The following is a 144,179-nucleotide window of genomic DNA, read 5'->3' on the forward strand; positions in this document are numbered from 1 at the left end:
GATAGGGAAGCCTGGCCTGCTGCAATCCATGGGACTGCAAAGAGATGGACACAACTGAGTGACTGAACTGACTGAACACCCTCCAGGTCAATCCAGTTGTTGAAAATGGAAAATTTTCATTCTTTTACACGGTTGAGTAATAGTCTACTGTATATATGTCTACCACATCTTCATTATCCATCTATCAATGAATAACAACTTAGATTGTCTCCATAGCTTAGTTTATTGTGAACAATGTTACAATGAACTTGAGTGCATATTCCATCTCGAATTACTGTTCAGTCTCTGGGTTGGGACATGTCTCCTGCATTGGCAGGCAAGTTCTTTGCCACTGCACCCTCTGGGAAGGGCTGGCAATAGTAACATTAAATTTTCTCATCTCATCCAATGCCTAAAGTAAAGGACAAGTATGCCTTTAAGATGTAATCTTTGATTATCAATGTTAAGCAAACAAAGTGTACAGATCAAAGGTGACACTTGTTATTCATTACTGTACATTTCTTAAACTGCAAACTCTAACAAATCAAATCCATTGAAAGTTGCATATCTGAGCTCTTTCTACATTATTTCTTTCTCCTTGTTAGTGTTTTAGAATTCCTTTTGTGTGTGGTCAGTTTTCTAAAATAGATCAAATGTTCCCCACACCCACTGGAAGTATACAAAGGGCCCATATGTAATTTTTTTAACATGTACACTACATCATATTGACAATAATAAGACATTTAGCACAGGGGTATATTAGTATTCTCCAGAGAAACAGAACAAATAAAGTATTAATATATCTAGAAAAAGAGATTTATTGTAAGGCATTGGCTCACAATTGTGACGGCTTGCAAGTCTGAAATCTTAGGGCTGGTGAGTAGGCTGTAAGAGCACAAGAGAGTTGATATTGCAGTCTTGAGTTTGAAATCCACAGGGAAGGCCAAGCAAGTTGGAAACACAGGCAAAGTTTCTATGATGCATTCTTGAGGCATAATTCTTTTTTCTTTAGGAAATCTCAGCCTTTGCTTTTAAGGCCTTCAGCTAATTGGATGAGTCCCAGCCATATCATGAAGAATAACCTGCTTTACTTAAAGTCTTGTGATTGTAAATGTGTATCACATCTAAAATATACCTTCATAGCAACATCTAGACTACTCCTTGACCAAATAACTGGGCACATAGCCTGGCCAAGTTGATATATAACATTAACCATCACAAAGGGCGTTTAGGTTTGTTTGGTTTAGTTGAGTTTGGGTTCAGATTTATGATGGCAGGAGTAGTATAATGGTAATATCAAGGAACTATAATGTTTCTCCATTAGAATTTTTCTGCATTTTCACATTTAGGCTATGGTAAGATAGCTGCAATTCAGAAACCAGGCTGCTGAGATATTAAGCTATTTTGCAAAATGTTATGCAATCAAATTCTATATAATTCTATTATGGTATGCTATTAACATAGTCAAAATTATATGGTTAATATTTGTAGTTGACTATTGGATTTACAGTGGTTCTGATAACTTTGTGATATAACTAGAATTAATCTATGTCAGACCACCTGACCTGCTTCTTGAGAAACCTATATGCAGGTCAGGAAGCAACAGTTAGAACAGGACATGGAACAACAGACTGGTTTTAAATAGGAAAAGGAGTATGTCAAGGCTGTATATTGTCACTCTGCTTATTTAACTTATATGCAGAGTACATCATGAGAAACGCTGGGCTCGAAGAAGCACAAGTTGGAATCAAGATTGCCAGGAGAAATATCAATCACCTCAGATATGCAGATGACACCACCCTTATGGCAGAAAGTGAAGAGGAACTAAAAAGCCTCTTGATGAAAGTGGAGAGTGAAAAAGTTGGCTTAAAGCTCAACATTCAGAAAACAAAGATCACGGCATCTGGTCCCATCACTTCATGGCAAATAGATGGGGAAATAGTGGAAACAGTGTCAGAGTTTATTTTTGGGGGCTCCAAAATCACTGCAGATGGTGACTGCAGCCATGAAATTAAAAGACGCTTACTCCTTGGAAGAAAAGCTATGACCAACCTAGATAGCATATTCAAAAGCAGAGACATTACTTTGCCAACAAATGTCCGTCTAGTCAAGGCTATGGTTTTTCCAGTGGTCATGTATGGATGTGAGAGTTGGACTGTGAAGAAGGCTGAGCGCCGAAGAATTGATGCTTTTGAACTGTGGTGTTGAAGACTCTTGAAAGTCCCTTGGACTGCAAGGAGATCGAACCAGTCCATTCTGAAGGAGATCAGCCCTGGGATTTTTTTGTAAGGAATGATGCTAAAGCTGAAACTCCAGTACTTTGGCCACCTCATGCAAAGAGTTGACTCATTGGAAAAGACTGATGCTGGGAGGGATTGGGGGCAGGAGGAGAAGGGGAAGACAGAGGATGAGATGGCTGGATGGCATCACCGACTCGATGGACGTGAGTTTGAGTGAACTCCGGGAGATGGTGATGGACAGGGAGGCCTGGCATGCTGCAATTCATGGGGTCACAAAGAGTGGGACACGACTGAGCGACTGAACTGAATCTATGTCAATAGATGAGTCAAAATATGGAGTGATTATTTAAATACTAGTAATTTAAATTTATATATGTAAAATTTTTAAATGACTCCTTCCTCATCAATCTAGGTCATAAAAATAGGCTAAATAAGGATTTCAACTATCAAAGTCAATCTTAGAAAACAAAGTAGGTAGGTGGAGAATCCTATAACTGGAGAGCATTACTCTCTTCCTCCTGCACCTCACTGCTTAGTCTAAAATATATCACCATGGACAGTAGGCCTCCAAAACTGGAATGAACTGTGGCTTTGTAAACAGAATATGGACTCTCGAGTCAGAAACTCTACTGTTTGCTGGTTGGGCAGTTTCAGATGTCTCAGTCTTAAAGGATTTCATTGTGAAGGTTATTGGGGATCACATGTGTTGGTCCTTGGAAAGTATCTACTACAGAGCTATATTGAGGAAGGAAATGGCTACCCACTACAATATTCTTTCCTGTGAAATCTCATGGAGAAATGAGCCTGGCAGGCTACAGTCCATGGGGTCGCAAGTCAGGTATGACTTAGCAACTAAACCACCACAGAGCCTTATGGTTCCTAAACACTTAATAAAAGGGGGTTTTACTGCTCTCTTTGTCCTCCACAATGGCTTGTGAAATCCCATTCACTGGCTCATTCTTCCTTGCACCACAACCTCTTAGCTTTCCCTTACTACATTTAACTCCATTGACTCAGCTTCATGATTCACCTTTCATTTGTTTCAAGGAACCTAGAAATGTTTTTCGCTTTTAATCATCAAACATTTTTTAAGTCCCTAACTGCCTCAAGAGTTACAAAGATGGATGAAACACAATCTCTGGTCTCAAAATCCCTGGAAAATTAGAAATTATCCCAGAGCCCAGACAGAGTAAGTTCCCTTCCAGTATCCTAAGTTTAAGATCCTCCAAAGTATTCTGATATCTTTACAGCCTCTTGGTTACCCTCTTCCTTTCCTCCTGCCTCTAAGTTCTAGTTCTTTGTTATGACACATATTCCAGAACTTTCACAGGCCATACTCCTGTAGTCTGCTTAGGTCTGATCAACCTGAGCCACACAATTCCTCTGTGACTCTCTGCATCCTTGTTTACAAGGGCCTCCCCCACATCCAAGTTCATACTGCTCAGAAACAGTGAGCTTGGGGTGTTTATTTTATCTTGATCTCCCTCTGACAAAGAAATCCAGATGACACAGAACCCACTGAAGACAATACCTGGAACATGGCAGTCTTGGGTATGGACTGACCCCTTCTTTGAGGCCTCCTTGACCCTACTGGCTCAGGAGTCTTCTCTTTGGGAACTTTAATACAACTGCTTTCCCTTCCTTGCCTGCTTTCTTTTTTTTTAATTTTATTTTATTTTTAAACTTTACATAATTGTATTCAATATCCTTCCTTTCACTTTCATTGATTCCTCTGGAAGCCTGAGGAAAACAAACCCACATTCAACCTGTACAGTGAGTGCTGATTTCTCCTTCAGTTTCTAGAGTTGGAATTGGTCAAAGAAAATAGCTATTTTCTGGAGAAACAGGAAAATTCCTCAGTCTTTTATCTCACTGCCTGTAATATTGCTCACTTTATAATCTTCCTCAATTCTTCCTCTTATTTCCTTCAGGAAGAGAGAGGAGCATTTTCTTAGCGGTCTAACATAAGAACATTCCAGGCACGATTCAAGAGGCTTGATCCAATAGCCTACATGTTTATTCCTTCCTTTCCTAAGGATTATTTCATATCAGATATGAAATTGTTACTTTCATGATACAGGCCAAACTATTTGCTCTTCATTTTAGTGGTATATTAAGAGCAAATCTCTGAAGGTTATTTGGTAAGAGTATTTTCTCTTCTGACCTAATACCTAGAAGACTCAGCAAACATTTTCCTAATTTGCCCTAATTGGAGGTATATTGTTACATCTTGAGGGAAATTCACATATTGCTTTTTTGCAGTATCCTTAATCTTGGTGTAATTTTCTTAGCCCTTCGAAGTCTAGTTTTCTTCAGCATTTTTCACAGTCATAGGCAGATTTATGGTTGGTTCTTTAATTCATTCCTTCCTCACATTCTTTCTCCCATCCTTCCTCATTCTTACCTTTGTTTTCTCTCTCTCTTTCCATCTTTCCTCCCTTTTTTTCCTTCTCCCAAAGCCTCCACAGTCTATGCTCTTCATAACCACAACAATATAATCTTGTTAAGATTCTCTCTTTAGTGACACATAAACACACACTAAGGTTAGAAAGTCTCACTGTGCTCTCTCCTACTGACCACAGTAGCAACCCTCATAAATATCTATCTTATAATGAAGGACTTGGTAAGTGATGTTTGAGGGGTCTTTTTCAATAAGAAGTTTCTGTCCTCTGCTGTGACTTGCATTAGTATGAACTGAATGGCCTACAGTCAAATTTTTTGATCACCTATGAAAAAATTTTGAGCATTCATTTCTTATATATGTATAATGCAAATTTTATGAACATACTACTCAACTAATACATAAAGAAAACAGAAAGTCTATAACATTTTTTACAGACTTTAAAACAGAAAGTCTATAAAATTTTAAGTTATAAGTTACATAAGATTAAAACTAATATTTCTTTCTAACATCCCAATGGATTTCTTTACATGCCACTGGCTGCGCTAACCATCTCTTGCCCACAGAGTAAGGAGTTCAATGAGGAGGAAATCTGTCAGATTTCCCACTCTAAACCAAGAGTACAAGCATCTGAGGGTCTTAGTATCTGACCAAAAGGACCAACAGAAAAGCCAAGAAATGGGAGGGAAAATATGTGGGGACAATAAGATGATGAAAAAGGAAGAACAGAGTTGAGGTAGCACAAAAGGGGGTGAAGGGGATATGTCTATCTGTACATAAGAGGTGCCCAGAAATTGTCTCTGATAATGACCATGTCTAAATAAACAGACTACAGGTGAGTTTTCATTTCAGAAATAGTTTTGGCTGTTATCCTGACTCTACTGGGATTTGCCATTCTCGCTATTTTGTTAACAAGATGGACACGGCGCAAGCAAAATGGTGAGTAACAATGAATGAAAATGGAGATTCTCTATGAAAGCCACAGAGGTAGGAATGTCAAGATTCAGTCTGAGTTTTTTCCCATTTACCAGGTAGCTAGAGACTTTGCCAGTATTCTGGAAATCCATTTCAATACATGTAATCTCTGACCTATTAGTGATTCCCCCTGCATCTCACATTACAGAAAGAAAGAAAAAAAAAAAAGATCACATTGAGTTTAACAAGAGAAATAATATGAATAGTCTCAAAGAAAGTTATCTGAGCTCCAAGGGAAATTGCCTTAGTATACTAACGCATATATATGGAATTTAGAAAGATGGTAACAATAACCTTGTGTACAAGACAGCAAAAGAGACACTGATGTATAGAACAGTCTTATGGACTCTGTGGGAGAGGGAGAGGGTGGGAAGATTTGGGAGAATGGCATTGAAACATGTAAAATATCATGTATGAAACGAGATGCCAGTCCAGGTTTGATGCACGATACTGGATGCTTGGGGCTAGAGCACTGGGATGATCCAGAGGGATGGTATGGGGAGGGAGGAGGGAGGAGGGTTCAGGATGGGGAACACATGTATACCTGTGGCGGATTCATTTTGATATTTGGCAAAACTAATACAAAAATTATGTAAAGTTTAAAAATAAAATAAAATAAAAAAAGAAAACAGAAGAGAGAAGGCACTACACTAGTAGATATCACTGGTTAATATTATATGGAAAGAATTCAATATTTTTAGTGATTAGGGAGCTGATAAGAAGAAACAAATATAGAGTAATAGTTGCCAGTGAAACAGAGATATGGCTTAGATCTACATTGACCTATTCCTGTGCCATGAGACATCTTCAGGAATTTTCTTAGCATCTTTCCCACTTCCTTCTAGTCAGCTGCTGCCGCTGCTGCTGCTGAGTTGCTTCAGTCATGTCCGACTCTGTGCGACCCCATAGACAGCAGCCCACCAGGCTCCCCCATCCCTGAGATTCTCCAGGCAAGAACACAGGAGTGGGTTGCCATTTCCTTCTCCAATGCATGAAAATGAAAAGTGAAAATGAAGTCGCTCAGTCGTGTCCGACTCCACGACCCCATGGACTGCAGCCTACCAGGCTGCTCCGTCCATTGGATTTCACATCCCCTCCTTATTTCTCATATTCAGTGCCTATAGGCTCTCAGAGAATAGTAAGTCATATGGAAGAATAAACAAAACAAGGCTGACTAGAGGCAAGGGGAAAAAGGTAGAAACCAGTAATGCATAATGTCCAGACCATTTGGGGAGCAAAGAAACATGGTTTAGAGTGAGGAGAGTTGAAACAGGATAAAGAACACCTCTCACAAGTGGCTAATAGAAATATTTTTGCTTAATTCATCCACAGAAATTGATATCTCAAGATACAGTTCTGAGCAAAGTAAGTACTTATACCCATGAGAAAAAGAAAGTAAGCATTTATGAAATTTCCATAAATCAGGGACCAAATCTGTCTTGTTTACCATTGCATAGTGCATAGTGCACCTTTCATAGTGCATCATTCCATGAACTGAACTAAGTTACTGGGAGAATTTCACCAAAAGGAAAAAGCAACTTTGAGACCCCTTTTGATTATTATTCAGCCCAGATAATATTAGGAAAATGGTGACTGGCATGGTCACTTAGCATACTCCTGCTACTTATGCACAGTCCTTAGTTCCTGCAAAGTAAATTAACTCCCCATAATTACCTGTTATCAGGAGTTCATGTCTACATTAGGTCTCAGAGTCTTAAAGCCCCACTAATTTTCAAGAAGCAAAATCATGGAGCACTCTCTCCTTTTTCTTCCAGGTGCTGGTCTGCTGGACTATGAGGATGACAGAGGTAAATAAACTAAGAAATACTAGAGAAAAACTAGGAAAGTGTTCCTGAGGGGATAAAATGGACTCATCTCCCTTTGAGCATGATTTATTACATAGCACGTCTTTTGTTGTTATAATTTCCAACTGCCAAATCATCTCCTTCTGCATATACAAATACGTGAAAGATTGTGTATTTTTTTCTGAGAAAAGACAAATATGTTCCCTTCTTAAGACCACTAAAAGAATTCTTTCCAATTCCTGTTAATCCCAAGATCTTGGAAAGGTTAATTAACTTTTGAAATGAAACAATTACCTGGATGTGTAAAATGAGAATAAAATACATAATTCATGAGCTGTCATGAAGCAGCATACATGAGGATACTTTATAAGGTATAAAGTATAAGAGATGAGCACAACTTATATTTTTATCTTCATATTAGAAGATAAAATTGATACACAAAGGGTTAAGATACTTATCCAAATTCACCTAGCAAAGGAAGGAGTTGAATAGTGAAGCCAATTTGTGGCCCTGAACTCAATATTCACACTCTTACATCATACTATCCAAAATTGATTTAAGACCAAAAAAGGGCTTATTTTATACTGAGTATTTATTATTATAAAGAGAGTTACATTCTGTCCCTCAAATCAGAAGATGTGATCTGACATGAGTGATAAAATGAAATGATAAAGCTTATTTGAAATAAAACACTCAGAAATTCAATGATTCTAAGGAGGTTCTAAGACACACTCTACTTCTTTGTAAGGACACACAACACATACACACTACAAGCACATAGATTCACATCCCCAAGAGGAAAGAAAAGAGAAGGTAACTTGGTCACTTCGCTTGTCCCACATTTGGACTCTTGGCCCATTTCCCCTCTTCTTATCTCTATGATTCATCTGTCTCGACCAACAAGATTGAGGAGCAAAGGGCCCTGACAATTTCCTCTTTCTTTTCTGAAACAGAATCCAAAGAAAATGAGAATATCTGGGAAACTAGAAAAATCTCTTAGGAGCTAGACTGAAACTAATGATGAAACATTTCTTGATGGGTCGTTAGTTAACTTAATCTGTTTTTCCCCCCAAAAGATTTTTCTTCTCCAAGATCTAAAAGAGGAAGAGGTAAATAGATTTTCACCTAATAAGAAAATATTGTAGACATAGTTGTCAAGGTAGAATCTCATTATATTTTCCTCTTCTTTTTTAGGATTCCGGAATTTATACTCAACAGAAAGTGGTAAATAAATTAGATCCCAGCTTGCTAAGAAATTAATACAGAAATTGTTTATGAGAAATTAAGAATCTTCATTTTTTTCCCTCAATCCTTTAGACATTTCATATGATAATCGAGGTAAGTCTATTTAGAGATTATGGTAAAATTAAAGGAAAATCTATACTTTTTTCCTCTTATACATGAAGGGCTATAAAACCTACCCATGTAAAAGATAAGAAACCAAAGTAACATGTAGAAGATTGTGACATTCAGAAATGTTCACCTTCACACTGTGAGACACTTTTTCCCAAGTGCTATTCAATTCCTCGCCTATTTACTTCCTAATTGGTTTAACAAAAGTAATCTGAGTAACTCAGGAGAAATTCAGTATCTTAGAGCTCAGATATGCTAAATATTCAGTGAGCCTTTCTTAATATAAATGCTAAGAAACAAAGGAATAAACCCCTGAAAATTTATCACATTAGGGTATGATCTGTGCATGGAATGCACTGAATTTATTTTTAATATTATTAACTTCCATAGCAAATGTAGCATTTTCTGTCTTTAAAATATCCATAGAACCATAAGAAACAAGTAGCATTAATGGAAAGCAGGGATTTTGTGTGTTTTAGTCTTAATTCACATTACAAAGACAACCAAGTATCTCCTCCAACAAATGAGCTCATATAAATGCTCATACAAATGAGCAAAGCACTCATTTTCAGAAAAAGAGCTGGGAAAAAAATACATGCTGTCTTCACAGTTCTGGGTGGATCTTTAACTACTTTAGTAAAATAACAAATGATATCATTAAACAACATAATTTAAGTCACTTACAGAGTGCCAGTATTATTTATTTTTACATTTTCAAGAAAATAACAGTGATAATATGACAAGTTTTTGTGTAATAGTGATAACACGTCAAGCTTTGTATGTCTCTGGAGCTTTGGTAGAAAGTCTATTTCTATGAAATCACTAAAAAACAAGTTTTAGATTAAAGGATATACATCCAATCACAATAAGCATATGCATATGGATTCATTATAATTTGCTATATCATCAATGAACTTGAATTTTCAATCAGCTGAGTAAATCTTTTCCACTTTTTCTCTTATTTGGCCTCAACTTATTTTATAGCTAATATGTACTGTTTTAGTGTTTCCATGTATATAGTTCATTATTTCTTCTCACTACACTTATTTACCTTAATTAACCTTTCCTGCCCTTTTTTTTTTCCCCTTTGGGCTTGTTATTTGGCTCATAAACTAAGGCATAAAGAGATTTTGCCTTAGTTTCTTGCTTACTTGGCTACTAAGGGTGTTGATTAAGTAATCCTCCATAATAATATCAAAACTATAGAAACAATTCAAAATGACTTTTCGTTGTTTTGTGTTTTTAGAGGGATACAACAGAAATTACAGTGAGTATCCTCTTATTTCTCAACAAAAGTGTGTTTCCCATTAAGTAACATTTCCCTAGGTTGTCAAAGGTTTGGGGAAAGAGAAATCCTATCGGTTTATATGACTACTAAGCATTAGACAAGGCCACCCAGTGCTGGTTTAGGATGATCTGTCAGTAACACATTTCCAAACTGACTGAAAGGAAAGAAAAAAAAAAAATTAGAGAAAGTGTTGAATGTGAGAAAAAGGAAGTGATAGAGATAAACAGGGAGAAGAGAAAAAGAGACAGAAAGGAGAATAGAAAAAAATGCAAGCCACAAGTTTCATAGGAATAGCATCCATCTACTAAAACACAAAACCCTTTACAGAGATTGAAGGGATGAGAGATCTGCTGGACATGACTTCCAGTGCCCACCACCAAGTCAGTGGATCTCCCTCAGCCAGGGCTTCATCTCCTGAAAGGCTGCAATGACTGAAGCTAATAGGCAAAGGTTAGGGATCCAAATTCTGATGATTTGCCTCCTGTGTCCCTGTGTTGTTTGTGTTTTAGCGCCATCAACCAGCTCCCTCGGTAAGTTCTTTGTGGCTTTCTTTCAATTCTACTGTCATCTGGTTTGCAAGTCCTGATGTTCCTGTATTTGATTTTTTCTTTCTCTTAAAGAAGTTTTAAAATTAAAAGACAAAAATAATCAACACTTGTAAACCCACACCCTAAATTTGATAACTGGTATTATTTTTGTCATAATTCTTAACTGTCAGGTAGAAATATTATGTCCCCATTTGTAGATCTATTCTACTCTCTCCTCTTCCCAAAGACTTATAAGTGTATTATAAATCTTTTGTTTATTTTCACATATTTATATAATGTCTCTGTAACACTTAACAACATATAGTATTGTTTTGTATACGTTTTTTAAAATTTTACTAAAATGGCATCATTCTAAAACCATCATTACAACCTGCTTTTTTCCCAAAAAACATGGTAATTTTTAGATATATAGAAATCCAAATTATGCATTTTAATCATTGAATGATATTCTAACTTACAAATACACATTATTTTTATTTTTTCCCCTACTGATACATTCTTAATGTTTCCAATTTCTTCTGCCACAAATAATATTATAAAATGTCCTTCAGTAAGTGGAAAATAGTTTATTCAAGGTACCTACCCTGAAGTGAGATGAATGAATCACACTGTGTATGAACATTCATGTAAGTTAGGGACATTTTAAGTTTACTATTGTGTGAGTTCCATGGTAGTTACACATAGCAATATGTGCTATGTGTGAAACATAGCAAAATGTATAAAAGTTTCCCATTTCCCTGCATCAATTCAAACCTAGATTTTGTCATACTTTTACACTACTGCCACTTTGATAAGTTAAATTACTTTTTTACAGTCATAGATGTATATAAATGTTTGGGCATTTTGGGGGTTTAGCATTGTTTGCTTCATCCTGTGCCTTTCTTCTTTTACTTTGGCCCAAAGATAATCCTTTAGTGGTTCTTTAAGTCCCTGCGTATGTAAAAATTTTTCTAAGCCTTTGTATGACTGAAAATAGTTTTACTTCACCCTCAGCCTTAAACAAGAGTTAAGCTGAGTAAACAATTAGCAATTATTTTTTCTCACACTTTGAAGATTTATTCCATTGTCTTCTGGAATTTACTATTGCTGATAAGAATATGCCACTATTTTGATGACTGTATCTAAGTAAATATGGTTTTAAGATTTTATCCTTACAGTTTGCATTTTAATTTATACATATATTAATTAAATATATATTTATTTATGTTTATATTGGCTTCCCCAGTGGCTCAGCAGCAAACCATTCACCTGCAATGTAGGAGCTGCATCTATCTAACAAAGTATAGTCTCTTCTTCTAAAATAACTGTCAAATATGTGTAAAGATTCTCCTCACAGCATCAGGTCTGGTAACATCTCTTTCATATTTCTCATTTGCATTAGTTAACTCCAGCTCCTATAATAGGTAAATCTTAGAATTTCAGTGATTCTATTCATAAAATCCCATTATTCTGTAGTATCAAATATGCCTGGTTCATGCTTAGCTCTTCTGTCAGCAATGACTTAAGCATTCAAGTTCATCTTATATCTCCACCATCTTTACCTTATGGCTTCTAAGTTTATCTTGCCTACCTTAAGTGAGAAGAGGGGGGAAAGCTTTTAGATCATGAGTGGGAGACTTTTATGGATAAGCCTGGATGTTGTCTCACATATCACTTCCAAATAATTGGCTAGAATTCAATCATATGGCTACACCTAATGGCAAGGGAATCTGGGGGCAATAGTCTAACCATGTTGTATTAATTTTCTATTGCTATTATAACAAAATGCCACAAATTTAATGGCTTAAAACAACACAAATTTATTATTTTATAGTTCTATAGATTAGAAATATGACATGTCTTACTTAACTAAAAATCAAGGTGTTAGCAAGGCTGTATTCTTTCTGGACAGAGAAGGCAATGGCAACCCACTCCAGTACTCTTGCCTGGAAAATCCCATGGATGGAGGAGCCTGGTAGGCTGCAGTCCATGGGGTCGCGAAGAGTTGGACATGACTGAGCGACTTCACTTTCACTTTTCACTCTCATGCACTGGAGAAGGAAATGGCCACCCACTCCAGTGTTCTTGCCTGGAGAATCCCAGGGACGGGGGAGCCTGGTGGGCTGCCGTCTATGGGGTCGCACAGAGTCGGACACTTAGCAGCAGCAGCAGCAGCAGCATTCTTTCTGGAAATTCTAGGAGTCAATCTGTTTCCTTGTTTTTTCAACCTCTAGAGGCTGCCCACATTCCTTGGCTTATGGTCCCCTTTCTCCACCTTCAAAGCTAGTTAAAATAAGCTAAACTTTCACATCATATCACTCTGAACTTTGTTCATTATTACATCTCTTTCTTTGACTCCCTTCAACTTCCTGCTTCTGCTTTTAACACTTCTTAATATTACACTGGGCCCACACAGATCATACAGAATAATCTCTCTTTTTTAAGATTAACTGATTAGCAACATTAACTCCATTTGCAACCCTGATTCCATGTAATCTAACATATTCACAGATTCCGGGGATTAGGATGTGACCATGGAGGACAGGGGAGTGGAGGGGTTCTATATCATTTCCTTATTTCTCGATGCTTGACCCTGGATGTTTTCCTCAGATTATATCATTCACTAATTCTTTCTCTATGTTGTTTAGTCACCAAGTTGTGTCCAACTCTTTTACTACCCCATGGACTGTAGCCCGCCAGGCTCCTCTATTCATGTAGATTTCCCAGGCAAGAATATTGAAGTAGGTTGCCATTTCCTTCTCCAGGGGATCCTCCTGACCCAGGGATTGTACCTACACCTCCTGCATTGCAGGTGGATTCTTTACCACTGAGCCACTGAGGAAGCCCAATTCTTTTATTTTTTTTATTTTAATTGGAGGCTAATTACTTTACAATATTGTGGTGGTTTTGCCATACATTCACATGAATTGGCCATGGGTGTACATGTGTTCCCCATCCTGACCCTCGCTCCCAACTCCCTCCCCATCCCATCTCTCAGGGTCATCCCAGTGCACCAGCCCTGAGCACCCTGCTTCATGCATCAAACCTGGACTGATAATCTATTTCATATATGTTATATACATGTTTCAGGAGAAGGCAATGGCACCCCACTCCAGTACTCCTGCCTGGAAAATCCCATGGATGGAGGAGCCTGAAAGGCTGCGGTCCATGGGGTCGCTGAGGGTCAGACACGACTGAGTGACTTTACTTTCACTTTTCACTTTCATGCATTGGAGAAGGAAATGGCAACCCACTCCAGTGTTCTTGCCTGAAGAATCCCAAGGAATGGGGAGCCTGGTGGGCTGCTGTCTATAGGGTCACACAGAGTCGGACACAACTGAAGTGACATAGCAGTAGCAGCAGCATATACATGTTTCAATGCTATTCTCTCAAATCATCCCACCCTCGCCTTCTCCCACAGAGTCCAACAGTCTGTTCTTTACATCTGTGTCTCTTTTGCTGTCTCGCATATAGGATCATCGTTACCTTCTTTCTAAATCCCATATATATGCATTAATATACTGTATTGGTGTTTTTCTTTCTGACTTACTTCACTCTGTATAATAGGCTCCAGTTTCATCCACCTCATTAAAATGGATTCAAAGGAATCCTTTTTAATAGCTGAGTAATATTCCATTGTGTATATCTACCACGGCTTTCTTATCCATTCATCTGTCGATGGACATAGAGATTGCTTCCACGTCCTGGCTATTATAAACAGTGCTGCGATAAACATTGGGGTGTAAGTGTCTCTTTCAATTCTCGTTTCCTCAGTGTGTATGCCCAGCAGTGGGATTGCTGGGTCGTATAGCAGTTCTGTTTCCAGTTTTTTAAGTAATCTCCACACTGTTCTCCATAGTGGCTGTACTAGTTTGCATTCCCATCAACAGTGTAAGAGGGTTCCTTTTTCTCTGCACCCTCTCCAGCATTTATTGTTCATAGACTTTTGGATAGCAGCCATTCTGACTGGCATGAGATGGTACCTCATTGTGGTTTTGATTTGCATTTCTCTGATAATGAGTGATGTTGAGCATCTTGTCATGTATTTGTTAGCCATTTGTATGTCTTCTTTGGAGAAATGTCTGTTTAGTTCTTTGGCCCATTTTTTAATTGGGTCGCTTATTTTTTTGGACTTGAGCTGCAGGAGCTGCTTGTGTATTTTTGAGATCAATTCTTTGTCAGTTGCTGCGTTTGCTATTATTTTCTCCCATTCTGAAAGCTGTCTTTTCATCTTGCTTATAGTTTCCTTCTTTGTGCAAAAGCTTTTAAGTTTAATTAGGTCCCATTTGTTTGTTTTTGCTTTTATTTCCATTACTCTGGGAGGTGGGTCATAGAGGATCCTGCTGTGATTTATGTCAGAGAGGGTTTTGCCTATGTTCTCCTCTAGGAGTTGTATAGTTTCTGGTCTTATGTTTAGATCTTTAATCCATTTTGAGTTTATTTTTGGGTATGGTGTTAGAAAGTGTTCTAGTTTCATTCTTTTACAAGTGGTTGACAAGTTTTGCCAGCACCACTCGTTAAAGAGATTGTCTTTTCTCCACTGTATATTCTTGCCTCCATTGTCAAAGATAAAGTGTCCACAGGTGCATGGATTTATCTCTGGACTTTCTATTTTGCTCCATTGATCTATTTTTCTGTCTTTGTGCCAGTACCATACTATCTTGATGACTGTTGCTATGTAGTATAGCTTGAAGTCAGGTAGGTTGATTCCTCCAGTTCCATTCTTCTTTCTCAAGATTGTAAAGCCCAATTCTTTCTCTGAGTCTCTTCTCTTTGTTTACTCACCTAATGATTTTTGTAATTTAATGACTACATTTTCTACATTTTTTCATTCAATTTTATTCTCTATCAAATATACTTCTTCTGAATTAATGTTATTCTTGCTTTATGGATTCTATCCTTTATTAACTTCCCTTGTGGCTTAGCTGGTAAAGAATCCACCTGCAATGTGGGAGACCTAGGTTAAATCCCTGGGTTGGGAAGATCCTGTGGAGAAGGGAAAGGCTACCCACTCCAGTATTCTGGCTTGGAGAATTCCATGGACACAGTCCATGGGGTCACAAAGAGCTGGACATGACTGAGCGACTTACACTTCACTTCACTTCACTATTTGAAAATCTCTTTTGAATTGCTCTTCCTTCATGTGTTACCCCATTTGTTGTGGCTACTGTCTATCACAACAGTAGGTTTCCTCAGATATATTCTGACTTCTGTCTGTGAGCTCATCTGTTTGAGTTTCTCATAAATCTTTGTTGTATAATAATCCTATTACTGCACAGACTTAATAGGCCAGTTTTTATAAGTTTCTACACACATAGTTTCTTCCCTACATGAGGAATTCAAATGCGGGCTCTATACCTGAACTCAGCTTACACTGAAGTTCTACCATTGCTGATGACTCTGTTTCCAACCATGGCCTGGTGCAAACAGGTCGCTTCCTGGCATACACCACCTAACCAACAGGTGAGAATTAATGGTGCCCTTTTCACAGATTGAGATTTTGTGAGTCTTAGATATACAAGAAGACTAGTCCCAGGCTCTTAAAATGCATAAGACACATGGCCTTCATTTTTGTTTCTGATCGGCTGTTGACATCCCGGCTTCCTGTTAAGATATACGAGTGATGAAACTTCCCACTCACTATCCAAAGTATGGATTACCTCTTGATATATTATTCCAGGAGACTTTTTTTCCTAGTTTTCAAGCTCAGCTCTACCTTTTAAATTTTTAAGAAATATTGTGCCCAACTTTTCCAAGTGATTAGAGAAGTGGGTAAAATATCCATCTTGACAGTGAGCCTTGACATTTTATCTTCTAACGTTCAGGTACATCCTGTTTTTTCTTGTTATTCAGCATTCCTATAGGACACAATTGATTTTGAAATGGAAACCCTTTGTTGAAGCAATTATATAGTAATAATTTGGTGCAACAAAGGATCTTTCAAAGGACAAAATAAGACAAAGAAAATTAAGGAGAGGGAAAAGGAAGAAGAGGAGAGACAAGAGGGAAGAGGGGAAAGGACAAAAGCAGCAGGATCAGAAGTGAAAGAAGACAGGGAGGCAGGAAAGTTTCCACGGTCTGAGAAACTATTAATCCCTGCAACACTGTTATTCTTTTAATAAAAGAAATTAAATGATGGATTGCATAGATCTTGCACTCCTGTCCTATCTTAAGACTATTACTGATAGAATAAATAAAATCTGAAGTTCATACCCAAAAAACAATCCGTAGATGGATATCCATCTTCCCACCAGATGGCACTGCAACTGATAATAGAAAAGGGAATGTGACCTCTTTCCATAACCTCTTCCTAATATAGTAGCTATAGAATCTAAGTTCTCCCTGAGACACACTGATCTTCTTTTCCTGTTTTCTTTTAGCACTGTCTCAATCCAATATTGGTAAGTTCCTTTCAGTTTAGTCACTCAGTCATGTCCAACTCTTTGTGACCCCATGGATTGCAGCACACCAGGCTTCCCTGTCCATCACCAAATCCTGGCGCTTACTCAAACTCATGTCCATTGAGTCAGTGATGCCATCCAACCATCTCATCCTCTGTTGTCCCCTTTTCCTCCTGTCTTAAATCTTTCCCAGCATCAGGGTCTTTCCCAATGAGTCAGTTCTTCACATCAGGTGGCCAAAGTATTGGAGTTTCACCTTCAGCATCAGCCCTTCTAATGAATATTCAGGACTGATTTCCTTTAGGATTGACTGGTTGGATCTTCTTGCAGTCCAAGGGACTCTCAAGAGTCTTCTCCAACACCACAGTTCAAAAGCATCAATTCTTCAGTGCTGAACTTTCTTTACAGTCCAACTCTCACATCCATACATGACTACTGGAAAAACCAGAGCTTTGACTAGACTGACCTTTGTTGACAAGTAATGTCTCTGCTTTTTAATATGTTGTCTAGGTTAGTCATAGCTTTTCTTCCAAGGAGCAAACGTCTTTTAATTTCATGGTTGCAGTCACAAACTGCAGTGATTTTGGGGCCCCCCAAAAAATAAAGTCTGTCTCTGTTTCCACTGTTTCCCCGTCTATTTGCCATTAAGTGATGGGACCAGATGCCATGATCTTAGTTTTCTGCATGTTGAGTTTTAAGCCAACTTTTTCACTCTCCTCTTTCACATTCATCAAGAGGCTCTTCAGTCCTTCTTCACTTTCTGCCATAAGGGTGGTGTCATCTGTATATCTGAGGTTATTGAGATTTCTCCCGGCAATCTTGATTCCAGCTTGTGCTTCATCCAGCCTGGCATTTCACATGATATACTCTGCATATAAGTTAAATAAGCAGTTTACATCTTCTTTACATCTACCATTTACATTTACCAAGTACTTTACATCTTCTTAATAACCCTATGAAGCAGACATTATTACAAATGCTCTATTTTAAGTGAACAAACTTAGGTGCAAAAAAAGAGTTAAGAAGTTTGTGCAGGGTCACACAGCTAACAAGTAAAAGAATGAGGATGTAAATTCAAGCATTCTAGCACCTGATCGCCCACAGTACCTAAACAGAACTAATTAGGGTCCCATTTTAAAGAGTTTCATGAGAATTATGTACTTTTTAAATCAATTAATTCAGACTTTTGTAGGTTTTTATTATTCCTCAGTGTCTATTCCAGGAATCTTATTTAAGTCTTCTTTCTATTTCTCAATTCAGGAAAGAGAAATGAGAGCAACTGAGTAAAAACAAAGGAGAACATAGGGCAACTAAAGAAAGTTTAGCTAAGACTAAGGTCTTCCAAGCTCCCTGAAGAGTTTCAACCTTTACAAAGACTGAAAAGAAAGAGTAAATGGCCTCCATGCTCATCACTTGTCCTAAACATTTTTCTGGGCTTCAGGCACAGCACCAAAGCACAGGATCTTTAAAAATCTATGACCAAATCTCATCACAGGTGGAACAGAGAATTGGGTGCTCCCTCAGGAGGGGAGGGTGAGAGTCTTTTTCTCATGCTTCTCTTCAAAAAGGAATTAACTCTGACGTTTTTAAGGAGTTGACCTCAAGGATTTATCTGTGTGTCCATTTAATGGAGCTCAGGAATTGACCATGTTCCCAGTTGTTTCTCCACCATGAAGAATGTCAGCCCTTTTGCTTCTCCATTATCGTAGATTTTATCGGTTAACGATGAAAGGCCCGGGAATATAGGACTTCAGTCTGTGAATTCAGACTAAGTAAATCATTAAAAGTTGAGCCAAAAAGTGTTGTTAAACCCTATTATTTTAAAGATTCATTAAATAAGGTCCTGAAAGATAATGAAAATTATCAAATTTCATATAGCAATTTAAAATTTAACAAAGCAAGTAAGACAAATGCTTATCTTTTCTGCACTGAATATAGTGAGGATTCATTCTACCAAAGTTTGTATGTTACTATTACTGTCATAATTATTATCATGAATAATTATCACAAGCTTTCTCTATAACTTATTTTATAAGAACACTCCAAAGATCAATGGAAAAGAATAGAAAAAAAAAATGAGTTTAGAAGTAGGAAAGAAATTACTTTTTAAAAGAATGTTCCAGGAAGAATAGAAAGAGGAGAAAATTGAGTGGGTACAGAGGAAAGTGCACGAACTTAGAGTCAGAGACACTGGAGGCTAAAACTGCCTATAATTTTTTGGATATTCAGGCACAGACCTTTGCCTCTCTCAGTCTTAGTTTTCTTTTTTACAAAAGTAACATAGCCTTTCTTTGGTTCTTGAAGCTATCACATTTTGGAGAGGATACTCTCCAAACTGAAAAGAGAAACGGGTAAGGAATAGAAAATAGGGGAAATAAAAGGTGCTGAATAGAATCATTATATTGGGAATATAGTAAGTTTGAATTCTCTCCAAAAAATTTCCACTCCTGCATAATATCCAAGAGGAAAGAAGATTCGAGACTTAAAGATTCAAGAGGTGTGGTAACTTGTACCTACTGGAGAATTGAGGGTCTAATGTACAGTTTCTGGAAAGACTTGGGAAATAGGTGGATTATTTAAATAATTAATTCTAGACTGATTTGAATTTTTCTATTGTTCTTTAGTTTTACCTCAAGAATCTGTGAGTAAGTTTTCTTTTTGTTTCAAAATCTGGTCTGTAAGAACTGTATATAAAATGAGATGAGATAAAATCATGTGAACTGAATTGCAGCCTAGAAAATTTAGTGAATCTGTGATTTTAAAATGTTCTGGGGACTTCCCTGGTCCAGTGGTTAAGACTCTGCACTTTCACTGCAGGGGACACAGGTTTGATCCCTGGTCAGGGAATTAAGATCTTACATGCCATGTAGCACAGTAAAAAAAAATTTTTAATAGAAAAAAAAAATTTTTTTAATCTGGTTTGTAGGGCTCCTATACTAGGCAGAGGTAATCTCCCTGTCTTATCTGTTCCCTGCTTTGTGACCAGGCTTGAGGCTCACAATTCTCCACCTTCTCTTTAATTATCTTATCTATGTCATATAAAATGCCGCCTGTAGATGTATTTTGTTTGAACAGCATAGCATTATTTTAAGTTTTGTATTTTGTGTTTTTAGATAGGGTGTGCATTTTTCAAGTGGCCAACATCCCCACTAGCCCCATAACTAACATTCATAATTCATGAGAACTGCTGGCTCCTAACAGCAACTAAGTTTGTGATACCCACAAAGATAACCAGTATTGTGATTTCTGTCTAATATGGAAAATTTAGCACTTTCTAAGAGAACTAATCCTGACATTTTCATTAAGAAGAGTAACTATTCTCAAACCACATTCTTAATTAAAAAAAAAAAAAAGCACATAGTAGTACTTGGGCAAGATACTCACGTCATCCTTTTTTAGCTACTTCTCCACTCCGAAAGTCAGTAAGTGGTTATCTTTCACTGTCCTACTTATTGTCTTCACCTAGACAAGGCCACAAAACTCTCAGCTTAAAATTTTCCTGTCCTCCTTATTCTATAGTACTTTAGGTCAGGAATAGAAAATATATGATATGCATACCACCTCTGTTCACACTTTTGCCGGTGGCAGACTTCAATAATGGATCATGGTTCTCTTTCCTGCTCATTCCTGCTCAGCCCACATGCAACCTAAAATTCTCCTAATCTCCAGGGAGTTGCTACTTAGAATTAGCATACAACTCATATTCTTAACAATATATGTATTTTCAAACTACCTTAATTTGGTAGTGGGTGTGACATGTTACTTCAATTTATACCATTTAGAAAAACTGACATCTCTTCCCAAATGCTGAAGTAGATCTCATCATTTATGGAAAAAGCTATTATTTCCCACCTAACATAAAAAATAAATAAACAAAAACAGAGTCATAAGTATGCAAATGAAAACAAAGATTTACTACATAGCACTGAGGATTATAGCCATTATCTTGTAATAACTTTTAACGGAGCATAATATGTAAAATACTCAGTCACTATGCCATACACCTGAAACTAATGTATTTTAAATCAACTATACTTCAATAAGTATAGTTGGGCTTCCTTGGTGGCTCAGACAGTAAAGCATCTGCCTGCAATGTGGGGGACCTGGGTTCGATCCCTGGGTCAGGAAGATGCCCTGGAGAAGGAAATGGCAATCCACTCCAGTACTCTTGCCTGGAAAATTCCATGGATGGAGGAGCCTGGCATGATACAGTCAATGGGATCACAAAGACTCGTACATGACTGAGCAACTTCACTTTATACTTCAATTAAAAAAAAAAATTGTAAACTTTGCAACTCACAATATTTCCTACTAAATATAATTGTTTAAATAAGACTTCAGCACTCAAACAGTGATAAACAATGAGAAATAAAAATACATAAAAAACAAAGAGCTGAATAGGTTAAAAAAAAAAAAAGACAAGGTGAGGAAAGTAATAGGGAGCAAGAGTATCACTGAAAATCTCTAAAACAGGAAAGTTAAAGACCAAATTAGGTTCTAAGTCCAAGTCATAATTTTATATATATGCAAAACCTTGGGAATTCCACGAGCAAATTAACTCATTTCATTAAAAAGAGTTGGTTCAGTAAAGAGATTTTTGGCATCTGAAAATAAGATGGGTTTTTCAAGCCAGAAACAACAGTTAAGAGACTGCAAGGTAACTAAGGAAAACAAAAGGATAGTTTTTTTAAGAGTCAAATCACACAGATTAATAAATCAGAAAAACATACTGAAATGCTCATAATTATGTCCTGTCACCAACATTCAGAACTTTCTAAATGACAGTAAGAAATAAAAGAGAGAAACAAGAAAGTAGAAGAAAAGTAAAATAAAGCAGAATACCTTAAATGCAGTGAAAACTTACTAATTTGCAGAAGAATTTCATTCCTTACAGTCACTGAATATTTCTTTCCATAACATTTCTATTAGAACTTTTCAGCTTTCCTATCCATTATTATGCTTGCTTTTTCACTGCAACATTGCAATGTAAGTAAGACAGGAGATATGATTTCCATTTTAAAGACTAGAAAATTAATGCTTCAAAGGTTTAGTGACTTACCCAGTCAAAGAGCTAGAAAGTAGCAAAGCTAGGACTCTCTAATATTGGATCTTTAACCTCAAGGGTATTTGTACCTCATGCCCTCTGAAAGTCTAAATCTAAGTGGGATTATATTTGTCAATTTTCTTTCTCTTTTGGTTAAACAGCAAACATTTATTTCTCTAAGTTCTTGTCAATTTTCATCATAGGTGATACAAATAACTTAAAAGCAACTCCAGAACTTTTACGTAAGTTTCCCCTCAACTCAGTTGTTTCCATCTTTTACAAAGTGCCTACCACTGTGGGACTGGGCTGGGGGGCGAGGGGAGTGCCTACTATTAGGGGACTTCAGGGGAGGGAGTTGAGGAGGCACGTAAAGATGGAAGAAAGAGAACAATTACTCATTATTTTATTGCTCTCCTTTACTGGTATGAGGAACTTGATGTTGATTTCAGGATCCCCCTAAGTAACTAATGATTTTCTTATTTTGCAAAGTGGAAATTCCACTAATAAAAAATAAAATAATTAACCAAAAAGTAAAATAAAATCCCCAGTTCGATGGGGTCATTTAGCAGAAACAAACTTTTAGAAGGATCTGACAGCAAGACAACTATAACAATTGAGAATACAAAAAATAATTGGGGAGAATATGATCTTATTGGATTCCTAAGGAAAAGGGTGGGGGGTGGATACAGATTCACCTTCTCACTGCCCTCCATGTAAATCTGATATGTAGTAAATGCTTATTCTGAAACTCCATGAAATGTACATTCTTCAGTCAAACTTTTTTATGTTTACATTTTAGCTGGCACTGTAGGACCCATAAGTAAGTTCTTTTTCTATATTTTAATCCTCCTGTGTTTTGCATCACTATACTGTTAGAATATGTAAGACACTGCTATCCCTGGACATTTTTAACCTCTCCGGCACAACTTTTTAATTCTTTTCTCTTTATTCTCTAATATTATCTTAACAAGTTAGGTTCCTCTGTGAGGAAGTACTGTCAGTTTTAATTATATAAAAATTTTGAGATTCGGTGGCAGAGGGAATTGTTAGAAAAGTAGGAAGTTTCCTTTCTAAAAATCCCAGTAGCACTCAGAGGATGAGGATAGTGAGTTTCAACTGGCTGACCCAGGATACCCAGGATATTGTTGACAGTTGTGTGGAATTTATATGCCCTGCTATTATCAAAGAGTAAATCTGGAAGAAGGGTCCACATAGCATTTTAAATGATATAACCAAACATTTCTGGTAGAAGCACTGGGGGAGAATAAAGACTGAGAGATAAGAGAGAGGCAGTTGATTTAGAAATGAAAAAAAAAAAAAAAGGTAAAAGGAGAGAGCAATGTACAAATGCTCTGAAACTTTATGAGTCCTTTACGGCCTTGTTGTATAAAGTGAGTCCAAGGACCTGTGTTGGCATCACCTTGGAGTTTATGAGAAATGCAGAATCTCAGCCTAACACCCATTCTCAGAACTATTAAATCAGAATCTGCTTTTTAACAAGATCCCCAAGTGATTTGTGTGCACAGTAAAATTTAGAACTATTGCTTTACGGAGAAGGCAATGGCACCCCACTCCAGCACTCTTGCCTGGAAAATCCCATGGACAGAGGAGCCTGGTGGGCCGCAGTCCATGGGGTGGCTAAGAGTCGGACACGACTGAGCGACTTCACTTTCACTTTTCACTTTCATGCATCGGAGGAGGAAATGGCAACCCACTCCAGTGTTCTTGCCTGGAGAATCCCAGGGATGGGGGAGCCTCCTGGGCTGCCGTCTATGGGGTCGCACAGAGTCGGACACGACTGAAGCAACTTAGCAGCATTGCTTTACAGAGTTTCAATGCTTTTGCATTTGGAAAGGAAATAAAAAGTTGAGTGTACTTGACCTAAGTTTAACTAGTTCCTCTATCTCTAAAGATTCTCCACACAAAGAGTAGCCTTAAAGCATGAAACTCAAAGAGGTTTGATTAATTTCCTAACACATCTCTATTCATCACTCCTGAAGATGTTCAGAACTTGAGCACTTGGGCAGTGCCAACCCTGAAGGGAGGAGGAAGAAGAACAATTTGAGGAGTTAGGGCTCATGGCAAATCACATCCTGTGTCTACTCCTCCTGGAGCTTTTATGCACATGAAACATGATTAAGATAATCAACATGCAAACTTCAAGCATAAATACTGGAGAGGTGCCACAAAAGTGCACCTAGGAGGTATAGAGGGGTACGTGTGTATGTGTGTAAAGAAAGAGAAGGCTGTTATTGCTAAGCATGGGTATCTCATGCCTCAATCTCTTTAGCCCCCAACTATACCTATGAATGTCTTGAGTCTATCTAGAAGTTTCTATACCTTCTTAGACACTAAGATATTGAAGACTAAGTTAATCTGTTGAATAAGGGAACCAAAGTCACTTAAAAGAGACAGAAATTTCCACTTCCTCCTTCAGAAGATGAGGCTATGGTTTCTAGCTAAACAAGTTCAAATTAGCCCAGCTGGAGGAAGGACAATGGCTTGTAATCTACAGAGCTACAAATAGGGCACCCACTGGGGAAGGAACACTGACCACTGCACCCTTGCAGCTCCAGCTGCCAGAGCCAGTAGTCCTGGGATTCTCCAAGATGGAGAATTAAGAATAAACTTCATTTACTTTTCCAGTGAAGTGGAAATTTTAGTCCTGGTGCCTATACTTTTGATGTTTTCCCAGAAATAATTTCAATGAAAATTGCATTTTCCTAGAACCATTCTAATTAGTTCTGTCTTGTTTTTCTCATATTTTAGCTGGAACTATTGGCCCAATAAGTGAGTTTCTTTTCTGTTTCCTAATTCTGACACTCTTTGGTCTTCTGTGGGATAGGGGACCCTCTCTTCACCCTGTTTCCATTTCTACATCTCTAGGCTTTCCCAGTCACGCTACTTGATTGCATTTGAATCTCCTGATGCCTAGGCTATCAGAAATAGATACCCTGAATTGTAACTGAGTTTAAGACAAGGGAAAGCCAAATAATTTATATTTAAAATAATGACCAGGAAAAAATTCTCTGAGTTATCATCAAAATAATCAAAACTGTTATTTATGGGCTTTTCCTAAATTGAGGGAAGAACTACAAGAAAAACAGGTAGTTCTAGAAGAAGGCAAAAGAATAAGCATGGTAAAGACAAAAGAAGAGATGGTGATGAAACAAAGATAAAGGAACTGACATCTACCAATTCCCAAACAGTTAGAATCCTTTGAGACAGCTGAAAGGTAGAGAAAAGAGGAAAACAGATGAGGGAGAGGGATGAGGGTGAAGGAGAAGAGAGAACGACCTTCAGACTAGGTTCTATATGTTCTTCTCTGCCATAGATTTATCACTTAAGATGAATGCTGAACGATTTGATCCAGTGGGTGGATTATGGGTCTTCCTGGGTTCTTAAAAATAATATTAGTGGCATAAGAATTCAGTTAACATCAAACCACACCAATTTCCTTCCTCTTTGCATTTCAGTGCAATTCACAGCACCTATTCGTAAGTACTGAACTTGTTTATCTACTCTGGTTCCTTTGACATCTGACCTACAGGTCTTTAGAACTGATCTGCCCTTTTTCTTGATATCATGCTTCTTGACTCCCCTAGTATTCCTATCACAGTTTCCAAAAAAGCTCTGAATGATGTAGAGCTTCTATGGGCTAATGTAAGAAAGTAGAAAAGAAAAGGACCCTCTTAGAAGCAGTCCTAATGCTGTCAGCAAGGGAAGGTTCATTTTTCAAATAACAGTAAGTCCCTAAAGAAATGAGGAAAAAAAGAAAAAGTTCTAAGAAAAAAAAGAGGCATTACAAATTAGCGGGAATGAGTCTTTCCAAATCCTCTAAAGAGTTTCCATCATCACTGAAAAGGGAAGGCCTCCATTCCTGTAGGTCTCCTAGGCTGTGCAACAGGAAGCCTATTCAAGGACTGCCATACATGCAACCTTTGATCTCCCTGGGGTTTTCATTATGACACTCTCTCTAGAGTAAGTATTGGAGAATGGGTATCTCTTTCATAGTTATGCAACATACTGATCTCTCCCCCTCTCTCTCTGTTTCTCAGCTGGAGCTACAGGACCTATCAGTAAGTTTTCTGTCTAATTCTTCACTGTAGAGCATTTTAATTGCCTTTGGTATATTAAGAATCCTCCCTTGGATTCCACGTTAGGACTTCAGGGGTTTGAGCGTCCACATTTTCTTGACCTTTCGATTTTCTTCTACCAAGCATTTCTGCAAGTCATTAATGATTCTGTGAATGTACATTCCACTGCTAAATACAAGCTATAAAGTAAAAGACAAACACTTGTAGAAGGTTTCCAAAGACTTGTCAACATCATACAAAGGACTTTTAAAACCAGAATGAGATGAAGTGAAATGAAACAAGGAAAAAAGGAAGATAACCAAGTTTAAATGGAGAAGAATTTTTCCCATCCTCTACAGAGATTTTAATGGACCACCAGGGTAATCTCTGTTTACTACTTACCCTCTCAGTGGATCCATTAGATGAGGAACTCTTATACGTAATAAATTTTCTTACCACTCCAGTAAGAAAGGCAACAGCCCCACTACCCAGCTGCAGCTTTCCCCAAGTTTGGTGGTACAGAGTCTTACTAGGGAACACAAACCAGAACCTGAAAGCACCTCCTCAGTTTTTTTCACTTCTTTTCTTCTTTTTTATTCTTTTATAGAGCTCTCTCAAAAGACCATCGGTAAGTCACCTAAGTCTCAAATTATAACACCTTTTAATCCTTTATAATGCTTAAAACATCAGTCTATTTTTATTTCAATGATTCATGCCCACAGACTCCAGGACCAAGTGTTTCCACTGCCTCATTATCCCACCCAGAATTCCTAAAGGTTGGATTCACCCAGATTCTGCAATAAAAGATATTAATTACAAAGCTGAAAAACAAAGTTTAAAAAAAAAAAAAAGTCCCCTAAGGATGGTCTTCTGTGAGCTGTTCCCACTTTAGTACATAATCTAGCTCTTTAAAACCAATATGTAATAAAAATTTAGAACATAGCTCCTAAACTTCTTGCTTTCTATGCATGTAATCTTTCATTATATAATCTTCATTTTGTTAAAAAAAGAAAAGAAATTTTAAGATTCTTTTCATTTCTAACTACTCTGAAAAGTTCTCTCCAGGATAGGTAGGTTCTATTTCACCAACTTTTAGCAACTTGCCCTGTTGCATTTTTCCAGAGAAACATTATAAATAATGGTTAGGCTTCTAGATACAATTATCTATAATTATATGCTTATAAACAAGAGCAGTCATAGCTTCACACACTGGATTATAGTATTCCTAGCGAAAACTGAAAATATTTTTAAATTATAAAATTAAAGAAATATGATTTTAGGTTCCTCTGTGCTCATTTGACAAAATGAATGAGTCTTGTATTTGTATCTAGTCACATTCTTTGAATGATTCTTATAATGCTTTATGACTTTTCTAAATCTCAAATGCATTATGTTGTTGGATTCAATGGTGGTGGGTAAAGCAGATATTATACCCATTCCTCTTCTGCTAGAGTAATCTTGACAATGATCTGCACAGATGTCTAAAGAGATCCCATAAGAACGTGCCTAAACACATGGGCACTATACTCAAGGAAGCCCAAAGCCATGGCTTTCTAATAGGTATTTAGAGTTCTCCCAGTTCAGATGCAGTTCACTGTTCAAGGATCATCCTTGTGTAAAACCAATATTGCCAGGTAACATGGCAGATTTACAATCTTTATCAGGTCATGAAAGGATCAGAGCTAGAAAATCAACTGAAAGCTAAATTCTCATTAAAAACTGAAGACTTTGTTGACCCTTTGTCTACAGACACTAAAACTAATCAAGACAGTCTTTGACCCTTTATCAGTCCCCAGTAAGCGGGAAGCTGTGAGAAGACAGGACCCTTATCTTCCTACCCTAATACCTACTCCTAGAACATATTAGCTGGTCAGAAATACTTTAGTACAGGGTGGTCCCTTGAAAAAGCAGTTCTGTTACTGATAGGAAAGAAAAGAAAAAAGTTTCGCATTTCTTTACTGTCTCCTTGTTTGACAAGGATCCTAGGAAACCCTTACCTCAGGCTGAAATATTGCAGTACATTTGAATATCCCTTTTGTTCTATAGTTAACCAAGCTCCCTGATGTTCTCATTACTGATACAACTTCCTCTCCCATACTCTACCTCTCCAAGTCTCATCCCTAAATAAAATTCATTAAAAGATGTATTCTTCATCTGAACACCCATACTCATTTGTCAATTTGAATTTCTTTTTAGTGCAAACTCCAGGACCTATTGGTAAGTTGCCCGTATGTATGTATGTATTAATAAGATACATATGTATGATGTAAGAAATGACGAAGAAGACAATAGAAAGATGGCTCAGAGAGGGATAAAAATGATGTGAAGAAAAAATATGAGGCAAATGGAGAGAAGAGAATATAATTAAGATTTTACCTTAAACTCTTGGAAAGGCAACAATGTAATGGTTATCTTGCCAACTAAAACAGGGCTACAGATCTCCTGGAGGAAGATGCGATTCTTATGGAAAGGCTATAGTCCAGCAGCAATGCAGTAAAAAATATTTAATCTTGAAAATCGGGATTTAGCTATTCCAGGGAAACCATTTTCATTGCTCTCCTTTGGAAAACATCAATGGTATACATGTGTTTTTCATGTTTAAAAAGTACAATAATTTATGTTTATTTCTGTTTTAGTACAATATACTGGACCCAGTGGTAAGTCCCTTACCTATTTCTTTCCTCTGGTGTTCTACAATGTCTAAAGGGCTTGTTTCCTGTTTTAAATGTATCTATTGCCAGAAGAATGGTGGTTTTAGACATGTTTTCATGCTTTCCAGTTTCTACCTGCCTAGAATTTTCCAGGGCTATTTTTTATGGAAAAGGAATAAGAAAATTCCCTCAATAATGATCAGTAATGGCTTCTAAAACAATATAAAATTTTCTAATGTGACAGAGGAAGAATAATAAGGATGACTTTCCAGTTCTGAAGTGCTTTGTAGTTTACTAAGGGCCTACTCAAAGATAATGGAGACAATGTAAAGACAATGAGAAAAGGCAGGCAATATTTGAAAATAAACGTAAAAGAGGGAAAAGACAATCAAATGTAAAAAGATAGAGGTCTTACCAGGTTCCTTCTAGTTCCCAGGAATACTGCTCAGAATCTAGTCTACCCTAGGATCCCTCATCTTTTCCCCCAAGACCTTTTTCTTTCTCAAGTCCCATCCTGCCCAATCACCCCAAACAACCCTCAACACACACACATACACACACACACACACACACACACCACACACACACCACACACACCACACACACACACACACACACATGAGCTCAGGGAGTAGGATATGACAGTAGTTGGGCTGCAATTACAGGAACTGACAGATTCATCAGATACCTACAAACCACAAGTAGAAGAAAGTGGAAGGTTAAGTTTGTACTGCAACTAGAAAGAGCAAAGCTGGTGTCAAAATCTGGAGTGTCAAAACCAATCCCATGTGACAAAAAAATTTTAGTATGGAAATTAAGTAATAGCATCCCAAAGTTTAAGCCAAATAGGAAAAAAATATCAGAAAGCAAGTCGGGTATACTCAGACATTACTTCAACTAGCTGAGCTTCTACCATGTATCAGAATCTAATGAGCCCTGGGGATAAAGTCATGAGTAAGAGAGAGAAAGATGTGGCTGACCTCTGGTACTGTGGAATTTACAGTCCTCCAGGATGTCTTGGAAAAAGGAACTCAAAATGTGGTGACTACAGGTGGTCTCCCACACAATCATACTATGACTGCTGAAATGGATGTTACCTGCCCTAAATGCTTCTTGTTGTGGATGAATACCAGCCATCATTTACTGACTATTCCCCTAAATCAAGGTTGCCTTTCTCAGTACTTTTTATTATCATCAAGACTTACAATCTTGAAAGTTCTCATAATTCTTATAAGGGGAAAAAAATCATAAATCAGTTCACCTCAGAGGATCCCACTGTGGCTAAAGGAAGGGCTCCATTGGTCCAAGTCCCCTAATGGTCACGTGTGCCAGAGAATCTATATAGGTACATCAATTCCCTTTCCCTTCTTTTGCTCCCTCCTTAATTCCCTCTCCCAATGTGTAAACACTTTTAAATATATAGCAATGTTTAAATGAATTATATTGCTAAATTCATTCCTTCCTAAGCTTTCCCCTAGATTACACGTGATTTGGAGAATGCACAAAACACATTGATTTTTTAATTAACAAAAGCAAGTGCTTCAAATGGGACTAGGAAAGAGAAGCATTTGGAAGAAAACTTTTCAAATCAATTAAAACGTCAGGAAGGAAAAAGACTAGTGAAAATAAGAATGGCAAAACTATACAGAAGTGTAGAAGCACAAGTTTAAAAGTTTATGAACATCTAGAAGTGTTCCTTCTATTTACAAGACCCAAAAGGAATGGAAAGGATGACCACTTTTCTGCCGCAGGCAGGAGATACAGACGTGAGGATACAAAGCACAGGGGTGGGTGCTTAAGCCCAGACCCTCAGCTAACAGGCAGGTTTCAGAGCTCCCTGCATCCTCTCTGCAGTTACTCTTTTTAAGCCTATAATGTGAGAACTGAGTTCTCTTGGTTCTACAAACTAATTTCTCCTTTTTTTTTTCCTTCCATTTTTCCACCAGCTGAAACTTCAGGAACAACCTGTAAGTTCCATGCCTGTTCTTATAGTTGCTTTCAGCTTCCTACAGGGTCTGGGTATAGAAATTTATGTTTCCTTATCCCTTGCTCATTCCACTATCTAGCTGCACTAGATTCCACTATTATTCACCCCAAGAATAAATGAATTGAGGGGACTACAATCCCACTTAATAACCTAAAATATATAATGTGATATATACATATGGTTGGATGGCATCACCAACTCGATGGACATGAGTTTGAGTGAACTCCAGGAGTTGGTGATGGACAGGGAGGCCTTGTGTGCTGCAGTTCATGGGGTCACAAAGAGTCAGACACGATTGAGCAACTGAACTGAACATACATTACGGGCTTCTCTGGTGGCTCAGACGGTAAAGAATACACCTGCAATGCAGAAGACCCAGGTTCGATCCCGGGGTAGGGAAGATCCCCTAGAGCAGGGGATCATAACCCACTCCAGTATTCTTACCTGGAGAATTCCATGGACAAAGAAGCCTGGCAGGCTACAGTCCATGGGATCACAAAGAGTCAGACACAACAGCAACTAACACATCAGTTCAGTTCAGCTCAGTCACTCAGTCAATGTCTGACTCCTTGTGACCCCATGAATCACAGCACGCCAGGCTTCCCTGTCCATCACCAACTCCCAGAGTTTACCCAAACTCACATCCATCAAGTCGGTGATGCCATCCGGTCATCTCATTCTCTGTCGTCCCCTTCTCCTCCTGCCCTCAACCCCTCCCAGCATAAGGGTCTTTTCCAATGAGTCAACTCTTTGCATGAGGTGGCCAAAGTATTGGAGTTTCAGCTTCAACATCAGTCCCTGCAATGAACACCCAGGACTGATCTCCTTTAGTATGGACAGGTTGGATCTCCTTGCAGTCCAAGTGACTCTCAAGAGTCTTCTCCAACACCACAGTTCAAAAGCACCAATTCTTCTGCGCTCAGCTTTCTTTATAGTCCAACTCTCACATCCATACGTGACTACCATAGCCTTGACTAAACAGACCTTTGTTGGCAAAGTAATGTCTCTGCTTTTTAATATGCTATCTAGGTTGGTCATAACTTTCCTTCTAAGGGGTAAGCGTCTTTTAATTTCATGCCTGAAATCACCATCTGCAGTGATTTTGGAGCTCAAAAAAATAAAGTCTGACACTGTTTCCCCATCTATTTCCCATGAAGTGATTGGACTGGATGCCATGATCTTCGTTTTCTGAATGTTGAGCTTTAAGCCAACTTTTTCACTCTCCACTTTCACTTTCATCAAGAGGCTTTTTAGTTCCTCTTCACCTTCTGCCATAAGGGTGGTGTCATCTGCATATCTGAGGTTATTGATATTTCTCCTGGCAATCTTGATTCCAGCTTGTTCTTCTTCCAGCCCAGCGCTTCTCATGATGTACTCTGCATAGAAGTTAAATAAGCCAGAGTGACAATATACAGCCTTAACGTACTTCTTTTCCTATTTGAAACCAGTCTGTTGTTCCATGTCCAGTTCTAACTGTTGCTTCCTGACCTGCATACAGGTTTTTCAAGAGGCAGGTCAGGTGGTCTAGTATTCCCATCTCTTTTAGAATTTTCCACAGTTTATTGTGAGCCAAACAGTCAAAGGCTTTGGCATAGTCAAAAAAGCAGAAGTAGATGTTTTTCTGGAACTCTCTTGCTTTTTCCATGATCCAGCAGATGTTGGCAATTTGATCTCTGGTTCCTCTGCCTTTTCTAAAGCCAGTTTGAACATCTGGAAGTTCACAGTTCACATATTGCTGAAGCCTGGCTTGGAGACTTTTGAGCATTACTTTACTAGCATGTGAGATGAGTGCAATTGTGCAGTAGTTTGAGCATTCTTTGGCATTGCCTTTCTTTGGGATTGGAATGAACACTGACCTTTTCCAGTCCTGTGGCCAGTGCTGAGTTTTCCATATTTGCTGGCATACTGAGTGCAGAACTTTCAAAGCATCGTCTTTCACAATTTGAAGTAGCTCAACTGGAATTCCATCGCCTCCACTAGCTTTATTCATAGTGATGCTTTCTAAGACCCACTTGACTTCACATTCCAGGATGTCTGGCTCTAGGTCAGTGATCACACCATCGTAATCATCTAGGTCGTGAATATCTTTTTTGTACAGTTCTTCTGTGTATTCTTGCCACCTCTTCTTAATATCTTCTGCTTCTGTTAGGTCCATACCATTTCTGTCCTTTATCAAGCCCATCATTGCATGAAATGTTCCCTGGTTTCTCTAATTTTCTTGAAGAGATCTCTAGTCTTTCCCATTCTGTTGTTTTCCTCTATTTCTTTGCATTGATCGCTGAGGAAGGCTTTCTTATCTCTCCTTGCTATTCTTTGGAACTCTGCATTCAAATGGGAATATCTTTCCTTTTCTCCTTTGCTTTTTGCTTCTTTTCACAGCTATTTGTAAGGCCTCCTCAAACAGCCATTTTGCTTTTTTGCATTTCTAACACATACCCACATACATACACACATACATTATATACAAATATATACATACATAAGGTGTATATATATATATATTATATTATATTTTAAAATAGAGGAAACTATCTGAAGTTTACTGTGACTTGTCAGCAAGGGAGGCAGTATATTTATGAGTGAAGGAGACCTTGAGGAGGCTGCAGAAAAAGGGAGAAAAATAGTAAAGGCAATACAGTTTAAATTACCAACCCCACTGTAACATTTTAAGCAGTTGACCAGCCACTGCAAAAAGGGAAGAGATAAGTCATCTCCCTTTCCCACAGTCTCCCAGACTAAGCAGAAGGCAGAATCCTACAATTCAACCTACAAGATATGATGGCAATTGTATTCCCCACCACAGAGTGCTACAACCACCTACAAGGATTTGATTCTATCTCCACAGATATTTTTGATAGTCTCTCTCAGAATAGTAAGAGGAAAACTAGTTCTTATTTTATCAGCCTTTCCACACTGATTTCTCTCTTTGCTTTTTGGCTTCGAGATCATCCTGTAAGTTTGAATATCTCACTTTCCAAAGGAACTCAGTTGTCTCTAGCAGTATCTAACAGATCTACCTGAACCAAAATTTATCCATCCTTATTGGGATTGCAATAACTTAAAGCTCCCACTTCCTTGATCTTTTATTTTTCCATTATTCAGAATTCCACTAAGTTATTAATAAATTTCCAGAATGTTCACTGAGTCATATAAAAATAAAGAGCAGGAAAAAAAATTTTCTCCATGGTTCTAAAGATTGTTAGTTAGGCACTTTCCATGCAGAAGAGAAAAATGAGTGAGAGAAAAAGATACAGATAATATTTCTATTTTCCAGGAAATAAAATATTTCTTATTTTATAGGTCATTTATATCAGCAATTAGTAAGTTGTTTATTTCTCTGCTGTGCACTTATCAAGGTCCAGTAATGTCTATTGGAACTTGAGTTCTGGTATAGGAATTTGAAACTCCTATTTTATTTTCCCTTTTGCTTCTCCATTAACCAGTATTCCATCAGCTGATTATAATTTTTCTGGAAAGTTCAAATGTCTGATCAGAAAAACTTATTCTGTCTCTGACAGAAAAATTGAACAGAAGAGTAGACAAGAAAGGAGTAATAAAAAAAATCTCTCTGCTTGTTTTCAGCGGAAGCAACTCCTCATGCAGTCAGTAAGTCTGTTTGATTGTTTGCCCCAGTGTTTAACTGATTTCTAATGGGGTCCAAAATTCTTTACCTGGCCATACTGGAATACAAAGGGCTTGAGGTACATCTTGTTCTCTTGCAACCTGGCTATCAAAATGCCCCTGGGTTATTTTGACCAGGAAAGGTCTGACACTACTAATTTACGTAAAAATGAAGAGGGGAGAAAAAAGTTTTGCTTAGTTATAAAGACCAAGAAGAGACTACCTACAGACAATGAAAAAATGATGGGAGAGAAAGGAGGGGATAAGAAGCTTCTAAGACAGTTTTCATTTGGACTTCCTGCCCTACTTAGTCTGTTTTTCCATATTTGAATTCCAAGATACTTGAGGAAATTTCCCTGACCATATAGGTATTTCAAAGATTAGAAGTAACTGTTTCCTTCATGTCTCACATTCATATTTTCAATAAGTCTCTCAGCTTTTTAATAACTTTGTGGGGGGAAAAAAAAAATCTCCACTGATTCACGTAAAAAATAAAGAGCAGAGAGAAAAGTTTCCAAGCAGTTAAAAATGATATGTTACAAGGGACTTCACAAAATGAAAATATATTGAATGGGGAAAAAGTGGGGGAAAGATAAAAATTTTCTCGGTTGTGTTTTCTAGATGGACCAGCTCCACAAGCCCTCAGTAAGTCACTCCATGTTTCTTCCACTGCAGGGTCCTATTTCTCCTTTCCCCAGTTGTGCTGGAATTGCTGGGCATAGGGTACATGCTGCTTTAACTAACCACTTACCCTCTCATGGTCAAAATTCCACTGTTATAAATGACTTTTTGAAAAGTCCAAATCCTGCTGACTTATGTTAAAAGCAAATAAAGACCAAAGGTAACATTTTTTCCTATTGTTATAATGACCTATCAAGAAGGAACTCTCTTTAAAAACGCAGACAGAAATACAGTGGGAGAGAAAAAGAGTTGTGATGATATTTTTCTGTCTTTCAGCTTGTCCACCTTCAATGCTCAGGGGTAAGTTTCATCCATTTTTTCACTATTTCCTATTATTGTTCTCTACAAGGCCTAGGGACCAGACCCTGTCCTCCTCATTTCTAACTCTGTGTAGCAACCTAAGACTCATAGCTCTAATTCCCTCTGCCTTCTGCTCATCCAACTTCTTTCTCTGGGAAGTCAACTTATATTTCCTTAGTTGCAAACATGTATTTACTTTGCATCTCCTATGTGATCAGAACTATATAAGTGCTTTAATTATTAATACTTTACACTATTTAATTCTTAGAGTAACTTCACTGACCTCTCCGTAAAGCCTAAGAAACTGAGGCCACATCCTGGCCCAAGAATACATAGTCATAGACCCATAATTTACACAAAGAGCTATGGGACAAATAAGCTTCTCCCCTACACAAATATAATTCCTTAAAAAGAAAGTTGGTTTTTTCAAACAAATATCCACTGATATCTAACTTGTTTTTTAGGTCTGCCCCTGGCACCCATAAGTAAGTATAACATCTTTTTCTCTACTTTGGTTCTGTTTGGTCTTCAAAGTCTCAGGGACTTTTTTCTGTTATAGTGATTTGATTTTTTCATTGCTCACTTATTTTATTACTCAGCTTCCCCTACATTATTTTATGGGCATTATTATTAAAGGCTTCCCTGCTGGCTCAGTCAGTAAAGAGTCCGCCTGCAATGTAAGAGAACCATGTTTGAGGCAACCCACTCCAGTATTCTAGCCTGGAGAATCCCATGGACAGAGGAGCCTCGAGGGCTACAGTCCATGGGGTCACAAAGAGTCGAACATGACTGACTGAGTGACTAACACTTTCCCCTACATTATACATAATTTAAGAAAATACTGATTAGGGACGTCCCTGGTAATCTAGGGGTTAAGACTCTGTGCTCCCAGTGCAGGAAGCAGGGGTTCAAATCCCTGGTCGGGGAACTATCCTGCATGCCATGTGGTACAGCCAGAACAAAAAGAAAGAGTAAGGTAGCATTTGTCAACAACAACAATAAAAAACTGAATATTATGAAATAACAGAGGTAGGCAGATTTTTTTGAGAGAGAGAAGGAAGTTCAAAATGATGTTTAAATGGAGACAGACTTTTGAGTGTTCCCTCAAAGAATACATTGCTATCCAAAGGAAACAGAAATATCCAGTTATCTTTACCTGGTACTATACCCAAAGTTGTTCAGATACAGTATATGAAGAAGACTTTTGATAAAACCCTGCTTTGACTTCATTAAATCATCACTGCTTAATCTTATATCTAAGTTTGCATTGCAACTGCTTTCTACGGCTATTTGCGATGCTTTCTTCTTATTCCCACCCAAGTCCTCCCCTCACAGACACAGATAGAATATATTAAATAATATTATGTTTTTTGTATTTAAGAAAAATTTCATGGATTTATTTTTATTTTTTAGTGATTTCACAGAGAATCTCAAGTAAGTTTTTTACTTATCAATCTGTCTTATGTGAGACTTTTTCTCAGCATAGATGTTTCTATTTTAATTAGCCAAAAGGTTGAGACTCATGTTTCTCATGTTCATTTGCTTCCATATTACCCAAAGGCCTCAAGATTAGGAATGCAAAATGACCTTTTTGATACATAACTATAGAAGTTCCTATTATTTCAGCTCTTAACTTCTCAGATTACATCCTGGAAAATCCCATGGATGGAGGAGCCTGGTAGGCTACAGTCCATGAGGTCGCTAAGAGTCGGACACGACTGAACGACTTCACTTTCACTCTTCACTTTCATGCATTGGAGAAGGAAATGGCAACCCACTCCAGTGTTCTTGCCTTGAGAATCCCAGGGACGGGGAAGCCTGGTTGGGCTGCTGTCTATGGGGTCGCACAGAGTTGGACACGACTGAAGCGACTTAGCAGAAGCAGCAGAAACTTCTCAGATTACAAATACCAACAGTGACTTAATATTTAAACCAGATAAACCACTGACCATGGTGATATTTTGGAGAAGGCAGTGGCAATCCACTCCAGTGTTCTTGCCTGGAAAATCTCTTGGACAAAGGAGCCTGGCAGGCTACAGTTCATGGGGTTTCAAGAGTCAGACACAACTTAGCAACTAAACCAAATCATGGTGATATTTAATATAGAATTCATGAAGCCATATTTTTCACTGTTCTAGTGTTCCATAATTTGAATTTGGTTCTCATATCTATAAGTGACTTTTACGCAAGCCCAATATCCCCTAGGGTTTCTCAGATTGAAATAAAATCACATTAATATTCAAACCCAAAGTGCCTGTCAAGGTTAAAATTTTAGATATCAGCAGAGCCCAAAAAAGTAATATAACTGAATGAGGTAAAGTACATCCCCTAGGAATTATGGAGAATTAGAATGCCATATACAGTCTAAAGAACACAGCTGCTACATAACTCTACCCAATTTTCCCACAAATGGTAAAATTGTGATCATCTGATGCAAAGAATTGCCATGCTGCAGTCCATGGTGTCGCAAAGAGTTGGACATGACTTAGTGACTGAACAAAAACATCAACTTGTAGAATATATGTTTTAGTTCTTGGAAGGAATCTACAAGAGCTTGCCCATTTCTAAGGGCTCCACTGCACTATGCTTGATGGGGAAGTACTGACTCCAGTCTGGAATATTTCAAAACCCCTTAGTTTTGTCCCCCTGATAGTATATCTCATAGCCTGTCATTGATGAGATACCCTCATCAAGTAGGCAACCAACTTGAGTGAAGTACCAGTACCAAAGCTCAAGCCTGGATATCTTCCACAATGCCCACCTGACCTTCAAGAAGCTCACATCCTTGTCGCTAGAAAAAGGAAGAAGATGCCTGCTGCTCCAAGGCATCCTCCTCACTGTACACTGCTCCCTCTCTTCAATTTTCTTTTCCTTATGCTCAAAATGCACAAAACAAATCAGCAAATCCACCAAGCAGACATTCAATTAGGAAATGGTTTGCCACAAACGTTTTCTCACAGACAATCCCCGCCCCAGTCTTTATAAGCAAATCTCTTGAAGTCCTTCTCATTTGCTTTCAGGAAGGAAATCACTATACCTTCCTATCCCACATCGTTTCTTAGTCAACTACCCACAACACTGAAGATTACTTTAAATCTCCTTCCTCTTAAACTTGTGTGCTTATGGAGGCTTGGAAGAAGGATGATATGTGGGACAGAAGAACTAATTTGGTCATCATTTGTTAAAGCCTTAGAGCAGCATCTCTGCATCGCACAGCTCTAGGGGTCCCTTCCCACTATCCTGAGTCGTGCAATCCTTCCTATGGGTTTGTCTCACCTAAGTTGTATGAGGAGGGAAATATGAGAGGTTACAGCCTCTTTTTCCTTAGATTTTTATCTCAGTAGTCAATGTGGGGGTAATCGAGACAGTCCCATTTCACATCCTCTTCCCTTTGCTTTAGGGAGAGAGCAGGTGGAGAATGAACTTGATAAATTTAGTGTAGAGATAGCATTTTAAAACCACTGAACTAAATTTGATCACCAGTGGTGCCTGTAAAGATAAGAACACTAAGAATTGTGCTCAGGAATGTCAGTTTTAGAGATTAGGAAGAAGAAAAAAATCCAGCAAAATATAGAAAGAAGGAGTGTTCAGGGAAGAAGAAGAAAAACCAGGAGAGTGGGTTATAGAACTCAAGAGAGTATTTCCAGATGAAAAGGGTATATAAACAACTGCACCTAAAACTTTTAAGAAATAAAAAATTGGTCATTGAATTTTGTAAAATGAGGGTTATTAGTAATCTTAATAGGGTAAAGGGGAAACAAAAGTCCAATTGAAGAGGTTAAGGAGAGAGAGAAAAGTTAGAATGGTAAAGTAGTTGATATGGCGTATAGCATGGCACCCCACTCCAGTACTCTTGCCTGGAAAATCCCATGGGCAGAGGAGCCTGATGGGCTGCAGTCCATGGGGTCGCTAAGAGTCGGACACGATTGAACGACTTCACTTTCACTTTTCACTTTCATGCTTTGGAGAAGGAAATGGCAACCCACTCCAGTGTTCTTGCCTGGAGAATCCCAGGGAGGGGGGAGCCTGGTGGGCTGCCGTCTATGGGGTCGCACAGAGTTGGACACTACTGAAGCGACTTAGCAGCAGCAGCAGCAGAGCTAAGATACAGAGAAGGCGATCGCACCCCACTCCAGTACTCTTACCTGGAAAATCCCATGGACGGAGGAGCCTGGTGGGCTGCAGTCCGTGGGGTCGCGAAAAGTCGGACACGACTGAGCGACTTCACTTTCCACTTTCATGCATTGGAGAAGGAAATGGCAACCCACTCCAGTGTTCTCGCCTGGAGAATCCCAGGGACGGCGGAGCCTGGTGGGCTGCCGTCTATGGGGTCGCACAGAGTCGGACACGACTGAAGCGACTTAGCAGCAGCAGCAACAGCAGCCGAGCTAAGAAAACATCATAAGAGCAGCAAAGACGGGAGCTCTGATAGGTTGTGACTTCCCTCGTGAGGAATAAAAGATAGACTGCTATCCATGTTTAAAAAAAGGTAAAAGAAGTTACATATATTTTTTAATGCAGTTTGGAAAAAGAATAAGCAGATATAAAAAAGAACAAAGTTGAAATCTTTGAAATGAAAAAAGTTACTGAAATTGAAACAACAGATAATTAAATAAAATCAGAGACCTAGATGGGAAAAGAAAGAGTGAGCTCCATCACTAGCTATGGACCATTTCTTCCATAACATTTCCAAGGGAAATGGTCCTTGTAGAATCTCTTTTTTTCTTTCCACTACTGTTCAGTCTATGATGCTCATCATAACATCAGTGAAAATGTGTTTCTGTTTCATTAGACAATCACGCTAATTCGTTCCTTTGTTTTTTTTATTAAAGCAAGACCTGAAAAACCTAAAGGTAGGTCCCATGTTTCTCTCAATTCTGTTGTTATCACTGGTGTTTCATGGTACCTAGAGGCCCTTTTGTGCCTTGTTTTTAGTGTGAATGTTCACCAAGGCTTAAGATTTATATTTCTGACTCTATGGTTTATTTTTTTCTAGCATTTCTCTCCTTCTAGCTTCTTGTTTCCCTATTCATATTTTCAGTAGCTTGCTTCATTCTGAACTATCAACATTCATTTGGAGGCTATAATTGAAACTAATTGGTACACTGTGGGGTACTATAATAACAAATACTAGTTGTTACATTACTTACAAGGTACCAGGCACTGTACTTAGCTTTATATATGCATATACATTATATAAGATAAATAATGTTATTCCTATAAGAAGAAGGAAGTAGTAAGACTAGGTAACTTGCTATGACCCCACAATTATGAGCAGAAGAGGTTGGGATTCAAATTCAGGTTTATTTACCTGAATCTAAAAGCAAGTACTGCTTTCATCCCATTCAAATGGGGAGTCACCAGCCCTAAGAAATCCATGTGACTGGGAAAAAGAGAACTTTTCTAAAATTAATCTAAAAAACAGTAATTAGCAAATAAGAATCACAGTAATGATCATGATAAATCAATACGATCATTCCAAAGAAGGGATGAGAAAAAAAGGAATAATAATAAGGAGGCAATAAAGTGTGACATAAAAATCTTACCAGAAACTTTGAATTGGCAGAGAAAAATCAAAAGGAAGAAATAGCATCTTCCAATGATTCCTCTCTGATCCTTTCTTTCCAAAAAATCACTCAAATTAAAAAGTACTTAAGCAGAATAATCGGAAGACATTTATTCTCCCACTAATTTAACTGATTCTAAATAGAGAGTTTGGTGGTCTCTCAAAGTCCTATGTTTTAAAACTTCCTACATAAAGAGTTTGAGAAGTAACTCATTCTTCACGTCTCATTCATTTAATTATTTTATTTCTCTTTCACAGTAAGGCAAGAACCACCAAGTAAGTTTCATTTCTATCCATCAATTCTGGGGTTGGTTCCTGTGTTGATTATATCCTTTTCTGAACAAGTAAGACTTTGACATTCAAGTTTTTCAATTTCTTTATTAATATTGATTAACTTCCTCTAGTCACTGATGAATATTTTGAAAGTAAAAAACTCAAAAATGGCAAATAACAAACAGGTTAAAGGTGACCTGGAGTTGGAAATAATGTTTTTGAACATTTTTTGTGTATGTAAATTGTTACCTGTGGAAAAAAGTATTAATTGTTAGTATTTTTATTAGAATTTATAAGTTCTCTTTGGTAGGAAATTTAAAAATCATAAGACAGAAATAAACCTGAACTGGCAAAGTTAAATTCATTGAGATCTTACTCATTCAAAAAAAATATAATTATTGAGGTCTTATCATGTGCCAGGCACTGGGAATATAGCAGGGACCAAAAATAGAAAAAGTCACTCCTGTCCTAGAGTTCATATGTAAATTTGAACATTCTAGACATGTTTCTCATCCAGAGAAGTTGGGGAAAACAGGAATAAAATGTAGCTTATTTCTCTCACTTCTAGAAATGGAACTATTGTATCTGACATATATGTTTCAGTAGTATTATAGAGTATATTTCCATCTTTATTTACTGAACAATATCAATTAGATCAATGAGACCCATATTCTCTGTATCTACATTAATGACAACTGCAATTCTAAGAAATTCCCTTTCTGTTTGATATTTGTTATTTATTCACTGTGGGCTTTTTCCTAAAAATGATTGTTTCCATTTCAAGGAAAAAATTGACATTTCTGTTTTTCACACCCTCTCCTCAGAATCCTACTAGAATACTTTTCATTCTACACAAAGCACAGATTACAATGATAAGTGGGGAAAATTAATATGATCTATTTTTTTCAAGTTAAAATGTCCTACTAAAAACAAACTAGACTTCATATATTTTAAGAGACTTATGATAAGGACACGATAGAGATTATATATTATTGCCCAAGGAGAAACACAGGGAAAGTGAAGTCAATCTTCATTTCTGACAGCTGGAATTGCTCATGTTCATTAATTTTTGCAAACACACAAACCAACTTCTTCCCACTTGTATTATTAAATAATATCTAGAAGATGAAGCTGATAAGCAGAAATAATTAAGAATGCCAAGAAAATCTTCGGATTCACTCTACTGACTTTTCAAGAAAATAATATGTTTTCAACTAAATGTAAAACAAGAATGACAGAGAAAAGTGGGAAAACTCACAGGAAAGAGTAAATAAAGGATATGAGGCTTTTCCAGCTCTGTGGTATTTTAATTTCCATGAGAAATTAGATAAAAGGAAAATAACTTCCCCCTTTCTTATCCTTTTAAAATGATTGTGTTACTGTACAAGAAAGATTAAAGTAACTCATGTAAAAGATTTGGAACTTACTCTTCCTTTTTCATCCCAGAAATTCTTGTCTGGAAACAGTATTAGTAAGAATTCTATTATCAGTGTCAATTCTGTTATCAATGTCAACCCGTACTAATCATTTGTGTTTGGATTTTAGCACATGTAGCAGTACCTATCAGTAAGTCCTTTTTAATTTCATAAATTTGGTACAAATTGGGATCGTAAACTGAGATATTTTTCCCAAATATTACCAATTGCATTTTTTCTATTTATAAATAGTCTCTCTCTCTTTTACTTGGCAACCTGCTGTTATTAATTTTTCAATAAAAAGAATAAATATTTGATTGAGACTAAGTATTAAAAATATTTTGTTTTCTAAAACTATTCAAAGAGCTTTTAATAACAAAAACCTTCCATATTACAAAAAGGAAAGATATATAGGGGGGATATAACAAATATGGAGATATCAAAAAATAGAGGGAAACTCAGTATGATATGTTAGGTGTGGGAAGAAGAAAGAGAATAATTGCAATTAGCATTCAAATTTTTTGAAAGCTCTCCACATGATTTAAATCCTGTATACTAGAGCAGAAAGAAAAAGAATGACATAAGCATTTATGTTATTAGCCCAGTCTGCCTTTCTACTACATTGAAATACACTGAAGACAGTCACATCAGACTAGGACTACTATTTCACCACAAAGAAATGCTAAGTCCTCTTATTCCATTTTGGATTTCTTTCTGGGGGAGGTTTAGTGTCTTCCAAACATCTCTCTGTTGCCTTGGAAAAACAAGGAAGGTAACTATATTCTTGATCCTAAAATTCTGCTATTATATATTTGTTTCATGTTGTTCTACCAGTTACTCCAGTACCTATTGGTAAGTTATTATTCATCTATTTCTTAATTCCAATGTCTTTTTGAAAATTAGCCCTCAAGTAAAGGACTTCATATTTACATTTTCCAACCCACTTTGCCTCCCCATTATCCAGTACCCTTAAGTTACTGATAAATTTCAAAACCATAGTATGCCCAATGACTGGTAAAAATAAATATATAAATAAAAGATAGAAAATTAAGACCTTGAGGTAGTATTTTTCACCCAAAGAAGAAACAAATTTAAATATAATAAACAATGTCAGCATTGCTTTGGTAAGTATTATACACTGATACATCACTGATCCCATTTAAATTAATATAACCCTTTTAGAAAGCAAACGTGCAGAGGCAGTATATTGCAAGATATAAAGAATATAAAAGCCATATGATTATCTCAATAGATGCAGAGAAAGCCTTTGACAAAATTCAACATCCATTTATGATAAAAACTCTCCAGAAAGCAGGAATAAAAGGAACATACCTCAACATAATAAAAGCTATATATGACAAACCCACAGCAAACATTATCCTCAATGGTGAAAAATTGAAAGCATTTCCCCTAAAGTCAGGAATAAGACAAGGGTGCCCAAATTCACCATTACTATTCAACACAGTTTTGGAAGTTTTGGCCACAGCAATCAGAGAAGAAAAAGAAATTAAAGGAATCCAAATTGGAAAAGAGAAGTAAAACTCTCACTGTTTGCAGATGACATGATCTTCTACATAGAAAACCCTAAAGACTCCACCAGAAAATTACTATAGCTAATCAATGAATATAGTAAAGTTGCAGGATATAAAATCAACACACAGAAATCCCTTGCATTCCCATACACTAATAATGAGAAAATAGAGAAATTAAGAGAGATTAAGAGAAATTAAACAATTCCATTCACCATTACAACAAAAGAATAAAATACTTAGGAATATATCTACCTAAAGAAACTGAAGACCTATATATAGAAAACTATAAAACACTGATGAAAGACATCAAAGAGGACACTAATAGATGGAGAAATATACCGTGTTCATTGATCGGAAGAATCAATATAGTGAAAATGAGTATACTACTCAAAGCAATTTATAGATTCAATGCAATCCCTATCAAGCTACCAACAGTATTTTTCACAGAGCTAGAACAAATAATTTCACAATTTGTATGGAAATACAAAAAACCTCGAATAGCCAAAGCAATCTTGAGAAAGAAGAATGGATCTGGAGGAATCAACCTGCCTGACTTCAGGCTCTACTACAAAGCCACAGTCATTAAGACAGTATGGTACTGACACAAAGACAGAAATATAGATCAATGGAACAAAATAGAAAGTCCAGAGGTAAATCCACGCACCTATGGACACCTTATCTTTGACAAAGGAGGCAAGAATATACAATGGAGAAAAGACAATCTCTTTAACAAGTGGTGCTGGCAAAACTGGTCAACCACTTGTAAAAGAATGAAACTAGAACACTTTCTAACACCATACACAAAAATAAACTCAAAATGTATTAAAGATCTAAACATAAGACCAGAAACTATAAAACTCCTAGAGGAGAACATAGGCAAAACACTCTCCGACATACATCACAGCAGGATCCTCTATGACCCACCTCCCAGAATATTGGAAATAAAAGCAAAAATAAACAATTGGGACCTAATTAAACTTAAAAGCTTCTGCATAACAAAGGAAACTATAAGCAAGGTGAAAAGACAGCCTTCAGAATGGGAGAAAATAATAGCAAATGCAGCAACTGACAAACAACTAATCTCAAAAATATACAAGCAACTCCTGCAGCTCAATTCCAGAAAAATAAGTGACCCAATCAAAAAATGGGCCAAAGAACTAAACAGACATTTCTCCACAGAAGACATACAAATGGCTAACAAACACATGAAAAGATGCTCAACATCACTCATTATCAGATAATTACAAATCAAAACCACAATGAGGTACCATTTCACGCCAATCAGAAATGGCTGCGATCCAAAAATCTACAAGCAATAAATGCTGGAGAGGGTGTGGAAAAAAGGGAACTGTTGGTGGGAATGCAAACTAGTACAGCCACTATGAAGAACAGTGTGGAGATTCCTTCAAAAAACTGGAAATAGAAGTGCCTTATGATCCAGCAATCCCACTGCTGGGCATACACACTGAGGAAACCAGAATTGAAAGACATACATATACCCCAATGTTTATCGCAGCACTGTTTATAATAGCCAGGACATGGAAGCAACCTAGATGTCCATCAGCAGATGAATGGATAAAGAAAGCAGTGGTACATATACACAATGGAGTACTACTCAGCCATTAAAAAGAATACATTTGAATCAGTTCTAATGAGGTGGATGAAACTGGAGCCTATTATACAGAAAGAAAAACACTAATACAGTATACTAACGCATATATATGGAATTAGAAAGATGGTAACGATAACCCTGTATGTGAGACAGCAAAAGAGACACAGATGTATAGAACAGTCTTTTGGACTCTGTGGGGGTGGGGGGGATGATTTGGGAGAATGGCATTGAAACATGTATAATATCATATATGAAACGAATCGCCAGTCCAATTTCGACGCACGATACTGGATGCTTGAGGCTGGTGCACTGGGACGACCCAGAGGGATGGTATGGGGAGGGTGGAAGGAGGGGGGTTCGGAATGGGGAACACGTGTATACCTGTGGCAGATTCATGTTGATGTATGGCAAAACCAATACAATATTGTAAAGTAATTAACCTCCAATTAAAATAAATAAATTTATATTTTTTATAAAAAAAAATATAAAGAATAGAGTATCCTTTAAACTCGTAGTTCCATTTCCATATACATCTAAGGAATCATTCTAAATATGGAACAAAACAATTTGCATGATGCTAACTGGTTTAAAAAAAAAAAAGGAAACGTAATATTTCAGTGTCTAAGAAAGGAATCAGACAGACCAATCAAATCTCAGTTAAAACACTTACCAGGCATGTGGCTGTTGGTAAACTATTTAATCTCTTAAAATTTAATTTATATTATCTTTATTTGGTATTGTCTTTAGTCATTTCTTTGAAAATTTGATGTTCTCATTCTCATTATTCCACATTACTGGAACAACTAATTTATTTATAATTAGTGGAAAACATAAACCCCTACTGACAGAAAAAAAATAAAATAGGGAAAAACAAATGCTGGTGACAGTTTAAACATTTCATCAATGCAAGTCAAGCTGTGAGGAAAATCTGACGATGAAGAGACGAGAGAGGAAGTCAAATCTCTTCACCAAAAGAGAGAGGCAGGAAAATTATGAGCTACATTCGAATGTGGTAACATCTGATACCTTTCTCCTACTATCCTCGAGGTCCACTTTAACATACTTTGCAGTGGAGAACTTTTAAAAGAAATAATTTTTCAAAAATTACCAATGAATGTGAAATTCTTTTTTCTCTATTTCCTAAGAAACGTGTATAGATACATACTTTACCCTCTTACCTATGCCTCCTAAAATAGACTTTAAAATTTCATGTTCCAGTTACTAGAGGATGATAGCCTCTCTAACTCTTTTAGTCAGAGAGATTACATTATTCTTTCAAAGTAACACCCCAGAGAGAGATCTATTTTTATGTTTTTGACACAGGATTTTGAAGTACCTCTAGGAGTTTAGCTGTTTATTTGGCAGTCACACAGAGCTTCCTCTTGGTTGACGTTAGTTAAGTGCCCTCTAAGTGTAGTGAGGAAACTGGCTATTCTTATCAAATGATAAAATGTTTGGCCATTTTTACTACTTTCAAGAGTAATAGCATTAATACAAACTCTGTTCAATACACTAGGTGGAAGCATGACCTTGACTTGGATGAGATTTTAGGTATAAATTCACCAGCTGCCTATTTTTCAGCAGCTTTTCATACCCCCTCCACATACAAGGCCAGTCATTCTATCTAATGACTATATTTCAACTCTATTCTAAATGACCTATGAGCAAAGAATAAATCTTTAACTTAGTGTAATAAGTCTTTACAGTCACTATTAGCTTATAATTCATAAATAATGCTTATCCATAATTATGAAATTTTAATACTTTATAATAATGTGAACCATTAATAATATCTAGATATTAATAACTTCTACCATAACAATTTCTGCATGTCATCCCCCAGCTTTCCTATTTATATGAAGTTGTGGGTATATTAATGCCTCCACATTTGTCCTTCAGCCTCAATTATTGGACAAAAATAGGAGAGGGGTTGATTTATGATGTTTCATTGCAGCTTCCTTCTTAAAAGAGAAAGTGGTCTCAGGAATTTCTTTCCTCTTCCACTACAGAGAAATTGATTAGTAATTGAATTTTTGGAAGCTTGAGTTTTGTGTTAGGTTAGTAGAGTTCTTTTCCAAACCCATCAACAATTGTTTGGTTAGCAATCCTAGTGTCCTTTGGCCCCTACAGGGTTCCAGTCCCATGCTTTGACTGGCTGTAATCACTTTTATTAATGCAAAATCTAAGTAGTATATTTCCCCATCTCCTTTGCTTTTAAATTTTTCTGTATTTCCCAAAATGGTTGATATTGAGAAATATATTCATGCAAAGAATAAAGAGAACAGACATAATGTGGCCTTATTTTTAATAGAAGAAATGTCCTAAAATGGCACCCCATTCCAGTACTCTTGTCTGGAAAATCCCATGGACGGAGGGGCCTGGTGGGCTACAGTCCATGGGGTTGCTAGGAGTCAGACACGACTGAACGACTTCACTTTCACTTTTCACTTTCATGCATCAGAGAAGGAAATGGCAACCCACTCCAGTGTTCTTGCCTGGAGAATCCCAGGGATGGGGGAGCCTGGTGGGCAGTCGTCTCTGAGGTCGCACAGAGTCGGACACGACTGAAGCGACTTAGCAACAGCAGCAGCAGCAATGGTTTTTGCTCAAATATTTTCAAGATAAGACAAGGAATAAATAAATTAAGTGACAGACTTAGAAGAATTAAATAATGGAAAATGAAGAACAGAACAGACACATTATGAGATTAGACTCTGAAGTAGAAAAAAAATAGGAGCAAAATTTAAATAAATGTTTCAATTTTCATAAAAATCGAGAAGAAAAGACAGTAGCTTAACTCAACTCCATTTGCCCACTCTAAACATATGAAAGACTTAGGCCTATAGAAGATCAGGAATTGAAGCTCCTGAGACTTTTCATTTGTCATTATAATTTTTCCTGTTCTATACCGCACAATTCCACTCATCTCACATGCTAGTAAAGTAATGCTCAAAATTCTCCAAGCCAGGCTTCAGCAATACGTGAACCATGCACTTCCAGATGTTCAAGCTGGTTTTAGAAAAGGCAGAGGAACCAGAGATCAAATTGCCAACATCCGATGGATCATGGAAAAAGCAAGAGAGTTACAGAAAAACATCTATTTCTGCTTTATTGACTATGCCAAAGCCTTTGACTGTGTGGATCACAATAAACTGTGGAAAATTCTGAAAGAGATGGGAATACCAGACCACCTGACCTGCCTCTTGAAAAACCTGTATGCAGGTCAGGAAGCAACAGTTAGAACCAGGCATGGAACAACAGACTGCTTCCTAATAGGAAAAAGAGTATGTCAAGGCTGTATATTGTCACCCTGCTTATTTAACTTCTATGCAGAGTACATCGTGAGAAACACTGGTCTAGAAGAAGCACAAGCTGGAATCAAGATTGCTGAGAGAAATCTCAATAACCTCAGATATGCAGATGACACCACCCTTATGGCAGAAAGTGAAGAGGAACTAAAAAGCCTCTTGATGAAAGTGAAAGAGGAGAGTGAAAAAGTTGGCTTAAAGCTCAACATTCAGAAAATGAAGATCATGGCATCTGGTCCCCTCACTTCATGGGAAATAGATGGGGAAACAGTGTCAGACTTTATTTTGGGGGGCTCCAAAATCACTGCAGATGGTGATTGCAGCCAGGAAATTAAAAGATGCTTATTCCTTAGAAGCAAAGTTATGACCAACCTAGAGGCCCGCCTAGTCAAAGCTATGGTTTTTCCAGTGGTCATGTATGGATGTGAGAGTTGGACTGTGAAGAAAGCTGAGTGCTGAAGAATTGATGCTTTTGAACTGTGGTGTTGGAGAAGACTCTTGAGAGTCCTTGGACTGCAAGGAGATCCAACCAGTCCATTCTAAAGGAGATCAGTCCTGGGTGTTCTTTGGAAGGACTGATGCTAAAGCTGAAACTCCAATACTTTGGCCACCTCATGCGAAGAGTTGACTCATTGGAAAAGACTCTGATGCTGGAAGGGGTTGGGGGCAGGAGGAGAAGGGGATGACAGAGGATGAGATGGCAGGATGGCATCACCGACTCGATGGACATGAGTTTGGGTGAACTCCAGGAGTTGGTGATGGACAGGGAGGCCTGGCGTGCGATTCATGGGGTCACAAAGAGTCAGACACAACTGAGCGACTGAAATGACTTAACTGAACTGAACTGATACCCTTGGAAAATGTGCAAGTAAAAACTCTAATTTTAAATGGTTACATGTTTTACACATGCTACTTATTAAACCATATTTAAATTTTCTGGTTAAAGCCCAGAGGTTATCAGAAAGAAAAAAATTGAAAAATTATGACAAAAATTTTTAAATTGACAATTATAAATAAATGTTCTCTACTGCAAAAGGAATATGAGAGCTGACATGGTGGTTAAAGGTTTGAAATGGAGAGAGAATATTGAAAGACAGAAAAAAAGAAGAGAAACTTAAAATAGTAATCTTGAACTGATGATCATTCTCCTAAAATGTTGTGACTCTTGCCCTAGTTAAGAATCTTAGAAACAAAAATTTTTCATCAGGAAAGTGAATTTCACTCATATAACCCATTAAATAGGCCTTCCTAAAGGAAATCAACCTGGAATATTTACTGGAAGGACTGATACTAAAGTTAAAACTCCAATACTTTGGCCACAGATGTGAAAAGCCTACTTGTTGGAAAAGACCCTGATGCTGGGCAAGACTGAGTTCAGGAGGAGAATGGGACAACAGAGGATGAGATGGTTGGATGGCATCACCAACTCAATGGACATGAGTTTGACATGGGGTCGCAGAGTCAGACATGACTTGGCAACTGGACAATAACAACAACCAAAAAAATGATCTTGATATTTAGGTTATTCAAGTGTAGTTAAGATTGAATTAATACAGAATAGAATATTGATATAAGACATACTGTTTCCCCAAAGTCCCTTTTCTGATGTTCCTAGTGGGGTTTTCAATGGGAACCAAGTACATAATTCTTTAAATAATAATTTTTTTATTTTTCTGTTTTAGTAATTGGTCCAGTGGCAGCTGGTAAGTTCTAATCGTCTTTCTCAGTTTCTTCTGGTCATCTATAATACCTGTGTTCCTTTATTTGCCCTGATACTTTTAACATCTGACCAGTCTGAACCCTGAGGGACTATTTTCCACCACTTTTCTTCCACACTTTTTAGTATTATTTTAGGTTATAAATAGTTTGGGGGGTTGTTGGGTTTGGGAGTTTTTAGGGAGGAAGGCTGTAAATTAAAGGCCTACAGAAATAGGAAACCATATGTCAAGGATAAAGAAAAAAAAATGTTCCTTTGGTTAGAGAATTAAGTTACAGAATAGAAACAAAGGGAAACAATGCTGGCAAAACACTCTGAAATCAGATCACCAGAAAGACCATGGATATAACATAATAACAAATTTATATTTTAATCTGAAATATAGGGTCACAAAACAAAATTCCAAGAGATGAAAGGTGGAAAAATAAAATTAGAAAATATGAGTAAGCTGAGAGTATAAGGAAGGACAGATGCACAGATGTAAACAAAGAAAAACAAATGAAAAATAAGTTGAATATAGAAAGAAAAGTTGATCTTTGTCCCCTCCTTCATCTCTAAACCTGAACCACCACTGCTGCTCAGAGACTAAACATTAGGAGCACTGTTCTACAAGCCTTTTCTGATGCTCCCTCCTTGAAAGAACAGAATAGGAACTTATGTAATACTCAGGCAAACTTTTAAAAAATGAATACGTCTCCATTTTCCAAAAAGAGTTGGTCTGAATGGATCAACTGAAAAACAAAAATGACAAAACTCTGATGAATGAAATCAAATAACTAGGTAAACGGAAAGATAGTCCATGTTCATAACCAGAACAATTCAATATAACCAAGATGTCGGTTCTTCTCAAAGTAATCTATAGATTCAATGCAGTTTCAATCAAAATACTAGGAAGATATTTTGTAAATGCTGAAAAACTGATTCAAAAGTGTATATGAAGTAGCAAAAGACAGAATAGCCAATACAATATATTGAAAGAGAAGAACAAAATTGGAGGATCGACATTATCCAACTTAAAGACTTATATATAAAGCTATAGTAATCCAGACAGTGTGGTATTGGTGACAAAAAAAAAAAAACAACAAATAGATCAGTAGAACAGAATAGACAGCCCAGAAATAGCCCTACTTGCATATATAGAGTCAACTAATCTTTGACAAGGGACCAAAGGCAGTATGCTGGAGCAAAGATAAACTTCAACAAATGGTGTTGCAATACCTGCACATACACTTGCAAAAACTGAACCTTGACCCAGATCTTACTTAACTCAAAATGGATCACATCCCTAAATATAAAACCCAAAATTTTAACACTCCTTGGAGATAGCATAGGAGTAAATCTAGATGATGTTGGGAATGGTAATAACTTTCTAGATACAAAACTAAGAGCAGAATTTATAAGAGAAATAATTGATAAGCTGACTTCTTTAAAGTTTTCTCCTCTGCAAAGGCACTATCAAGAGAATTAGAAAATATGCCATGGACTGACAAAACATGTTTGCAAAGACACTGTAATCTAAAACATACAAAGAACTCTTAAAATTCAATAATAAGAAAACCAGTTAAAAAATGAGCTAAAGACCTTAACAGATACCTCACCAAAGAAGATATATGGATGGAAAATAAACATTTAAAAAGATGTTCAACATCATATGTCATCAAGGAATACGAATTAAAAATTAGATACCACTGCATACCTATTTAGAATGGTCAAAAATCAGAATACTGACAATACCAAATGCTGACAGGGATATGAAGCGACTTTGCTGAAGGAAATGCAAAATGGTATAGCCATTTTGGAAGATAATTTGGCTGTTTCTTATAAGTCTAAACATATTCTTAACATACAATTTGTCAGTCATGCTCCTTGGTATATACTCAAGGAATTCAAAATGTATGTCTACACTAAAACCTGAACACAGATTTTCACAGCAGCTTCAACTGTAATCATCAAAACTTGGAAGCAAACAAGATGTTCTTCAAACTGTGGTACATCCAGGCAATGGTATATCATTCAACACTTAAAAGAAATGAGTTAAAAATCATGAAAAGACAGAGAGGAAACTTAAATGCATATTACTAAATAAAAGAAGCCAATCTGAAAAAGCTATATACTGTATAGTGAAGTGAAGTCACTCAGTCGTGTCCAACTCATTGCAACTCCATGGACTGTATAACCTGCCAGGCTCCTCTGTCCATGGGATTTTCCAGGCAAGAATACTGGAGTGGGTTGCCATTTCCTTCTCCAGGGGATCTTCCCAACCCCAGGGATCGAACCCGGGTCTCCCACATTGTAGGCAGATGCTTTTACCATCTGAGCCACAAGGGAAGTATACTGTTTGATCATATACTGTATGATCCCAACTATATGACATTCTTGAAAGACAAAATTATGGAGACAGTCATTGCCAGGGGTGAGGTGTGGAGTAGGGAAAGATGTAAGGAAACATGAATAGGTGGAGCACGATAATTTTGAGTGCAATGAAATACTATGTACGATAATATAATGCTATATATGTCACTGAACATTTCCCCAAACCCATAGAATATATCACACCAAAAGTGAATCATACGCATGAAACAGGACACTCAAAGCTGGTGCATTGGGACGACCCTGAGGGATGGTATGGGGAGGGAGGTGGGAGGGGGGCTCAGGATGGGGGACATATGTACACCCATGGCTGATTCATGTCAATGTATGGCAAAAACCACTACAATATTGTAATATAATTAGCCTCCAATTAAAATAAATTATTTTATAAGATATATATACATATATATATATAATGGAATATTCAGTACAGTTCAGTTCAGTTGCTCAATCGTGTCCAGCTCTTTGCAACCCGATGGACTGCAGCATACCAGGCCTCCCTGTCCATCACCAACTCCCAGAGTTTACTCAAATTCATGTCCATTGAGTGGGTGATGCCATCCAACCATCTCATCCTCTGTCGTCCCCTTCCCCTCCTGCCCTCAATCTTTCCCAGCATCAGGGTCTTTTCAAATGAGTCAGTTCTTCACATGAGGTGACCAAAGTACTGGAGGTTCAGCTTCAACATCAGTCCTTCCAATGAACACCCAGGACTGATCTCCTTTAGGATGGACTGGCTGGATCTCTTTGCAGTCCAAGGGACTCTCAAGAGTCTTCTCCAATACCACAGTTCAAAAGCAGCAATTCTTCAGTGCTCAGCTTTCTTTATAGTCCAACTCTCACATCCACATGACTACTGGAAAAACCATAGCCTTGACTAGGCGGACCTTTGTGGGCAATGTAATGTCTCTGCTTTTTAATATGCTATCTAGGTTGGTCATAACTTTCCTTCCAAGGAATAAGCATCTTTTAATTTCATGGCTGAAATCCTACTCAGCCATAAAAATGAAATATTGCCATTTGTGACATGGATGGATCTAGAGGCTATTATGCTAAGTGAAATAAATCAGACAAAGATTTTTTAAAAAAGTGAATCATAATGTAAACTACAGACTTTGGATGAGTATGATATGTCAATCTATGTTTGTCAGTTTAACAAATGTACCACTCTGGTGGGGGATATTGATAATGCAGAAGGCTGTGCATCTGTAGCAGTAGAAGGAATATGGGAAATCATATTTTCTTCTTAAAATTGCTGTGAACTTAAAACTGCTCTTAAAAATGCTTACTAAAAATTAGCGTAGTACATTTTTAATGATCCAACTATGAAATTATAAGAAAAGTAAAAGAATACAAAATCTATACTATGAAAGTATCAATTTTTAAAGCAGGAGTGGGTAAATTAATATCACAAAAAGTAGACCTCAAAGCAAAACTTACCAGAAACAATGAAGGGCATGACATTAAGATAAGAAAAAAATCAAAACACCAAGAAGACATAGAAATCCCAAATATGTATGTACCAAACAGAGCTTTAAAAAATACAGAAAAGAAAACTAATAGGAATGAGAAGAGAAACAATAAAACTCACAATTACAGCTGGGAAATTCAAAACCTCATTCTCAGCAACTGATAGAACTACGAAATAGAGCATGAAAGAGGTGAGAGAATTAGCCAGGCAGATATCTAAAGGGCAGTATCTCAGGCAGAGAGGACGATGAGCAAACCACTCTGTGATAGAAACATTTCTGAACTCTTTGAAGAAAAACAAGAAATCACATGCAGCTGGAGCATAAAGAGATAAAGAGAAGCTATCAGAGAGCTATGAGGGGATAGATGTTCTAAGGCCTTCCTTGGAAAGGCACTGTAATGAGTTTGGCTTAAACAAGATGAGGAATCATTAGTAGATCTTAACTAGAGTGATCCGATCTGACTGAAACTTTAAAAGGATACCTGTAGCTACTATATTGGAAAGTTGACTGGCAGACAGGGGTGAAAGCAGTAAGATCAGTTAGAGGGATGACAGTAACTTGAGACACAGTGAGTCATTAAGGTAGCAGGAAGTATCAGATTCTTACAACACATTGAGGAATCTGCTGTCCTACTATAGCACTCTATCCTACTAGAGATCTTGATGGTACCATGCTGCTGCTACTGCTGCTAAGTCGATTCAGTCGTATCTGACTCTGTGCAACCTCACAGACAGCAGCCCACCAGGCCCCCCATCCCTGGGATTCTCCAGGCAAGAACACTGGAGTGGGTCGTTATTTCCTTCTCCAATGCATGAAAGTGAAAAGTGAAAGTGAAGTCGCTCAGTCGTGTCCAACTCTTATCGACCCCATGGACTGCAGCCTACCAGGCTCCTCCATCCATGGGATTTTCCAGGCAAGAGTACTGGAGTGGGGTGCCATTGCCTTCTCCGTGATGGTACCATAGAAGAAAGAATTAAGGAACAATTGTGTTTCTGATCCCAAAATTAACATACCTTCTTGTTCTGATTTTCAGGAATAGCTCAAGTACTTACTAGTAAAATTGCTAATCTATTTCTAGTATTTTAGTTTCCTCTAGGGCACAGGTCAGTAAACTTCTCTGTAGAGGACAGATAATAAATATTTTAAGTTTTGTAAGCCATAAGGTCTCTGTCACAACTACTCAACTCTGCTGTTGTAGCACAAAAGAAATAATATGTAAAAGAAACAGCATGGATGTGTCCCAATAAAACATTATTTTTAGACATTGAAATTTGAATGTCATATAATTTTCACACCTTACAAAATATTATTATTTTTTCAACCATTTTTTAAATGTAAGCTCCTCTTTATCTCGCAGGATGTATGCATATATGTGGCAGGCTGGATAGATTTATTCCATTGGCTGTACTTTGCTAACCCCTTCTCTAGAATATAACTACTCACTTTCCTCAGTGTAAACATATTTTTTTCCAGATATTGTGTCAATTCCATGCTCTCTTTTCACTTTGTAAAGTTAGGTATACCAAAAAACATCATGAAAAATGCAATAGAGAGCACAGGTAACAAGGCAGACCAAATGGAAGATGGAGCAGATGACTTAGAGGACATGGATACAGAAATAATTCAGTTACAAGAAGATAGAGAACTTAGATTTTTTTAAGTGAAGAGACCCTATAAGAGTTATCAGATTCAATCTGAAAAAGCAAACAGAAGAATAATTGGTGTAACATAAGGAGAAGAGAGGGGAAAGTAAGCAGGGAGTTTATTTTTAAAAAATAGCTGAGAACTTTCCAAACCTGGTGAAGGACTTAGACATAGGCATCCATGAAGCTAGTAGAATGCCTTATTATCTCAAAGCTAAAAGGCCTCTCCAAGACACATTATAATGATGCTGCCAAAAATCACTGACAAAGAATCTTAAAAGCAGACAAGAAAAAAAAGTAACCTACAAATTACCCACAGTGAACTATCAGGGGATTTCTTAGCAGAAACTTTACAGGCCACAAGAGAGTGAAATAACATATTCAGAGTGCTGAAAGATAAAAGTTATCAACCAATAATACTTTATCCAGCAAACTTATCTTTCAGAAATGAATAATAAAGGCTTTCTCAAAAAACCAAAAGCTGAAGGAGTTCGCCATGACAAGACCTGCCTTGCAAGAAAATCTAATCTAATTCTTCAGGCTAAAATGAAAAAATACTTATCAGCTACATAAAAATATGTGACAGTACACAATTCTCCTGTAAAGGTGAAAATTTAACAGAATTAGAAAAGTATAACTCTGTATTTGAATGATGTGTTAACTACTTAGCTATAGTATAAAAGTTAAAGGAAAAGAGCATTAAAAATAACTATAGCTATACTGATACTGATACTGCTAAGTCACCAGTCGTGTCCGATTCTGTGTGACCCCATAGACATTCGTTGACAAATTCATAGCATAAAAAATATAAGCTGTGACATGAAAAATATTAAAAGGGATTCAAAGTTAATATTTGATATGCAAGGTCAGATCTTCTTCATATAATTCAGTTGAAACAGCCTATTAAACAATTGAATGCAGAAGCAGATATGAGAATTCAGCCATATTCTCTTTAGCCAGACATTAAAAAGATTTGCAAAAAAAAAGTATATATACATGGAAGAGTCAAAGGACAGAACCTTTTAAACAAATGAAAATAAGTTGCTGTTGGCATAAAAATGGACTCCTGTATCTATGAGATGTTTTATGTAATCCTCATTTAACCTACAAAGCAAAAATTTAGAGTAGATTCACAAAAAAAATTTAAAGAGGAAACTGAGTACATCACCATGGAAAACCACCAACTTACAAAGATAAGGCAGAAACAGTAGGGAAAAAAAAACAATGAAAATATCCCTCAAATAAGAAGACAAACAATAAAGCAGTAGGACAAACTTACAGATCATATAATAATCAACTAAATTCACCAATCAAAAGGTACATAAATGCCACTGCTGCTGCTACTACTAAATCACTTCAATCGCGTCCAACCCTGTGCGACCCCACAGACGGCAGCCCACCAGGCTCCCCCGTCCCTGGGATTCTCCAGGCAAGAATACTGGAGTAGGTTGCCATTTCCTTCTCCAATCCATGAAATTGAAAAGTGAAAGTGAAGTTGCTCAGTCGTGCCCGACTCAGGGACCCCATGGACTGCAGCCCACCAGGCTCCTCCATCCATGGGATTTTCTAGGCAAAATTACTGGAGTGGGTTGCCATTGCCTTCTCCGACGTAAACATTAAACAGATTCAAAAACAAGATCCAACCATATTCTGCCCATAGGAGAATTATTTCAGCTCTAAATACACAGAGGCATGTGTGAAGTGAAAGGACAGAATAATATACTTCATGTAAGTGGAAATAAAAACAAAGCAGAGGTAGATATACTTCAGTTCAGTCAGTTCAGTCCAGTTCAGTAGCTCAGTCAAGTCCAACTCTTTGTGACCCCATGGACTGCAGCCCACCAGGCTTCCCTGTTCATAACCAACTCCCAGAGTTTACTCAAACTCATGTCCATTGAGTCAGTGATGCCATCCAACTATCTCATCCTCTGTCATCCCCTTCTTCTCCCACCTTCAATCTCTCCAGTATTGGAGGTTCAGCTTCAACATCAGGCCTTCCAATGAATACTCAGAACTGATTTCCTTTAGGATGGACTGGTTGGATCTCCTTGCAGTCCAAAGGACTCTCAACTGTGGTCTTCTCCAACACCACAGTTCAAAAGCATTAATTCTTCAGTACTCAGCTTTCTTTGGAGACGGAAATGGCAACCCACTCCAGTATTCTTGCCTGGAAAATCCCGTGGACGGAGGAGCCTGGTAGGCTGCAGTCCTTGGGGTCAATAAGAGTTGGACACGACTGAGCGACTTCACTTTCACTTTTCACTTCATGCATTGGAGAAGGAAATGACAGCCCACTCCAGTGTTCTTGCCTGGAGAATCTCAGGGATGGGGCAGCCTGGTGGGCTGCCATCTATGGGGTCACACAGAGTCTGAAGTGACTTAGCCACAGCAGCAGCTTTCTTTATAGTCCAATTCTCACATCTATACATGACTACTGGAAAAACCATAGCCTTGACTAGACAGACTTTGTTGGCAAAGTAATATCTCTGCTTTTTATATGCTATCTAGGTTGGTCATAACTTTCCTTCCAAGGAGTAAGCGTCTTTTAATTTCATGGCTGCAGTCACCATCTGCAGTGATTTTGGAGCCCAAAGAAATAAAGTCTGCCACTGTTCCCACTGTTTCCCCACATATTTCCCATGAAGTGATGGGACCAGATGCCATCATCTTAGTTTTCTGAATGTTGAGTTTTATGCCAACTTTTTCACTCTCCTCTCTCACTTTCATCAAGAGGCTCTTTAGTTCTTCTTCGCTTTCTGTCATAAGGGTGGTGGCATCTGCATATCTGAGGTTTTTGATATTTCTCCCAGGAATCTTTATTCCAGGTTGTGCTTCATCCAGTTCAGCATTTCTCATGATGTACTCTGCATATAAGCTAAATAAGCAGGATGACAATATACAGTCTTGACATACTCCTTTCCCTATTTGGAACCAGTCTGTATTCCACGTCCAGTTCTAACTGTTGCTTCTTGACCTGCATACAGATTTCTCAGGAGGCAGGTCAGGTGGTCTGGTATTCCCATTTCTTTAAGAATTTTACACAGTTTACTGTGATCCACACAGTCAAAGGCTTTGGCGTACTCAATAAAGAGAAAGTAGATGTTTTTCTGGAACTCTCGTGCTTTTTCGATGATCCAACAGATGTTGGCAATTTGATCTCTGGTTCCTCTGCCTTTTCTAAATCCAGCTTGAACATCTAGAAGTTCACAGTTCACGTACTGTTGAAGCCTGGCTTGGACATACTTACCTGAGACAAAATAAACTTTAAGCCAAAAACAGTAATAAGAGACAAATAAAGTCATTACATAATAAGGAAAGGGTCACTACATCAAGAAAATATAACCATTGTAAATATATATCCACCCAACATTGGCGCACCTAAATATATTGTCAGTTATAATATTGAAGGGAGAAAGAGATAACAATACAATAACAGCAGGAGACTTCAAGATCCCACTATCAGCAATAGATAGATCATCTAGAGAGAAAATCAATGGAGAAGTGCTGGAATTGAACTATAAGCTAGACCAAATGAACTTAGCAGACATATATAGAACATTCCATCCAACAGCAACAAAATACACATTCTTCTCAAGTGCAGTTGGAACTCTCTCAGGGACAGATCATCAGTACAGTTCAGTTCAGTCGCTCAGTCGTGTCTGACTCTTTGCAACTCCATGAATCCCAGCACGCCAGGCCTTCCTGTCCATCACCAACTCATGGAGTTCACCCAAACTCATGTGCATCGAGTCGGTGATGCCATCCAGCCATCTCATCCTCTGTCGTCCCCTTCTCCTTCTGTCCTCAATCCCTCTTAGCATCAGGGTCTTTTCCAATGAATCAACTCTTCACATGAGGTGGCCAAAGTATTGGAGTTTCAGCCTCAGCATCAATCTTTCCAATGAACACCCAGGACTGGTCTCCTTTAGAATGGACTGGTTGGATCTCCTTTCAGTCCAAGGGACTCTCAAGAGTCTTCTCCAGCACCACAGTTCAAAAGCATCAATTCTTCGGCACTCAGCTTTCTTCACAGTCCAACTCTTACATCCATATATGACCACTGGAAAAACCATAGCCTTGACTAGATGGACCTTTGTTGGCAAAGTAATATCTCTGCTTTTTAATATGCTATCTAGGTTGGTCATAACTTTCCTTCCAAGGAGTAAGCATCTTAATTTCATGGCTGAAATCACCATCTGCAGTGATTTTGGAGCCTCCCAAAATAAAGTCTGACACTGTTTCCACTGTTTCCCCATCTATTTCCCATGAAGTGATGGGACCAGATGCCATGATCTTAGTTTTCTGAATGTTGAGCTTTAAGCCAACTTTTTCACTCTCCTCTTTCACTTTTATCAAGAGGCTTTTTAGTACAGATCATAGGATAGGACAAAAAGAAATAGAAGAAATCCAAATCAGGAAAGAAGTAAAACTGTCACTATTTATAGCTGGTATGATTTTATATATAGAAAATATCAAAGATGCAACCAAAAAACTTTTGGAACTAGTCAACAGTTTCAGTAAGGCTTCCGACACAAAGGCTCCCCTGGTGGTTCAGACAGTAAAGCATCTGCCTACAATGTGGGAGACCCAGGTTCAATCCCTGGCTCGGGAAGATCCTCTGGAGAAGGAAATGGCAACCCATTCCATTATTCTTGCCTGGAAAATCCCATGGACAGAGCAGCCTAGTAGGCTACAGTCCACGGGGTCGCAAAGAGTCAAACATGACTGAGCGACTTCACTTTCACTTTCACTTTTCTGATACAAAATCAATATTTGGGAATCATTTGCACTTCTACACACTAATAATGAAACAACTAAAAAAGTAATAAAGACAACTTTCCCATTCACAGTAACATGAAAACCAATAAAATATCTAGGAACAAATTTAACCAAGGAAGGGAAATCACTGTACAACAGAAACTATTAACACTTTGCTAAAAGAAATCAAAGAAGAAACAATGGAAAGCCATCCCCAATGTTCGTGGATCAGATGAATTAATACTGTTAAAAATATTCACAATACCCAAAGCCATCTATAGGTTTCAAAACAATCCCCATTAAAATGGTATTCTTCATATTCAATACAGAAATAGAAGGAAAAAAAAGTCTTAAAATTTGTATGGAACCACAAAGAACTCAAATCCTGATGGGAAAAAAACAAAACTAGATATTTCACATTTCCTGATCTCAAACTATATTACAAAACTATAGTAATTAAAACAGTATGGTACTGGCATAAAAATAAATTTATGTAACCAAATAGCTCAGAATTAAACCTTCACATACACAATCAATTAATATTCAACAAGGAAGCCAAGCACATCAAATGGGAAAAAGATAGTCTCTTCAGCAAATGGCATATCACCTCACACCAGGTAGAATGGCTATACCCAAGAGTGTGAGATAACAAGTGTAATAAGGATGCAGAGAGAAGGGAAACCTTGTGTACTGTTGATGGGAATGTAAATTAGTTCAATCGCTATGGAAAACAATAAAGAGATTCCTCAAAAAATTAAAAATGGATCTACCAAATTATCCAGCAATGCCTCTTCTGCTATATACCCAAAGCAAATGAGACAGGATATCAATGAGATATATGTATTCCAATGTTTATTGCATCATAATCACAATAGCCAAGATATGGAAATAACCCAAGTGCCCATCAATGGATGAATGAATAAAGAAGATGTCCCATGCAATCATTCCTCTGTATTCATGGGTGCAGCATCTATGTATTCAACCAACCATGTATAGAAAACATTTGGGAATAAAAATGCCAGAAACTTCCAAAAAGCAAAACTTGAATTAGCCACATGCAAACAACTACTTACACAGCATTTACACTGTGTTAGGTACTATAATAAATCTAGAGATGATTTAAGTATACAGGAGGATGTTCATAGGTTATATGCAAATATGACACCATTTTATAATAAGAAACTTGAGCTCCATGGATTTGGGCAGGGGGTGCAAAGAATAAAATATCTCCCACAGATACTGAGGGATGACTGTATGTACACAATGAAATATTCACAGTCATGAGAAATCACATATCACTATTTGCAACAATATGGATGGACCATGAGTATATTATGCTAAGTGGATAAGTGAGAGACAGAGGAAGTAAAGTACTACATGTACTTTATATGTGGAATCTAAAAAAGTCAAACTAGTAAAAAACAGAAGTAAAATGGTGGTTACCAGGGAATTGGGAGTGTGAGTATAGAGAGATGCTTAAGGATACAAACTTGCGACAAGTAGTAAATAAGATCTAGAGATCTGATACACAGTATAGTAAATATAGACAACAAAACTATAACTGTCAAACTTTCTAAGAGACTACAACATAAGAATTCCAACCACTAAAAAGAAAGGATCATTATGTCATGTGATAGAGTTGCTAATGATCCTGCAAAGACTGTCATATTACAATATATAAAACATATCAAATTAACATGTATATTTCAAATTTGTATAATGTTGTATGTCGATTATATATATATTCATTAAAACATCTTTAAATAAAGCAGCTAATCACAACAGACTAAGAGAAGGGGGAAGGGAAAAGAAGGTTCTCCATATTCAAATAAACTTAATTTGAATTAAGTTTAAATTAAATTCAAAGAACTTAATTGTTCATGACACAGACTGCAAACAGTGCAGAGGATTGAGGGTTGAAGAAGGGAAACCCAATACCTACTGCTGTGTTTATCTTTGTCTCTTTCAGTGGACAGTTCTGGAAAAGTCAGTAAGTTTGGATCATTTCCTTTCCTTACCCATTTCTGTGTCTAGATACTTTAGGTTTTTGTTACCAGATATTTTTGTATTCCACGTTCTTCTACCTTAGAGTAATCAGTATTTCTTAAATAAGTGATTTTCTCTTACTTTTATTTCCTTTTCTCTGTTTTTTCTTTGTCACCAAATACAATGGTCTTATAGTTGGTTCTGACTATTTACTACCAAACATTATTGGCAATGTATATTCCCAGCTAGTCTGTCACAAAAGAGTCTGTTTTCTTCATGCTGAAATCTGGCAATAGATAATTTTTACTAAAAAAAAAAAAAAAAACCTAGGATTGACATAATGAGAGATGTCAGAAAAAGATGGTGATTTTGATAACTGACTAATGATACATATTTTTCAAACTGAAGTAAAGTGGGTAAAAATCTGACTTGTAAGAGAATAATGAAAGGTGGGAAATTGTTTGAATTTTGGTAGAATATTACTTACCCACAGATTCAAATCCACTAAATGGCTCTCTAATGTTACTTCTTTACGGAGTAGCATATGGAGTTTTGGCCACCAGGATTCCTGAGTATGAAACAGAGGGCTTTATACTCCCTGGAAGTCCTATTTCTGGATTCACCAACAAAGATAGTGAAGGACAGGGAAGCCCGGCATGCTAACATTCATGGGGTCACAAAAAGTCGGACATGACTTAGGACTGAACAACAACCAACAAAGGGTATCATTGAGAATTGGGTTCTTCTTGAGATATAAAATTCCCACTGACTTCCTTTGTGTTTCATTTTTAGCACTATCTCCTATGGGTAAGTTCATTATCTATTCACAACTTTGATGTTTTACATTATTTATAGTTATTGTCTGACCTGATTGTTTTTACTCCCCAAATAGTCTTGTGCTTCCAAGGTCATTTTAAATGTCCCTATTCTCCAAAATTTTCCAACACTTTCAGCAACTATTTTTGGAGAGGTTGCTGTAGAGATCAAGTTTACACAAAAGGGTGTGATAGATTACTAAGTTGTAGGTATTGCTATTCATCAATACCACTGGAAAACACACTGGAGACAAATTTTGCTTTATGTCATATATCAGTACAGTTCAGCTGCTCAGTCATGTCTGACTATTTGCAACCCCATGGACTGCAGCATGCCAGGCTTCCCAGTCCATCACCAATGCCTGGAGCTTGCTCAAACTCATGTCCATTGAGTCAGTGATACCATCCAACTATCTCATCCTCTGTCATCCCTTTCTCCTGATGCCCTCAATCTTTCCCAGCATTAGGGTCTTTTCTAATGAGTCAGCTCTTCTCATCAGGTGGCCAAAGTATTGAAGCTTCAGCTTAAGCATCAGTCCTTCCAATGAATATTCAGGATTGATTTCCTTTAGGACTGACTGGTTTGATCTCCTTGCAGTCCAAGGAACTCTCAAGAGTCTTCTCCAACATATGTCATAGATATATGACACCAATTTTTGAAACAATACTTTAGCATTTTTTATACTATGTTCCTAAAGCCAAGACAGACTATTTTATCTGCCCTCTAGCTCTTATTTCAAATAAAAAAATAATGGACTAAGAAAATAGAAAAAAAATTTAAGATTTTTAAAAGGATACTATAGTATCTGGCCATCTTCTAGGCTCTGAAAAGAAATCTCCTTACTGACTCCCAGGAAAATACAATGAAAGACTGATTTATGAATTCTGTTAGCTCTTTGCTGGTAATTTAGAACTCTATTTTAGTTATAAGTGAAGTTCAACTGAATCACATTGATAAAAAGAAAACTACTTAAAAACAAAATTTTATGTACTTCCTGTTGCCTTCTAAATAACTTTAACTTTGAGAGATATAGTAGGTATTGATCACCTCTTATATATTGTGCACTGTGCTAGGCACTAGAGAAGGAAATGGAAACCCACTCCAGTATTCTTGCCTGGAGAATCCATGGACAGGGGAGCCTGACTGGCTGCAGTCCATATAGTCCATACAGGGTCGCACAGAGTCGGACAGGACTGAACCGACTTAGCATGCATGCATGCGTGTGCTAGGCATTTTCAAAAACAGTATGTCTTATTTCTACTATAGCCCTGCCTGGCAGCTATTATTATCCCCCACTTTACAGATCAGGAAAATGGTTCAGACATGCCCAAGTTAAAAGAATTTGTAAACAGCAATGTCAGGACCTAAAACCAGGATTTATTGTCTCCGAAGTACACACCTTTTCCACATCAACACACTGCCTCCTATACTGAACCACCAATGTCTTTTTTGTAATTAGACCTGAAACCTTATCTACAAATCAGATATTTTTAAACACAAACATATACCTACTAGAAAAGCTATATAATTAAGTGTGTAAAGAATCCTTTTAAAAATAGAAGACAACTCATTTAAATCGATTAAGCTTTTAACTTTTTTAAATTCAGATTTGTCTATATCAGCATTATTTAACTAAGAGTTCAATTCTTCAATGAAATCTTATAAAACAAAACAGAAGAATAACTTAAAACTATGGAAAATGTCACCATAAGAAACAATATTTAAATGTCATGAGATACATTTCAAGTCTCTCAAACCTTTCTAACCACTGGTAAACATAAAATATGTCTTTATATTTAATCATATTTAAGGCTTACTGTTCTTTCTCAGTTCACACTTAGAAGGAGGGTGGGTTTGTGGGTGGGGGAAGGAGGCAAAATTGAAAGGGACAATTAATTTCCTTTGATTCACAGAACAAGAAACATACATTCAGACTAGTCCTGAGGTGTCTGTGGCTCTCAAATGCCCTCCCCACATGGGGAAGGTGATGATACTGTGTATGTTTTCCTAACAAAAAGAAAAGTGGGCTATGGGAAGGGATTGCAGGGGGATTCATTTTTAATGAATATTTCTTAATTGCCAGCTTAATCTTTTAAATTATTTCCTGGTGAAAGATATGTTCTTATTGACAATATTTCAAACATATTCTTCCCAGTTGATATTTTCAGTGCAAAGAAGTTAAGATTTAATTCATAGTTCAAAAAAAGATTTAAGACAGATCAGCCCATAAAACTTCATCATCCTCTCAAGCTGAGTTTATTTTCTCACCTCCATTTTCAACTAATAAGTATATGATCTTTCAAAACTTAACCCAAAGCCTGAGAACTATGATTCATGTCTCCAATACTTAAAGATCTTTTAGAGTCTACATCTGATTGTGCTCTAATGATCACTAAATTAAAAACCTAGTAAGATTAACATCCAACAAAGCCCATGATCTATTTTCTACCTTATTTAACTATCACAGAATTAGAATTATTAATGTGACAGTTGTTTCATGATATCACTTAGCTTTCGCAAAAATTAACCCAATTTAAAGTTTTTAATCAGCTTGAATACAATGATCACTAAAATTTTAATTAAGTCTTTTGATTATACTATAATTTTGTCATATAGGCTATTGCCTGCAATAAATGGACTTTCAACCAGGGCTTACAAATTTTTACAATACGGAGATTATGTGGTTCAGGGGAAAAGAAAAGATTTATGTATCATCTAGAAATCTAGGAGAAGGGAGAGACGAACTTAGAATTTGATCAAAGAATTATCTGTGGCTTACTTCTGCAATTCAAAGTTGAAATAGGGGTAAATTTCACTTTGTGGGATAACTAGTTTTCTAAAAAATAAATCCTAGAAAATCTATTTCTGTTAATTAACTTTAAAGTAGAAAATATATAGCAAAGATATTAAAATAACCAAGGGTATGAAGATACTGTTAGAAGTAACTAAGAGGTATTTTAGATTAGAAGGTTCAGTAGAAAATCATGCTCTTTACCACACCACACCCCCAAACAAAGTGTCCTCTGGTAGTGCTGTCAAAATCAAAATATTCTGGATTTTCTCAATACAGAAATGCTTAAGATATATTACCACTGATTTTCATTAGAAAGTTGGAAATGGGTTTTTCTAGAATAAAATATCTATATTAATATCTTGCTGAGCAGTACTAGGGAAGAAAATATACAAAAGGGCTCAAAAAGCATTACTGCAGGGTTCTTGATGTTATATTTATCTTGGTGTCAAAGTCTTAAAATACCAAACAGAAAACACTGAATTACAATATCCAGTTTGATTCAGAGTTACCTTCTTACCTAATTCAAGTATCTCACTTATTTATAACTAGTAGAATTCAGTTTTGTATATATTAATTTTTCAAACATCAAACCCTAAATGTACCAAAGAGCTTCCTATATTAAAAACTGAGGTTAAATTTTAAGCAGTAAATCTTTCTGTAATGCAATTAACCATTTCTCTAAATTATTTGGTTGGAACTAAGAATGTCTTGATAGATCACAGAGAGTTTTGATAGATCAGAGACAGAGACAGACAACGTGTCTGTCTCATGTGGCAGTAATAATAGTTAACATTTATTCACTGCATACTGTGTTTGATGCACTGAACTGACTGCTTAACTTAGATAGTATTGATATTTAATACTCCTTATACTTCTGTGAAGTAGCTACTTATACTTCTGTGAAGTACCTGTTCTCATTTTACAGATTAGAAAGTTTCCCCAAGATCACCCAGCTAGTCAAGTATGGAGTCAGATTTAAACCAGTCTGTCTCTAAAGGCCATGCTCCTTAAACACTGTTTAGAATCCTTAAACAGCTGAACAAAGTGGGCAGAAAAGACTAAATATGAAAAAAAGTAAGTCTTTGGGGATTAACTGATTTACCCAAATAAACCCAGGTAACAGGGATGTTTTTAAGTCTTAAATTCAGTATTCTTTCTATGCCATTAAATATTAAATATTGGATTTGCTCAAAGCAAGGCATGCCTCTGCTTCATGGCAAGAACCTACACAATTTTCCTTGGTACTACAGATACTGTTTTTTCTTAATCCAGGGAATAAAACCATCAAAAAAAAAAAAAAAGGCAAAAACTAACAAATTCAAGTTTATAGAACACACAGAAATTGAGACACAACAGAGTTGATTTACCTGTACATGAAAAAAAGGACTTGAAATTTTTGCATAATGCGTTAGCAGGTGTCTAGGGTATCGGTTAAAACTGACCTTTGAAGTCTGACTGCTGCTGCTAAGTCACTTCAGTCCTGTCCAACTCTGTGCAGCCCCATAGACGGCAGCCCACCAGGCTGCCCCGTCCCTGGGATTCTCCAGGCAAGAACACTGGAGTGGGTTGCCATTTCCTTCTCCAACGCATGAAAGTAAAAAGTGAAAGGGAAGTCACTCAGTAGTGTCTGACTCTTCGCAACCCCATGGATTGCAGCCTACCAGGCTCCTCCGTCCATGGGATTTTCCAGGCAAGAGTACTGGAGTGGGGTGCCATCACCTTCTCCTACTCAGGTTCAAATCCCAGCTCCACCACCTACTAACTTCATGACCATATTCACATTCATTTAAAAATTCTGTACCTTAGTTTATTAATCTGTAAAATAGGGATAGTAATAGTATCTACCCTATATGGTTTTTGTGAGGATTAAATGAGTTAATACATACAAAGTGCTCAGAACACTACTGCCTGGTATATGGTAAGCACTAAATAATTATCAGCCAGCACTAGCATTACTTTTGCATATTAATGAGATATGCTTTATTCAATAGGAAAAGCATATTTTGAATTTCTTCTTTCTATTTTAAGAAACAATCATTGCTTTCTATAATTTTTCTAAAATTAACTTCTATTTCTTTTTGGAATACATCCTCCATTAGCTATCAAATATTATTTATTAGACACAATATATTGAACAAATGCCAGTTCATTTTGAAAACATTTTACCTTTTCTTCCATTAATCTTTTGATTTATTGAAAGAAGTCTGGAAAGTTATCAATATTTATATAATTTTATGTGTAGAGTTTCACCATTTTATATCTTGAGGAAAATCTCAAGTTATCTCCACAAGTTATCTCCATTTGTCAGTTTTATGTAGGAATAAAACAAAAATACTTGATATCTGAATCATGCACTTTTGTTGTGTGCTCAGTTATATTTCCAGGTTACATGGATGGAGAACTTATAAAAAAATCAGATTCCAAAGCCCAGATTCTAAAAAGTGGAAGCACTACAAAGTTTCAGAGTAGCCGAGAAGAAAACAAGGAAGAACTACAGAAAAAAATCTCATTTACAGATTCTGATGAAGTCGTGATAGCAGAGCACAAAAGAGAATTAAGCAATTTCCAAGATGCTGAGTTGCAGAAAGGTAAGATAGAAATGGAAGTCAAGGTAAAAGACAGTAATGCTGAGATAATGAAAAGACAGGAATCCCAAGAAAAAGTGAGAGACATGAAAATGCCAAGAGAAGCAGCAGCCCAGGTAGAGAAGAGTGAGGCTGAAATACAGCAAGGACAGGAAGCCAAAGTAGAGAAGAATGAGGCCGCAACAGCACAAGGACAGGAAGCCCAAGTAAAGAAAAGTGAAGCCAAAATACCAAAAGGACAGGAAGCCCAAGTAGAAAAGAGTGAGGCCCAAGTTCCACAAGGACAGGAAGCCCAAGTAGAGGGACATAAAGTTCAAATACCACAAGGACAGGACACCCAAGCAGAGAAAAGTGAAGCCAAAATACCAAAAGGACAGGATGTTCAAGTAGAAAAGAGTGAGGCCCAAGTACCACAAGGACAGGAAGCCCAAGTAGAGGAACGTAAAGTTGAAATACCACAAGGACAGGACGCCCAAGCAGAGAAAAGTGAAGCCAAAATACAAAAAGGACAGGATGTCGAAGTGGAAAAGAGTGAGACCAAAGCATCACAAGGACAGGAAGTCCAAGTAGAGAAAAGTGAATCCAAAATACCAAAAGGACAGGACGCCCAAGTAGAAAAGAGTGAGGCCGAAGTACCACAAGGACAGGACGCCCAAACAAAAGAAAGTGAAGCCAAGATACCAAAAGGACAGGGGCCCAAAGTAAAGAAGAGTGAGACCAGAATACCAAAAGGACAGGGGTCCCAAGTAAAGAAGAATGAGACCAGAATACCAATAGGACAAGGGTCCCAAGTAAAGAAGAATGAGACCAGAATACCAATAGGGCAGGGGTCCCAAGTAAAGAAGAATGAGACCAGAATACTAAAAGGACAGGGGTCCCAAGTAAAGAAGAATGAGACCAGAATACCAATAGGACAGGGGTCCCAAGTAAAGAAGAATGAGACCAGAATACCAATAGGGCAGGGGTCCCAAGTAAAGAAGAGTGAAATCAGAATACCAATAGGGCAGGGGTCCCAAGTAGAGAAGAGTGAGACCAGAATATCAAATGGACAAACGGCCCAAGAAAAGGAGAGTTCAGAAGACAAAGAAAAGCAAGACAATGAAAAGAGAGACACAGGGAAAGATAAAGAAGAAAATGATGCCAAAAACAAGAATGTTCATGGAGAAAAGGACAAAGTTCAAGGAAAGAATAACTTGACAATCAAGGATAAAAAAGTGGAAACTTCACAAAGGCGCAAAACCAAGTAAAGCTTTCCTTGCTTGTGAAGTACAACAAAAAGGAAGAGCAGTGTTAAATAAAAGGCCCATAAGACAACTGATTATTATGACTTCTGTCCTCCAAATACAAGTCATATCCTAGCCATTACTTAACTGTATCATAGTAGATTGCCTTTAAACTATACATCTGCAGAGTTTCTGCTATTCGGAAGTTTCAACAGTTTTAGACCTCTTCAGTCACAAACCTCAACTTCCACCTCTGTTATAAGTTGATACTTAGATTTACTCAGTCAATAAAGACTGGATACTTTCTGAAATAAAACATTTCTATTTTAAAAATTAAAATAATTTCCTTTGACAAATATTTTATCTTTGTGATAGCCTGACCAATCAATCAACCAGCAATTCCTCCTGGTGGATCTGTTTGCAAGGCACTGTTCTAGCAATAAGGGGTGTACAGAAAAATGTGAGTCCCTACAAATCAAGTAGCTTGTAGCATATACAATGACATAGTATGTATATGTGTGACAGTTTTTTTAAGTAAACTCTAAGCATCAAAATGAAGTTTATGTGGACAATATAATACAAGTTAGCAACCTCTTTGGATGAAAGATGAAGGGGATACCCTCATGAGGAAGAAAGAAGTAGTATATGATGTATCTCAAAAGAGAGATGAGATGCTGAGTAAAGTAGAACAAGTAGAAGAAAACCAAAGGGATTAAAGACTGCCATGTTATGTTACAGGGGAAGTAGGAAATTTTATTGTTGCAGCAGGCTCATAAGCATTTGGTGGTATAATTTTGAAAAGGAGGGTTAGAAGAAGATTCTGAAGGGATTTTAAAAATAAACCCGGAATTTATACTTTATCCATTAGGTAACTAGAAGCCTTTTGAGTGTTTGAGAAGGACTACTACTACTACTAAGTCGCTTCAGTCGTGTCCGACTCTTTGCGACCCCATGGACTGCAGTCTACCAGGCTTCTCCGTCCATGGGATTCTCCAGGCAACAGTACTGGAGTGGGTTGCCATTTCCTTCTCCAATGCATGAAAGTGGAAAGTGAAAGTGAAGTCGCTCAGTCGTGTCCGACTCTTAGCGACCCCATGGACTGCAGCCTATCAGGCTCCTCCATCCATGGGATTTTCCAGGCAAGAGTACTGGAGTGGGGTGACATTGCCTTCTCCCTTGAGAAGGACAGTGAAGCAAATAAAGTGTTAGTCATGTTAGAAAGTGTTAGTCGCTCAGTTGTGTCTGACTCTTTGCGACCCCATGGACTGTAGGCCACAAAGCTCTTCTGTCCATGTTATTCTCCAGGCAAGAATACTGGAGTGGGTTGCCATTCCTTTCTCCAGGGGATCTTCCTGACCCAGGGATCGAACCCAGATCTTCCCTGGTGGCTCAGAAGTAAATAAGGTTGCATTTAAAGAACAATGCTTAAATAGACTGAAGAGGAGAAACATCATAGGTAGTAAAACTAGTTAAGGGGTATTTGGAGTAGTAAATGATAGAGAATAAATAGAAGAGATAAATATGACATATTTTCTCAAAAAGAATCACTACTTCATAATGACTGACTATGAGTAAGGAAAAGCAAAATAATTGATGACTCCATGACTACTGAAACACAGTGGCAGACAATAACAAACAAGGAGCTAATTTGTGGAGCAGAAAGGGAATAACAGATATATTGAGTTTAAGGGGACAAACAATAACACTTGTCACTTGAGGGGTCTGCAGCCAGTCCAATAGAGGTCAGAGTTGAAGCCTTAAGAGTAAATGACCTCCCCAAAGGATAAAGTATAGAGCTAGCAAAAGCACAGGTCTAAGAACTAACCTTGTTACTTGTACTATGTTGAAGAAGAAAATTAAGGTATGGGAAGACAGAAGGAGGATCTATATAATGAACATTATGATAATTAAGGAAGATGAGAATTTCAAAAAGAAAGTACAATTAAAGGATAGCTGAGACTCCAAGGAGAATAAGAACAGAAATATACCACTGACGTTGCTGTTTTGAAGATGACTGATAAACTTGTAAAAAGTACTTTACAAAATGAGATAGCCAGGAGAAGGAATGTAAGTAGGCAGAATATAGAGACAAATTAAGTAGCTACAGAATATACCTTATTATAAAGTCAGTTTTAGTCTGATGTGCTAGTTAACCCATACTCTGAATTACATTCAGTTCTGTCATGGGGTGTGGATCAAGTAGAGTGCCTTCAGAAGAGAAAGACTATGATGGTATGTGTGTGTGCTAAGTTGCTTCGGTCATGTCTGACTCTTTGTGATCCTATGGACTGTAGCCTGCCAGGCTCCTCTGTCCATAGGATTCTCCAGGCAAGAATTCTGGAGTGGGTTGCCGTGTCCTCTTCCAGGGGATCTTCCTGACCCATGGATTGAACCCACGTCTCTTTATATCTCCTGCATTGGCAGGCAGGTTCTTTACCACTAGTGTCACCTGGGAAGCCCATGATGATAAGGGAATTCAAATAATTTCAAGTAAGCAGAAAGTTCTACAGTCTCACCTGGGATGGTAGGAGAGGGACACACAGGGAGAAAATGGGAATTATTTTCAAATACATGAAGGTTCATCATGGATTAGAATATTTTGTATAACCCCAAGGAAATAAGACCAATGAATGGAAGATTCAAAGTAAAGGATTTTTATGTAAGCAATAAAGAAAATTAGGATACCTAAAAGAGTCTGAGCAAGAGTTTAATGTATACTTATGGTTGATTCACATTGTCGTATGGAAGAAGCCAACACAATATTGTAAAACAATTATCCTCCTATTAAAAATAAGTTTTTAAAACAAAGAAGAAAAGAGTGCATAATCAATCGGTGGGAATGCTGCAGAGGAGATTCTAAAGAATCAGCTAAGTGGTTGGAATAGATTATGGTTTCTTCTAAATATGAGTTGATATTTCAAAGTACAAAATTCTTTTGGACTAACTGGATATCTTCCAAGAAAGTTTTTCAAACTAATCTAATATGCTAGGATTTTTTAAAGAGGTTTAACCAAAAACAAAGAAAAAGAAACCATACTTCAGTACCTCCCCAAAGTATAAAACATTACATAAATGGCTCATGCTATTCAACCACAAGCTGACAGGAGAAGCTCCACAAGTCAGACCACTGTGTGGACCTCTCCCGTGTGCTCAGAGCCCCGCACCTGGTGTAGAATCCTAAGTTAATTTCAGGAGTCTCAAAACTCCTTAAGTCCTTTGATAAACTACATGGATTTATTAGCAAGACTGCATTGGGAAAAAAATGGAGTGGAGGAGGAGAATAAATATTGAACATGAAATTTGTATAATGTAACTTAGCACACACAAATATATGTCTCTGGAATATACACATTTAAAGATTTTTTTATGAATCTTGGTTGATATCTCTTGCATATATTATGCTAATCAGGAAAAATGTAACCAGAAGCCTTTTAATATAGTTTAAAATATTTAGGTTTTCATGATCCTTACGTCATTTTTCTATAGCTCTCTGGTTCAACTGGTAGTTTTGTTGTTGTTCAGTTGCTCAGTCATGTCCAGCTCTGCAACTGTACTGACTGCAGCATGCCAGGCTTCTCTGTCCTTTACAATTTCCCGGAGCTTGCTCAAACTCATGTCCATTGAGCTAGTGATGACATCCAATCATCTCATCCTCAGTCAACCCCTTCTCCTCCTGCCTTCAATCTTTCCCAGCATCAGGGTCTTTTCAAATGAGTCAGCTCTTCACATCAGGTGGCCAAAGTACTGGAGTTTCAGCTTCAGCATCAGTTCTTCCAATGAATACTCAGGGTTGATTTCCTTTAGGATTGACTGGTTTGATCTCCCTGCAGTCCAACAGACTCTCAAGAGTTTTCTCCAACACCACAGTTCAAAAGCTTCAATTTTTCAGTGCTCAGCTTTCTTTATAGTCCAAGTCATACATGACTACTGGAAAAAACATAGCCTTAAGTATACAGACCTTTGTTGGTAGTTAGCTAGAGGATTTCGGAGAAGGCAATGGCACCCCACTCCAGTACTCTTGCCTGGAAAATCCCATGGACGGAGGAGCCTGGTAGGCTGCAGTCCATGGGGTCGTTAAGAGTCAGACGCGACTGAGCGACTTCACTTTCACTTTTCACTTTCATGCATTGGAGAAGGAAATGGCAACCCACTCCAGTGTTCTTGCCTGGAGAATCCCAGGGACGGGGAGCCTGGTGGGCTGCCATCTATGGGGTCGCACAGAGTCAGACATGACTGAAGTGACTTAGCATAGCATAGCTAGAGGATTTAGAAGGCTCTGACAAGTGCAGTTTCTCTAGGATTTCGGCTAAGAAGCAGGGACCCTGCCAAGGCAACTACTAAAAAAAAAAAACAGACAGACTTTAGCAATCAGCTCAGCTGACTCCATACTGAAGAGTATATCCCTCTGAACCAAGGATTCAGAAGAGATGAATTCATAGAAACCTCCCTGTATCTTCTCCAAAATTTCTAGCTTGCAGTCAAACATTTTTATCCCCAGGAGAGGTTTCTTTGAAAGCAAGTAAGTCATACAATAGGAAACTCCAACTATGAAAATGGAACATTCTCTAAAGACCACCAAAAAACAGACTAGTTAAAAACAATTGTTAATTCTCCCTTTAAGATACAGATATGAAAATCTTCCCTGGTGGCTCAGATGGTAACGAGTCTGCCTGCTATGTGGGAGACCCAGGTTCAATTCCTGGGTTGGGAAGATCCTCTGGAGAAGGAAATGACAACCTACTCCAGTATTCTTGCCTGGAAAATCCCATGGACAGAGGAGCCTGGCAGGCTACAGTGGGGTCACAAAGAGTCAGACATGACCGAGCAACTAACACACATGAAAATCTTAAAGGACCTCCAAAAAAGGAAGGGAAAAAGGGTGAGCTATCAAAATAGCACCATGTTTAGCAAAATGATGCAAATATTAGTAATATGAATATGTGTAATTTCAAGGTAGTTTAGATACAAAGGTAGGAATACAGGACTTAACAGAAAATCAATGGTGGTAAATTTTATCTTACAAGTAAGGTAACAAACATCAAGTGCCTGGTTCACAAGATGAAGCAGGAACATACATCAAAACTTCAAGTTGGTTGCTAAGAGAGTAGATTTTAAAAGTTCTCACCAAAAGGAAAAAAGAAAATTTGTAACTGTGTGAGGTGATGGATGTTAACTAAACTTATTATAGAAATCTATAATACATACATATATATCACATTTTATACACCTTAAACTTACACAGTGTTATATGTCAATTATATCTCAATAAACTAAGGATTAAATAAAGTATTACACTTTCAGTTCAGTTCAGTTCAGTCACTCAGTTGTGTCCGACTCTTTTCGACCCCATGAATCACAGCCTGCCAGGCCTCCCTGTCCATCACCAACTCCCGGAGTTCACCCAGACTCATGTGCATTGAGTCAGTGATGCCATCCAGCCATCTCATCCTCTGTCATCCCCTTCTCCTCCTGCCCCCAATCCCTCCTAGCATCAGGGTCTTTTCCAATGAGTCAACTCTTCACATGAGGTGGCCAAAGTATTGGAGTTTCAGCCTCAACATCAGTCCTTCCAATGAACACCCAGGACTGATCTCCTTTAGGATGAACTGGTTGGATCTCCTTGCAGTCCAAGGGACTCTCAAGGGTCTTCTCCAGCACCACAGTTCAAAAGCATCAATTCTTCGGCGCTCAACTTTCTTCACAGTCCAACTCTCACACCCATACATGACCACTGGAAAAACCATAGTCTTGACTAGATGGACATTTGTTGGCAAAGCAATATCTCTGCTTTTAAATATGCTGTCTAGGTTGGTCATAACTTTCCTTCCAAGGAGTAAGCATCTTTTAATTTCATGGCTGCAGTCACCATCTGCAGTGATTTGGGAGCCCCAAAAATAAAGTCTGACACTGTTTCCCCATCTATTTCCCGTGAAGTGATGGGACCATATGACATCATCTTAGTTTTCTTAATGTTGAGCTTTAAGCCAACTTTTTCACTCTCCTCTTTCACTTTCATCAAGAGGCTTTTAGCTCCTCTTCATTTTCCGCCATAAGGGTAGTGTCATCTGCATATCTGAGGTTATTGATATTTCTCCCAGCTATCTTCATTCCACCTTGTGCTTCTTCCAGCCCAGCACTTCTCATGATGTACTCTGCATGTAAGTTAAATAAGCAGGGTGACAATATACAGCCTTGATGTACTCTTCTTTCTATTAGGAACCAGTCTGTTGTTCCATGTCCAGTTCTAACTGTCCCTTCCTGACCTGTATATAGGTTTCTCAAGAGGCAGGTAAGGTGGTCTGGTATTCCCATCTCTTTCAGAATTTTCCAGTTTATTGTGATCCACACAGTCAAAGGCTTTGGCATAGTCAATAAAGCAGAAATAGATGTTTTTCTGGAACTCTCTTGCTTTTTCCATGATCCAGCGGATGTTGGCAATTTGATCTCTGGTTCCTCTGCCTTTTCTAAAACCAGCTTGAACATCTGGAAGTTCACGGTTCACATATTGCTGAAGCCTGGCTTGGAGAATTTTGAGCATTACTTTACTAGTGTGTGAGATGAGTGCAATTGTGAGGTAGTTTGAGCATTCTTTGGTATTGCCTTTCTTTGGGATTGGAATGAAAACTGACCTTTTCCAGTCCTGTGGCCACTGCTGAGTTTTCCAAATGTGCTGGCATATTGAGTGCAGCACTTTCACAGCATCATCTTCCAGGATTTGAAATAGCTCAACTAGAATTCCATCACCTCCACCTGCTTTGTTCATAGTGATGCTTTCTAAGGCCCACTTGACTTCACATCCCAGGATGTCTGGCTCTAGGTGAGTGATCACACCATCGTGATTATCTGGGTCATGAAGATCTTTTTGTACAGTTCTTCTGTGTATGCTTGACACCTCTTCTTAATATCTTCTGCTTCTGTTAGGTCCATATCATTTCTGTCCTTTATCAAGCCCATCTTTTCATGAAATGTTCCCTTGGTATCTCTAATTTTCTTGAAGAGATCTCTAATCTTTCCCATTCTCTTGTTTTCCTCTATTTCTTTGCATTGATCACTGAGGAAGGCTTTCTTATCTCTCCTTGCTATTCTTGGAACTCTGCATTTTAAGTATATACAATTTTTATTTGTCAGTTATACCTTAATAAAGATGAAAAGAAAAAAATAAGTGGAAGCCTTACCATTAGTCATTTTACATTTAGAAAGCAAACATAAGGAAAGGAAGAAAGGAAAGTGATTTTAGAGACAACAAAATTAAATAAGAAATGCAAATATATTGGGAAATAAATGAGTCATGTAAAATTACTGTGACTCCTATCCCAAAAAATATATCCTGGGTTAGAATTGCATTAAAAATACAATTTCCCATTGTTCCAAAATACCTCTCACCAGGTAATAACTGGCATATCTATGAAGTAAATACAGGGAGCTATTGAAAGGGGGAAAGTATAAAATTTTAAAATAAGATCCAAAGGGATAAAAGAATAAACTGAAAAACTGGTTAGACTATTCAGTTTTATATTTTATTAAATTCCATTTCTCTCCTCTTTTCAAGTAGTTAAGAGTAGAAGAAACAACCACTGTCCTTACTCACTCCTTGGGAGGTTCCAATTAGGTTTTGAAAAAATAAAAACCTATTTCTTTAATGTTTAAGGAATATTCTTATCTATCATCATCCAAGACTGAGAAGTCAAAGTACACTACAGGTTACACACACTGTAACCCAGGTCTCAAAAATATTTAAATATTTATTAAACTTCTCTCCAAAAATTAAAAACTCAAAATGTTAGTGTAACTTCCTATGAATCTCTCCATATCTTAATCCATGCTCATATAAACATATATGCAAAAGAAATCAAACATATGCCTTCTGCAACTTGATTTCTTCACCTAATAATGTCACATATATCACTCCAGGTCAACAGACATCATTCACAGAAATTTTTTATTTTAATGAAGTCCAGCTTATAAATTATTTTCTTCACGAATTGTGCCTTTGGCATGTTGAACAAAAAAGTCATCACCAAGTCCGAGCTAAATTCAAATATCTTTGTTAGCTTGATCTGGAGTCCTTTAAATTTTTTCTTACTGTTCTTACCTGAGATTTTTATTTGCTCTGCTTCACAAGATGACATGCTTTAGATATTCAGTTTGGTTTTCCTCCCTCTGGTTTTTGAGTGAAAGATCCTTCTTTGATTGTTCAGGCTAATCTCCCCTAAACCATCAGATTAACTATCAAACTCTTAAGATTTCTATTGACAATCACTATGCTATTAAAGTCATGGCAGTGCCTGTTCACCTGTCTGTGTATAAAGTGGAAAATTCTTCCTTACTGTGACACAGGAAGGAAGGATCCTTGCATCTGTGTTTCTCCCTAACCAGATCTTTCCTAACTATAAGAACTGAGAACAATCTGGCCCAGCAAGACAGGCAGAGTCAAGGATACTCTCCTAGGAAAACAAATGAGCATAAAGGAACAGCCTTTCCCAACGGGCTTCACAGTTTTCACATGCTAAGCACCCTCAAAGAACCAGTAAATCTTAACATTTTCCCCAGATCTCAAGGACAGAAAAGTCCTCACCACTATTACTAATACTTCAGCTCTATCATAGGAAGGTGGTGTTCCTACTCTTTGTCCCTGAAGATCACTATAGAAGCAGCAGACTCAAAGGTAAGGACAGGGAATCACAATGTATTCACATCACCAAATATCAATATCTTTTATTCTCGAATACAGTAAATATTTGCTAAACATTTTTGAAGAGCAATAGAAAAGAGCTCACTGGAGCTCTTAGCACATGAAGTCCCTTAGCACTAAGAGTCCCTTTAGCACTAAGCAAGTATCATGCCTAAGGAACAATGACCATATTAAAACTCTCTCTCAGGATTACTTATACTGCCTTTTTAAGAACAAATATTCAGTCTGGGTAGAAAGATGGTGGTGGTGTGAGTAGGCAGGCATGAGAAGCAAAATTAGAACAGAGAGAAGAAAACAGAAGTGGAAACACAACACAGTGCAGTGTTTAAACATCTCAGAGGCTGAATTCAAATCCCAGTTCTGAGTTTGAAAAAAAAACAAAGGCAAGAAAAAAAGAAACATAACGTCTTACCCAAGACAAACCACATTCATTTATTTATTTTGGTAGGTATTTTAGACAGATGGGGAAAACATGCAAAAACTATTAGCAATTCTTTATTTAACATCTCCAGTTGTTTTTTTTTTAATCCATGATTGATAGGGACAGAAGATAATAACTATGGATATTACCAAAATCTTCATGTTTCTGTATATCATTCCCTCTTTCCCTTGCCCTAGTAAGTCAGCTTTCCCTAGTAAGTCACCTTGCCACTAGCTTACTAACAGTGGAAAAAATTATTTAAGTAGAGTAGTTAACAAAATCTATTTTCCTACCATCTGTATGTGGTTGAGCTGTTCTGATGTAGGCTGCCTAACAAACAGGAGAAAAGTAAGAATAATGATGTAAATGTGGATACAATAGGATTTGCATGTTCTAATGCTTTTACCTAAAATCAAAAGTTTCAATCAAAGATACATAAAAATATTTATGGATGTTATTGTCTTCGATCTAAAAAACTCAAGAAATCTTAAAACCATCAGATTACTCTGTTCTTAAATCACATCAGGGGATGCACAAACTGATTAATTCTACTGAAGCTAACTTTCCTGATGCAAAACTATAGATTGATTTTTCTGATGTTCCTCACTAAAAATGTAAATAGAAGCTTTGTTCTTAATTAAAAACATAAACAAATTAAAAAGCTTTGATACCTTTGTGACAGAACTATCTGATCAAAAATAGAAGTTACTTTATTTCTCAGCAAATTTAAAGAAATCTCAATAGTTCCTGAGGTGAAAAGAGATGAAATGGAAAACAGAATGGTTGCACAGATTTCCAAAATCTACAAAATTTCCACCATAGTGACCAGGAACAACAGATAGAGATGACTTAGAGTCCCAAAATAGTCTAACTTTAAAATGAATTCACCCAAAAGACTATTAGAGGAAAACATGACATTGAGCTCCTTCTATGAAGGAAACAACAGTCCTATATTTGTTTCTATTCTATGAAAAATTCAGAATCTTCAGCAAGTTCCTCTACTGTTCCTTAATTCTGATGAACTTAAGTTTATTAATTATTTAAAATTTTTTGATCTAATTACTAATATTTTTAGTCTTACATACCACACAACAAAATAATACTAAATAAAACTAGACTCTCCTTCCCTTAAGCAAATGATATTTATATGTTTATTTGTGTTTATATTTCAGAAGAGAAATCAGAACCCAGAAGTAAGTTTCTTTGTTGTTTGTTTCTTATTTGTAACTGACTGTGTGAATGATGTGTGGAAGAATTTTCACCCCTGTGGCTATTACTAGTTCCATGTCCATTATGTTTAAATATGAACCTCCAAATGAGTTCAGAGTGGGCAGGGAGGGTGAGTTCTATTTTACAAGACATTTATCTAAACTCCCTTCTAAAATCTCATTGGAGTGAAAATAAAGAAATGGAAAAAGCATACACACAAAATACAAAGAAAAGGACAAAAGGAAATGAGAACAATTTTTAAGTGTTGAGAAGTTTTTCAAAAGCAGATGACTAACTTAGCAGACAGAAGAAGCCTGCACCTAAACCATGGAGAAAGGCAAGAAAAATATCAATTCAAATGGAGAACTCCAGAGAGGCTCAAGAACTGATGGCAGATGTGAAGCGTGAGACCAAAGCAAGATGACTACTTAGAAATCTTTATCAGAACCTCGAATACCCTCTTCACTCCTCACAGCCAGGCAAACACTGCACTTTAGAGGTCAATGAATAGAGAGGTTGAAAGAGAAGGTTGAAACTTCCGAACACAATACACAGTTGAGATCAGAAGTAGTACTGCTATCAGGCAATTAAATAAGAGACTACATAATAAACACAAAAATTTCCAAGTAATAAACACAACACATCATTCTACATAGTTCTTAGTACAGTGGCAACCAGGTATATACTTGCTTACCAGGTAGAACCTTAGAGAAAATTTTGTGGGAAAAAAACAGACTACTCAAAGAAAATGCCTATATATATATATCTTCAGTTCAGTTCAGTCGCTCAGTCGTGTCTGATTCTTTGCGACCCCATGGACTGCAGCATACCCGGCTTCCCTGTCCATCATCAACTCCCAAAGCTTGCTCAAACTCATGGCCATCTAGTTGGTGATGCCATCCAACTATCTCATCCTCTGTTGTCCCCTTCTTCCACCTTCGATCTTGGACAGCATCAGGGTCTTTTCAAAACAAGTCAGTTCTTTGCATCATGTGGCCAAAATATTGGAGTTCCAGCTTCAACATCAGTCCTTCCAATGGATATTCAGGACTAATTTCCTTTAGGATGGACCAGTCAGATCTCCTTAAAGTCCAAGGGACTCTCAAGAGTCTTCTCCAACACCACAGTTCAAAAGCATCAATTCTTTGGTGCTCAGCTTTATTTACAGTCCAACTCTCACATCCATACATGACTACTAGAAAAACCATAGCTTTGACTAGATGGACCTTTGATGGCAAAGTAATGTTTCTGCTTTTTAATATGCTGTCTAGGCTGGTTCCCTGGTGGCTCAGACGGTTAAGCGTCTGCCTGCAATGCGGGAGACCCTGGTTCGATTCCTGGGTTGGGAAGATCCCCTGGAGAAGGAAATGGCAAGCCACTCCAGCACTCTTGCCTGGAAACTCCCATGGACGGAGGAGCCTGATAGGCTACAGTTCATGGGGTCACAAAGAGTCAGACACGACTGAGCGACTTCACTAGGTTGATCATAGCTTTCTTCCAAGGAGCAAGCATCTTTTACTTTCATGGCTGCAGTCACCATCTGCCATGATTTGGGGGCCCAAGAAAATAAAGTCCGTCACTATTTCCATTGTTTCCCAATCTATTTGCCATGAAGTGATGGGACCGGATGCCATGATCTTAGCTTTTTTAATGTTGAGCTTTAAGCCAATTTTTTCACTCTCCTCTTTCACTTTCATCAAGAGGCTCTTCAGTTCTTCTCTGCTTTCTGCCATAAGGGTGGTGTCATCTGTGTATCTGAGGTTATTGATATTTCACCTGGCAATCTTGATTCCAGCTTGTGCTTCATCCAGCCTGGAATTTCACATGATGTACTGTGCATGTAAGTTAAATAAGTAGAGTGACAATATACAGCCTTGACAAACTCCTTTTCCTATTTGGAACCTGTCTGCTGTTCCATGTCCAGTTCTAACTGTTGCATCCTGACCTACATACAGATTTCTCAAGAGGCAGGTCAGGTGGTCTGGTATTCCCATCTCTTTCAGAATTTTCCTCAGTTTGTTGTGATTCACACAGTCAAAGGCTTTTGCATAGTCGATAAAGCAGAAATAGATGTTTTTCTGGAACTCTCTTGATTTTTCAATGATCCAGCAGATTTTGATAATTTGATCTCTTGTCCCTCTGCCTTTTCTAAAACCAGCTTGAACATCTGGAAGTTCATGGTTCACGTACTGTTGAAGCCTATCTTGGAGAATTTTGAGCATTACTTTGCTAGCGTGTAAGATGAGTGCAATTGTGTTGTAGTTTGAACCTTCTTTGGCATTGCTTTCTTCGGGATTGGAATGAAAACTGACCTTTTCCAGTCCTGTGGCCACTGCTGTTTTCCAAATTTGCTGGCATATTGAGTGCAGCACATTAGCAGTAGCATCTTTTAGGATTTGAAATAGCTCAGCTGGAATTCCATCAACTCCACTAGCTTTGTTGGTAGTGATGCTTCCTAAGGCCCACTTGGCTTCACACTCCATGTATACCTTAAATATATACAACTTTAATTTACCGATCATACTTCAATAAAATTGGAATAAAATAAAAATAAATAAAGTCTTGCTTCAGTTCCACACCACAAAGGCCAGCATAACAGAGTCACATAGAGACAACTGGAACAAGGAAGAAAGGTAAGGGTTCCCAAGAGTAGCCACAAATTAGGAGCAACCACAGTTCATAGTATCCTGCTCTATAGACAAACCCAGAGCTATTGCCACTAAAGAAATCATCAGTCAGCACAACCACCACAGAACCTTGCAGTTTCATGAGGTTTTGCCCCACAGATATTCACCTTCCCTGATGCCACCCAACTGAGTCCCTCTGCATTCCCCAACCCCCAGCCCTGACCATTCAGAGTCTGGGAACCGTAATAGCATCTAGCCCAGTACTCTGTGGCATTGCAAGTGCAAGATACCAGCCTAGAACACTGCAGCTGACCCCACCACTATGCATCCACTCAGGGATAACACCTCTAGCTATGCAAGCACATAGTGTCAACCAAACACAAGTCTCTGGCCTCCATCACATGCATACACCCAGGAGGACTCTATGTAGCCATGGGAGAGCACATTGACACCCAGGGCCCCCACAGCTGCTATTGTGCCCACAATTGTTCCTAGTCCTTGCTAACTGCCCTGGCCTCCGTTACTACCTGTATGTCTGCAACCAGTGTATACCACAACACAGGCACCTGCAGTTGGTCTCTACAGCCAAATGGTGTCAGGATGTGCACAGCACTGGTTCCAGCCACCACCACTACCAGTTCTGGTCCCTCACTGTTAGATATGGAGGTGCCACTAAGGACAACAACCCATGTACCCACTGCAAACACCCCCCGACAGCAACCAGTTGTTGATGCTGTGGACACTGGTGGCCTAAGTCAAAGAGATATTATACCCCCCCGACCCAGTATCACCATGTGCTTCTACACATGGTGCCTAGCACCACTAGACCTAAAGTGCTAGACCACTAGACCAAGCTCCAGCATAATCCTACCTGTAGGTGAAAGTCTTCCATTACCAAAGTAGGTCCACAAAGTCTGGAAGAGATAACTTCTCTAAATATTCAGGCACCTACACAAAGGATCATGAAGAACTACGGAAACATGACTCCATCAAATGGAGTGCAGTAAACCTCCAGTTACTGTCACAAAGAAATGGAGATCCAGGGATCATCTGACAACTTAAAACTAATTGTTCTAACAACACTCCAAAAGCAGCAAAAGCAGTTCTAAGAGGGAAGTTTATGACATTACAGTACTTCCTTGAGAAATAAGAAAAATCTCAAATAAACAACCTACACTACCACCTGAAGGAATTTAAGAAGGAACAAACAAAACCCAAAGTCAGCAGAAGGAAGGATATAATAGATCAGAAAAGAAATAAATAAAATGGAGAGTTAAAAAAAAAAAAACAATTGAAAAGATCCATTGAACAAAGAACTGTTTTTTTAAGATACACAAAATTGATAGCCTTTAGCTAGGCTCAACATGAGAGGACCCAAATAAAATAAGGAATGAAAGAGAAGAAATAATAACCAATAAAATAGAGATACCAAAAAATCATAAAAGTATTTTATGAACATTTATAGCCAACAGATTGGACAACCTAGAGAAAAATGGACAAATTTCTAGAAACACACAGCCTGCCAAGACCAAGTCAAGAAAAACAAACAGTTTGAACAGGCCGATTGTTAGAAGTGAAATAGAATCTGTTATTTTTTAAACTCCCTGCAAACTGAAGTTTAGGACCAGATAGCTTCACTGGAGAATTCTTTTAAACATATAAAGAAGATCTTATACCTATCCTTCCCAAACTATTCCAAATAATTGAAGAGGAGGGGACACGTCCAAAGTCACTCTTTTATGAGGCCACCATTAACCTGATACCAAAATCAAAGACGCTACAAATAAAGAAAATTACAGGCCAAAATCTTTGATGAATATAGAACAAAAAAATCTTCAATAAAATATTAGCAAATGAAATTCAACAAAATATAAAAAGGATAAATAACCATGATCAACCTGAATTTATTCCAAGGTCACAAGGATGGTTCAACATTCACAAATCAATGTGATGCACATTAACAAAAGGAAAGACAAAAACTACATAATCATCCTAATAGACACAGAAAAAAATACTTGACAAAATTCGACATTCATTCACAATTTTAAAAACCTCTCATCAGAATTGTTATAGAGGGAACATATCTAAACATGATAAAGGCCATTTATGAGAAACACAGCAAATATCATACTCAATGGAGAAAAGTCGAAAGTTTTCCCATTAAATTCAAAGACAAGATAAGGATGCCCACTCTAACCACTTCTATTTAACACAGCATTGGAAGTCTTAGCTTCAGCAATCAGACAAGAAAAAAATTGAAAGTACCAAAACTGGAAAGGAAGATGGTAGAACTGTCACTGTGCAGCTGACATGATAATCTACTTAGAGAACTCTAGAGTCTCCACCCAAAAACTACTAGAACTAATAAGTGACTCCAGTGAAGTTGCATAATACAAGTTTAATATACAGAAAACTCTTGTATTTATAAAACCAATAAAATATCAGAAAGAGAAAGTAAAAAAAAAAAATCCCTTTAAAAAAAAAAAAAAAAGATAAAGCCCTCTGCATAGTAGAAAACCAATCTACATCTTCCAAATTTGAAAAACCATGAAATATTATTTAGGAATTCTATGACCAAATATAGCTAGCCCCCCAAAAGAGTAAAAGAAAAACTGGAGATGAAAAGGAATGAGTAAGAAAACTGATATTTTTACCTATGTAAAACAATTTTATTTTTAAAATAAAGATGTACTTTGATATAAGAAAAATTGGTCATATAAACTTTGCATTCTATAGATTGATTTTAAAAAGCTGTTTTTTAAAAGTAATCTCCTTCAAATGGCAATCAAACCCTACAATTTTCTTTCTGTTACAATTGTGACTTCAAAACCTGTTTCCCTTTTGAAGCTCAAACCTTATGTGTTTTCATAACCGTTTATGTGACTTTTGCATTCTCTGGTCATCATTATTCCTAGCTTTATTAATTTATCTTTTGTAGAATTAGAGAAAATAGTCATGTTATCTTTAAGCTAGCTTACATGTTTATCTGTGGGTTTTTTCCTTTTATAGGACATATCTCACAACAACCCAGTAAGTTTCTTTCTTCTGTGTCTAATCTATGGTGATTTGGTCTGCTAACTGCAAGGGTTTTGAACTTTATATATGTCACTATTTCTGACTGTAAAAAATTCTATGTAGAGAGTATCAGAGTCCTTATGAAATAAATTGAAAAGGGGTACTTCTCTTCCCTCCTGAGATTCACAAAAATGACAGGAAAATAACAAAAGTCACAAACTTATAAAACATGTTAAGAAAGCATAAAAGAATGTAAAAATTAACTGCAATATATGTTTACTTATGTTTGCCCACATATTTTGGAGAAGGCAATGGCATCCTACTCCAGTACCCTTGCCTGGAAAATCCCATGTACAGAAGAGCCTGGAAGGCTGCAGTCCATAGGGTCGCTGAGGGTCGGACACGACTGAGCAACTTCACTTTCACTTTTCACTTTCATGCATTAGAGAAGAAAATGGCATCCCACTCCAGTGTTCTTGCCTGGAGAATCCCAGGGATGGGGGAGCCTGGTGGGCTGCCGTCTATGGGGTCGCACAGAGTCAGACATAACTGAAGTGACTTAGCAGTAGCAGCCCACATATTTAATTTTTTCTTGATTCTTTCCTGCATTTCTACGCTTCCTTCAAAAAATTTGTTTTTATTCCCTTTAAAATCTTTTAATACTTTTGAACCATTCTCTCCCCCATCCATGTATGACTAATATTTTGTGTTTGTTAGATGATTTTGTGATATCTTATATATCTTCTCTAAGGTCCCTTATGTCTTACTGGATGTCACCTGGGGACACTCAAATCCCAGAAACCCTGATGTTTTTTGCCCCACTGCCCTCACACAGGTAGTCTCACAACTAGGTAGCTTACTTCTTCAAAGCCCAGCAGCAGAATCTCTCAATTTTATCTGCTAACAGAGTCTTAAATAATGCAACATGATCATGGGAGTGACTATACTATGGCTTTGGCCATGTTTCTAAGCTGGAAGCAAGTCAAAGGTTCTTCCTTCACTCAAAGGGAGGGCATTTAACAAGGGGTGACTAGGGCAATTCTAAATACCACAGAAAGGTAAAGGAACTGAGGTACTGAGTAAATGAACAGGAAGGTCTCATCTTAGTAGAAAGTCAGTAAATACTGTATAAAACAAGTAAAGAAATCACACTTTCAGAAAGTTATTTCCAACAAAAGAAGCCTATGCTTATTTGAAAGAGCAAATCTGATTTCAAATGGTTGGTGTAAGGAACCAATATAAGCATACAAAGTTGGTGTTTTAATCTGTAGGGTTTATTATTATTTACGTGTGATAAGGCCAATAGATAAGTAGACGACTACAGTGAAAACATGGTTTGTAACTCACAGGTCCCCAGAGGACAGGACATACCATATTAGGCAAGGCCACATGGGGAATCATGAGGGTCTGGAAGAAGATAGAGGGAGTAAAGGGAATACAGTAGGGGAAGGGCGGTCCAGGCAAGAGGTTTTATTACAGCTTTCCTGGAAATGAGCAGGACAGTAAACAAGCTAAACAGTTCTAGGAATGGCTAATTTGAAGAATTTCAGCAAGCTCCTGGGTATAGCAGTTGCACCTAATTGTCTGATACCTGGTTCCAGGGAAATTAAGGCAGGGAAACAGTGGCTAAGAATACAAGAGCCCAATAAAGGAAGTGGTTTTGGGGTATAGGTTCTGGATTTGTTAGTTTGCATATTAAAGTTATGCTGGCAAGAGAGTTATTTTAAGGTATCAAGGAATTGGCTAGGCCTGGAAGGGGCAGCAAGGTCTCAGATATCAGAGCGTCAGAAATACAGAAAAGAAAAAAGTATGATTAAATAATAGCCAGCACATGGAAGCAACCTAGATGTCCATCAGCAGATGAATGGATAAGAAAGCTGTGGTACATATACACAATGGAGTGTTACTCAGCCATTAAAAAGAATACATTTGAATCAGTTCTAATGAGGTGGATGAAACTGGAGCCTATTATACAGAGTGAAGTAAGCCAGAAGGAAAAACACCAATACAGTATACTAACACATATATATGGAATTTAGAAAGATGGTAACAATAACCCTGTATGCGAGACAGTAAAAGAGACACAGATGTATAGAACAGTCTTATGGACTCTGTGGGAGAGGGAGAGGGTGGGATGATTTGGGAGAATGGCGTTGAAACATGTATAATATCATATATGAAACGAATCGCCAGTCCAGGTTTGATGCAGGATACAAGATGCTTGGGGCTGGTGCACTGGGATGACCCAGAGGGATGGTACGGGGAGGGAGGTGGGAGGGGGGTTCAGGATGGGGAACATTTATACACCCGTGGTGGGTTCATGTTGATGTATGGCAAAACCAATACAATATTGTAAAGTAATTAGCCTCCAATTAAAATAAATAAATTTAAAAAAATACAACTGACTTTTTAATTTTTTTAATCTATTTTATTACAATTAAATTTTAATAATACCATCTGATTGTGACAATATTGCATTCCCTTCATCATGATATCCTATTGGAGAAAACTAGTCTATTTTTTAGGGTCAAGTAACAGTTTGTATGCGGGTCAGGAAGCAATAGTCAGAACTGGACATGGAACAACAGACTGGTTCCAAATAGGAAAAGGAGTACGTCAAGGCTGTATATTGTCACCCTGCTTATTTAACTTATATGCAGAGTACATCATGAGAAATGCTGGGCTGAAGGAAGCACAAGCTAGAATCAAGATTGCCAGGAGAAATATCAATAACCTCAGATATGCAGATGACACCACCCTTAGGGCAGAAAGTGAAGAGGAACTAAAGAGCCTCTTGATAAAAGTGAAAGAGGAGAGTGAAAAAGTTGGCTTAAAGCCCAACATTCAGAAAATGAAGATCATGGCATCTGGTCCCATCATTTCATGGGAAATAGATGGGGAAACAGTGGAAACAGTGTCAGACTTTATTTTTGGGGGCTCCAAAATCACTGCAGATGGTGACTGCAGCCATGCAATTAAAAGACTTTCTTATGAAGACATAAGAAAAGTTATGACCAACCTAGATAGCATATTGAAAAGCAGAGACATTACTTTGCCAATAAAGGTCCGTCTAGTCAAGGCTATGGTTTTTCCAGTGGTCATATATGGATGTAAGAGTTGGACTGTGAAGAAAGCTGTGCGCCGAAGAATTGATGCTTTTGAACTGTGGTGTTGGAGAAGACTCTTGAGAGTCCTTTGGACTGCAAGGAGATCCAACCAGTCCATTCTGAAGGAGATCAGCCCTGGGATTTCTTTGGAAGGACTGATGCTAAAGCTGAAACTCCAGTACTTTGGCCACCTCATGCGAAGAGTTGACTCATTGGAAAAGACTCTGATGCTTGGAGGGATTGGGGGCAGGAGGAGAAGAGGGCGACAGAGGATGAGATGGCTGGATGGCATCACTGACTCGATGCACGTGAGTCTGAGTGAACTCCGGGAGTTGGTGATGGACAGGGAGGCCTGGCGTGCTGTGATTCATGGGGTCGCAAAGAGTCAGACACGACTGAGTGACTGAACTGAAAACTGAACTGAACAATTTGCATTTGTTTATTTTGTGTGTGTCTCAGTTGAGATACCAGAATCCATTAATCCATTAGTAAGTCCATTTTCAATCTTCCCTGCATGCTTTAGTCTCCCAAATGAAACTTTTCACCCTCAAGCCATTATAATTTACATATTAAAAACCTCTCTAGAATAGATCAGAGAATAAAAATATAATCTTATCTCAGACAAGTTACACTAATGTTATTATTTGTATTCTAGGAAAAACCCTAGAAGCTATTAGTACCCTCTGTTTGTGTTTCTAAGCTGTGGGTGATCTGGTCTGCTAACTGTGAGGATTTGAGCTTTCCATGTATTACCATTTCTGATTGTAAAACTACCCATGACCAGTATCAGAGACAATATTATACAAATCAAAAGCTGGGCACTTTCTTCTCTACCCTCCTGAAGCTTGCTAAAATGGCTAAAGTGAAAGTGAAAGTGAAGTCACTTAGACATGTCCGACTCTTTGCGACCACATGGACTGTAGCCTACCAGGCTCCTCCATCCATGGGGTTTTCCAGGAAAGAATACTGGAGTGGATCGCCATTTCCTTCTCCAGGGGATCTTCCCAAAAATGGCTAAGCAAATTATAAAAACCACAAACCTGTAAAACATTTTAAGAAAACAGGAAAGATTGCAGAAACTAACTGCAGGTCAAAGAAAAGTTTGCACAAGAAAACTGACACATGGCTCAACTACAAAGATTGTTTTATGATCATGGTATTGCTAACATATTGATTTTCTTTTTAATGTGACATGACTTTGTTGGAGAAAGAGCAAGAGAGAGGGTAGAAAAAGAGGTAAAACCTTGATTTCCACAAAAGGAAGCTAGTGTACTTTGTTCAAATTGTAAAAATCATATAATATCTTGTATATACTCTAGTATTGAATATCACTCAATAGCCAAACCTCCTTAACATAGTGAAAATGAAAGAAGAAACAAGGAGTAAGATTTGATTGGTAAGAGGCCTGGCATATTAATTTTATAAAACAATTTGACTTTTAAAATACATACAGGTACTTTGATATATAAAATTAATAAATTAAGGTAAATTTTGAATTCCAGTGCATAATTTTAGAAAGATATAAAGTAAAAGTTGTTGTTTAGTTGCTCAGTTGTGTCAGACTCTTTTACATCCCCATAGACTGTAGCCCACCAGTCTCCTCTGTCCATGGGACTTTCCTAGGCAAAAATAGTGGAGGGGGTTGCCATTTCCTTCTCCAGGGGATCTTCCTGACCCAGAAATCAAACCCATATCTCCTGAGTCTCCTGCATTGGTCAGCATATTCTCTACCACTGAGCCACCAGGGAAGATCCAAAGTAAAAGTAGTCACCTTCTAATGAACAAATACCTATACTTTTATTTGTCTTCCTATTTCAGTTGTGGCTTTCAAACATGTCAATAAGTTGACATTGCTGAATATTTTATTGAGGATTTTTGCATCTATTTCATCAGGTGATACTGAGCTGTAATTTTCTTATTTGTATCACTTTGCCTAGTCTTGGTATCAGGGTGATACTGGTTTCAGAATAAGTTCAGAAGTCTTCCTTCTTTAAAAATTTTCATTACCCAAAATAGAAAAATTATGAAATATCATACAATTATTCCACAACTAAATATTAGTTCTAAAGTCCTCCCTCATAAAAGTATGTAAGTAAAAGAAAATAACAGGTAAGACTGGATGAGTAAGAGAACTGGTAGTTTTAACTTCAATAATTTGGCTTTTCAAATAAGTACGTGTGGTTACGCTCTGGTGGTCCAGGGTTTAGGAATTTGCCTGCATATAGGGAACACAAGTTCAATCCCTAGTTGGGGAACTAAGCTCCCACATGCCTCAGGGCAACTAAGCCCACATACCACAACTGCTGAACCCACTCACCACAACTAGAGAGCTTGCATGCTGCAACTACTGAACCCGTGCACCACAATTAAAGCGCCTGCATGACACAATGAAGCTCCCAACACAGCCAAATAAGTAAATTTTAAAAAAATAAATACATGTGCTTTAATAAAAATTATACAAATAATTCATGCAAACTTTGCATTCTGTAGGTTGCTTTCAGAACAATATTAAGGAAAAGTAGTCTTCTAAGAGATAATAAATGCCCTTTTTTTTTTTTTTCCTATTTCAGCTGTCACTTCAAAACCTGTTGGTAAGTTTTCTTTTAAATCTCAAATATCCTGTGTTGAAAACAACCTACAAGGAATACTTGCATACTTTAGTTGTCTTCATTTCTAGCTTTGTAAACATTTTCTCCAGAGAAAATAATACCTTTGTTAGCTTATATGTCTGTTTGTGTTTGTTTCTGTAGGGACTACCTCAGGACAAACCAGTAAGCTCCTCATCTATCTCTTATTGCTAGTACACTTTGGTATCTGATGAGTAGAAAAATATTTTAATTATAGAGTGATGACTGTCGTAACAGTTTAAATCCCATTATTATAAGTGTAATACTGGAGTACTTTAGGTTGAAAATGAACACTTGAAAAACTATATTTTCCTCCATGCACTCCTGGAAACACATTAAATAACAGAAAAAGAATTTAAGGCAAAACTATGATGTCTAGAAATAACAAAAGAAATAAGCAGATGAAAATCTGAAACAAAACTGTCACGCGAGTGTATGTTCCTCGGTTCTTTGTCTCGTCACAATAAAGATTTGGAGTGACGGACATTAAAGCCCTCTCGGCGTGTCACAGCTCTCAAGCCTTGGATAGACCATGTTATAGCTTTCAGGTCTCGAATGGACCATGTTATGGCTCTTAGACAAATCAGTGTTACAGCTCAGTGTTACAGCTCTATTTTATTTAGAAGATAGCAGGAAAATCCATCTTCGAGGCGTGAGGGCACTATCCAAAGACAGGAGGAGAAGAGCGCCCCAGAGCGGGACAGAGAGAGAGAGCGCGCTAGCTTTGGCTCCTCTATTTATATGTTTTTCTCTCCCTGGGCCTGTCCTATGTAATTGGGCCAGCCAGGAGTGTTGTTTGTTTTACCTGAGGTCCTCACTCTGGTCCTCAGACCTTCTTTAGTTCTATTTTCATGGGCTTTTCCCTTCCTTGTCTTTAAGCCACGGCCATTTTGGACTCCTTTTCCCTATTCTACCTATCTAACATAAGTAAAAGAAAATAACAGATAAGAATGGATGAGTAAGAGAACTGGTGGTTTTAACTTCAATAATTTGGCTTTTCAAATAAGTACGTGTGGTGATGTCTCTGGTGGTCCAGGATTTAGGAATTTGCCTGCAATACAGGGGACGCAGGTTCAATCCCTAGTTGGGGAACTAAGCTCCCACATGCCTCAGGGCAACTAAGCCCACATACCACAACTGCTGAACCCACTCACCACAACTAGAGAGCTTGCATGCTGCAACTACTGAACCCATGCACCACAATGAAAGCACCTGCGTGACACAATGAAGTTCCCAACACAGCCAAATAAGTAAATAAATTTAAAAAAAATAAATACATGTGCTTTAATAAAAATTAAACTTAAATAATTCATGCAAACTTTGCATTCTATAGGTTGCTTTCAGAACAATATTAAGGAAAAGTAGTCTTCTAAGAGATAATAAATGCCCTTTTTTTTTTTTTTTTTCCTATTTCAGCTGTCACTTCAAAACTTGTTGGTAAGTTTTCTTTTAAATCTCAAATATCCTGTGTTGAAAACAACCTACAAGGAATACTTGCATACTTTAGTTGTCTTCATTTCTAGCTTTGTAAACATACTATTTAGAGAACTGGAGAAAATAATACCTTTGTTAGCTTATATGTCTGTTTGTGTTTGTTTCTGTAGAGACTACCTCAGGACAAACCAGTAAGCTCCTTATCTATCTCTTATTACTAGTACACTTTGATATCTGATGAGTAGAAAAATATTTTAATTATAGAGTGATGACTGTCGTAACAGTTTAAATCCCATTATTATAAGGTAATACTGGAGTACTTTAGGTTGAAAATGAACACTTGAAAAACTATATTTTCCTCCATGCACTCCTGGAAACACATTAAATAACAGAAAAAGAATTTAAGGCAAAACTATGATGTCTAGAAATAACAAAAGAAATAAGCAGATGAAAATCTGAAACAAAACTATTCAAGTTTAAAAGCAGATGGATGAGTAATAACTAACTTAGCTAAGACAAAACATGAATTCCATAAAATTCAAGAGAATTAAGTCTAACAGTAGAACCAGAGGACTCAGAATTTCCAGACTGGGTAACATTTAACCAGTTATGGTTATGGAAATGAAGGCAGGATGATCAGCTGAAAGTTTGTTAAAAATAAGTCTATATAAATCATCTCTTCTACTCCTCTCAATCAAGCTTCTTTGATCCCACAATTTAATATTCTCAGGAAAAGTTGTATCAAAGGAGCCCTGGATACAGGGATTGTCTCCTTTATCTTTCTGACAGTTCATTGTTAGTGTATAGATATGCAACAGATTTTCATATAATAATTCTATATCCTGAAATTTTACTGAATTCATTGATGAGTCCTAATAGCTTTCCAGTGGTATATTAGGATTTTTTTTCTTTTTTCTTTTTTTTTTACTTTACAATATTGTATTGGTTTTGCCATACATCAACATGCATCTGCCATGGGTGTACACATGTTCCCCATCCTGAACCCCCCCTCCCACCTCCCTCCCCATACCATCCCTCTGGGTCATCCCAGTTAGGATTTTTTAAAAATAGCATTATGTCACCCACAAACAGTGATAGTTTTATTCCTTCCTTTCCAATATGGATCCCTTTATTTCTTTTTCTTGTCTAACTGCTGTGGCTAGGACTTCCAAAACTATGCTGAGTAAAAGTGGTGTGAGTGGACATCCTTGTCTTGTACCCGATTCTAAAGGAAATGCTCTCAGCTTTTCACTACTGAGTGTAATATTAGCTGTGGGTTTGTCATATGTGGTATTTGCTATGATAATGTACATTCCCTCTGTTTCCACTTTATTGAGGGTTTTTATCATAAATAAATGTTTAATTTTGTCAAATGCTTTTTCTCTATCTTTTGAGATGGCCATGTGATTTTCATCTTTCATTTTTGCTAAGATGTATTTTAAATCAGCATTTATTTTAACCTAATAATGCCTTTTCATTATTTTTAAACATATAATATTTACTTACTTCTAATTTGTGTTATGCTCATTGCATCCCAAATGACCATACTTCCATACTTCCATCAGGAATTATTTTCCTTTTATTTCATTTAACATTCCCTTTAGTGCCTGCCCTATTCTCTCTGCCTCACTTCTATAACTAAAATGTCATGTTTGTTAGGTTATTTCACAATATACTATATGTCTCTTTTGTGAGGTGTCCACTTTCTTACTGGCTGTCAACTGAGGCCACTCTCAGATGTTAGAGACTTCCAAATTCCTTCCCACCTTATTCTCTCAAAAATGCTTGCACAACGTATAAGTTTACATCCTCAAGGCCAGCAGAATCTCACTCCAGCCCCTGGAACTAAGCCATAGATTCTGTAACACTATCATGGTAGTGACTGTCCTATAACCTTCACCAACTGCTATTAACTATAGGGTCTATTCTCACTCAAGTGGAGTGTGTTACACAAGAGTGTGACTCATTGGATTTACCTTAAAATATGGCTATCACATATGTTTAGTGGAGGAACAAGAATGCCTAATCTTGAGAGTAAGAAATCAGTACATGGTATTTAAAACTAAAAATACAAGAATCCACATATCAAGAAAGCAGTTTTGAAATATTTCTTGTAAATCCCAGAAAAAGAGATTGCACACAACTGCCTTTGAGGAGAAAAATCCGACTATGAATATATTCACTAAGGAACTAATTACTTTTGCTACACACCTATAAAATGACTTGACTTTAAAATTAGAAAACATATGACTTTCATAAACAAGTAAACATTAATAATATATTTGAGTATGTCCATTTTGCATTGTGACTAAATCAAAAATATTACAAGAAAACCTAGTTTTCTTTCATTAAGCAAAGAATTTTGCATTGGTTTTGTTCATGTTTTGGTTGAGACTTCAAAATCCATCTGTAAGTTAGTTTTGAAATCTGCACATTCTGTTTGTGAAAAGGAAAACTTTTGAGTTTTGCAAGTTATAACTTCAATTTTTAAATCACTCTAACTTAGAAATATTTTTATTTTTTCACTAAGTACCTTCTCTTTCTCTTTTTAATCTTGGGATAATTTGGATCACTAATTGCAAAGCATTTGCAATTTTGGAATGTGACCATTTTTAATTGTATAATCACCAAAGAAGAATATCAGAACCCATATTAAGTTAACTAAATATGGAAAATTCAATGGTGGTCCTGTGGTTAGGACTCTATGTTCTGACTGTCAAAAGCCTGGGTTCAACCTTTGGTCGGGAACTAAGATCCAACAAAAGCCACACAGCATGGCCAAAAAATTAAAAAATAAAATATATTTATTAAAAAGATAATTGAATATGATGCCATCTTCTTTTCCCTCCAGAAACTCACTTAAATGACTGAGGAAAAATAACAAAAGGCAAAAATCATCTAAATCAATGTAAGAAATCCAAAAAAACAAAGAATTACCTCAGAGAAAAGAAAATTTTGCACATGAAAGCTAGAATATTATGACTCAGCAATAAAAATAATTCACATAATTATAATGTTGCTAACAAAATATACTGATTTACAAAAAAAAAAAAAATGTTCAACAGGTTTCTTTAAAAGATAGGTTCATGGAAATTGAATTGGAGAAGGGTAGAAAAAAGGAGGCTAAGCACAGTTGCCCATAGTAGGAAGCCTTTATACATTATCCATATTTTTTAATCCTAAAATAGACCTTCTATAACCAAATATTAGTTAAATTGACACTCCAAAGAGATGAAAATGGAAAGGAAATTAAAGGCAAGAAGGAAATGGTCAGAGAATTGCTGTTTTTAGTCACATAAAATAATCTTTTAAAATACATATATGAACTTTGATATAGGATAAGTTTGACTTAAATAACTTATGTAACTTTTGAATTCTGTAGTATGATTTTAAAAATATAGAAAAGAAAATTAATTTCCTCCTAATGGGCAACAAATGCCTATATTTTTCTTTTTCTTCTTATTTCAGTTGTGACTTCAAAACCTGTCAGTAAGTTCCTCTTTTGAATCTCAAATATTGTGTTTTCATATCAATTAACACGAGATCTTTGTGTTTTCCCTCTGTCATCATTTCATTTCTAGATTTGCATCTGTCATTTAAAAGTTAGAAATAATTGCTGTATCAACTTTAAGTTAACTTATATGTTTTTCTGTATTTGTTTCTATAGGAACTGTATCAACACAAACGGGTAAGTTCCCTCTATATTTCTTACCACCAAGAGATGTTTTGCTCTCTTAAGAAAAAGAAAACATTTCCTTTCCTACACTTTCATAAATCTTGTTATTAAGAGTACTATTGGGATACTGAGGCTGAAAATTAAAATTTCATTTTCCTCCAGGCATGCTTGGGAACCCATTAAATTGAGAGAAAAGACTTATTTTAAAAGGCTAAACTATTATGTCTAAGAAATAACAGAGGAATGCAAGCAGAATAAAATTTGAAACAAAATTCTTAAAGCTTAAATGCTCTCTGATTTCAAACTTTATTATGTTACAATATTCATAACTATATAATACTAGCATAAAAACAGACATACAGATCAAAAGAAAAGGAGAGCCCAGCAATGAATCCATGAATATTTGATCAATTAATTTAAAACAAAGAGGCCAAGAATATGTAATGAAGAATTCCCTGGTGGCTCAGATGGTAAAGAATCTGCCTGCAACACGGAAGAAGTGTCTTTTTATTTCATGGCTGCAATCACCATCTGCGGTGATTTTGGAGCCTAAAAAAATAAAGTCTGTCACTGTTTCCACTGTTTCCCCATCTATTTCCCATGAAGTGATGGGACCAGATGCCATGATCTTCATTTTATGAATGTTGAGCTTTAAGCCAACTTTTTCACTCTCTTCTTTCACTTTCTTCAAGAGGTTCTTCAGTTCTTCTTTGCTTTTCGACATAAGGGTGGTGGCGTCTGCATATCTGAGGTTATTGAGATTTCTCCCGGAAATCTTGATTCCAGCTTGTGCTTCTTCCAGTCCAGGGTTGCTCATGATGTACTCTGCATATAAGTTAAATAAGCAGGGTGACAATATACAGCATTGATATACTCCTTTTCCTATTTGGAACCAGTCTGTTATTCCATGTCTAGTTCTAACTGTTGCTTCCTGACCTGCATATAGGTTTCTCAAGAGGCAGGTCAGGTGGTCTGGTATTCCCATCTCTTGAAGAATTTTCCACAGTTTATTGTGATCCACACAGTCAAAGGCTTTGGCATAGTCAATAAAGCAGAAATAGATGTTTTTCTGAAACTCCCTTGCTTTTTCGATGATCCAACAGATGTTGGCAATTTGATCTCTGGTCCCTCTGCCTTTTCTAAATCCAGAGCTTGAACATCTGGAAGTTCACGGTTCACGTGCTATTGAAGCCTATCTTGGAGAATTTTGAGCATTACTTTGCTAGCGTGTGAGATGAGTGCAATTGTGTGGTAGTTTGAGCATTCTTTGGCATTGTCTTTCTTTAGGATTGGAATGAAAACTGACTTTTTCCAGTCCTGTGGCTACTGCTAAGTTTTCCAAATTTGTTGGCATATTGAGTGCTGCACTTCCCAGCATCATCTTTTAGGATTTGAAGCTCAGCTGGAATTCCATCACCTCCACTAGCTTTGTTCGTAGTGATGCTTTCTAAGGCCCGCTTGACTTCACATTCCAGGATGTCTGGCTCTAGGTGAGTGATCACACCATCTGGGTCATAAAGATCTTTTTGTATAATTCTTCTGTGTATTCTTGCCACCTCTTCTTAATATCTTCTGCTTCTGTTAGGTCAATACCATTTCTGTCCTTTTTTTGCCCATTTTTAGGCTATCACTAAAAGTGATATTGTGCCCATCTTTAGGCTATCACTAAAAGTAAATAAATAAAATAACAAGTTTTGGCAAGAATATGAAGAAAAGGGTACCCTCATGTATTGTTGGTGGGATTGTAAGTTGGTGCAGAATCATGGAAAACAGTATTGAGTTTCCTTAAAAAATTAAAAATAAAAATGCCATATGATCCAGCAACTTCACTTCTAAGTAGTTACTCGAAGTAAACAAAAATACTAATTTGAAAAGTGTACCCCAATGTTCACTACAACACTGTTTATAATTGCCAAGATATGGAAGCAACCTAAGTGTTCATTTAATATATATATATTGAACCTTTATTCATTTGTCTATTGATGTAGATGAATAATATATATATACTACATCTTCTTTATTCATTTGTCTATTGATGAACACACACACATACACACAATGGAATATTACTGAGCTTTTAAAAAAAAGTGAAATCTTGCCACATGCAACATAAATAAACCTGCTGCTGCTGCTGCTAAGTCGCTTCAGTCGTGTCTGACTCTGTGCGACCCCATAGACGGCAGCCCACCAGGCTCCCCGTCCCTGGGATTCTCCACTGTAGTGGGTTGCCCTAGAGGATATTTAATAAAAAAAAAAAAAAAAAAAGGCTCTCAGTCGTGTCCAACTCTTTGCAATCCCATGGACTGTAGTCTACCAGGCTCCTCCATCCATGGGATTTTACAGGCAAGAATACTGGAGTGGGTTGTCATTTCCTTCTCCAGGAGATCTTCCCAACCCAGGGATTGGACCCGGGTCTCTGGCATTGTAGGCAGACGCTTTACCATCTGAGCCACCAGGGAAGTCAAGAGGGTATTATGATAAGTGAAATAAGCCAGACAAAGAAAGACAAATACTGCATGATCTCAGTTATATGTAGAATCTAAAAAACAAAACAAAATAAAAACAGACTTGTAGATACAGAGAACAAATGAGTGATTACAAGAGGGGAGAGGGTGGAAGGCTGAGCCAAATAAGTGAAGGGAATTAAGAGGCACAAAGCTCCAATTACAAAATAAATAAGTTATGGACATGCAATATACAGCATAAGAAATATGGTCATTAATGTTGTAATAACTGTGTATGGGGACAGATTTGTAATGTATGCAAATGTCAAATTACTATGGAGTACCTGAAACCAACGTAATATTGTAAGTTAGCTATAGTTCCATTTTTTTAAAAGACAAAAAAAAATGACACCAGAAAACAAAACATCTTTTGAAATTTCTTAAAGTGCTTGATTCTTTGGGGAGGGAATTTGGGGTATAAAGAATTAATTCATATGGTTAAATTTCATTATAGGCCAATAAAGTTTTTAATTTTAAAACATATATACATGTATTATAAAAACACAATTTTAAGTTTTTTATATATTTATGCATTTTTCTGATAATGAAAACTGTTAAAGAGCTGTTTTCTCTTTCTCACAGAATAACACTAATTCTTCTTATCTGTGTTTGCATTTCAGTTACAACTAAAGAATCACCCATGAGTAAGTTCCTCTCATATTTCTCATATCTAGTTGCTTGGAAATCCTATTACTCTCTCTGTTATTTCTGGTCTTAAAATTTACTCTGGTAGAGAATCTTTAGAAGAACAATCTTCTTCCATACAAACTACATATGCTTTTGTTTATGCTGAGGAAAGACCACACAACTTGCTACCCAGTTCCTTTTTCTTTTTTTTATTTTCTTACTGTGGTAAAATTGACATAGAACATTATTAGTTTCAAGTGTACAACATAATGATTTGATACTTGTATACTTCATAAAAGAATGACCACAGTAAGTCTGGTTAACATTCCTCACCATACATAGTTACAGAATTTTTTTCTTATGACAAAAACTTTTAAAATCTACTCTCTCATTATTAACTATAGTTGCCATGCTGTACACTAATCCCCATGATTCATTTATTTTACAGCTGGAAGTTTGTGCCTTTCGATGCCCCTCATCCATTTTGCCCAACTCCCACCCTCAACCTCTGGCAACCACCAATTTGTTCTTTGTGTCTATGCTCTGTATCTTGGATTTTGGGGGTTGTTGCTTTCTTTTTTTTTTTTTTTACATTTCAATTTAAGTGAGATCATACAGCATTTGTCTTTGTCTAGCTTATTTCACTTGACATAATCCCCTCAAAGTCCATCCATCTTTTTATGCTGAACAGTACTGCATTCTATACATACACCACATCTTCATCCATTTATCTGCTGATGGACACAAACTGTTTCTATATGTGGACTGTTGTAAATAACGATGCAATAAACATGGGGGTGCATATATCGATCAAGTTAGTTTTTTCATTTTCTTTGGATAAATACTCAGAAGTGGAATTGCTGAATCATATGACAGTTCTATTTTAACTTATTAAGGACCCTCCATACTGCTTTCTATAGTGGCTGCACCAATTTACATTTCCACCAACAGTCCACAAGCATTCCCTCTTCTTCACATTCTTGCCTTTTTGATAATAGCCATTCTAACATGTGAGGTGATATCTCATTGTGCTTTTGATTTGTATTTCCCTGTTACAGTTTCCTTTTCCACTTTCATCTCTCATGGCTTTAATCTAATGCTGTGAAACATATTTGCTTGCTCTGGCTTTTACCAGATCCAGTTGTAAAACCATTTGTGAGAAAAGTATTACAGGAGACTTAGGAGGATGTAAGAGTTCAAACACACCAGTTTTAACCACTCTAATGAAATCAGTGCTTTCTAAAAGCAAAGAAAGTGACAGTTAAGGCATTAAAATGGCATAAAATTCAAAGGATAATCTAGGCAAGCTTCTTTTAAAACAAAGAAAAAGGTTAAATACAAAGAGTTGTACAGTAAACAAAACCACCATAGCACTATATAAGCCTTAACTGTGGATATGTTTGTAACGATGTAACCACTGAATATATTATTTTAATCAAAAATTGTGACAAAATATATTAGAAGGATTGAAGAAGGGAACATGCATTGTAAGGGAAAGGAGAGAGAATATGAGAAATAAAGCCTGGTAAGCAGTCAAAAATTAAGATGGACTACTATAAATCAAAAAATAACTCTATAAATAACTTATTTAGATAAAAACAGATATAAAACACAAGAAAAAAATCAAAAAATGTTAAAAGTAGTTCCTTCCAAGAAAGAGAAATAGGAATAAAGGGTGTAGGTCAGGATATTGTTGGGGTTTTTTCTTATATTTATAAAATTTTTTTTTTTATTCTTCCAATTTTATTTTATTTTTAAACTTTACATAATTGTATTAGTTTTGCCAAATATCAAAATGAATCCACCACAGGTATACATGTGTTCCCCATCCCGAACCCTCCTCCCTCCTCCCTCCCCATACCATCCCTCTGGGCCGTCCCAGTGCACCAGCCCCAAGCATCCAGCATCATGCATCGAACCTGGACTGGCAACTCGTTTCCTACATGATATTTTACATGTTTAATTGCCATTCTCCCACATCTTCCCACCCTCTCCCTCTCCCACAGAGTCCATAAGACTGTTCTATACATCAGTGTCTCTTTTGCTGTCTCGTACACCGGGTTATTGTTACCATCTTTCTAAATTCCATATATATGCGTTAGTATACTGTATTTATGTTTTTCCTTCTGGCTTACTTCACTCTGTATAATAGGCTCCAGTTTCATCCACCTCATTAGAACTGATTCAAATGTATTCTTTTTAATGGCTGAGTAATACTCCATTGTGTATATGTACCACAGCTTTCTTATCCATTCATCTGCTGATGGACATCTAGGTTGCTTCCACGTCTTGGCTATTATAAACAGTGCTGCGATGAACATTGGGGTACACGTGTCTCTTTCCTTCTGGTTTCCTCAGTGTGTATGCCCAGCAGTGGGGTTGCTGGATCATAAGGCAGTTCTATTTCCAGTTTTTTAAGGAATCTCCACACTGTTCTCCATAGTGGCTGTACTAGTTTGCATTCCCACCAACAGTGTAAGAGGGTTCCCTTTTCTCCACACCCTCTCCAGCATTTATTATTTGTAGACTTTTGGATCGCAGCCATTCTGACTGGTGTGAAATGGTACCTCATAGTGGTTTTGATTTGCATTTCTCTGATAATGAGTGATGTTGAGCATCTTTTCATGTGTTTGTTAGCCATCTGTATGTCTTTTTGGAGAAATGTCTATTTAGTTCTTTGGCCCATTTTTTGATTGGGTCGTTTATTTTTCTGGAGTTGAGCTGTAGGAGTTGCTTGTATATTTTTGAGATTAGTTGTTTGTCGGTTGCTTCATTTGCTATTATTTTCTCCCATTCTGAAGGCTGTCTTTTCACCCTGCTAATAGTTTCCTTTGATGTGCAGAAGCTTTTAAGGTTAATTAGGTCCCATTTGTTTATTTTTGCTTTTATTTCCAATATTCTGGGAGGTGGGTCATAGAGGATCCTGCTGTGATGTATGTCGGAGAGTGTTTTGCCTATGTTCTCCTCTAGGAGTTTTATAGTTTCTGGTCTTACGTTTAGATCTTTAATCCATTTTGAGTTTATTTTTGTGTATGGTGTTAGAAAGTGGTCCAGTTTCATTCTTTTACAAGTGGTTGACCAGATTTCCCAGCACCACTTGTTAAAGAGATTGTCTTTAATCCATTGTATATTCTTGCCTCCTTTGTCAAAGATAAGGTGTCCATATGTGCGTGGATTTATCTCTGGGCTTTCTATTTTATTCCATTGATCAATATTTCTGTCTTTGTGCCAGTACCATACTGTCTTGATAACTGTGGCTTTGTAGTAGAGCCTGAAGTCAGGTAAGTTGATTCCTCCAGTTCCATTCTTCTTTCTCAAGATCGCTTTGGCTATTCGAGGTTTTTTGTATTTCCATACAAATTGTGAAATTATTTGTTCTAGCTCTGTGAAGAATACTGTTGGTAGCTTGATAGGGATTGCGTTGAATCTATAAATTGCTTTGGGTAGTATACTCATTTTCACTATATTGATTCTTCCAATCCATGAACATGGTATATTTCTCCATCTATTAGTGTCCTCTTTGATTTCTTTCACCAGTGTTTTATAGTTTTCTATATATAGGTCTTTAGTTTCTTTAGGTAGATATATTCTTTAGTTTCTTTAGGTAGATATATTCCTAAGTATTTTATTCTTTCCGTTGCAATGGTGAATGGAATTGTTTCCTTAATTTCTCTTTCTGTTTTCTCATTATTAGTGTATAGGAATGCAAGGGATTTCTGTGTGTTGATTTTATATCCTGCAACTTTACTGTAGTCATTGATTATTTCTAGTAATTTTCTGGTGGACTCTTTAGGGTTTTCTATGTAGAGGATCATGTCATCTGCAAATAGTGAGAGTTTTACTTCTTCTTTTCCAATTTGGATTCCTTTTATTTCTTTTTCTGCTCTGATTGCTGTGGCCAAAACTTCCAAAACTATGTTGAATAGTAATGGTGAAAGTGGGCACCCTTGTCTTGTTCCTGACTTTAGAGGAAATGCTTTCAATTTTTCACCATTGAGGATAATGTTTGCTGTGGGTTTGTCATATATAGCTTTTATTATGTTGAGGTATGTTCCTTCTATTCCTGCTTTCTGGAGAGTTTTTATCATAAATGGATGTTGAATTTTGTCAAAGGCTTTCTCTGCATCTATTGAGATAATCATATGGTTTTTATTTTTCAATTTGTTAATGTGGTGTATTACATTGATTGATTTGCGGATATTGAAGAATCCTTGCATCCCTGGGATAAAGCCCACTTGATCATGGTGTATGATCTTTTTAATGTGTTGTTGGATTCTGATTGCTAGAATTTTGTTAAGGATTTTTGCATCTATGTTCATCAGTGATATTGGCCTGTAGTTTTCTTTTTTTGTGGGATCTTTGTCAGGTTTTGGTATTAGGGTGATGGTGGCCTCATAGAATGAGTTTGGAAGTTTACCTTCCTCTGCAATTTTCTGGAAGAGTTTGAGCAGGATAGGTGTTAGCTCTTCTCTAAATTTTTGGTAGAATTCAGCTGTGAAGCCGTCTGGACCGGGGCTTTTGTTTGCTGGAAGATTTTTGATTACAGTTTCAATTTCCATGCTTGTGATGGGTCTGTTAAGATTTTCTATTTCTTCCTGGTCCAGTTTTGGAAAGTTGTAGTTTTCTAAGAATTTGTCCATTTCTTCCACGTTGTCCATTTTATTGGCATATAATTGTTGATAGTAGTCTCTTATGATCCTTTGTATTTCTGTGTTGTCTGTTGTGATCTCTCCATTTTCGTTTCTAATTTTGTTGATTTGATTTTTCTCCCTTTGTTTCTTGATGAGTCTGGCTAATGGTTTGTCAATTTTATTTATCCTTTCAAAGAACCAGCTTTTGGTTTTGTTGATTTTTGCTATGGTCTCTTTTGTTTCTTTTGCATTTATTTCTGCTCTAATTTTTAAGATTTCTTTCCTTCTACTAACCCTGGGGTTCTTCATTTCTTCCTTTTCTAGTTGCTTTAGGTGTAGAGTTAGGTTATTTATTTGACTTTTTTCTTGTTTCTTGAGGTGTGCCTGTATTGCTATGAACTTTCCCCTTAGGACTGCTTTTACCGTGTCCCACAGGTTTTGGGTTGTTGTGTTTTCATTTTCATTCGTTTCTATGCAAATTTTGATTTCTTTTTTGATTTCTTCTGTGATTTGTTGGTTATTCAGCAGCGTGTTGTTCAGCCTCCATATGTTGGAATTTTTAATAGTTTTTCTCCTGTAATTGAGATCTAATCTTACTGCATTGTGGTCAGAAAAAATGCTTGGAATGATTTCTATTTTTTTGAATTTACCAAGGCTAGCTTTATGGCCCAGGATGTGATCTATCCTGGAGAAGGTTCCATGTGCGCTTGAGAAAAAGGTGAAATTCATTGTTTTGGGATGAAATGACCTATAGATATCAATTAGGTCTAACTGGTCTATTGTATCATTTAAAGTTTGTGTTTCCTTGTTAATTTTCTGTTTAGTTGATCTATCCATAGGTGTAAGTGGGGTATTAAAGTCTCCCACTATTATTGTGTTATTGTTAATTTCTCCTTTCATACTTGTTAGCATTTGTCTTACGTACTGTGGTGCTCCCGTGTTGGGTGCATATATGTTTATAATTGTTATATCTTCTTCTTGGATTGATCCTTTGATCATTATGTAGTGACCTTCTTTGTCTCTTTTCACCGCCTTTGTTTTAAAGTCTATTTTATCTGATATGAGTATTGCTACTCCTGCTTTCTTTTGGTCCCTATTTGCATGGAAAATCTTTTTCCAGCCCTTCACTTTCAGTCTGTATGTGTCCCCTGTTTTGAGGTGGGTCTCTTGTAGACAACATATGTAGGGGTCTTGTTTTTGTATCCATTCAGCCAGTCTTTGTCTTTTGGTTGGGGCATTCAACCCATTTACATTTAAGGTAATTACTGATAAGTATGTTCCCGTTGCCATTTACTTTATTGTTTTGGGTTCGAGTTTATACACCGTTTTTGTGTTTCCTGTCTAGAGAATATCCTTTAGTATTTGTTGGAGAGCTGGTTTGGTGGTGCAGAATTCTCTCAGCTTTTGCTTGTCTGAAAAGCTTTTGATTTCTCCTTCATACTTGAATGAGATCCTTGCTGGGTACAATAATCTGGGCTGTAGGTTATTTTCTTTCATCATTTTAAGTATGTCTTGCCATTCCCTCCTGGCTTGAAGAGTTTCTATTGAAAGATCAGCTGTTATCCTTATGGGAATTCCCTTGTGTGTTATTTGTTGTTTTTCCCTTGCTGCTTTTAATATTTGTTCTTTGTGTTTGATCTTTGTTAATTTGATTAATATGTGTCTTGGGGTGTTTCTCCTTGGGTTTATCCTGTTTGGTACTCTCTGGGTTTCTTGGACTTGGGTGATTATTTCCTTCCCCATTTTAGGGAAGTTTTCAACTATTATCTCCTCAAGTATTTTCTCATGGTCTTTCTTTTTGTCTTCTTCTTCTGGAACCCCTATGATTCGAATGTTGTAGCGTTTAATATTGTCCTGGAGGTCTCTGAGATTGTCCTCATTTCTTTTAATTCGTTTTTCTTTTATCCTCTCTGATTCATTTATTTCTACCATTCTATCTTCTAATTCACTAATCCTGTCTTCTGCCTCTGTTATTCTACTATTTGTTGCCTCCAGAGTGTTTTTAATTTCACTTATTGCATTATTCATTATATATTGACTCTTTTTTATTTCTTCTAGGTCCTTGTTAAACCTTTCTTGCATCTTCTCAATCCTTGTCTCCAGGCTATTTATCTGTGATTCCATTTTAGTTTCAAGATTTTGGATCAATTTCACTATCATTATTCGGAATTCTTTATCAGGTAGATTCCCTATCTCTTCCTCTTTTGTTTGGTTTGGTGGACATTTATCCTGTTCCTTTATCTGCTGAGTATTCCTCTGTCTCTTCATCTTGTTTAAATTGCTGAGTTTGGGGTGTCCTTTCTGTATTCTGGCAGTTTGTGGAGTTCTCTTTATTATGGCGTTTCCTCACTGTGTGTGGGTTTGTACAGGTGGCTTGTCAAGGTTTCCTGGTTAGGGAAGCTTGTGTCGGTGTTCTGGTGGGTGGAGCTGTATTTCTTCTCTCTGGAGTGCAATGAAATGTCCAGTAATGAGTTATGAGATGTCTATAGTTTTGGGGTGACTTTGGGCAGCCTGTATCTTGAAGCTCAGGACTGTGTTCCTTTGTTGCTGGAGAATTTGCTTGGTATGTCTTGCCCTGGAACTTATTGGCCCTTGTGTGGTGCTTGGTTTCAGTGTCGGTATGGAGGCATTTGATGAGCTCCTGTCAATGAATGTTCCTTGGAGTCAGGAGTTCCCTGGAGTCAGGGTTTGGACTTAAGTCTCCTGCTTCCGATTATCGGTCTTATTTTTACAGTAGTTTCAAAACTTCTCCTTCTATACAGCACCATTGATAAAACATCTACATTAAAGATGATAAGTTTCTCTACAGTGAGGGTCACTCAGAGAGGTTCACAGGGTTACATGGAGAAGAGAAGAGGGAGGAGGGAGTTAGAGGTGACCCAAATGAGATGAGGTGAATCAATAGTGGAGAGAGTGGGCTAGCCAGTAGTCACTTCCTTATGTGCACTTCACAACTGGACCACTCAGAGATGTTCACGGGGTTATACAGAGAAGAGAAGAAGGAGAAAGGTAACAGAGGTGGCCAGAAGGATAAAAGGGGGAATGAAAAGGAGGGAGACAGATCCAGCCAGTAATCAGTTCCCTAAGTGTTCTCCACCGTCTGGAACACACAGAAATTCACAGAGTTGGGTAGAGTAGAGAGGGGTTAGGGAGGAGACACAGGCGACCTGGTGGAGAAAAAGGAGGGTCTAAAGGGAGAGAGAGCAGTCAAGCCAGTAATCTCACTCCCTAGTGAAAAATGGGTCCTGAAGATTGGGTCCTTAAAGGTACAAGATTGGTAACAAATACATAAAGGCAAAAATTAAAAATCTAGAGTAGAGTTTGGAATTTCAAAAATATGATGTTAAAGAAAAGAAGAAGGAAAAGAAAGAGAGAAAGAACGAACAAACAAAAACAAACAAGGTCGCGAAAATTATAAAGAAAGTACAGGTACAAAATTGATAACTAATACCAGAAAGCGAAAATTAAAAATCTAGAGTAGAGTTTGGAATTTAAAAAATACGATGTTAAAGAAAAGAAGAAGGAAAAGAAAGAGAGAAAGAACGAACAAACAAAAACAAACAAGGTCGCGAAAATTATAAAGAAAGTACAGGTACAAAATTGATAACTAATACCAGAGAGCGAAAATTAAAAATCTAGAGTAGAGTTTGGAATTTCAAAAATACGATGTTAAAGAAAAGAAGAAGGAAAAGAAAGAGAGAAAAAATGAACAAACAAAAACAAACAAGGTCGCGAAAATTATAAAGAAAGTACAGGTACAAAATTGATAACTAATACCAGAAAGCAAAAATTAAAAATCTAGAGTAGAGTTTGGAATTTCAAAAAAGAATGTTAAAAAAAAAAAAAAAAGAAGAAGAAGAAAAATAAAGAGAGAAAACAAACAAACAAATACGATCAATGTCACAAAAATTATAAAGAAAATACAGGTACAAAATTGATATCAAATACCAAAAAGCATAAATTGAAAATCTAGAGTAAAGTTTGGAATTTCAGATATACAATGTTATATAAAAGAAGAAGAGAAAGAAACAGAGAGGAAGAAGAAAAAAAAAATCACAGAAATTATATAAAAAAAAACTATAGGTACAAAATTGATAACATATACCAAAAAGCGAAAATTAAAAATCTAGAGTAGAGTTTGGAATTTCAAAAATACAATGTTAAAGAAAAGAAGAAAAAAACAAAAACCAACAACAACAACAAAAAACAACAAGGTCAAAAAATTATAAAATATATATATATGAAGTTTGCTGAAGAAGAAAAAAATAGGGTCTTTTTTTTTTTTTTGCAAAGTAATAGGTTATAAAAGTGAAAATTAAAGGAACAATAGAGGACTTAAAATTTTTTTTTTTAATTAAAAAAAAAAAAAAGAAAGAATGATCGTAAAAATAGTAAAAATATATCTAGGACTTTTTTGTTTCTTTTTTTGTGGGTGTTGTGGGTTCAGTTCATTTTTGGCTAGTTCCTTGGTCAGATTTATATTTCTCAAGATCTATAGGCCCCTTCCTATGTAGTCCGTAGTAACCACAGGGTTTTGATCTATTGCCTGTAGCTTCCAAGGCGTTTCCCTCTGTTATATCTTCTTCTGTTTGCTAGTCTCTTCAGTATCTGGTTTCCGCCCTGACTCAAAGGGCACAGTGGAGGACACTTTTTTTTTTTTTTTTTTTTTAGGCTTACTTGTTCAGTCGCGCTGTGGGGAGGGAGGGTGCAAACAAATAACACTGGCGTGGGCTTGCAGTGCCTCAGCCACCCTGGGTCTGCCCCCGCTCACGGCGCGTGTAGCCTCCCTGTCCACACTGCTCGGACTCTAGGTTGTTCCGCCGGGAACAATCCGAGGCTGGCCCTGGGCTGCATGCACCTCCCAGGTCCAAGCCGCTCAGGTTCAGGCACTCGGGTAGTCCTCAGAGGCGCAGACTCAGTTGGGCCTGCGTTTTGTACTCTTCCCAGGTCCGAGCACCAATTTGCTCTTCCCAGGCGAGCGCCAATGCTGCGACTTATCGCCTCCCCGCCACTCGGTTATCTGGCTGTAAAACCGGCGCACCTTCTCAGGCAGATGTTGACCGTCCAGACCCCCAAGAAGTTTTAGTTAGCAAAGAAGCCTGCTTACAATTTTATAGATAATGTCTCTCTGGGGCTGCGATTGCCCCCTTCCAGCTCTGGCTGCCTGTCACCGGAGGGGGAAGATCTGCAGCCGGCTATCTCTGTTCAGTCCTTTGTTCCGTGTGCGGGCCTGGCAGTCTTAGGTTAGGGCTGGCTTTTCGCGTGGTAGGTATCCCACAGTCTGGTTTGCTAGCCCAAATTATTTCGCTCAGATAGCGCTCAGGGTATTCAGGCCAGATTCTTACTCTCAGCGATGCAGCCCACGCCGCGCCTCCCTGCCCAGCCCCGATTCGCTAATGGCAGATGCAGGCGTCTGCGCTGCTTCTCTGCTGGGGGAGTTACCGTAGGGCTCGCAATCTGCGAGTTTTAAATTGTTTATTTATTTTTTCTCCCTGTTATGTTGCCCTCTGTGCTTCCAAAGCTCGGCATAGATTCGGCAGTGAGAAGGTTTCCTGATGTTTGGAAACTTCTCTCTTTTTAAGATTCCCTTCCCGGGACGGAACTCCGTCCCTCCCTCTTTTGTCTCTTTTTTTTGTTTTTAATATTTTTTCCTACCTCCTTTCGAAGAGTTGGGTTGCTTTTCTGGGTGCCTGATGTCCTCTGCCGGCATTCAGAAGTTGTTTTGTGGAATTTACTCGACGTTTAAATGCTCTTTTGATGAATTTGTAGGGGAGAAAGTGTTCTCCCCATCCTACTCCTCCGCCATCTTGGCTCCTCCCCCCTATTTATAAAATTTTTGAAGTTTTTAAGAATATATATTACTTCTATAAGACTAAATTATAAACTTGAAATTATATGAACTTTAATCTATTGCACTTTTTAAAGTCTTAGAGAAAAGTCTAGTCTCTTACTAGACCAAAAACATCTATATCTTTATTATATTTCAGTAAAAACAACAGATAAGATGCTTCCCAAATATATTTTGATTTTCCACAATGTCTGGGGGGGCTTTCATTTCTAACCTTACAAAAGTTTAATATTCATTCCTAGCACCTTATTTCTCAGAATTCTGCTATATTATTAAGTGAAGTGAAAGTGTCAGTCTCTCAGTCATGCCCAATTCTTTGCAACTCCATGAACTGTAACTGGCCAGGCTCTTCTGTCCATAGAATTCTCCAGGCAAGAATACTGGAGTGGGTAGCCATTCACTTCTCTAATGTATCTTCCTGACGTAGGGACCAAACCCAGGTCTTCTGCATTGCAGGCAGCTTCTTTACCATCTGAGCCACCAGGGAAGCCCTTATATTATTAATATTTTCTTTAAAACATAATCATTTCTAATTAAACATAGTATGGAATAACATTAGTCTGGGAAAGGTTTTCTACAGACTGTCAATATAAACTGATACTTGCCATTCAGAAAACAAATGTGTATAAAAAGGGAAAAAATCATAAAGGAGAAAAAAAAATTAGGGATAGGAAAGAGATGCTCAGCAGATGAAAAAAAGTGAGAGGATATAATGAGTTCCATTTGTTAAGGCTCCCTGTAATTCTTCCAAGCTAAGGACCACGGAACCCCACAATGGGATTGTTCGGAATTACTAAGGGCTTCCCAGGTGGCACTAGTGGTAAAGAACCCACGTGCCAGTGCAATAGACACAAGATCCCCTGAAGAAGGGTACAGCAACCCCCTCCAGTATTCTCACCTGGAGAATCCCATGGACAGAGGAGCCTGCTGGGCTACTCTGAAGCGACTTAGCATGCACACACACCAATCTCTTACAATGTCATAATCATTCATTGAGAGGAAACTGATGTTATGTAAACATCCTTTTTTGTGTTTTTATTGGAGGAATATTAGAGAAAATAGCTATTAATCTCAAAAATGCAGTACTAACCTTTTAGAGATAATTCATATGTATTTTTTTCTCTTTTAGAAATCTCTACAACTTGCAGTGAGTTGCTTATTTCTTTCTCAATTTTGGTGTATTTCAGTCTTTTGAAATATATAAAACCCATTCCACACTTAATCATTTTCTGTTCTAGCTCTGATTAACCTGAGAAACATGGTTCTCTATTCCCTTTGGTTTCATAGTACATAAAATCCTTTCCATTCATTGAGCATATTTAGAAGACAAAATCCCAATGACTGGCCAAAAGAACAGAAGTAAAAGAAATGTCTCCAAAGATTGATTGTAATGGGTTATTAATTGAAACTTCCAACATAATAAAGAAAAAAGGAAGATGGAAAACAGACTAAAAATAAGAAAAAGAATGAAATAAGAAACCAGGGACAGAAATTTTTTAAGTGGAGCAATTTTGACAGTCAATAACTGTCTTCAAAAACTTAAGAAAAGAAGTTATCTCTCTCCTGGTAGAGTTAAAAATGCCACAGAATCTGTTGTAAAGGATTTGGTAACCCTATGAAAAAAATGTAATCAACACATGCTACTTCTCCATGTGTTAAATGGAAGAGATTTTAAAATATGTTTTACTTTCAAAATGTCTGTAGTTACTCCCCGTAACTTCCCTTTTTCTATTGACTTACTTACTGTACAATGCTCTGATCACCAGCATTGTCACACTAAAGATTTAGACCATAAGTCTTCTCTTTATCCTGACAGGTTACTCACACATTTAGAAAGTAAAGATAGCTCTGACATAAAGGGGGAAATGCACTGATGAAACTGAAAATAGTTCCTAAACAACGAAAACTAGTGGATCACATATTTCTGTATTTGGTGATAGAAATAAGAACAGAGAAAAGATGAAAAGAAAGAATGATGATTTAAAAAATAGTGAGAAATAGGGATATACTAAATGCTTTAAGTTTAATTCACTGCATTGTTTTTTAATGATGGGCTAAAAAATGAAGTGAAAAACTGGAAGAAATTATAACCACTCTAGCATCCCCGAAGGTCCACCAAACCAATTATTCAGAGATAGGAAAGAACTAGAACTATTCTTAAAGTCAAAGATGCTGCACCCAGTACACTTTATTACAACTGAGTAACTGTGAAGATGAGGCACTCCCTAAGTGTTTATGTTTCCCATGCAAAAATTAGATAAGACATGGGTAACTGGTCCAGAAAACCTAACCTTACTTATCTCTTTGACTTACTTTTAGATGTATCTTCATCTTTTGGTGAGTTTTCTAATTCTTAAATACAGTTTTCTCAGAGCCTTCTAGGAAATTTTTTGGAATTTTCTGTTTTCTCTTCTGAGTAGATTCAAATTTAGACTCAGGTATTTTCTCCTCTTTTAATTTTATATAAGCAGAATTTCACTAGACTGCTTATATATGTTTAGCAAATGAAAAGAACCCACTAATAAAAAAGAATGGAGAGTAAATTGGGAAGGATTAAAACAAAATTCAGGACCAGGGTTCATTTAAGCAAAGAATGAAGAGGTGTAAGGGGGGCAAAATGTGCAATCAGGTAGGACAAACAGGTATAGGAGCACCTGGATGCTGGGTAGATGGATATTATTCTTTGAACTATACACAAATATATCTAAACTTTTACATATATATATATAAAATATATATGTGTATATATATATTATGTATATATATATATACATGCATGAAATTTTTCCTAATGAAGTATTTTCTTAATTCCAGAGACATAGGAAAAGATTAAATGTGCAATTTCATTAGAATGATTATAGTGGCTCATCATCAAAAGCAGTAAATGTATTAATATGCATGAGGGTCAATGAGAGTGGAAACAAAAATAGAAGAGAAAAGAACAAATTTGAAAGAAGACAAAGAAAGTAAGATTAATTAAAATAAATAAATTTAATTTAAAAAAAGAAAGTAAGATTAAATAAAAGGTAATAAAAGCAGGTAAACAAAGATGGTATCCCTATAAACAGAAGCATGGAAAGAGAGAAGAAAAGGAAAGGATATGAATTGAGCATGGGCTTCCCTAGTTGCTCAGATGGTAAAAAATCTGCCTGCAGTGCAGGAGACCCAGATTCAGCCCTGGGTTGGGAAGATCCCCTGGAGAAAGGGATGGAAATCCACTCCAGTATCTTGCCGGGAGAATTCCATAGACAAGAGGAGCCTAGAGGGCTACAGTCCATAGGGTCACACAGAGTCAGACACAACTGAAGCGACTTAGCATGCATGCATGCCTGAACCAAGCACACAACAAGAAAAGAGAACTTTGTATAGAGTATTTTCCTAAAATTCAATATAATTCTATCACTTATCCTATTTAGAGGCAAGAAATCATGCATATTGAATTAAATATATATTCAAATCCATACAGATATTAAGCAAAACCAAGGCTGAAATCAGGTCAAAGTGGATTTAAAATACAAACTCTTCTGTTTTTTTAATATTTCACCTTCACCCAGAACCCTCAGTCCCATATATAAATACTCTGTGATTAATGTTTATTCTTAGTATTCTTCTATCTCTAAATAATCTGTAATTTTTATTTGCATGTATGTATATCTAATTGCACTCATCTCACACTCTAGCAAAGTGATGCTCAAAATTCTCCAAGCCAGGCTTCAGCAACATGTGAACCATGAACTTCCAGATGTTCAAGCTGGTGTTAGAAAAGGCAGAGGAACCAGAGATCAAATTGCCAACAACCACTAGATAATCGAAAAAGCAAGAGAGTTCCAGAAAAAACATCTATTTCTGCTTTATTGACTATGCCAAAGCCTTTGACTGTGTGGATCACAATAAAGTATGGAAAATTCTGAAACAGATGGGAATAACAGACCACCTGACCTGCCTCTTGAGAAACCTATATGCAGTTCAGGAAGCAACAGTTAGAACTAGATGCTGGGCTGGAAGAAACACAAGCTGGAATCAAGATTGCCAGGAGAAATATCAATCACCTCAGATATGCAGATGACACCACCCTTATGGCAGAAAGTGAAGAGGAACTAAAAAGCCTCTTGATGAAGGTGAAAGAGGAGAGTGAAAAAGTTGGCTTAAAGCTCAACATTCAGAAAATGAAGATCATGGCATCCGGTCCCATCACTTCATGGCAAATAGATGGGGAAAGAGCGGAAACAGTGTCAGACTTTATTTTGGGGGCTCCAAAATCACTGCAGATGGTGACTGCGGCCATGAAATTAAAAGACACTTACTCCTTGGAAGGAAAGTTATGACCAACCTAGACAGCATGTTGAAAAGCAGAGACATTACTTTGCCAACAAAGGTCCGTCTAGTCAAGGCTATGGTTTTTCCATTGCTCATGTATGGATGTGAGAGTTGGACTGTGAAGAAAGCTGAGCGCCGAAAAATTGATGCTTTTGAACTGTGGTGTTGGAGAAGACTCTTGAGAGTCCCTTGGACTGCAAGGAGATCCAACCAGTCCATTCTGAAGGAGATCAGCCCTGGGATTTCTTTGGAAGGAATGATGCTAAAGCTGAAACTCCAGTACTTTGGTCACCTCATGCAAAGAGTTGACTCATTGGAAAAGACTCTGATGCTGGGAGGGATTGGGGGCAGGAGGAAAAGGGGACGACAGAGGATGAGATGGCTGGATGGCATCACTGACTCGATGGATGTGAGTTTGAGTGAATTCCAGAAGTTTGTGATGTACAGGGAGGCCTGGCGTGCTGCAAAAATGACACGACTGAGTGACTGAACTGAACTGATATCTAATTTCATCAATTATATCTCATTTTTTGCTGTTAATAGCCTTAAAGATCCATGTTGCTATATGTACATCCCGTACTTTGTTTCTAGTTTTGTGAGGATTATAGAGAATATATCTCTCACATTTCCATTTTCCTGGGGGTAGACACATCCCTAATGTAATGTAGCAATTGAGATATATTAGTAGCTCCTGAAAACCAGTAACAAAAGGACAAAAAAATCCAATACAAAAGTGATATCTCCACTATCTTCAATGCCCTAATGTCACAAAAACACTAATTGGACATCCTGATGTGATGGGGAAACACTGGAAACAGTGTCAGATCTTATTTTGGGGGGCTCCAAAATCACTGCAGATGGTGACTGCAGCCATGAAATTAAAAAACACTTACTCCTTGGAAGGAAATTTATGACTAACCTAGATAGCATATTTAAAAGCAGAGACATTACTTTGCCAACAAAGGTCTGTCTAGTCAAGGCTATGGTTTTTCCAGTGGTCATGTATGGATGTGAGAGTTGGACTGTGAAGAAAGCTGAGCACCAAAGAATTGATGCTTTTGAACTGTGGTGTTGCAGAAGACTCTTGAGAGTCCCTTGGACTGCAAGGAGGTCCAACCAGTCCATTCTGAAGGAGATCAGCCCTGGGATTTCTTTGGAAGGAATGATGCTAAAGCTGAAACTCCAGTAGTTTGGCCACCTCATGCAAAGAGTTGACTCACTGGAAAAGACCCTTATGCTGGAAGGGATTGGGAGCAGGAGGAGAAGGGAACGACAGAGGATGAGATGGTTGGAATGCATCACCGACTCGATGGACATGAGTCTGAGTGAACTCTGGGAGTTGGTGATGGACAGGGAGGCCTGGCATGCTGGGATTCATGGGGTGTCAAAGAGTCAGACAAAACTGAATGACTAAACTGAACTGATGTGATCTCTTGAGGACTTGAGTTCAAATCTTTGAGAAATATGTTCAGCAAATGGATTTCCTGTGTACAGAATAGGCTAGATAGTTTCCATAACTGTTGTTGTACAATTTACATTCCTACCTGTGATCCCTGGCAGTCAACCCACTCCTGTCAACATCTTGAATTATGCCACTTGCAAATTTTGCCACTCAGGTGGAAGGAAGGTATATCAATGCTGCATTACTTTGCACTATTATCTCCATGGGTTTGAGCACTTCAGTACATCCTTGTTAACCATCGTTTCCTTTTCGTGTACTTGAATGCATATTGGTTGTCACTTTTCTATTGGATTTTTTGACTTCTTCTTACTGGTTTTCAGGTGCCACTCACACACCTCAATTACTGCATTCCAGGTTTTAGGAATTGCAAATATCTTCTCCTGCTCTGTCATTTACCTCTGAAATCTGTCTATTGTGTGCTTCTTTGGACAGAAATTCTAAATTTTGATGTATCATATAACTCAGTTCAGTTCACTTCAGTTGCTCAGTCGTGTCCAACTCTTTGGGACCCCGTGAACTGCAGCATGCCAGGCCTCCCTGTCCATCACCAACTCCCAGAGTTTACTCAAACTCATGTCCATTGAGTCAGTGATGCCATCCACCCATCTCTTCCTCTGTTGTCCTCTTCTCCTCCTGCCTCCAATCCCTCCCAGCATCAGAGTCTTTTCCAATGAGTCAGTTCTTAGCATCAGGTGGCCAAAGTATTGGAGTTTCAGCTTCAACATCACTCCTTCCAATGAATATTCAGGACTAATTTCCCTTAGGATGGACTGGTTGGATCCCCTTGCAGTCCAAGAGACTCTCAAAAATCTTCTCCAACACCACAGTTCAAAAGCATCAATTCTTCAGTGCTCAGCTTTCTTTAGGTCCAACTCTCATATACATACATGACTACTGGAAAAACCATAGCCTTGACTAGCTGGATCTTTGTCGGCAAGGTAATGCTTCTGCTTTTTAATATGCTGTCTAGGTTGGTCATAACTTTTCTTCCAAGGAGTAAGCGTCTTTTTATTTCATGGCTGCAGTCACCATCTGCAGTGATTTTGGAGCCCAAAAAAATAAAGTCTGTCACTGTTTCCACTGTTTCCCCATCTATTTGCCATGAATTGATGGAACCAGATGCCATGATCTTAGTTTTCTGAATGTTGAGCTTTAAGCTAACTTTTTCACTCTCCTCTTTCACTTTCATCAAGAGACTCTTTAGTTCCTCTTCACTTTCTGCCATAAGGGTGGTGTCATCTGCATATCTGAGGTGATTGATATTTCTCCCGGCAATTTTGATTCCAGCTTGTGCTTCATCCAGCCTGGCATTTCGCATGATGTACTCTGCATATAAGTTAAACAAGCAGGGTGACAATATACAGCCTTGATGTACTCCTTTTCCTATTGGAAACCAGTCTGTTGTTCCATGTCCAGTTCTAACTGTTGCTTCCTGACCTACATACAGATTTCTCAAGAGGCAGGTCAGGTGGTCTGGTTTTCCCATCTCTTGAAGAATTTTCCACAGTTTGTTGTGATCCACACAGTCAAAGGCTTTGGCATAGTCAATAAAGCAGAAATAGATGTTTATCTGGAACTCTCTTGCTTTTTCCATGATCCAGCAGATGTTGGCAATTTGATCTCTGGTTCCTCTGCCTTTTCTAAATCCAGAGCTCGAACATCTGGAAGTTCACGATTCACGTACTGTTGAAGCCTGGCTTGGAGAATTTTGAGCTTTACTTTACTAGCGTGTGAGAAGAGTGCAATTGTGAGGTAGTTTGAGCATTCTTTGGCATTGCCTTTCTTTGGGATTGGAATGAAAACTGACCTTTTCCAGTTCTGTGTCCACTGCTGAGTTTTCCAAATGTGCTGGCATATTGAGTGCAGCACTTTCACAGCATCATCTTTCAGGATTTGAAAGAGCTCAACTGGAATTCTATCACCTCCACTAGCTTTGTTCATAGTGATGCTTCCTAAGGCCCACTTGACTTCGCAATCCAGTATGTTTGGCTCTAGGTGAGTGATCACACCATCATCATAATTATCTGGGTCGTGAAGATCTTTTCTGTACAGTTCTTCTGTGTATTCTTGCCACCTCTTCTTAATATCTTCTGCTTCTGTTAGGTCCATACCATTTCTGTCCTTTATCGAGCCCATGTTTGCATGAAACGTTCCCTTGGTATCTCTAATTTTCTTGAAGAGATCTCTAGTCTTTCCCATTCTATTGTTTTCCTCTATTTCTTTGCACTGATCACTGAGGAAGGCTTTCTTACCTCTCCTTGCTATTCTTTGGTACTCTGCATTCAAATGGGTATATCTTTCCTTTTCTCCTTTGCTTTTTGCTTCTCTTCTTTTCACAGCTATTTGTAAGGCCTCCTCAGACAGCCATTTTGCTTTTTTTGCATTTCTTTTTCTTGGGGATGGTCTTGATCCCTATCTCCTGTACCATATCACGAACCTCCATCCATAGTTCATAAGGCACTCTGTCTATCAGATCTAGTCCCTTAAATCTATCACTTGCTTCCACTGTATAATCATAAGGGATTTGATTTAGGTCATACCTGAGTGGTCTAGTGGTTTTCCCACTAGATTTTGATGTAATCAAGTAACTCAGCTTTCACAATATGATTTGGCTTATGGAGGTTTGAATTCTTTCCCAACTTAAACCTCATGAAGATATTCTTCTACAATTTATTCCATAACTTTTATATTACTTTAATCTTTCACTTTTTTCTTTAAAGCATCTACCAGTGCCCTCCATCCCCTCTCTGCCTGCTGTTAAAGAAACATTTTTCCTTTAGAATCAGGCCAAGTGGCTCAGTGGTAAAGAATCCACCTGCCATTGCAAGAGACACAGATTCAATCCCTGGGTCAGGAATATCCCCTGGAGAAGGAGATGGAAAACCGCTCCAGTATTCTATCCTGGGAAATCCCATGGATAGAAGAGCCTGGCAGGCTATCGTCCTTGGGGTCAGTCACAAAAAGTCAGACATGCTAAGACACATATAAGGGGAGAGCTCAAAATTCCCAATATGCATCAACTCCTTAAAAGGGCTGAAAGAAAAGGGAATAAGATTAGTTCTTCTTTCTCTGTTCTTAAAGTACCATGTTTGCACTTCTATTAAAGTACTCACTACCCTGATGCAATAATTTATTAAGATAGCTGATTCCCCTGGTAGACTCCTCAATTCTTCAAGAGTCAGCTCCGTGTTCCATCTTAAATTCTGTTGACAGCACTTAGTATTTTGTCTGGAACATACAGATGCTCAATACATATCTGCAGAACAAATACAAGCAGACTATTTCCTCTTCTAAAAAATTTGTGAACAGCCTGAATTACATAAAGACTAGAGTAGAGCAAACCTGGATTCCAGTTCTAGGTATACCATTAAAAAAAGAGGATGAGAGTATGATATTACTCATAAAAGGCCAGCAGATTCAGAGATAATGGTGCCAAATTGACCAAAAAACCATTTTTCAAAGCAAGGGTAGATCCTGGTTGCTTTGGGCAGATCTTATCTCCCCTAATTATTAGCCATGTGACCCTTGATAACCTCTGCACTCAGAATCCTTATCATAGGGTTGTTGAGGATTAAATGATATAATACATAAAACTCTTATACAAGTTCTTGGCACATGATCATTTGTCAATAAAAATGACCCAATATTATTTAATGTTTCAAGATAATTTAAGCTTAAATAATGTTTTTATCAAGCATTTTAGCAAACCATGCCACACTCACTTGCTTATGTTTTATTTTAGGAATATATTCCACAACCCCAGGCAAGTTTTTCATTCATTAACTAATTCTTTTACCGTTTAGAATTAGGAGAAGGAAAACATAAGCAGAACACTCTTTGACATAAATTGCAGCAATAACTTTTTTGACTCATCTACTAGAGTAATGGAAAATAAAAACAAACAAATGGGACCTAATTAAATTCAAAAGCTGTTACACAGCAAAGGAAACTATAAACAAAATGAAAAGACAACCCACAGAATAGGAGAAAATATTTGCAAAAGATGCAACCAACAAGGGGTTAATTTCCAAAATTTATAAACAGCTCATGTGGCTCAATACCTAAAAAAACCAAACAACCCAATCAAAAAACTGGCAGAAAATCAAAATAGACATTTCTCCAAAGAAGACATACAGATGACCAAGAGGCACATAAAAAGATACTAACATCATTAATTGCTGCTGCTGCTGCTGCTGCTGCTGCTGCTAAGTCACTTCAGTCGTGTCTGACTTTAAATGCAAATCAGAACTACAGTGAGGGACCACTTCACACAAGACAGAATGGCCATCACCAAATAATAAATGCCAGACAGGGTGTGGAAAAGAGAGAACCCTCTGGCACTGTTGGTGAGAACTGATACAGCTACTATGAGGAACAGTATAGAGGTTCCCTAAAACAGGGGTCCCCAACCTCCAGGTCACGAAACAGTACCAGTCCATGGCCTGTTAGGAACAGGGCCACACAGCAAGAAGTATATTTACAGCCACTCCCCAGAACCTGTGTTACTTCTGAGCCCAAAAAAATAAGCTCACAAGTCCCACTGATTCTGCATTATGGGAGCTGTATAATTATTTAATTATATGTCACAATGTAATAACAATAAAGGGCACAATAAATGTAATGTGCTTGAATCATCCCAAAACCATCCCACCACTGGTCTATGGCAAAATTGTCTTCCATTAAACCAGTTCCCAGTGCCAAAAAGGTTGGGGACCACCACTTTAAAAAACTAAAAATAGAGCTACCACATGACCCAGAAATCCCACTCCTGGGTCTTATGATGACCTAGGGGGAAAAACAGATCAGGTGTTTTGGATTGCAAATACACACTGCTATATCTAAAATAGATAACCAACAAAGACCTACAGTATGGAACAGGGAACTCTGCTCAATATTCTGTAATAAACTAAAAGGTTATTTTCCAAACTTTAGCTTAAATAAGTCTCATTTTTCAAATATAAGATCTCGTATTTTCTTTTATCTTCTCTTTCCTTTCTCAGAAACCTATTTAGTAAAAAATTTAATCACATGCATGAACAAAAATGAATTAATATAATCTAACTATAAAGTTGGCTCCCCAGGTAGCTTAGTGGTAAAGAATCCACCTGCGATGCGGGAGACACAGGTTCAATTGCTAGGTCAGGAAGGTTCCCTGGAGAAGGAAATGGCAACCACTGCAGTCTTCTTGCCTTCCAAATTCCACGGATGGAGGAGCCTGGCTGGCTGCAGTTCATGGGGTCACAAAAGAGTCGGAAACGATTTAGTGACTAAACAACAGCAGACAATACCAGTAAGTTCAATTTCTGTTTCTCAATTTGAATTATTTATGAACACCTAAGTCCATGAAAATATCCAGCTTTGGAAATCTCAGTATTCTTATCGTTATTGTTTTCTCCTAATTAACCACCTCAACACTTGGAAGCCTGTCTTGCTTCTGCTCTTGCTCCTCTCAGACATATGTTATGCACACAATTGCCAGAGAGACCTTCTCAAATAAAAAATCAGAACTTGTAACCCCCTTGTTTGATACTTTCTAGTGAATCTTCATTTCACTTAGGGTAAAATAGCAATGTATTTTCAAGACTTACTAGGTCCTTACTTCTCTGACCTCTTCTTTATTTTCTTCTCTGCTTCCTAGGTTCTAATCTCACTATTTTTTTCCCCACTCCTCAAGTTCATTCCCACCCCAAGCCCCTTGAAATTGTTCTCTCTCTCTCTCTCTCTCTCTCTCTCTCTCTCTCTCTGGAATACTTTCTCTCCAGATATGTGCATGCTTAGCTCCTTGTTTAGGTCTCGGACCAAATGTCACTTCTTCATGCCTTCTCAATCAAGACAAATTAACTCTCCCCAGTAACTCTGTTATACTATCTCCTTTAACTTTCTCCATAACAATGATCACTGTTTGAAATTGTTCTTTGCATTTATTTATTTTCTTGTTGTCTCTCTCCAATTCAATGTAAATTCCACATGAATAAGAATGTTATCTGAGATTGTGCATGTTAAGTCACTTCAGTTGTGTCCAACTCTTTGCAACCCTATGGACTGTAGTCCACCAGGCTCCTCTGTCCATGGGATTCTCCAGCCAAGAATACTGGAATTTGTTGCCATGCCCTTCACTAGTGGATCTTCCCAACCCAGGGATTGAACTCCCGTCTCCTATATCTCCTGCATTAGCAGGCAGGTGCTTTACCACTAGCACCACCTGGGAAGCCCCATCTGAGATTATGAATGGCTAAATAAATTTGTGAGATCTACATATATAAAGAATAGAATATTATACAGCCACAAAAAAAGAATGACCTCTTGCCACTTGTGACAACATGAATGAACTTTAAGGGCATTATGCTAGTGAAATAAATCATACTAAGACCATACTATCTGTCTTAAACATAGAATCTGAAACAAACAAAAAACCAAGTTCATAGATTCAGAGGACAGATGTGCTTATAAGAGGTGGGGGCTGGGAGGTGAGAGAAATAAATGAACTGATTTTTTTTTTAGTTTAAACAAATTGAACAACAACAAAAAAAAAAACCCTTTTCTGACATTTTTGCCATTGAGTCCTTAGCACATAAATACTACCTGGCACCTGTGAATATTTGATAATATTAATTTAGTTAAATTTTTTGTCTATTAGATTGTTAGACTATGAGTCATTTTAAGAGAGCAAACAACTTATTTATCTTCACAACCCTGTAACTTAGTACAGAGAGGATATCTCAGAATTGTTTGTTGGATAAATTGGAGGAGTGAATGAAGACAGTTTCCACTTGTGGTCTTTTTTTGTGAGGGAAGGGGCAAGCAAGTGCAATTATTCATGGGTAGTGAAATGTGTAGGAAGAATAGGTTCCTTTATGCTTCAGCAGCTATAGGAGCCTTGTGTCCACCTCTTAATGTATGAGAGACTTTGGTAGGTGGACTCCACTCTTTTATTTCACTTTCTGACACTATGCAAGAAGTGAGAGAAACTGATTTGAAATTAACTGCTGTACTTGTTATTTCTTTCTTTCCACTCTTTAATTCAGTTGCTGCCTTTTTCAGTATTTGTACACCACTCTTGTAAAACTTGAGTTTTATCATTATTAATTACCAGGATAATGTTTTTCTCTATTTATAATATGAGTTAGTCCTCAAAATTACTAACAACAAATAAGAAGATAAGAAAGAAAGGGGGTATATTAATATAAACATAGCTGGAAATGAAAACTACCAGCTGAGCAACAGTCTCCTAGTCACTACTGAATCTGGAAGCCTAAAGGAAACCAGAATTTAGAATTTGAAAGGAAATTTGGAGTATGTCAGCTATTCTTAGAATACAATAAAAAAGAAACAAAATACTTTCCACCTGGGAATGAAGGATGAATTCTTTTCAATGGGAGATATTGTACCTCTCCTTTGTGGGAGTTGATAAATAAATTATAAATTGAGCCTTCCATTATTTGGGAAAGAAGTGAGCACCCTTTCTTTCCCTTTCTGAACAGCAGGAACTGGGCTAGAGTTCTCTTATTTCCAACACTTCAACCAACGACTAATGTTGCCTCTCTTGTTATTCTCTCTGCATTTTTATACCATCACTCTCCTAAGTATAATCAGATAGCCTAGAAATTCGTATTTCTCTTAAGTCGTTATAACTAATCCCAGGAGATTTAATCCTAAACTTTGTCATAACTGATGACATTTAGTTTTTTCATATTTATCAGCAGTTAAGGGACTGATGGATAACGCAGATGCAAGGGAATCCAAGAACTAAAGAAAGATTATCAAAATTCTGCAAAATCAAACCAGATTTTTCAGCATTAAAAAAAAGTATTTTAAGGTTTTAAAGAAATCTCTGTATTCTTCAAGAAATCAAAGGACACTCAAACTGACAGTAAACAAGGATATTTCTGCATAGTACTGGAGATACTGCCAAAAATGAATCATTCGCTCTATCAAGAATACTTTATTCACAGTCTTAAAATGAAGATAGCCATTGTCTTTCTGGGACTCCGGTCTTGTCAAGATGACTGGCATTATATTTTCCTACGTTTAATATTCTGTGAGCATGAGCACGCTAGTTCACCTTAGTTGTGTCCAACTCCTCGCAACCCATGGACTGTAGTCCACCAAGCTCCCCAGTCCATGGGATTCTCCAGGCAAGAATACTGGGGGAGGGTTGCCACACCTCCTCCAGGTGATCTTCCTGACCCAGGGATCGAACCCATATCTCTTAAGTCTCCAGCATTGGCAGGAGAATTCCTTACCACTAGCACCATGAACAACCATTGGAAGCTTCGGTAACATGTCTCCTGGGAAGACAGAAGCCCACAGATTGTGAATGCTGAATGGGAACATACCAACACACTTTCTAAAGCACTCTCACAGATGAAGACATAAGTCTGGAGGTTTCACTCTTCTGTTCAGAATAACTTTCTAGAGGCTGGTAAATTGATTTCCACACTCACTTTCTCATCCAGGGCACAGAGATCAAAAGAATTTAGGCAAATGTAAGCTATTACAGTACTTTTGTTGTTCTTGTCTTTTTCCTTCCTCTTTTTTCTCAAACTAGATTTTCTCTTCCTCTAGACTAGTTAAGAGAAATTTCTCTACTGCTTAAACTACTGACTATTTTTTTTAAAAGCTTTTCTATCTTCTGCCTATACTATTTGGGAACATAAAGCCACCCAAAGGAATTTACCCACTTCTACAGAGGTTTCAAAAACCCTCTTCCAACAACACAAGAGAAGACTCTACACATGGACATCACCAGATGGTCAACACTAAAATCAAATTGATTATATTCTTTGCAGCCAAAGATGGAGAAGCTCTATACAGTCAGCAAAAACAAGACCAGGAGCTGACTGTGGCTCAGATCATGAACTCCTTATTGCCAAATTCAGACTGAAATTGAAGAAAGTAGGGAAAACCACTAGACCATTCAGGTATGACCGAAATCAAATCCCTTATGATTATACAGTGGAGGTGCGAAATAGATTTAAGGGCCTAGATCTGATAGATGGAGTGCCTGATGAACTATGGAATGAGGTTCATGGCATTGTACAGGAGACAGGGATCAATACCATCCCCATGGAAAAGAAATGCAAAAAGCAAAATGGCTGTCTGGGGAGGCCTTACAAACAGCTGTGAAAAGAAGAGAAGCAAAAAGCAAAGGAGAAAAGGAAACATATAAGCATCTGAATGCAGAGTTCCAAAGAATAGCAAGAAGAGATAAGAAAGCCTTCTTCATCAATCAATGCAAGAAATAGAGAAAACAACAGAATGGAAAAGACTAGAGATCTCTTCAAGAAAATTAGAGATACCAAGGGAACATTTCATGCAAGGATGGGCTCGATAAAGGACAGAAATTGTATGGACCTAACAGAAGCAGAAGATATTAAGAAGAGATGGCAAGAATACACAGAAGAACTGTACAAAAAAGATCTTCACGACCCAGATAATCACGATGGTGTGATCACTGACCTAGAGCCAGACATCCTGGAATGTGAAGTCAAGTGGGCTTTAGAAAGCATCACTACGAACAAAGCTAGTGGAGGTGATGGAATTCCAATTGAGCTATTTCAAATCCTGAAAGATGATGCTGTGAAAATGCTGCACTCATATGCCAGAAAATATGGAAAACTCAGCAGTGGCCACAGGACTGGAAAAGGTCAGTTTTCATTCCAATCCCAAAGAAAGGCAATGCCAAAGAATGCTCAAACTACTGCACAATTGCACCCATCTCACATGCTAGTAAAGTAATGCTCAAAATTCTCCAAGCCAGGCTTCAATAATATGTGAACTGTGAACTTCCTGATGTTCAAGCTGGATTTAGAAAAGGCAGAGGAACCAGAGATCAAATTGCCAACATCCGCTGGATAATCGAAAAAGCAAGAGAGTTCCAGAAAAACATCTATTTCTACTTTATTGACTATGCCAAAGCCTTTGACTGTGTGGATCACAACAAACTGTGGAAAATTCTAAAAAAGATGGGAATAGCAGACCACCTGATCTGCCTCTTGATAAATTTGTATGCGGGTCAGGAAGCAAGAGTTAGAACTGGACATGGAACAACAGACTGGTTCCAAATAGGAAAAGGAGTACGTCAGGGCTGTATATTGTCACCCTGCTTATTTAACTTATATGCAGAGTACATCATGAGAAATGCTGGGCTGGAAGAAGCACAAGCTGGAATCTAGATTGCGGGAGAAATATTAATAACCTCAAATATGCAGATGACACCACCCTTATAGCAGAAAGTGAAGAGGAACTAAAAAGCCTCTTCTTGATGAAAGTGAAAGTGGAGAGTGAAAAAGTTGGCTTAAAGCTCAACATTCAGAAAATGAAGATCATGGCATCCGGTCCCATCACTTCATGGGAAATAGATGAGGAAACAGTGGAAACAGTGTCAGACTTTATTTTTGGGGCTCCAAAATCACTGCAGATGGTGACTGCAGCCATGAAATTAAAAGACGCTTACTCCTTGGAAGAAAAAGTTATGACCAACGTAGATAGCATATTGAAAAGCAGAGACATTACTTTGCCAACAAAGGTTCATCTAGTCAACGCTATGGTTTTTCCAGTGGTCATGTATGGATGTGAGAGTTGGACTGTGAAGAAGGCTGAGCGCCGAAGAATTGATGCCTTTGAACTGTGGTGTTGGAGAAGACTCTTGAGAGTCCCTTGGACTGCAAGGAGATCCAACCAGTCCATTCTGAAGGAGATCAGCCCTGGGATTTCTTTGGAAGGAATGATGCTAAAGCTGAAACTCCAGTACTTTGGCCACCTCATGCCAAGAGTTGACTCATTGGAAAAGACTCTGATGCTGGGAGGGACTGGGGGCAAGAGGAGAAGGGGACGACAGAGAATGAGATGGCTGGATGGCATCACTGACTCGATGGACGTGAGTCTGGGTGAACTCCAGGAGTTGGTGATGGACAGGGAGGCCTAGCGTGCTGCGATTCATGGGGTCGCAAAGAGTCGGACACGACTGAGCGACTGAACTGAACTGAACAGAGGTTTCAACAGATAATCTCCAACAAAGAGCACTAAAATCTGCAAAATGCTTCAAGTATTAAAATGAGCTTTGGGAGGCTCAAGAGTAAGGGGATATATGTGTTCTTATAGCTGATTCACATTGCTGTACAGCAGAAACTAACACAACATTGTATAGCACTATCCTCCAATTTAAAAAAATAATCCTATAATAAACCATAATGGAAAAGAATATTTTAAAAAACAATGTATCGATCCTCCTCTAAAATTACCCTAATCTGGCCTGGGTGATGGCCAGGATGTCCACTGCCTTTGCACATCCAGTGCTGGTTTGAGAAATGTAAGGAAACTAGTTGTTCTGTTCATTTTTTTTTTTTTCTTGAACCTCCTGAGTCATGTGGTTCTGCAAACGAATACCTTCAACCAGGATTTAGACCACTAAGAACTTGCACAGAAAAACACACACTGAATGTGTGTTAAACCTCTACACTGTGATGAAGTTGAACTGTGTACCATACTCTGAACAAAATGAGAACTGTGTGTATGTATGTGGTGTGTGTGTGTGTGTGTGTCTGTGTGTGTCTGTGTCTGTGTCTGTGTCTGTGTGTCTGTGTCTGTGTCTGCATGTGGGAGTAGTATGAGTACATTTTCTCTGGCTTTAAATTTTTAAAAGAAAAATAAAAAACCATAGACAGCAGTACTTGCCAAGGGTCATTTATTGCCCAAGTTTACAACAGTAGTGATACAAGTTTTTGGAAATTGAATTTGCCTCAGATTTCTCTGCCCTACTGCTCAATTGAACTCACCTCATATGCTAGTAAAGTAATGTTCAAAATTCTCCAAGCCAGGCTTCAGCAATACGTGAACCGTGAACTTCCAGATGTTCAAGCTGGTTTTAGAAAAGGCAGAGAAACCAGAGATCAAATTGCCAACATCCGCTGGATCATGGAAAAAGCAAGAGAGTTCCAGAAAAACATCTATTTCTGCTTTTTTGACTATGCCAAAGCCTTTGACTGTGTGGATCACAATAAACTGTGGAAAATTCTGAAAGAGATGGGAATACCAGACCACCTGACCTGCCTCTTGAGAAATCTGTATGCAGGTCAAGAAGCACCAGTTAGAACTGGACATGGAACAACAGACTGGTTCCAAATTGGGAAAGGAGTACGTCAAGGCTGTATATTGTCACCCTGCTTATTTAACTTATATGCAGAGTACATCATGCGAAATGCCAGGCTGGAAGAAGCACAAGCTGGAATCAAGATTGCCGGAAGAAATATCAATGACCTCAGATATGCAGATGACACCACCCTTATGGCAGAAAGTGAAGAGGAACTAAAAAGCCTCTTGATGAAAGTGAAAGTGGAGAGTGAAAAAGTTGGCTTAAAGCTCAACATTCAGAAAACGAAGATCATGGCATCCGGTCCCATCACTTCATGGGAAATAGATGAGGAAACAGTGGAAACAGTGTCAGACTTTATTTTTGGGGACTCCAAAATCACTGCAGATGGTGACTGCAGCCATGAAATTAAGAAACACTTGCTCCTTGGAAGAAAAGCACAGTACCAAATAAAAGTGGAAAAGGCAATGGCAACCCACTCCAGTACCCTTGCCTGGAAAATCCCATGGACGGAAGAGCCTGGTAGGCTGCAGTCCATGGGGTGGCTAAGAGTTGGACACGACTGAGCAGCTTCACTTTCACTTTTCATTTTCATGCACTGGAGAAGGAAATGGCAACCCACTCCAGTGTTCTTGCCTGGAGAATCCTAGGGACGGGGAGCCTGGTGGGCTGCCATTTATGGGATCACACAGAGTTACACACGACTGAAGTGACTTAGTAGCAGCAGCAGTACATAAAGGTAAATGGAGAACTCAGTTCAGTACCAGTTTATTTGTACATTTTGTGGGAGGGTGCTTTTCACATTAACTGCCCATCTGTGTAATTTATAGTCTGATGTGATGTGTTTGTTTAAAAAAAAAAAAAAGGGGTACTCTTTCTACCCCCTTCTGATGCCTATGTCAGAAGCTTTCTCTATCTCCTTTATACTTTAATAAAACTTTATTACACAAAAGCTCCGAGCGATCAAGCCTCGTCTCTGGCCCCGGATTGAATTCTTCTCCTCCGGGGGCCAAGAATCCCAGTGTATTCGTGTGATTCAACAACAACCTTTCAGTTGCTATGGACTTCTTAAGGGGAAGAACTTGGGAAGGCCTACTGCATAGTGATCAGGTGCTTCTCTTTAAAGGAGCAGTAATGGCATTTTATGTTGTTGAGCATAAAATCCAAATTAAATATTTTTTGAGCCCATTATGTGTCAAGTGTTAGATATTAAGGATGCAAACATGAGGTTATGGCCCTCCTCTCAAGAAGCTCAGAGTCCCTTAAGAGAGATAAACATATACATGATTAATATGCAGCATGATAAATGTGATGTCAGAGGTTAGAAATCATATTATGGGACTGTACCTAACAGAACTAGGCCATTCTTCTTCTGGAATGGGACATGAGTCAGCATAAATTACCAACAGCTAGGGCAAAAAAAAAAAAAAAAAATTAAAAAAAAAAAAAGTACATAGTATAAACCCATTAAGGATCTGAGGGAAGAGAAGAAGCTTAATGTAGAACTAAGCTTTTAAAGTATGTCTTTTGGGGTTTTTTTTTTTAATCCTGGTCTTGGTGCAAATGTTAGTTATGCCTTATTCATATCACAGTTAGGTCACTATGCTGTGATATAGTGTGTATTCATGCTGCCCTAGATACTTTTGCAATTATTTGCTGCAGACTTGTGACTGTCCCTCTTAACTTTGTTTTATGTAAGTAATTTGTAAAAAGTTTCTTAAAATTTTTGCTTTTGCTTATTTGATTTTGAATAAAAGCTAAATTCATAATAAAAAATGTGTTTACCTGTATGGGCTAATGCTGGCTTGTTTTGTATTTCAGGCAGAACTATACTACCTACTGGTAAGTTTATTAGCTTATTTATAATACTAGCATATACTGGGCCACTATTGGATACAGAAGATTTTATTAACAGATTTTTCATTTTCAGATCAAAAGTTAATTTAGAGTTAGAATGAACCTCAATGGATTATATAAAGAATAAACTGACAAATAAATTGTTATATCAAGAGAACTGATTTGTTTATTTAAAGAAACTTACTTGTCCATACTAGGACAGAAAGAAAAATATTAATATTTTAATGATGCAATGGAAGTAGGAGAGGAAACTAGTCATAGAATTAAAAGAGGGGAGAGGAAGAAGAAACTAATTGAAGAGGTATCTAAATTTTATACACATTATACTGTTTAATTAAAAAGATAGAAAATTGAGGAGAGGAAAATACAAGAATAATGCATATACTATGTTTCTGCCAGGACTTCCAAAAAAAGATAACTAACTGGTTTGGAGCTAAGTATTAAAACAATGAAAAAAAATATTTTAGGTAAGCCTAAGATAGTAGGTCTTGGTTTTGTTTTGTTTGGAATTGTTGAGAAAATTTCCAGTAAGTTACTTTTATGTGGCTAGTATCTGGAAAACATATGCATGAAGACATTTTGATAGATAAGTCCATTTATAGCCATAAATCAACTTTGTAAGTTCTAATGCTATTATTTCACTTTCTATGTTCCTCTCACATTAGTGAACTTTCTTTAGAAATTACTGACAATTTTCAGAAAAGTTTAAAAGTATCCATTATAAGACTAAGTACCACAAAACAAATAAAAATACTTTCAAAATGTAGACGACATCTATACAGAAGAGTCCAATGATGAAAAAAATAGATAGGTAAAACTTTACTGTAACATCATACTGCTTTCCTAAAAGATTTTAATATTAATAGTTCTTTGCTCTGGGTAAGAAAAGTAAAGTATACAAACAATAACCTCTCAACAGAGGCCCTTCAAATAGAACACTAAGATTTCTGAGATTAATCAGACATTAAAATGGTCTTTCATGAAACACAAAGAATCTCAACTGCATTGAAATTCCCTTGACTTTTCTTTTTGGAGCACCCTCTGAAAATTACATGATTGACAGTTGTGTTTCAACACACACACGTAGAGAAATTTCTTGATTGGATATATTTTCATATATTACGCATTACTTATGTCTTTATTTTTCTTTCTGTTTTAAAGCACCTGTATCAACCATCAGTAAGTTCCTTTCAAATCTTAAAATCCATAGGCTAGGAATGGCATTGAAACATGTAAAATATCATGTATGAAATGGAAAAAAAAAAATCCATAGGCTATTGGTTTTACAGTATCAGTGATCTAAAACCTCAATGCTAATATTTCTCTACCCTTTCTCTGTGTGATACAGATCAATAACTGATGATGCTGTGAAAGATTAAGAATCAACTATATATGTATAATGTATATATTATGTATATATATGTGTGTGTATATATATACACATACATACACACACACTCTTTATGAGAAATACTATTACCAGTGTTTGATACTGCATCCAATGTGATGTTCATAAGTATAAACAAAGAAATGAGGAAAATTAATAAAAGTATAAGAAGAAGGGAGATGAAGTGGTATGACTTCTTGACAGGTCCAAAATGGTATAAATCGATTGCAGTGGGCAAGAAAACAATATCTAAATAGGCGCCAAGAAGATAATTCACTTTGCCCTTCTACCAGAATAAAAGAGCCCTAACTCCACACATCTGCATATCTGAGGTTATTGATATTCCTCCTGGCAATCTTGATGCCAGCTTGTGCTTCTTCCAATCCAGCATTTCTCATGATGTACTCTGCATGTAAGTTAAATAAGCAGGGTGACAATACACAGCCTTGACATACTCCTTTTCCTATTTGGAATCAGTCTGTTGTTCCATGTCCAGTTCTAACTGGTGCTTCCTGACCTGCATACAGATTTCTCAAGAGGCAGGTCAGGTGGTCTGGTATTCCCATCTCTTTCAGAATTGTCCACAGTTTATTGTGATCCACACAATCAAAGGCTTTGGCATAGTCAATAAAGCAGAAATAGATGTTTTTTCTGGAACTCTCTTGCTTTTTCCATGATCCAGTGGATGTTGGCAATTTGATCTCTGGTTCCTCTGCCTTTTCTAAAACCAGCTTGAACATCGGAAAGTTCATGGTTCTCGTATTGCTGAAGCCTGGCTTGGAGAATTTTGAGCATTACTTTACTAGCATGTGAGATGAGTGCAATTGTGCGGTAGTTTGAGCATTCTTTGGCATTGCCTTTCTTTGGGATTGGAATGAAAACTGACCTTTTCCAGTCCTGTGGCCACTGCTGAGTTTTCCAAATTTGCTGGCATATTGAGTGCAGCACTTTCACAGCATCATCTTTCAGGATTTGGAATAGCTCAACTGGAATTCCATCACCTCCACTACCTTCATTTGTAGTGATGCTTTCACTAGGCCCATTTGACTTCATATTCCAGAATGTCTGGCTCTACATCAGTGATCACATCATCATAATTATCTGGGTCGTGAAGATCTTTTTTGTACAGTTCTTCTGTGTATTCTTGCCACCTCTTCTTAATATCTTCTGCTTCTTTTAGGTCCATACCATTTCTGTCTTTATCGAGCCCATCTTTGCATGAAATGTTCCCTTGATATCTCTAATTTTCTTGAAGAGATCTCTAGTCTTTTCCATTCTGTTGTTTTCCTTTATTTCTTTGCATTGATCACTGAAGAAGGCTTTCTTATCTCTTCTTGCTATTCTTTGGAACTCTGCATTCAGATGCTTATATCTTTCCTTTTCTCCTTTGCTTTTCGCTTCTCTTCTTTTCACAGCTGTTTGTAAGGCCTCCCCAGACAGCCATTTTGCTTTTTGCATTTCTTTTCCATGGGGATGGTCTTGATCCCTGTCTCCTGTACAATGTCATGAACCTCATTCCATAGTTCATCAGGCACTCTATCTATCAGATCTAGGCCCTTAAATCTATTTCGCACTTCCACTATATAATCATAAGGGATTTGATTTCAGTCATACCTGAATGGTCTAATGGTTTTCCCTACTTTCTTCAATTTCAGTCTGAATTTGGCAATAAGGAGTTCATGATCTGAGCCACAGTCAGCTCCTGGTCTTGTTTTTGTTGACTGTATAGAGCTTCTCCATCTTCGGCTGCAAAGAACATAATCAATCTGCTTTCGGTGTTGACCATCTGGTGATGTCCATGTGTAGAGTCTTCTCTGTGTTGTTGGAAGAGGGTGTTTGCTATGACCAGTGCATTTTCTTGGCAAAACTCTATTAGTCTTTGCCCTGCTTCATTCTGTACTCCAAGGCCAAATTTGCCTGTTATTTCAGGTGTTTCTTGACTTCCTACTTTTGCATTCCAGTCCCCTATAATGCAAAGGACATCTTTTTTGGGTGTTAGTTCTAAAAGGTCTTGTAGGTCTTCATAGAGCCATTCAACTTCAGCTTCTTCATCGTTACTGGTTGGGGCATAGACTTGGATTACCGTGATATTGAATGGTTTGCCTTGGAAACGAACAGAGATTATTCTGTCATTTTTGAGATTGCATCCAAGTACTGCATTATGGACTCTTTTGTTGACCATGATGGCCACTCCATTTCTTCTGAGGGATTCCTGCCCGCAGTAGTAGATACAATGGTCATCTGAGTTAAATTCACCCATTCCAGTCCATTTCAGTTCGCTGATTCCTAGAATGTCGACATTCACTCTTGCCATCTCTTGTTTGACCACTTCCAATTTGCCTTGATTCATGGACCTGACATTCCAGGTTCCTATGCAATATTGCTCTTTACAGCATCGGCCCTTGCTTCTATCACCAGTCACATCGACAGCTGGGTATTCTTTTTGCTTTGGCTCCATCCCTTCATTCTTTCTGGAGTTATTTCTCCACTGATCTCCAGTACCATATTGGGCACCTACTGACCTGGGGAGTTCCTCTTTCAGTATCCTATCATTTTGCCTTTTCATACTCTCATGGGGTTCTCAAGGCAAGAATACTGAAGTGATTTGCCATTCCTTTCTCCAGTGGACCACATTCTGTCAGATCTCTCCACCATGACCTGCCCATCTTGGGTTGCCCCATGGGCATGGCTTAGTTTCATTGAGTTAGACAAGGCTGTGGTCCTAGTGTGATTAGATTGACTAGTTTCCTGTAAGTATGGTTTCAGTGTGTCTGCCCTCTGATGCCCTCTTGCAACACCTACCATCTTACTTGGGTTTCTCTTACCTTGGGCATGGGGTATCTCTTCATGGCTGCTCCAAGCTGGAATCAAGATTGCCGGGAGAAATATCAATAACCTCAGATATGCAGATGACACCACCCTTATGGCAGAAAGTGAAGAGGAACTAAAAAGCCTCTTCTTGATGAAAGTTAAAGTGGAGAGTGAAAAAGTTGGCTTAAAGCTCAACATTCAGAAAATGAAGATCATGGCATCTGGTCCCATCACTTCATGGGAAATAGATGGGGAAACAGTGGAAACAGTGTCAGACTTTATTTTGGGGGGCTCCAAAATCACTGCAGATGGTGATTGCAGCCATGAAATTAAAAGACACTTACTCCTTGGAGGGAAAGTTATGACCAACCTAGACAGCATATTGAAATGCAGACATTACTTTGCCAACAAAGGTCCGTCTAGTCAAGGCTATGGTTTTTCCAGTGGTCATGTATGGATGTGAGAGTTGGACTGTGAAGAAGGCTGAGCGCCGAAGAATTGATGCTTTTGAACTGTGGTATTGGAAAAGACTCTTGAGGGTCCCTTGGACTGCAAGGAGATCCAACCAGTCCATTCTGAAAGAGATCAGCCCTGGGATTTCTTTGGAAGGAATGATGCTAAAGCTGAAACTCCAGTACTTTGGCCACCTCATGCGAAGAGTTGACTCATTGGAAAAGACTCTGATGCTGGGAGGGACTGGGGGCAGAAGGAGAAGGGGATGACAGAGGATGAGATGGCTGGATGGCATCACCGACTCGATGGACGTGAGTCTGAGTGAACTCCGGGACTTGGTGATGGACAGGGAGGCCTGGCGTGCTGCGATTCATGGGGTCACAAAGAGTCAGACACAACTGAGTGACTGAACTGAACTCCAGACATCGAGTCTTCTCTTAGAACACAACAGAAGCATCAACTGTATAATCCAATTTCTTCAAAGTAACAGAATTGAAATGATACCACAGCTAGCACAAGTTTGACCTACCAGAAACATCTGTTTAGGTCAATAGTTTCTCCATTGACAAATGGTTGAAGAACATGTACCATTAATTTGCCCAAGAGAAAAATTCAAACAGTAAACATTTGGAGGAGTATTAAGCCTCAACTGCCACTGAAAGGGGCTTCAGGTGGTAAAGAATCTGCCTGCAATGCAGGAGACCCAGGTTTGATTCCTGAGTTGGGAAGATCCCCTGAAGAAAAGAATGGCAACCCACTCCAGTATTCTTACCTGGAGAAATCCATGGACAGAGGAGCCTAGAGGGCTACAGTCCATGGGATTGGGAAGAGTCAGAAATGACTTACTACTAACACTACTACTTTTTGTGTCACTAGAAGAATTCCAATTTTAATTACTATGATGTATTTCTTATATGTATTACATGAGCATAAATGAAAATCAGTGATGCTATTAGTAAAAAATTTTTCAATGTGTTTCTAGATTTAGTTATCTATAGATTTAAAGGTACATAGCAAGTCTTCAAAATGACTGTGTGTTTTAGTCGGATTGCTGGGTCCCAAGAGTGGTATTGCTGAGTCATGTGGTAGCTCTATTTTTAGTTTTTTAAGGCAGCGGGTCCCCAATTTAGGCATTACTAAGGACATAAAAGAAAAGAACACAATTTCTAGAAATATATTTATAACTAAGTAAATACCATAGCTAAAATCTAAAAGAGAATCCAAATACCATAGAATTTGTTGTTAATATGATAACATGTGACTTTGTAATTAGAACTGACAAATGTTTTTTCTCTGAATCAGGATTTGCTGAACCAATTGGTAAGTTTTCCTTTTCCTCAACTGTTATGTCTTTTAATTTAAATACTAGCCTGAAAGTTATCCCTATAGTTTTTTACTGATATAATTAGCATACAACATTATATTGGTTTCAAGTGTATAGCATAATGATTCAATATTCATAGATATCATGAAATGAACACAATAAGTCTAGTTAACATCCATCACCATACATAGTTACATTTGTTTCTTGTGTTGAAAGCTTTTAAGATCTACTCTCCTAGCAACTTTCAAATATACAGTATATTATTATTAACTGTAGTCACCATGCTGGACATGACTATATAAAGGATGCACAAAGGAATGAGCTCCTCTTTAATGAAGACTCTCAAGCATAAATTTCCTAGTTGGAAGGAATTTTATAGACCCACTGCAGGTGGGTAAATAGACTATGGTCCACTTCATCTAAAAGCTAGAGATTAAGCAAAAAGACAGATGTACTCCCATGTTCAGATATTTACAGTAGCCAAAATATGGAAGCTATACCTAAGTGCTCATCAGCAGATGAGTGAATAAAGCAGATGTGGTATATATGTACAATGGAATATTATTCAGTTATTTAAAAAAGAGTGAAATTCTGCATTTGTAACAACATCGATGGACATAGAGAGTATTATGTGTAGTGAAATAAGTCAGACAGAAGAAGACAAATATTCTATGTTATCACTCATATGTGGAATCTAAAAAATAAAGCAAATGAATGACTATAACAACACTGAAAAAGACTCACAGATACAGAGAGTGGTAACCACTCACAAACCCGTGGTTATCAGTAGGGAGAAGAAACAGGGAAGAGGTTAGATAGAGGTATGAGATTAAGAGACACAAACTGAGTTTTCTTAAGCTTCCCCACTCGCACCTTACCTACCCTGGGTTCAGCAAACAGTGTGAACAGCGAGGCAATTGGTGGAGTCGTCAAAATACGGCAAGACACACAGGCAGACCACTGAGGATGGACCCCTGAGCCAACCCGGCCACAGCCAGGACTGATGTGCCCCCGGAAGGAATGAAGTATGGATGTGAAGGAACGGCGGCCCTACTGCTCGCTGACCAAGAACCGCCGGGAGAAGGAGCGGCGCTATACGAACTCCTCGGCAGACAACGAGGAGTGCCGGGTTCCCACGCAGAAGTCTTACAGCTCCAGCGAAACCCTGAAAGCCTTTGATCACGATTCCTCACGGCTGCTTTACGGAAACAGAGTAAAGGATTTGGTTCACAGAGAAGCGGATGAGTTCTCCAGACAAGGACAAAATTTTACCCTAAGGCAGTTAGGCGTTTGTGAACCAGCAACTCGAAGAGGACTGGCATTTTGTGCGGAAATGGGGCTTCCCCACAGAGGTTACTCGATCAGTGCAGGGTCAGACGCCGATACTGAGAACGAAGCAGTGATGTCCCCAGAGCATGCCATGAGACTGTGGGGCCGGGGGGTCAAGTCAGGCCGCAGCTCCTGCCTGTCAAGCCGGTCCAACTCAGCACTCACCCTGACAGATACGGAGCATGAAAACAAATCCGACAGTGAAACCCGTGCTCAGTCATGTCCAACTCTTTGCGACTCCATGGACTACAGCCCGCCAGTCTCCTCTGTTCATGGAATTTCCAAGAATACTGAAGTGGGTTGCCAGTTCCTTTTCCAGGGTATCTTCCCACCCCAGGGACTGAACCTGCATCTCCTGCATTGACAGACAGGAGAGCCACTGAGCCACCAGGGAAGCCCATGTTACTTGTTCCCTTAACGCCAAAAGCAGCTTCAAAACACGAGAAATCAGATGTGGTGCCTCTTCTTTTTTCCCCCTCCCAAATCCACAAATGATCAGTTTTTAAAGTTGACTATCATGTTTTCAAATCTTTGGTATGGATTATCCTGACGAATCTTATTTTGAAAGTGAACTACACTCCTAATGCCAGTTTTTACTAATGAGTCGATACTAAGTGTTTAGTGAAATGAGTTAAGTTGAGGGCCTGGGGCTGGGTTTAGTCTCTGACACTCCATGTGGGCTCTTTGAGCTCAGGTTTCCTCATTTATAAAATGGGATAATAATATTACTTTCTCACTGGGGCTTTAGAAAATTAATAAAAATGGTATATGTCAAATGTTCAGTATAGTGACAGTCATACAAAGTGCTCAATGTTAGTTTTTATCACATTCACATATATAACACGGCTAAAAGTGTTTGATTATGATTTTTTATGAGCATCTCTGAAAATATGGATTTGGTGCTTAACCATTAGCAAGAAGATAATCATCCCAGTTTTGGTTAAACTCTACTTTTTCTTCAAGGCTTTGGGCCTGTGTAGCAAAAGGTCAGAAGAACTCTTAATATTAAAGCTAAGTTGGTGCCAATTTGAAGTAACAGCTCACGCGTGGACTTTTTTTTCCTAAAACACAATTTGCTTTGATTTGATTTGGTTCATGCATTTTTAAAAATCTTTTTCGTGGTGTGCAGTCATTAGGCTTTTATGCCTAAAGAACTAAATTCAGTTATAAGTAAAATTCATTTAACAGCAAAAAAAAAAAAAATAAGAGACACAAACTATTATGTATAAAATATATAAGCTACAATGATATACTGTACAGCTCAGGGAAATATAGTCATTATTTCGCAATAACTTTAAATGGAGAATAATCTATAAAAATATTGAATCACTATATTGTACATCTGAAGGTAATATAGTATTGTAAGTCAGCTGTACTTCAATTTTTAAAAGAAGGCATTATGATATAATAGCACAAAACCTAAGAATTAAGGTACTTTCCAGTCCCAAGACTGTGTATCTTACATTCTCATAAAGGACCACCTTGCTAGGACTCACAGTGTCAAATTAACTGATGAGAAGTCTTTGAGCTTTTTGAATATTATTTTATAAGACTCCCTTAATGCATATTTATAAGGGATATACATTGTATACTTAATAGTTTAAAAATAATAACTAATTTTTTGTGCTTTTATTTTAGCAAAAACCTCACCACCTCTTAGTAAGTACAGTATCTTATAATTCTACTGACAATAGTCTGTTGCTGCATGCACAGGACTATTACATTCTATGATTGCTATTTTACAGTGGAGCAGAAATCAAGAACTTTATTGTTGTTGCCAATTATTTTGAAACTAAAACCAAATCAAAAAAATAAACATGGAAGTACATTATCATTCAATCAAGTCAACGGACTTACCAGCAACAAAGAAGAACGTTCTTACTAGAGATAAAAATGAGTCAGAGCTGAGAATTAAAAATAGAGAAATACAATGAAGGATAATTTTTTTAAACACCTTGCTAAATCTTCTAAATCTTACACACAGGATCCAAAAATTTAGTTGCGAGTCTGAACAAGTAAAGAGAATAAAAGAATAGACTATACCTATGTTTCTTCTGGGGCTTCCCAGGTTACACCAGTGGTAAAGAACCCATCCACCAATGGAAGAGACAGAAGAGACTGGATTCCATCCATCGCTTGGTTGGGAAGATCCCCTGGAGAAGGGCATGGCAACCCACTGCAGTATTCTGGAGAATGCCATGGACAGAGGAGCCTGGTGGACTACAGTTCATAGGGTCGCAAAGAGTCAGACACTACTGAAACGAATTAGCACACACACGTTTCTTCTGAAATTACAAAATTAATGAAATAGAATCAATTAGGATTAATATTACAAATAGAATGAAGACAGAAATCCTAAAAAATAAAAATTAGGTGAGGAAAAGGAAACAGCAAAATGCAAAAGAATCAATGACTATAATTTATCTTAATGAATAGAAGAAGCACATAGAATTACCATCAACTCAATTCATACTAACAAAAGGAGTTGTACCAATAAGAAAAAATATGTTTAAAAAATAATGGTCCACATAAGCTTAGATTTTGTGATAACTGATGATAAACAACCAAAAATTGTCAGATATTCTAGACTAAACTTTAGGAAAGCCAACTTCAAAAGTTTCAATTATAAACATAGAAGATCATGTATAAAAGAGTGAAAGAATTAATGTTTAAGAGATTTTTCTGTGTTGGATTATAGTGCCAAAGCAGCCAACATGGAACTTAAAGACCCAAAATAATATACACATAAAAGACCATAGAACTATGGGCTCTGGAGTTTTGATGCTTAAGTATAAATGCAGACTTGACCACTGAAGTGCCTGCTCTTGAACAGTTTACTTAACCTATTCCTGCTAGTTCTTTCATTGATAAAATGAAGGTAACAATTATAGCCATCTCATTGGATTTCAGTGAGAATTAAAATAGTTTAATCAACTGAAACAATGCCTCAGTTCAGTTCAATTCAGTCGCTCAGTCGTGTCTGACTCTTTGCAACCCCATGAATCGCAGCACGCCAGGCCTCCCTGTCCATCACCAACTCCCGGAGTTCACCTAGACTCATGTCCATCGAGTCAGTGATGCCATCCAGCCATCTCATCCTCTGTCATCCCCTTCTCCTCTTGCCCCCAGTCCCTTCCAGCATCAGAGTCTTTTCCAGTGAGTCAACTCTTCACATGAGGTGGCCAAAGTACTGGAATTTCAGCTTTAGCATCATTCCTTCCAAAGAAATCCTAGGGCTGATCTCCCTCAGAATGGACTGATTGGATCTCCTTGCAGTCCAAGGGACTCTCAAGAGTCTTATCCAACACCACAGTTCAAAGGCATCAATTCTTAGGCGCTCAGCCTTCTTCACAGTCCAACTCTCACATCCATACATGACCACTGGAAAAACCATAGCCTTGACTAGACAGACCTTTGTTGCCAAAGTAATGTCTCTGCTTTTGAATATGCTATCTAGGTTGGTCATCACTTTCCTTCCAAGGAGTAAGCGTCTTTTAATTTCATGGCTGCAGTCACCATCTGCAGTGATTTTGGAGCCCAAAAAATAAAGTCTGACACTGTTTCCACTGTTTCCCCATCTGTTTCCCATGAAGTGATGGGACCAGATGCCATGATCTTTGTTTTCTGAATGTTGAGCTTTAAGCCAACTTTTTCACTCTCCACTTTCACTTTCATCAAGAGGCTTTTTAGTTCCTCTTCACTTTCTGCCATAAGGGTGGTGTCATCTGCATATCTGAGGTTATTGATATTTCTCCTGGCAATCTTGATTCCAGCTTGTGTTTCTTCCAGTCCAGCGTTTCTCATGATATAAGGCAGAGGAACCAGAGATCAAATTGCCAACATCCACTGGATCATGGAAAAAGCAAGAGAGTTCCAGAAAAACATCTATTCCTGCTTTATTGACTATGCCAAAGCCTTTGACTGTGTGGATCACAATAAACTGTGAAAAATTCTGAAAGAGATGGGAATACCAGACCACCTGACCTGCCTCTTGAGAAATCTGTATGCAGGTCAGGAAGCAAGAGTTAGAACTGGACATGGAACAACAAACTGGTTCCAAATAGGAACAATGCCTAGGCACATGTTAATCAACCAATTATCACTAGCTATTGTAATTACTTTGTACTCAAGAAAAAGCTATATTCAAGATTTTTAGACTTCATTTATTTCTTTTTTATTATAGAAAAAGATGTGAGAGCCAGAGGTAAGTTCTTTCCACTTCTCCATTCCAAATCATTTCAATTTAGCTGTATGTATGTTTTTGCTGAATTTGGCTGCTTCTGTGTCCAACATTAATGTTATGATGTCTCCTTTTGCCTTTTTCCCTTCCATATCCAAAAGTTTGCTAATTAGTAGGAAATTGTGATTTTAAAACTGTAACAAAACTACAAAACAATATGTGATTCTTTAATGGGGCTTAATAATGCCATGAAAGTTTTTGTACTCTAAGCAAATTAGATGTTGAAAAAACTCAAAGAAGACTATTATTAATTATACAATCTATAAGTTAAACTGTATTCATTTACGTTTGTTTATAGGAGCTGCTGAGAAACCCATGCTTAAGCTTTTTTCTATTTCTCAGCATAAGTGATTTGGGGATAAATAAGTTCATAAAGAATTTTTGATTACTCTGACAATTAACATACCCAAATTTGAAAACCTCATATTAGTATTTTTCATTGTATACTCAGCCCTGAGCGGTGAGGATTTTTAGAGATTACTGACAGTTTGCTGAAAAGCTTAAATGCACTGAATAACTAAGACGGTATATTCCTCAGAACAAATAAAATTCACTTTAAAAGAAAAACAACGCAGACTGGAGTCTACATGAAAGGGAGTCAACATTAAGAGAAAAGAGAAAGTACATATGAGAGACTATTAAGAAAGGATGAATATGAGTTGTTCAAAGATAAATACAAATGATTAGGGAAAGTAATGGGCGCCCCAGTAATAAGCTTCTCACTTAGCAGAGATATCACAGAGGAGCTACCACAAGTGGGTGATGAGACTAAAATCTTACCACAGTTCTCTCCAGTCTTGGCACTTAGCATGGCACACACCAATAAAGGACCATTTGACCAGGAACTATAGCAATACATAACCATGGCAGAGGTGTTTGTGCTGGTTGGGTGTCATTTTATAAGATTTCCAAATTGGAAGATTTTAAACAGGAAACTGTGCTGCTCAATAACAGGTTAACAAATAACTACTTGTTTGTGCTTATATTTCAACAAAAGCTGAACCACCTAGTGGTAAGTACATTATTTAACTTGTTACTTAATGACTGTTATAGTATAAAGACTTCAACTAAATTTGAAGGTTGTCATGGTCAATTGGACACAAGTTAAGACTTTTCAGTTACTGAAAATTTTCTTGAAACCAAACCTCACTGATTTGTAGAAAGAATAGCTAAGAACTTCAGCATTGTATCAAGTCAGCTGACTTGCCAAAACACAAAATAACATTCTCAGAAAAAGGAATCAGGAGACATTTAAAGAATTTAAATGAAATGAATTAAATTAAATGAGTTGAAGCTAGGAAAGGAAGACTGAGAAACAAAAGAAATGGGTGAGAGTAAGGGAAGAAAATAGTAAGATGAAATTTATAAATCTTATTCCTAGCTCCCCAAAGTCACTCAGATGCCTAGACAATACAGAAAGTGAATAAAAGAATTGGCCATATATATATTTCTCTCAGGATATCAAAATTGATAGGGTATAATTCAAAAGGGTAACATTTTAAGTGAAATGTGAGAAATGGAATATTTTCTACCATATCAATAAAAAGGGATTTCACAATCATCAGCAATTCCAGCCCTCCAATGTGGGCCTAAGGGCACTCAGGAAGGAGAAAAATACTTGCTATATAATAGCCATCAAACTGTAGCCACTCACTATGGTGAGTCCAAGGAAGCTCAGGATGTGAAAAATACAGGATACTGGCACCAGGATAGCTGAAATGAATATGAAAGGAATGATTTTAGTGAGCCCAGACTCTTGCATCTTTCCGTACATAGAAAAGCACTAAATTCCTTAACTTGGGATATTTTATATCCTTTAATTAACAGTAATCTTATATGCAGGTCAGGAAGCAACAGTTAGAACTGGACATGGAACAACAGACTGGTTCCTGATAGGAAAAAGAGTACATCAAGGTTGTATATTGTCACCCTGCTTATTTAACTTATATGCAGAGTACATCATGAGAAACACTGGGCTAGAAGAAGCACAAGCTGGAATCAAGATAGCTGGGAGAAATATCAATAACCTTAGATATGCAGATGACACTACCCTTATGGCAGAAAGTGAAGAGGAACTAAAAAGCCTCTTGA

At 37.6% G+C, this 144,179-nt stretch overlaps 1 protein-coding gene across 1 annotated transcript; it reads left to right on the forward strand.

Moving 5' to 3' along the window:
* Window positions 1-3,526: 3,526 nt before the first annotated feature.
* On the forward strand, window positions 3,527-70,735 carry TSBP1 (testis expressed basic protein 1). The gene is made up of 32 exons (XM_061398485.1): window positions 3,527-3,770; window positions 5,473-5,559; window positions 6,928-6,960; window positions 7,371-7,403; window positions 8,477-8,509; window positions 8,595-8,624; window positions 8,718-8,738; window positions 10,000-10,020; window positions 10,551-10,571; window positions 19,594-19,614; window positions 22,217-22,255; window positions 22,813-22,833; window positions 24,783-24,803; window positions 25,490-25,510; window positions 26,072-26,092; window positions 26,697-26,717; window positions 28,286-28,306; window positions 28,726-28,746; window positions 30,687-30,707; window positions 34,310-34,333; window positions 34,970-34,993; window positions 35,306-35,329; window positions 35,794-35,814; window positions 36,743-36,763; window positions 40,162-40,182; window positions 41,154-41,171; window positions 42,714-42,734; window positions 43,418-43,435; window positions 50,718-50,738; window positions 62,965-62,985; window positions 63,774-63,788; window positions 68,964-70,735. The coding sequence occupies exons 1-32, from the start codon at window positions 3,758-3,760 to the stop codon at window positions 70,421-70,423; spliced, it is 2,229 nt and encodes a 742-aa protein (XP_061254469.1). The 5' UTR covers window positions 3,527-3,757; the 3' UTR covers window positions 70,424-70,735.
* The last annotated feature ends 73,444 nt before the right edge of the window (window positions 70,736-144,179 follow it).

The sequence above is a fragment of the Bos javanicus genome, chromosome 23 (assembly GCF_032452875.1).
Source record: "Bos javanicus breed banteng chromosome 23, ARS-OSU_banteng_1.0, whole genome shotgun sequence".
Lineage (NCBI taxonomy): Eukaryota > Metazoa > Chordata > Mammalia > Artiodactyla > Bovidae > Bos > Bos javanicus.

Coding starts and splice junctions, on each gene's coding strand:
- TSBP1 (XM_061398485.1), top strand. Junction 5,560..6,927: donor GACACGGCGCAAGCAAAATG/GTGAGTAACAAT, acceptor ATTCATCCACAG/AAATTGATATCTCAAGATAC. Junction 8,739..9,999: donor CATTTCATATGATAATCGAG/GTAAGTCTATTT, acceptor TTGTGTTTTTAG/AGGGATACAACAGAAATTAC.